This window comes from Semicossyphus pulcher, unplaced genomic scaffold (genome assembly GCF_022749685.1).
Source record: "Semicossyphus pulcher isolate SPU_LCO1_2020_fin unplaced genomic scaffold, fSemPul1.0.p SCAF_19, whole genome shotgun sequence".
In the NCBI taxonomy this organism is placed as follows: domain Eukaryota; kingdom Metazoa; phylum Chordata; class Actinopteri; order Labriformes; family Labridae; genus Semicossyphus; species Semicossyphus pulcher.
In genome coordinates, this window is record NW_027211692.1 from 7364464 (window position 1) to 7477146 (window position 112683).

Sequence of the window (112683 nt, forward strand, 5' to 3'; positions counted from 1 at the left end):
GGGCCGTGCTGTGCGGGGGCGAGATGAGCCGCAGCAGTGACCTATGGCTGGAAAACAGCGAGCTGAGGAATGCTTTCAAGTCAAAGGGGAGAGCTGTGGAGCTCCGTGGTGATTTACTGGAGCATGTTAGATTAAGATGATACCTTCATGAGGGGATTTGATGCTCAAATGAAAGCAAGAGCATGTTCCCTCAGGTTTTTATGTGACATTATCTACTGAAAAACTGCGAAATAAGAGTCTGTATCAGAGGAGAGCGAGGACTTTGAAGCGTAGGAGACACATTACAGTGTAAATCATGAACTCACAGGATGCTCAGTCACAGGCATCTAAAAGGAAAGTCCTCCTCAATCATAAATTCTGGATTCATTTTTTGAAATTCTCTTTTTTTATTCAAGTTTTTCTCCTTATAATTTTAAATATGTGGACCAGAAGCTAAAAGCGATTCAGCTTTAAGGCCAGGCATTTCTAGTCCTCTTATGATTCATTGTGAGTTAGAAATGCGTGTAGGAAGACCCGAGCGTAGGACGTATAGGAATTGTGGGTAAAAGTGAAGGATGAGCCTGCAGAGTAAACACGAGAGGGGCACGTCAGAGCGTCCGCTTGTTCATTGGATGAGGACTTGTTGTTTATACGGCTCCTATGAGACAGGACAGAGCTCACAGTCTGTAAGTCGTGTTTGACTTTATACCACAGGGGGGGTCTTTCTTTCATTCATTCATTCATGAGTTTATTCACTCATTCCTCTTTCAGTCTCCTCACCGGGAGCGAGCTGGGTGAAGCCACAAATCAACTCTTGGACTCAGTTTGACCTCTGGCCCGGGGGGAGAAAAGGAGCGCTGACTGACTCCTCTCATTCATAAAATACTTTGCAATCTGCCTGTGGCTGTCGTCCTCCCTCAGCAATGTTTCAAACCCTCTTCCTGTTTTTTATAAAAACAATTTATCCTTTAACACGGCCCTGCGCTGTGAAAAAATACAACGCCCATCAAGCTGTCTTGTGTCTCTTTGGACTGTTCTGACCTCTGCGCTGAGGGTTACAGTATGCAGTAAAAATAGATTGTTTTTCTGACTTAAATACAGATACATGTAATGAAAGACAAAGGTAGAAGTATTCCATTGTATATTTAGTTGCAGCAACAGGCCACAGTTTGACCTCTGTGATAAGGTATGTGAGCAAACTTTAAATGTTTCCTGATCCTTTGTTCCGAGTGAGCGACATTCCTGACGTCCTTGTTGGCTATATCAGTGTTTACATTTCGCCTATTGTCTGAATGGTTACATGGAAAGGTTACAGGAGGCACACAAAAGGTTCAGCTTCTGCAATAAAAGTTAAGAACAGCAACTCGATCTGAATCACCCCTGAAAACACAATTATCAAAACAAAGTAAAAGTGATCATCTCGAAGATCTCAGTTTCGTTCTCCTTGGCGGCACCTGTGGCGATAAACGGTAATTGCGGGAGGACACTTCCCAGATATCCAGACAGTGTCGCATGTGTGGCGTCCACGGTTGGCTCCGGTTGTAACTCTTGATTTTCCTCGCTGACGGTCGCTTTCCTTTTTAGACTGTTTGCCTTCATCTGAGCGTCGATTTTCAATTCTTTTTGAAGTTGAATCTGTAGTGTTTACTTTGTTTGTTCAGCCATAGTAGATTACTGTTTACTTGCAGTGAAAGAGAGGTAGAAAGAGTGAAAAGAAAACAGGATCAGAAAGAAAAATGTGTCTTCCCCGTGTCAGTTTTTACACGTTTATGTTCTTAAAACATTTGGGAAGCACGGATTTGAACGGTTGGCTGCACTTAATGAAAAGCAGCCTTTTCTCCGCCTCGTCTATCTGAGCTGCGGAGGTGAACAGTCCAAGGCCAGTGGGAGTTAGAACAGTTTGGCTCAAACGCAGCTGGATGTTCCCACAAGCTAACCTGGGAGGACCTGCCTGCCCAGGCCTCCAGTGGGAACAAAAAAAGAAGGGAAAAAGCCTTGTTTGTGTCACTGCACAAAAAACCTTGACTCTGCATCCGCTGCGGATAGAAAGAGATGCAGCACCTGGGGCAGGAGGGAGGAAATTAAAGAGAGCAAGGTCTTTGTGAATTTAAAGTAGGGGACAGGAAACAAGCTCGGTCTCTGTGTCAAGTTTGATCAAATGTCCCCAACATGATTATTTATACTCTGAAGTTAGCAGGTCATGGCACTTACTTGACCCTTGAAACTGGGTTAAAGTTCCAATCTCTAAGATCTCAGTTTCGTTCTATCTGGCGGCACCTATGGCGCTAAACGGTAATTGCAGGAGCACACTTCCCAGATATCCAGACAGTGTTGCATGTGTGACGTCCAAGGTTGGCTCCGGTTGTAACTCTTGATTTTCCTCGCTGACATTCGCTTTCCTTTTTAGACTGCTTGCCTTCATCTGAGCGTTGAAGCGTCAATTTTCACTTATTGTTGAAGTTGTATCTGTAGTCATCCATCTTTTGTTTGTTTCGTTTGTTCAGCCATAGTAGATTACTGTTTACTCACAACACTTGCAGAGACCGGAAAAGCAGCCGCTTAGCCCCGCCTACCCTCTCTGCAGTAATCTTCTTTTTGTATTAAAAATCATCTGCTGTGCTGTGATGCTTTGACGATAAAGGAATTGTTTTTGGCAGTTTAGCTCTTTACAAAACTTAGAGTCTAAGTCTAAGTTAGCTAGCTATGCTAACTTCGGTTCTCAGTTTTACGGTAGTGATTTGAGCCTTCCAATGGTTGTTGAGGTATTTGGGCTAAGTCTGGACTAAAGTGATGGACCAGCTTGACAAATTGACATTTCCTTCCCTGGACCCAGGCCGTTAGCTTGGCTCCAACAGTCTTTGTTTGGGGCACTATACAAGAGCCAAAACTGAGGTCAGTCTCAGGGCCCGATCGGACAGAGCAGATTTTGCAGGCTGTAAAACGTGAGGCGCACAGCACTGCCTTTTTGTTGAAGCCTATGGTTAAAAAAAGAGCAGCTCGCCAACTGTTGTTAGGCAACCACTGAATCATTAGCTGTCATTAACCTAACCGTTATATTGTAAACTGACAGAAGGCCCGCCTCTCCTCTCATCCGATTGGACAATGAGAAAAAACGGCAATGACGTCGGGCGCTTTTTACAAAGTCCTATACGTCCTGGGTCTGTGTACTCATTTGAGCGTCTTATCTCTTCATTCTAGAGGCTGAAATGAAACCTTCACAATATCAATGCCAAATGTAACTTTAATAACCACAGTCAGATGTCAGGCTGGGTTGTATTAAATGAAATGGAAACAAGGCTTCCTGCTGCAGATCACCGCTATGACAACTATGTCAAGACAAGACAGGGGGGACGTAGACGGGCTGCCAAAGCAAACTGCCAGAGATGGCACGCATACCAAGGCCCGGACACAAATCCTCAGCAGGCAGAGGAGCTCAGTGCCAACCCCTCCAGAAAGAAGCAAATGTTAAAGTAAGAGGATATTACTGTTTGTTTTTTGGCTGATTTACGGAGTGATAAGAATGATCATTTCCCTGTCTGTTCACCGTACACTTCACCTGGAAGAGCGCAGGAGATTGAAATTGACAGAGTTCATGAACCGTTCACTGAAGAATTACAGCACCTGAGGGTACAGATTACTGTTTCTATGAATTATCAAAGTCAAACCAGCTAGAATAAACTTTTTAATATGACATTATACTCTATTAAACATATTTCTTTCCCGCCCTTTGGTCTGTTTTCTTTTTAGACTTGGTAAAATATGACAGTTTGCTACATGTAACAATCTGACTCAAGCTTGTGAGAGATACTTCACCCCTTGAACGGCCTCTCAGCGCACACAGCTCTCTGACACACTGTAAAAACACCCGGCTAAACGTCTGTGCTGCAAATCAAACAGTAATTTGATAAAGTTACATTAACCAAATGTAACTTCTCCTAACTGTCTTTTTTAAGAATGAAGAGATGCAGATCTTTGTGTAAGACCTATTTTGCATCTAATAAAGACCATATCCTTCATTGATATTAGAAGGGTCTTACAAATAGTTGCTATCCCTGCGCATTATAGCAAATATAAGAATAAGGTTGACCCTTATAACGTAACCAAATATAGGATATATCTGATACCTCTTGAGCTACAATTTTAACCATTTTTGGCGATGCCTTCCATAAGGCCCAAAACATTGTTAATCTTTAGAGTACTCAGTTGACAACCAAAATAAAATATATCAAACAGTTGAGGAAATGTGCTACATCTCCTGCTAAAGTAGAGACCTACTATAAAAACTATCTATATACTTGTATACTAATGGAAGAACCAATGACTGTGTTGAGCATAAAGTCATCAACAAGGTGTTTTTAAGGCATTAATGCACAATACTATCAGAAATAAATCATAAATAAATACATAAAGTTTAGGGGTGGAACAAAACTATCAATACGGCAACATGGCGTCGTTCTGACTCATGCAATACGATTATCGATAGGCTGGCTCCAAATATCGATATTTTAATATACAAATATACGGCGCTCTCAACAGATTTCACTGCGATTTTGACTCACCATGTCACGACTTCATGACTCTTCCAAGTGGCGCTTTTGACATGAAGGAGGGTTACGTGAACGGATATTAATTGGCCGAAGAAGAAGTTGACAGCAGAATAAAAGAAGAAGAAGAAGACGGTGGGATAATGTCAGACAGCGGTGAAAAGACGTTAAGAGATGCGCTGGCTACTTTCAAATCCAAAGTCCTGATTTGTTTTTATAGTTATAGGACAGACTGAAAACACTTTCATTGTTTCATCTCGGTTTGTCTCAAATTCTGTGAAACTGACATCAAGCTGCAGTAAGTAAGTATTTTGTATTCTTCAGTTAATCAGATATCGTGATGTATCATTGTATGATTCTCTTTTCTATATCAATCATTTCCGAATCATTGTATTGTGATATTATCGTTATCGTAGGCCACGTATCGTATCATGAGTTACCCTGCGATTCCCACCCCTACTGAAGTTACATTGGGAGAAATTCAATGTCTCACTAATAAAAGTTTTAATCAGAGTAAGTTTAGTGGATATAGAGGTACAAACAACAATAGATTATTGTGCATTAAGTTACAGGACACTTTCTATTTGACTGAAAGCAGTTACTGTGTTTGCACCCTTGTGAGAATGTTTTACAGTGTATGAGGAGCAGAACACTCCTCGCTGTCATTTCCCTCGCTGTCTCCTCTCTCCCTCTTCCTCTTATCGGCGGTATCAACGCAGCTGTCAAGACGGGGCAGACGCTGTGAAGTGCCTGTGGTCTTCACATGGCACACTGAGATTAAAGTGAGGGGAGGAAAATGCAGCCAGCTGCGTTGCTGAAACATGTGAATGTATGGTTACAAGTTTGCCTGCCAGCGACGTGATGTTATTATTGCTGCGCAGAACAAGTGTGAGTCTGTTAAGACAGCGAGCACTGACAGGGTTAAATTACATCTGCTGTATGGAAAATTATTACACTAATCTGCTTCTAAGCATGTATGTAGAGTCTTTATGTGGCGCTCTGATGTAACATGAAGCATGCCCAGCTGTGGAAAACAGACGAGTACAATAGCGAACGTAAACATCATTAGAAAACATTCCAGCAATACCACAGTCTGACTCAATATCTCTGCAGCTTTTCGACTCCCCTCCAGATTCCCAGCATACCACAGACCATGCGGGCAGATGTTCTGCATTATCACTTCTCTCTGCAGGCTCACTTGGTCTCTGTCTGAAGAGCTGATCGAATCATCACAGAGCTGTTATGGGTGCAAAGATAAGAGTTTTTATCTATCCAATATTTAGACTGACTAAGAGGTTGACACATTTTTTCACTGACGACTAAACCATGGAGGTGATCTCACAATTTATTTGGACAGTAGTTACACATATTTCTTGCCAATCATTATAAATTAAAAAGAAATATGTAACAACATTGAAGAAAATTCCTCCATTTAATCCTGTCTTTCAGCCAACAGCTAACTAAATAAATCAGCCATAAAACAAACAACTTTTCAGGGCAAAAGTTGAATTTGGTTCACTGCTAAATACTAAAGAAATGTTACGTTGTGTTATTGTGTTTAATTTGACGTCAAATAAGAGGTATATTCCAGTAACCCATAAGACCATATATTCATCTCTTTCTGTAAGTGTTTTGTGAAAAATGGTTCACACATCCTGCAGAAACATCTGCGGTAGCATCATCTAAAGCAGTGGTTCTCAACTGGTCTCGCTTCAGGACCCACCATAACCGCCTTAATGACAAACTGCGATTTTTCAGATTTTTTTTAACCACTCAAATTTATTCAAAGAAAAATTGTGCTGTTTTGACCTGAGACGGAACAAAACATCACAGTATGTCAACATCACAAAAGACAACAGTATAATAGTGAAGCAAAATGTCAGCAGTGCATAAGGAAATATGCATGATACAGAAACATGCTAGAAACAGCAGCATAAATGCAACGACTGTAGGGCTCGGAAAGTTTCAAGAATGTAACTGCAGCTGGGATTACCAATGCACGCATGTCATAGGAAACTCATGTCCTTCTTGCCAACACTTTTTTTCATCTTGTTTTTAGTGGTTCGCACACATCCACGACCCACTGAAAACAGCTCTGCGACCCTCTTTTGGGTCCCGACCCACCAGTTGAGAACCACGGATCTAAACCGTGAGCACACATTTTGATGAATTAATTATAATCCCACTCACTCTTATGATAGCTTTAGGCAAACAACAGATGTGAAGGTAGGTAAGAAACGATTTCATTTTTTTTAAGCTGATAAAACAGGCCGAGATACCAACTCGGAAAAAAGTTATTACCTTTTTATTTGCATATAATTTAAGTTATTTGTGCAAATGCAGGAACTAAAAAGTTTGTGAGCCTGAATTCTTCCAATGTTAAATGATAAAGCTGATAAACGATCAAACCGCCTATCAAACACCACAAAGCTGGGAGGAATGTGATCTTAAAAACACTTTGGGGTTTGGCAAAATGTTTGCGTAAATGTATTTTTCTGCCCTTTTCCCTCTTCATGAATTTCGATTATTACTCTGGCTGGAATATTTCCGCTTTCTGACAACACATGAAGCACGCAGCTCAAGCTGTTTACAACACAGACACAAGAGAAGATGATAAGCAGCAGAAAGGGTATTCCCACGCAATGAGTGATGCTACAGAGACGAAAGACGATGTCATTTCCTGCGATAAACGTTGAGTATAACGATGGTGAATTACAGCACGGTGATTTCACAGCCTGTCTCCCCAGCTTGTTTGTGATTATAGGAGGACTATAGGATGCATGAGGGATGAATCAGCTCGGCCTTTCATGTGACCGGGGGGAGGGATGAGGCAGCAGGCTGTCACTATCACACACACACACACTCAGAGAGCAGCTACAAATTAATTCACTCCAACAACAACCCCTGTCCTCGCCTGCTGCAACACGCTCTGCCAGCACTCGCAATCAACCAGCGAATTCCTTCCGCTCGGTGCTGAGAGCTGGAGGTGGAGGACGGGGGGTTTGTGGGCTCCATGTTGTGATTGTGATGTTGTGTAATTGACAGGTAGGTTTGAATCCAGAGGCTGATGCAAACATCAACACCGCCCATTCCCCTCCTGGGGTTGGACAACAAACATGTTTGCTTCTAGGAACGTGAAAATACATGCCAAGATGACAGGGCCATTCAGAGATGATGGGGTTATTCTCTGAGTTAAATACACATTGCGTGCAGTAAATCATTGATACCATGAACGTGTGTACCAAAGACAATTTGTATGATAAGACAAGTTCTTTAAGCTAAGTCAACATGTGACTTCTTTGACTTAAGTGCTGCCTTCAAAACATGGAAACAACTTGGTGACTCCTGAGATAAGTGACTGTAATCTATCACAACAAACTACTGAGAGCAAGACAAACTATATTCATCAAGAATGCTACTATGTTGCTCGATATGAGAAGAGAAATCAGATGAAAGCGGAGCAGCTGTCAGCTTCTTCCTTGTCTTCGCAGGAATGAGGCGCAGACCTGCGAGGATTTGCAAACAGCTGCCCTGAAGCAGCCCGCTGCTCCCTCACAGCTGACTGTCAGCTGTGCAACACACTCAAAGAACTATGCCAGTGTGTCTGCAGGTTTTCACTCTTACTACAAATCATGCATACTTTCCATTTTGTGTCCATTTTCAAATGCACTCTTTTCTCTTTTGATTAGTGGTTGTTTTCTTCCTGCAGCTTCATGCAGCCACTGTTTTTCATCGATTTCTGAATGGAAGGAAAATCTATTTGTCTGTGTCATCTATCAATGTAAACATCAAGTCTGCATTACTTTCTGTCAATGTCACTCGTGTATTGATTGGTCTGCTTTTTCTAATCTATTAGTTAATTGACAAGTAAAAATTAGCAACCATTTTGAACATTGATTTATCATTTGGGATTTTATTTAGTCGAACCTTTTCCTGTATTTCTTAGTCCTGTTTGAAAGAGCAGCTCCAGTCATGTATTAAGACATATAAAATGCTCTGCTTGAAATAATAAATTATTCCTGATATGTTTTTTCAGCGAAATACATTTATCTTAAATCTTCCCAAGGCATCTCCTCCTTCTCCCTTCTCTCCTTAAAAATTCCTGTAGTCCCCACCCACTATGCACATTTCCAACCGCCTCCTCCATCGTGAAAACAAAACACGTCTCTGCCATCGTTCAGTGGCAACTAGTTGAAACTTAGCTAGCTTCAAATGTAGTAATTAGCAGTAGTAACGTTAACGTCAGTTTGCAAAAATGACGATGACGGTGGTTGCCATAGGTTACACATAATGATATGCATAGCATCACCCCGTCCATTAACAGGATTGGCTCCTTAGGTTTGTGACGTCTCAAACCTGCCAATCTGAAAACGTGTTGTTCAGCCTGTCCTTGGTACACTGCAGTTTAAAAGCAGACAGGCCCAGCCATGGAGATGACTGCTCATGTTGTCCCTGATATGCCTTGTAGCACATGAAGAACACCACATGGAGATGTTTACAAGGTTAAACCCTGGATTTTCACTGGAGGGGGTCTTTAACAACAGTAATAATGAATAAACTATTTTCCCTGTGAGGCAGCGTTCTATTTAATCATAATGAGCAATTTAGACGATACTTGGCAGATAAATCTATATTTATAAGATACAGTTAGTTGCTCCCTATTCTGCACATTACAGCAATGATGATAAGAAAGAGGTTCAATGTGATAGATTGTTAAACTCAAACATGCTTTCAGTGTGTCCTAATAGATTTTTACATTGAGCGGCAACAAGAGAAATCCACCGATGCCTCAAACAGTAAAAAATCAAGACATGGCTTACAAAGCCAAAGTAAATTGACTTTTAGGAAATGAGCTTTAACAAGACAAACCAGCAGTGTGCTCCATGAAAATCACCAGATTTGTATTTGGAGGAACAACAAAGCAGAACAGAAAATATATGCTGATATGGTGAGAGGAAATATTGAAGTCTTTCAATTCTAAAGCGACTCTCTTCCTTCCTTCCTCTCTCTATATGAAATGCTGGTTTGAAAGGCTGAAGTCAGTAATTGATTTTACCTCTCTAATCTCCTCTCTCTATTATGAGCAGACCTCTCCTCTGCACCTGGGGCCAGCGCTCTCTTCTTTTTTCTTATCTGCCCGCGAGTACACTTGCCCCTCACAGAGGGGGCTGAACTAATCCTCATCTAGCAGATGCACACACACAGAATCACACAGAAACACACACACTCTCATGGGAGAACCCCACAGCCGACAGTACGCCAGACAGCGCCTTGAGCTGCCTGCCAGCAATGTAAAACAGAGACAGATGGAGAGGCAGAAGCAGACAGAAGTAGCTAATGAAAGGCCGGTTTGGTACAGTAATAACAAAACTATGGTGTTTTCAAAACTACATCAAGAAATATGTGAAAATGCAAATACTGAAAGCTTTCTGGACAATGCAAAATAGAAGTGAATTATTTGCATGACATCACTCACCCATCCACAGAGTCCTCTGTCACTTTAAACTGTAACACGCGGGAGTGAAGACGGACTCTGACATGATTTCAGTCTGACACCATGAACGAGGCTCCATCACTGTGATTAAGCACCTTGGCCACAGCACGCTCTGGCCTGACAGGAGGGGAGGTGACTGTGAAGGCTGTGAAGAGGAGGACAGAGAGGAGTAGGATTGGATAAAGATGGTCAGAGTAAAGAGAGATATCAGGGAGGAAGGCTGGGGAGCGCAGATTAAAACAACTACTGTATGTGTAGTAAATAAACAAGAGAGGAAGAACAATTTGTCCTGGGCTGAGTTATAGATTCATCTCATTTGCACAAGGTCTCCGCCCATCCTGACTTTGCTCTCTGGAAGAAATCAATATGTAGAAAGAAATGCAGACAAATTGTCCTGGGATATGACAGGATATCAAATCGGATATGAAATATTGTAATAGGATGGAATATGATAGGATGGACTCCAACTCAGATTGGTCACTGTCACAAGAAATTTAAACCTCACTGCCCCATATGTTACAATGAAAAATATTTAGAATAAATACATATTTTGACTGAATACATTGTTCCCCCATAAAATTATGATTCAAAGGATTTTTGCTTTCAGTTTTTAAATCGAGTCTTTTTCCTAACCAGTTAAAGTCCTCACGTTATGTTCAAAGGTAGGCAATGTATTTTGGATGCCCTTTTCTTGTATTTTTTGAAATTCTCTTCACACACCGACAACGATCAATAAACGAAATGCTCAGGTGTCAGTAGCTGCCAAAGGCCTGTAATAGGTCTATCCAATATTTTCATTCAAGCCAAATGAAACGGTTAGAAGGCCTGCCTACCTGCATAGGCTACCTGTGCACACAGAAAATCTACCAGGCCATTGGGCCGAATTTTACGGTAAAACAACAAATTTAGTAACTCCTTAGCTACCTTTAGACGACAGCCACTGTCAGCAAAAAACTTATTCTCCGTTAACATTGCCGTTAAAGTGTTTAAGGACTAGGTGGTAAGGTACGGAAGCCCAGCTTGGAAATGCTTATGCTATCATTGGTTGTTATGACGACGCTGTTGGCAGCTAATCAGCCATATTATTTTACCGTTAATTATAGCCTGATTTTTTACCTACCAGTTTTAACTGTCATTAAATCAAGAATTCGTGAAATTACCTGTTTGTTCAGATTCCCTTTAAATTCAGTTTGCAAACGTGGAATAAAGACGTACAACATTGCTGAAAGTTGCTGTTTTTTTCCCCTCCAAACTCCCTACCTCAGCTTTAATCTTTTTGACCATCATGCACCTGTACATCTTCAGAAGGTGGTGCAAATGAACCATGTAACGTCACATTGTGTGTTATTCCCACTCCATGACAGTAGATGGCAGTGTTACAGAGGACAACCCCAGTCACACATCCGTCAACAAACAGGACATCTTCAGGACGCTCGTGCAGTTTCGTATCATGACACTTAACAGTTCCTCTCCTGTCTCGTGTAACTGAGTCTCGTCAGTCAGAGAAATGACCTGCATAAAACAAATATTTTCTAAAAGAGCTTGCATTAAAGTCGAACGGTTGCTCGGTTCAGCTTTCACCTCCTGCAGACGTTTCCACGCCGAAATAGTAAGATTACCATTGAGTGCACTTAAAAACAAAATGTATTGTATTAATTCTAACCTTACTTTGAACCTCTTCACCTTGCAGGTAAGACTTGAATCCAGCGGACTTCCCATTGTTCATCACAGGAAGTATGTGTGTGACCTCCCGCCTAACCACAGGTTCCCCATGGACAAGTTCCCCTCAGTTTTACAGTGTTTACTCAAAGATCAGGTCATTGCAGAGACACAGGTGAGTGGCTGTTTATAATGTTAAAAACAAACAATGCAATTATTATTAAGTGCTGAAAGATCACCAGTTTATTCATGATAATGGTGTTTCTCCTGGTTTTCTATCACTGTAAATTGAGCTTTTAAAAAAATATATATATTTTTAATGCAAGGACATTACAATACTCTGATTAATAGGAAAAGCTTTTAAAGTAGAGAAAAACTTTGCACATCTGAGAGAGGAAAAACTATTACAAAAGGCTACATTACAACCCTAAACAGAAGTCATGACAGTAAGTCATTAAACCAAAATATTTCATTTATAATCAAATGATAACAAAGTGTAGTTCTTTTTTATTTGATAAGTTAGCCAGCCCCTGTTCACCATCTGTTTGCCTGATGAAGGTTAAGTACTGCAAAGTTGCAAGCAAATAAATGTTTTTTTCCCTGCAAGTTGGAAAGTGTGAGGGAGTTTACTTTCAAGGAAAATCTTTTTGTAATTTGCAGGACTAATATTGGTAATGCACATACAAGTTATTACCAACAAACAAGGGCACCAATGGTTAAATAAGGTTAGACTGAAACCTTGTTTTGTACCAAATAGAGTCAATTCTAGTTAAATACGGGGCCTGATTCGAGATCATATGTGAATATTTTCTCATGGAATTGTAATGTCATATCAAATGTGTTTATCTTTGTTTCTTGTCTATAATTGTTTTTCTTTCTGTAATGTTGCAAATGCAGCTGCTGTGATGCACCTGACTAAAAGCCTCATTGTCGTTGTCATTACTTTCATTACAGTGGTATGAATGGAGGCACTTTTCCCAGATTTTTCCTGGTAATGCTAATTTCCTTCTTCACAGTAGGTGTGGGTCCCTGAAATAGCCTCTAAAGAATTACTCAGCGGTGTGCATACCGAGGAATACTTGAATAACTTCTTAAATGGGAAAATAAAAGAGCAGGAACAGAGGAGGACGGGTTTCCCCTGGAGTGAAGGCCTAGTGAGACGCTGTCGATATGAAACAGGTGAAAGGAACATCCGAAGTCTTGATGATTTCACAGCTGACAGGCCTGGAAAGATCATACAGACTACGCCTTCTCTGTTGTTGACAGGTGGGACTTTGCTTGCGGCTGAAGTGGCCCTGCAGAGGGGTTTGGCCTGCAGCACAGCTGGAGGGACTCATCATGCTTTTCCAAGCTTCGGCTCAGGGTTTTGTCTCCTAAATGATTTAGCAGTTGCAGCCAAACACCTGATGGGCACCTCCTCGCCCAAAAGGAAGGTTCTCGTTGTGGATCTAGACGTGCATCAGGTAGCGTTAGCTTGTCTCTCTGCTTCTTTTGATACTCCAGGGATGTACAAACATGTAATTATATGTCATTATTAAGACGTCTCTCTTTATCATTCCACAGGGTGATGGCACTGCTTTTATATTTAAAGAAGAGCCATGTGTGTTTACATTCTCGGTGCACTGTGGGAAAAACTTCCCCCTCCGTAAACAACAGAGTGATCTAGATGTCAGTTTGGAGGAAGGGTTTGAAGACAAGGAGTACCTCTCCACAGGCACGTCGTCACATCCCATAATAATATATGCAATATGTGTTTTAAAGTTTGGATACAAAATATGCTGCAGCTAAGTTTTAGCTGCTGAAGATTATAATTTTAGACAGCAATCTAAATGAAAATCCTCTTAGATAGATGGAAAGTGATACAAATTGGTACACCAGGGGTAATTTATATTTAAGAATGTTCTTCCGTGAACTAACCAACATGTCTGATTATGTCCCACAGTGGAAGCCCACCTCCCCTGGCTGTTAGAGACTTTCCGTCCAGATCTGGTCTTGTATGACGCAGGTGTGGACCCTCATCGTGAAGATGAACTCGGAAGGCTTTGTCTGACTGACCAAGGTGAGGGACACCCAAGTATCTCCTCCTTCAAAAGATATATGGACCTGTGTTATTGACTGTGGGTGTCTCTCAGGGCTGTATCGGAGAGATCTGTACGTGTTGAAGACTGTGGTGAGCCGAGGTGTTCCCGTCGCTGCTGTGATTGGAGGAGGTTACTCCAGAGACATCGAGAAACTGGCCGTCAGACACTCCATCGTCCACAGAGCAGCAACACAGGTACATGACATCAATTATCATTACCAATCAATTATCATTACCAATAAGATATCTGAACTTGATTGGATATTATTTTCATGTTCTTTATATTTCAGGTCTGGAGGGAGTGTGGGATGTAAAACCTTTTATGCGCTGAATTAAGAGGACTTTCAGAGCATAACTGATACTTGATCAAGAAGCCAAAACCAGTATTGATATGTTGGAATAAAAAGATCTGGTCAGGCTATATGAACCAGTACTTATTTTCAATACTGTACATTTACAGTATATGCTGCTCAATCAATAAGAACCAATAAGCTATTGTATGACAACGATTAAGCATCAGGAGGTAATGGCCAATATTCAGGGATTCCATTTTAGCCAGCTGGTGGTTATGGTTTACCGTCAAACTAGCAACTTAAACTGTAAGAATTGAGTAATAAATGAGGGAAATAAATCTACATTACACAATATTTGTCAATAGAAATCAATGAACGGCTAAATTGTTGTTTGACAATAGTCAACAGTTTCTGGATTCATTTCAAATTCCATTTTGACTGCTCTTTTTCCTCTGCACATGGACTATTTTTCTGAACGCATCCAAAGCTGGTTCAAACAGGATTAGTCAGTACTACTCGGACTACAGACTACTAACATAATCCAAAAATGTCAGATTTGCCCACAAATAGTTTTCATACGCAGGTATCCGTTTATAAGGACTGGACTTTTAGTTACAGCTTGACAAAGATATTTAAGACTACAGAGTCCAAGTAGAGTGTTTTTTTAGAATATTTTAATTTGCTGGACAAATCACTGCTCAGGATACTTAAATTTGGAGTAGTCATTTGAAAGACTGTTTACCTCATCAAAATACTCCTACAGTTCTTCTGTTGAAGTGACTGTTAAATATTGTCATTAAACTGTACAATTTCTGGTTTTCACTGAGTCTTTGTCTTATTAATAACAGTTTCAAACAGAAACAGAAATATGGTCCGAATTTTATTTTAATGGTTGTTAATAACAGTTCAAACAGAAACAGAAATATGGTCCGAATTTTATTTTAATGGATGTTAATAGTTTCAAAGTTTCATAGTTTTGACCTATAGAGACAGACAACTTTTTATGCTCACAAGTATACGGGCAATTTAGAGTAACCAATTAACTGAGCATGTCTTTGGACCGTGGGAGGAAGCCGGAGCACCCAGAGAGAACCCACACATGCACGGGGAGATCATGCAAACTCCACACAGAAAGGCCCACTTCGTCCGAACCGGGGTTTGAACTAGGAACCTTCTTGCTGTGAGGCACAAGTGCTAAGCACTGCACCACCGTGCAGCCTCTATGATTGTCTGATTAATTTGAGAAACTATTTGGGGAGGGGTAGAGGGGGGAAAGGGAAATCGAATTGACCACCAAGAGCGTTAGCAACATTAGCTAACAGCGGCGAGGAAAAACTTCCCTTTAACGGGCAGAAACCTCGGACAGAACCAGGCTCCTGGTGGATGGTCATCTGCCTTGACCCGTTTTTTGGCTGTTTGGTGGATATTTTTTTAATGTATGGGGGGGAAAGGGGGATTGAGAGAGGGTGGAAGAGGGAGGGGATGTAGGAGAGGAGGGAGGGTGGAGGGCAGAGGTGAGGGAGATGGAAAAGGGTGAAGAGAGGAGTTGAGGGAGATAGAAAAGGGTGAAGAGAGGAGGTGAGGGAGATGGAAAAGGGAGAGGAGATTAGGTGTGGGAGATGGAAAAGGGTGAAGAGAGGAGGTGAGGGAGATGGAGGATGCTGGTGTGGAAAGGGCAGAGGACGTGAATGGAAGGATGAGGAAGGGGGAGGAAGAAGGAGAAGGAGGATGGAAGGAAGGAGATGAGGGAGGAAGAGGGAGCTACTGTTGCTCAGCCTCAGCCGAACAACCAGCAGCTTCCTCCACCTTTGTTTCCTCATCGCCTTTCTTTCTAAACAGCCAGAAACATCCTTTTTTTGCTTTTGGTTTCTTCTCTTCCCTTTCTTTTTGTTTCTTCTCCGCCTTTTCTTTTTCTTTCCTCTTCTTGTCTACTTTTTCTTGTTGTTTCTTTTGCTCCATCTCTTCCCTTTCTTTGTGTTTCTTCTCCACCTTTTCTTTTTCTTGCCTCTTCTTGTCTTCTCTTTCTTGTTGCTTCTTTTGCTCCATATCTTCATTCACTTTCTGTACTTGTAGCTTCTTCTCTTCCTTCTCGATCCTTTGTTCCTTTCCAGTTGTTTTCTTGTCCTCCGTGTTTTCCTCTACGATGGAAAGATGAAGAAGAAGGTCTCTCACTTCCTCATCTTTATTCTTCATCTCTTTTTCACTTTCTTCTCTTTGTCTTTCTTCTGCTTTCACTAGTTCCAGTGCTCTTTTCTCTTCCTGCAGGTCTTGGATCCTGGTGGTCAGTGTCTTTTCTTTATCCACCAGTTCCTTGTTGTTGTTCTCCAGCTGTTGAACTCTGGTCATCCAGGTGTTTACCAGTTCTCGCAGAGCTTGGTATTTTTCCTCCCAAAGAGATCCAGCTTGGAGGACTTCTTTCTCCTTTCTCCTTAGCTGGGCTGAGGTCTCCACAAGCTTCTGGGAGACGGCTTCCTTGTCCTTCCTGAGGTCCAGGATCACAGTGTCCCTCTGCTGAAGCTGCTGCTTCAGGTGGTCCACCTTTACCTGGCTCTCCTTCTGCAGAGAAGCAGTCATCTGGCTCTCCAAAGATGCCTTAAACATCTGTTCTCTGAGCTCAGAGACTTTAATCTTCTCTGCTTCCAGACAGGCCGCCATCTTCTCCATCTGCTCCTGGCTGAAGCGCTGGGCGGCCTCCATCTGCTCCTCCTTAAACTCCAGGCTGGTCTTGAGGCGGGAGATCTCAGACTGTTGTTTGGAGACAGTCTCGATCGGAGGAATTTGACTCGGGGGATGAAAAAGACACAGCGTGATGATGAGTTCGGTACGCTGCGAAAAGTGGGGTTAGGGTTAGCCCGCATGAAATCCACCTCAGTACTGTATTCACCATTAGAAGAACAGAACTTTGATGTAGGTATTTCAACCTCCAAACAAAACAATAAGATGTAAAAATAAAAGTTATGACTTCAATTCAACTTTCAAAACGCATAAATAAGCATTTCTTGTTAGTTCACTATAAATAACAGAATAATTTTTGGTTCTGTTCTGTTTTTGCTGGGATCACCAGTTTGGTTTCTGTGCGAGGTTCTATTTTCCACATAGCAAATATTCCTGCTATTTGCATAAAATATATATATATATAAAAAGTAAATTGGTATTTTACCGGTTAAGCTAGCAGCTCAACAAATTACATGCAAACTTTGTATTTAGAATGGTTGGAAAGAAAATAGCACAACTGAGGATTTTTAATCGTTAACGATTTCAGATTATACTGGAGTAAAAAATTGCTGAAAAGCTTGCTAACATTACCTGAAAATGTCAAGATAAAATTGTTTGCATCGGGGCACTGGTTTAGCTCAGTTGGTAGAGCAGGCGGATGAGTAAAGGCAAAATGGCCAAAAAATCTTAAAAAAAATAAAATAAATGTTTGCAGGGACAGTGAAGTCAGTTTAACTATTAAGCCAGGAGATCACAAAATATTTAATTAAGAAATTAAGAAAAGACTGCAGACAGACGTGGTTTTCAGACAGCATATAAGTAAATGCTAACTAGCAGCTAGTAAAGCCGAGGTCACCACTTGGTGGATTGCGGTCCGGGTCCAGACCCAGATGCCGTCATATCAAGACCTGGACCTGTTATAAAATTTTGACAAGCGCCTTTATTTCTTTTTAAATCTTACTCTCAGATTCTCTCGTCTCTGTGTTCACTGGTTTCTCCTTTTTGCAATTAAGGCCCAGCCTTTGCAATTACCTGCTCAGTTTACAATAAGTCTCATTGCACTTTTTTTCTTTTGTTTCGTTCGAATTTTATTTTAATTGTTGTTAATAATAGTTTCATACACAAACAGAAATATGGTCCGAGTTTTACTTTAATGGTTGTTAATAACAGTTTCAAACAGAAACAGAAATATGGTCCGAATTTTATTTTAATGGTTATTAATGTTGGTGTGATTAATAATAACCTTTATTTATAGAGCACTTTTCAAAATCCAAGTTACAAAGTGCTTTACAAGGGCAGCAAAGCAAAACAGACAGGTCATAAAATCATAATCAAAGGCAGATATTAGAAATAACTAATTTTTTTTAAATTTATGAAATTCCTTTAAAATAACTCAAAAACAGGGGTTCTCAACCGGTGGGTTGGGACCCGTAGCTGGATCCTGTAGCTGTATTCAGTGGGTCGTGGACGTGTGCTTGAGAAAAAAAAAAGTTGTGGCAAAAAGTCTATGCTGTACTTTTATTTTGAAGGACATGGCTTTCCTATGATGTGTGAGCAGTAGTAATGTAGTTATTTCATACTCCATGTATCCACTGGTTGGGTAATTCCAGCTACGGTTACATTCTTGAAACTTCATGAGCCCGACAGTAGTTGCATTTATTATGCACCGAGAGTTAATTCTGTTGGAAAAAGGATGTTAATTGAATGATTTGTCGAGGGAATACATTCCTCTTATGCACTGCTGGTCATTTTGCTGGACTATTATACTGTTTATTTCTGAAATTTGGGTCGCGATTTGTCATTAAGGAGGTGGTGGTGGGTCCTGAGGCGAGACCAGTTGAGAACCACTAATCTGAAAGACATACAATTCTTTTAACAGAATTCTAAAAGAAGAATTCAAATTCCAGTAAAATCCGTAAAGGCTTGCCGTCGCCGATAAAAGTATGTTTTAAGAAGGCATTTAAAAGAGATCACTGAGTCAGCTGACCTGATCTCCTTGGGCAGATCGTTCCAGAGTTCCGGAGCCCTCACAGCAAACGCTCTGTGGCATTTGGAGCACACAGACGACCTCTGCCCGAGGATCTCTGCGTGCGTGTCGGCTTGTACAGCACTAACAGGTCTGAGATATAGCAGGGAGAAAGGCCGTGGAGAGACTTAAAAGTAATCAGTACAATCTTAAAATCAATTCTCAAACATACTGGGAGCCTGTGTAAAGATGCTAAAACAGGAGTGATGTGATCATATTCTTTGGTTCTGGTTAAAAGCCTGGCAGTAAATGCAACACAACACTTCTGAAAAAAATTTATTAAGGAAAACCAAATTTTAAAAAAAGTATTTACATCAGGTCACATAAGACATGAAGGTACCAGCGTTACCTCAGAACAAACACATAATGTACTGCTAAAGTTTTGCACCGTCCTTGGCACAGTGGGTACAGAATACCAGTAAAACATCACCTATTTTTATGTCATTTACCGACATCAAGCAGCGACACAGTCATAGTACAGTGCAACATTTATTCACAGTTTATGAGGCAGTTGCTTTGCTTAAACTTACCGTTGGCGAAGTTCAGCTTGTTGCTTGAACACAAGACAGTACACAGCTTCTACACACATCTAACACTTAAACATAAGCAAATGTTTTGGAAGATATTCTGCACAACTTTGAACACTTCTTGTGAGAGTGTCATGATGGATTATACACGAGAAGTTTACAGAAAGTCCCACCAAGAATCACTGACAGATATTTGCTGCAAGTCTTGCTCCTCATGGTCAGAGTTAAGGAGCATGCAAAGATGTGGACTGAAACCAATGCAATAAAAATAAAACAGCAGATGGAAGCGTGTACTGTAGTGTCGCATCCCTCTTTGGCTTTATTAAAAGTCCAAAGAGACAAACAGTGCATTTCTCAATGTTTCCCTTTCTCTTTAGAAGAGTTAAAATCAGTAGCAGCACTGGAGCCAGCAGTGGTTTGAAAATAAAAACAAGATACTGACTCTAAAAGAAAACACACTTTATCTTGATACTGATTGAAATAGAATAAATACTTTAAACGTGATGTTTTATATACAGTGATAGCCATTGTTGAACATCTACATCCTCTGTGCATCGTCCACTGCTGCTGCAAAAGCTTTGCAGCAATACAATCTAAAATTAATAAAGTTTCACCTGTCGCAGCACATAAAAAGTGAATAAAAATTCACTTCTAAGCGGTCGACAATTGCAGCAGTGGAGTCGTTTAGTGTACCTTCAACTATGACTACATCTGTATATTTATATACTTTTAGATGCTTTTATGTGTCATTCAGTGCTAAAACTTGAGGCAGAGTTGATGCAAATTAAAAATCAAGCAAGTTAAAATCATATTTTCCATAACTGAACTTTCTCTGCCACCACGCACCAGTTGGCGTGATCAAAGTAAGTGTGTTTGACATGAAGCTCCTCCACATGGTTCTCTATCAGCTCTGCCAGTTCTCCCTCCCTGAAGACGTGATAGTACCTCAGGCAGGAGCCCTGCACCTGTCCCACGCTCCCCTCGGGACTCCTTGTGCTTTCCGACTGCTCTTCTCCCTGCGGTCCTCCTGCACTTTCCGCTCCAGATGGTTTCAGGTGCTCCTTCTGGAAAGGGACCAGATCTGGCAGGGCCAGAGATCCACACTCCTGGGCTAAAGATACTGGGACGCTCTGGTGTCCTACGCCACCGTTGTTGTTGTTAGTGGTGTTGTTGTTGCTTTCACAACCGTTTTGTCCCTTGTGCAGGTCTGAGACCGAGTCAAAGACGTCCTCCTCCGATCCGATCACAGACGGTGGGGAAAAGAAGCTCGACATCTGCTTGATGATGCCTCTCCCTCGCTGGCGGGCCTTGTTCCCCTCGTTTTCACCCGTGGGTGAAGATAAAGTGCTCAAGTCTCTGGAGGTTGACCGAGAGATGGCTAAGCTTCCAAAGTCGAACACAGAGTCCAGAGACCTGGAGAAGAACCACAGTCTCTGGGTGCTTTGCTGTGGTGGGGTGCAGCTCAGGTCTTCTTCGTCTGCCACTGAGGATGTGCTTCTAACCTTCCTGTGCTTGTCGCTGTTGTCTATGGCTTCGCTCACACTCTGAGCCGTCGTCCTCTGTCTGGGTTTGGTCGAGGGCGAGTGAGGGTTGGGGTTCCAGGGCACAAAGATGTCCTGTTTCTCAAACTTGCGACGTTTCTGCTCCATGGCCCACACGTAGATCATGATGCATCCACCCACTCGCAGGGTGCGAGCCATCTCCTTTATTGCTCGAATACGTCGCTCTTTGGTGGACAAATGATGAATAACTGTGAGAAAAACATGAATTTGTCAGAATTAAGAAGGCGTTTATTTAATTATGATGTGTCACACTTAACACTTGCAGAACCAAAGCACATTATGTACACTGTGTTAGGCACACAACATAAATTAATAGGGTGGGCGTCTGCTGTTGTCTTTGTTCCTAATTACACTCTTTTGTCGAAGAACACACATGAATTATTTCTCGTTGTAAACTGATGTTTATCATTATTAGGAGTTCATTTAATTTGAGGCAAACCAGAACAGTTCAGCTTCATACACCTGGGAGGAATCAGGACTCTCCCTTTACGTGTGTGTGTGTGTGTGTGTGTGTGTGTGTGTGTGTGTGTCTTACCTGCGATAGAGAGTACAGCGTCAAAGCAGCCGTCTCTGTAAGGCAAATGCAGGCCGTCGCACATCTGGACCTCGTGTCCCTGGCTCCAGGCAAAGTCCACCAGGGGGCGACAAACATCGCACCCCAGCTTGAACACGTCCTGGTTGATGTGGAGATACTTGCCATTGCCACAACCTGCCAAGGTCAACACAGTCAGCCACAACACTGGTGAGTCATAAGAACTGATCCGTGTTTGATTAGCTTTTGATACTGCTTTCCTCTCCTTAAGGGAAGCCAATTTATCAATTACTTATGGAGGTTCCAAAAACAGAACAAGCACTAACAACAAAGTAATTAGTGCGATGGGATTGCACAGATTACATCACTGCTGGAGGCGACACCCACCGATGTCAGCGACGATGCTCCCCGGCTCCAGGTCCAGCAGGAACTGTCGCACCTTGGGCCAGGCTTTGTAGCGGCTGTCGTTGAAATACGGAGCTATCTTGTCATAGACGCTGTGTACATGGTCTCTCTCCAGCTGGCTGGCAGCCTCCTCCATCATGTCTGTCCAGCCTGCCGCATGCAGTGGCCTCACAGTATCATGTCTGCAAGGACAAACACAACTCACTGCTTAATACCAAATAATAAATCCATCAAGTAGTTACTCTGTTTCATTAGTAAAATAAAAATATCAATGCAGACCCCCTGAAGTGAACAGTGCAGTGGTGTTCCTCTCTACATGCTTGTTAAAGTCCAACAAGGTCAGCTGGAAGCCTTAATCAGCAGACGCACTCAAACATCTGTCAGGCAGCAGTGCTCATTTAACAGCAAACCCTTCGCTTTGTAAGTGAAGTACCTGCTGCGCTCACGATCACACAGCCTTTTTACATCCAGCCTGCAGGCCTCCAGAAGGACACACTGATGTGAGGCAACATGGATACAAGTAATCAGGTTTCATTTCATCAATCATCTGAGGCTGCGAGACAACCAGAGCGGGGATCATAGATTAACTAACAGGTTTAATTGCGGGGAAAGAGTCTCAGCAGGTTTATTTCCACAGCAGCCGTGTCAAATTGTTTTTTTCAGCAACGCAGAGTCAAAAGGTCAACACATACATCATGACTGCTGGCAACAAGATGCAAAACGGAGCGCATCAATCATGTTTGAGTGGAAGTCCCTTTTACAGAGATTTTCATTAGCCATGTAACACGCTCTGCGAGAGGACGCCAGGCTGCTGCATACAGCTGAATGTTTCGTTCAGTGTCACAGGCAAAGGATGATTTAAGCAGCTACTCACTTTACCTAAGATGACCCTCAGGTATTCGGAGAAGGTCTAATATGTGCACACGCAGTTAAAACTAATGTGATTACAGAATTTCCATCATCTGACAGCACGGCTTCACTGAATATAACTAGACCATGTTACAGCTTTAGTTGTGGTTGTGATTGTAATCGTTAAAGGACAAAGATGACATCACTGTGGCTTCTTTCACAGTCCTTGAAATTTCTTTTAATTGACAATTACAAGAAAATAACATTCTGATCATTTCTTATAAAGCATAATGAATCAATTCAACCAGAGCAACAAGATGTTGATTCTTTATGCTACAAGAGTTACTGAGTTTTAACCTCGTTTGCCCTTCTCCATGACAAGAGAAGGTCAGAAGAAGGTGACATTGTGCTCCATTTCCCTGCTCTGCTTAAAAACCTCTCATGCAGTCTGCACTAGCAATTTCTTCAACAGTAGATTATCACATGAATGAGGATGTTACTACTTTCATTATTCACGCATTTAACAATTTAAGACCTGTTTGCATATTTGGGGGATTATGTAATCGTGATGTCTGTGTTATGTCTGCTTTCACAGCTCCCACTGCAGTCGTCTCTGCTATTAGGATGCGGCCCACAGCTCCTGCAGTGCTGCTGCGGCTCCGTCCAGCACTGTGTGTACAAAGAGTATTCCCACGTTTAAAAATTATCTGTTTATGCAGAGTTCTTCTGCGGCGCGTGTGGTTATCTTTTATAGCGTATTATCATGTGGCTTAATTGTATTCATGCAAAGCAAAGCCACTGGATTCGCCTCACATGGCGGCAACCAGGAGACTTTAAGTTAAGTGTGCACAAACTGCACGATTACAATGCTTGTAGAAATCTGGACTTTCAGAACTGCCTTTTCCCCCAACTTATGGTGGCATGGCATCAGTAGGTTTAGATAGTAGTATTTCTTCCTCTGCATTCATCTTCTGATTATTACAAACACGCATATTAAGCAGGAAATCATCATTATCGGGCATCATTATAAATCACACATAGGGCAGGGCAAGATCATTTTCTTTATTTTTAATTTGTTTTATATTAATTTACAGTGATGTGGAGAGGAACGCAACATGCTTCACTTTTTTAACCCGTCTTAAGCAATGTAACAAGGATTTTCTGCACCTTGACACAGAGATCGTTTGCTCTTATGAGTCTCATGTGATGGATGAAAGTTGTCATGGCCGACTCCTACCAGCAGGCATCACATATTAGCGCCATCACACAGGTGTCATATGCTACTAAATCAATACACGCTGTAAATATGATACAACTTGTATGTGTACAAGCAGATACTTGAGAAAAGATAACCTTTTACTTGTCTCCAGTTGCATCAGATGAATGTAATCATCTTCATCCTCCATTCAGTGTGAAGATCTGCTTATAATGCTTTTAGATTTCCATTTGATAGCATCACATTTGGAAATTAGACTGTCCTACTTTCAACCCTGTTTTTATTGACAGTCGACGTCCATATCTACCTGTTTGAAGTATGTCTGCCTGACATGTGAAATTCACAGCATCAGATCTGAAACGGAGCGATGCAACCTAATGAACCATCTAATCTCTCAGTGCACTTTGCTGATGAGGTAAACCAGATGGAAAGCTGTCAGACGTTTCCCCTCCACCTCTCTGAGAGGACATTACACCCATATGTCCTTGAGTGTAAATAGTGTCTAGTGCTTATTGTGTGCCCGGCTGTACACGCTGAATATTCCAGGGAACACTTCCCTCCCTCACTGTGCATTACCAGGCTCACTGTGTACTCCTCCTCCGCTGGTACATATAATGTGTGCCGTGCAGCATCTCTTCCTCCTTCACTCAGACCTATTTCTGGACCACCATCATCTGCATCATCCCAGCCAAGTGGAAAGAAAACATCCCTTATGTAACGTGGTAATCTGGCCTCCTTCAGTATTGTCTGTGCTCAATTTGGCCTGAGTTTCCCCCTCTGCTCACTAAACTGTGGCAGTCCTGGGCTGACATTATATAACCGGCAGCTGGGGAGGCTCAGAGCTCTGCCTTCGACTGACAATGGGAACTGAAATTAAATCAGCGGGCAGAGGCGAGGTCTGGCACACAGATTTGTCAGAGGTATAGGACAGATAAAAGGAGCATCACTTGTAGCCTTAGGTTCTTGAATTAAGCTTCCCTGGTAAATCTCATTAGAACATCTACTACAAATAATGTTGTCCAGGCATATGTGAGCTCAGCTTGACCTTTAAAGTTGTACAAATCTGTAGATCTCTAACTTAAGACAATGTTCCTGGACTGAGCTCTGAGCTCAGACCTCAGCAGGGCTTTGATGAGATTAGTGGTGTTTTTATGAACAGACAGTCTTTCTGCCAGCTGCCTCTATAACCGCTGCATGACTCTTATGAACCACAGAGAACAGGTTAAACCCATCAAGAGTGCCAGCAGTTAATGAGTCAACATTAACATGTGGTGGAGGTCTGCTAAACTTAGACACCCACTAAGGCACATATTGTTCTCCCACTGCTAACTACAAGACCTTTATTTTGTCTTTTGTTTGCAGAGTTCATACATTCATTTGTGTTACTTGCCCTGCTTCCAATTGCTACTTTATGTCCATCAAAGTTTCTCAAATTAATGAATTCAAATCTATATATAAACACATCCAGGTAGGATTTTATACATTTAACCCACCAAAATAAAATGCACACTGCAATAACTTCTGTATGCATGTCATTATTCATCTCCTGCACCCTCAGTCCTGCACCGTAAATCCAAAGCCACTTACCGTACTACAACGTGTAATCCGCTGTGCAATTATCCGCCTCTCTCCTCACTCAGGTCGCTGGAGGTAAACTTCCCTCTCCGCACATGCGATTGATCTACATGATCGATCTGCCATAGGGATCACAGGCACGCGCTCGACATGGAAGCACCGAGCATACTATCAGCGACATCGTGAGGGCGGATACTGGGAACCGACGGAAACACCTGCCGTGTGTGACGGCCAGCAGCTTACTGGCCGCCGGGATGGTATCAAATCCATAGCATGTTGAGCTCCAAACCTGTCAAGGTGTAAAGGAGTTACAGCAAGACTTCCGGTGAGTTGTTTCAAAATTAAAGCCCCATTGGTGATGGAATAAACAAATTTCTACTTAGTAAACATACATTATCACATTAGCTTTAACCTTTACCTTAACATATCAGTTCAATTATATATACGTCATTAAGAAATATTTACATTGTACTATTTCAAATGTTTGTCTTTCACACAAATCATCTGTTCACTGCACTGTTTCCAACGCTTTTATTTTGAAGGATATGTGACTCAGTTTGCTGTGTTATTGTGGTGCGCTTGACTCTGCTGATTGGTCGATGGTGTGTAAAAAGATGACACGCTGTGCGGTGGCAGAACACGGCTGTCATTGGCTATTAGCCTCACGTGACCAACACAATAAACAATGTGAAGCCAAGAGGCAATACCGCCTTCTTACAAAAGGAGTTTGACAGGGAACATTTGGCACATTGTCAGTGTTTATCTCTGTAGTTGTGAAACCAAGAAACGTTATCAATTTTATTATGACAGCTTAATTTTATGCTTCAGCCTACTTCTACCTAAATCCTTTTTTTATTACATCTATTAAATCCTTGTTTGCAACTGATGCTTCACCAGAAAGAAAGTTTAATTTTGAGGCTATCAGTCTATAAAATGGAAATATAAAGTAAAGCATACATGGATGTAAGCAGACGTACTATATTAATGTGTAAAATAATGCACATTTTACACAATTTGAGGACATGTAGGGAACACTAATGAGTCCATGAATTATTTCTGTTCATCCTGATCTGCACTGTGCAAAAAAAAAAGAGGTTATACAAATGCAACAACAGCACAATTAAATACTAGGATAGATTAGAGTTCTGCACCATTAGGCATTGCTTGGCGGGGTGGTAATTAGCACACATTAGCGTGTCGTATCTGGTTGTTGTTGCCCTCTGCCTCATGTGGGTGTCAGCTCTGATTTCATCTGCCCTTTTTGTCTCTGAGACGGTTAATGGCAGTCACTTAATTGTGGCTCATCACTGCCATTCAGGGAGCACAAAGCGCTTGTCACATCTCCCTCACATCATCATCATTCAGAGCACACGTGCATGCTCTTTTAACACGGCAGTCGCTGTCCTCACATTACAAATACACACCTTCAAGCCTGGGAAGAACACGGCGCAGACACACACTCTGATGGCCAATAAACAGAGCGAGATCGTGGAGAACACACAGGTCCCCTCAGGGCGAGGTTCAGAGGATGATAAACAACAGATCTTTGCTAATCTCCACATCGCTGCCTTAGCTGTCAGTTTCTCTTCCATTAATCTGTTTAATTATTGAATCATTCAGAGAGACGCCAGGCTCATATATAAATATGTTCATAATGTTGATGTTTCAGGGACTCTTACAAGCCTCCGGCCTGAAGATGGTTTTCCTTAACAGCTGCAGACATTCTGCAGAGGCACAATAATTCTCACAGGCTGAGGATCATTTCTTAAGAGATGATGGATGTTTACAGTACATTTAGTCAATATCTAATCTTTATATGTTCCTGTCTCTTTGACTCCATGATATGTAGGTGCAAAACTTTTATCATATTTACCGCCCTTTAGCTACTTTGACTACAGTTTATTGTTGTCAGATTTCTGTTAAGTTTCAAGAGAACAGGGGCAGTGATTTATGCAGTGCTAATGCAGGAAGCACGTGCATGCTCCTCCTGAGGTTTAAACATATGACTTTTCCTGTTTCTGACTTCCTGTTGTTGGAAAACAGCAGGACATTGTGTCACTGCTGCACAGATTTCTGTACATGGTTGACACAGCCTTTCTAGTACTTTGATTTCTGTTTGTTTTCTGAGCCTGTGAAATGTGCTGATATATAAGAGTGTTTAGAAAAGTACAGTACAAGAGGAGGCACATTGTATCCTTTCTATATATAGGAGTATACATCCTAACAATGCTTGAAGAAGGTCACAGACTGAAAAGAAGCGAATACAGCACAGATCATAGAGTCCACAGGCTATTTATATCATTTTTATCGCTAACTGGAAAAAGGGTCTCTCTAAATGCCAAAATAAACTGCAAACAAAGCCCTCTGGTTCCCTGGAAGTCACACCTCAGATAAACGTGGTATTTGGTGCTGGCTCAGGCTTTTAAAAGAGAATAATCTTGTATTTTCTGTCTGTGTAAATGAAATGTTCCTTTCCGTTCCACTTCATATCACACCTGTCAGCACGCTCATTGCTCCTGCTCGTGTTCAGACCCCGGCTTTATCGAAGGTCTAGGATGTTGAACAGCTCCAGACTTTCAAAGGTCAAAGCTTTTACATTAAAGATAAAAGAGACAGCTAACCTCCTGCTCCTTGCTGAGAATCTGACGGGGCTCTCTGCAGAGAGATCATTTTATTCCACTTGAAATATTCTAACGAGAAGGATGAAACCAGCAAAGCCTCAGAAATATCTCTGAAGGGCACAGTTTGAAGCACAAACAAATATAAACATCATCATTTACAGAATATGAGGCTTACTTTAAGATATTGCCCCTATCTGTTTTATATTCCAGACGATTAACATTCACAATCCACATGATGGAAGTAAACCCATTTGAAAGCTGCTTAAAAACTGCCTCCATATTGATTCTCTTACACAAGGTCACTTTATCTCAGGGAGCCCAAAGAAAGAGCTGAGCCTTTATGTCCACTGCATGTCAGGGATTAAGTGCTTTCATTTATTAGATTAATATAATATAAGGTATATATAAGGCTATAAGAAAGAACTTAGAAATTTCCATGAAAAGGATTCCACACTTGTTTTAGTGTCTGTTTCCAGCTATATCGCTTTTAATCTCTCTCTTTTAATTTACTATGGGCATTTTTTTTGCAATTAGGTGCGTTATGTCGTTTGCACAAATAAGATATTAACATGAATTTCTCTTTTAACTGATTCTGATTCATAAAAATGCAGTTTATGTAAGACTATTTGTATACTTAAAGCTCCTGTGAGGAACTTTGTTCCCCTGTGGAGAAAGCCGTACCTCATCTCTTTGCTTACTTTGTCCTATTTGTGCGTAGATGCATAATAAGTAAGATTTTTCCTGACATTTTATCAACAACACATTCAAACTGGACCCCTCCTCCTGGGCTCTTCGTCACCAGAAGCTCACTCTGACTCGTGCAAGAACACGCCCACCCCGCCGACCTAACCCTGACAGCATCACGGTTACCTTTGCGCTAGCATGCTAACCGCCGGTTTGCTTGTCCTACCCGGTTTGGGGCACCTACCTGTCCAACAGAAAGAAGGCCGACTCTGCATCGCTCTTTCGCCATGTTCGCCGGTCTGAATGGGGCCCAGTTGCTAATTTGAACCACACTCACCTGTACGCTGTGATTGGCTCAGGGAAAGACAACAGCACCCCTCCTGAAAACGTCCTGTGCAGAGCAAAACAACAGAATAGATGCAGAGGGAAGGGCCTCACAAGGGTCTGCACACACTCACCAACACACAGAAGTAATTATTTATATTAAACGATATTTGCAAAGGTCTATGTTTTGTTTTTCTGGGAAAATCCTACTTATTACACCTCTAAGTTGTGGTTTTTAACAAAATCTCCTCCTGCTTTCTTTAACAGTCATATGTGTCACTCACTTTAGGTTTTTGCCCTAAATGTAAAGAAAGGCAGCGTGCAGTTAATCGCTTCCTCTCACCTTCCCCCCGCCAGCAGTTTCAGGCATTAAAAATAACTATATAGAAATAATCAATCTTGTCGCTGATGGTCTGAATACTATTAATTAGTTTTCATTACATTTACCATCAGCTTACTTTCTGGAAAATGCCAGATGGAAAGTCAGTTCTTCTCCTTTTCAGATGTCTTCCTGGGTAATATAGCTGTTTTGTATTTCCATCCCTGTACCTACTGAAGATTAGGTCACTATAAACCCAAATCATGCAGGTCTTTGTGCCTCTCTGTCATGCAACATTGTCCAGTCTGTAACACATCTTCATAAACCAACTCTTCTTGGCACATACATCTTAGGTTACTTCTTCTATATCCTGCAGAAAAGACTGTGATTCACATTTTGCCCTCAAGAGCTTAAAGTTGGCTCTGACATCAGCTCCGGCTTCTGCAGCTGAAGGTCAGCGCCGTGTTAATAAACCTCCAGAGAAAAGCCGAGAAGCTGTGGATAAAAGTATAATGTATACTGCAGTCTGAGTCATCAGTGTCAGTAAACCTTGAGACACCAAGAGGCAGCATATACTGTTCTGTTTTTAATCCATGTTAACCTTTACTGTAGAACATCAGAACATTTGTTGTCATGATGGAAACCCTCCTCTGGTGGACGGATCACAACGCTCCTCAGGAAATCACAGCAGCTGGGTTAGAGAAACTCTTTCATAACCAGCGCGACAAAGTCTGACAGTCTGGACAAAAACAAAATAATTATTTTGTCCACACCCCTCATGTATTCATCCATCAGACTTCCTGTTTAACCGATTACTTCCTTCTATAGTGCTATTTTTAAACTGTAAATCGATGAGTTTGCGTAATGTGAGGCAGCGAGCAGGAAAGGTAACCCAGATCTGTCACATGAAGCTCCGCAGAAAAATGTTGCCTTCCCCCTGGGAGCAATATAATACTGGTGTCAGGGATGGTGTAGCTTCTCTTTAAAATGACATAAAGATTAAAACTTACTTCAAATATTGTGTTGAATCCCAAACCAACAGGATCAAACGTTCATGCTGAAACGTTAAAAACACTCTGAGGTCCAGAGATAAATAACTCCCAGCTCTCCAAAGGACTAACTGATTGGAAAAGTCAACAGAAAGGCCCCTCTGTGTGCCGCTTTAATGAACACCACAGGGAATACAAAGGCAAAATGTAATTTCCTGAGAGACACAGTGACAGAGTAATAAATGCATTCAGTCCTCTCCACTGCCATTGTTGTTCAGCTGCTTCATTGTTTCACAGCAATTCAGTGCAGGTGGTGTTCTGCCCGAGCTTTTGTTTGGTATGCATTTTTAATTTCTCCTACCTTTTGGGGATTAATAGGACCTAATAAGTATAAAACCAAAGAATTGTGTTATATTGAAAAAGTCCCAATGTCCTCATGTGAGTACCTTGTCGTAACGGTGTTGTAGCTTGTTGCTATTGATAAAATGAGTCAAATGTGTCTGCCATATCAAGCTACAACTGTTAATACGCATTAAATAAACAAGTTTTAATCATAAAATCTGAAGAGGTTTTGTACCTGGTTGAGTTTTCTGTAGAGACCGACTGTAACACATTTTGGTCGGGATCACGGCCATCTTGAATGTACACTGATCAGTGTAATTTGCTTTTGTGACCACAGGGTGATGGACAAAGTGTCCATGAATGAGACTAACGGGTCTAAGTGTCACAGAATTAAATATTATGGTGCTGTGAAGCCCAAATATAATGCCCCCGTATGAGGACGCAGGGTCTCAGGAGAAGACTATTGTAAAGCAGATTAAACCTGCATTACAATAGTATTCTTCTACCCTGCCTCAGCAACACGTCGCTGCTTTTCTTGCCTGTTACAGACATCTGAATATTAGTGTAATACTGTAAGACCATTAGCAGAAACCAGTGCCACATCAAATACATGCATGTGTGTGTGTGTGTGTGGGCAAATAATAAACAAAAACATGTGGACGCAATGCTTGTAAAAAGGTGTTATGTTGCTATGGGAGGTCACATTTCTCCAAGTCGGTCAGGTGCAATCCTGAACATCGATACAGGTTTGATGCTGTTAAAAATGCTTCTTCTCAAAAAGGAACAGTATTTTTTTTAGGAATAAATCACAGTCCTTTTTGTCTTGACAAATTTGTGACGTTCTTAGTTTTATTGGTAGTTTCTTAATTTAAAAAGAGAAAAACTGTTAAGTAGAAACAACAGAGATTAAAAGCTGAACAAAACCAGTATCCGTGTTTGTCAAGGAAGTGATGGTAGCTGAGTGGTGAGACATTACATGACTGGAAACTAATAATACACATAACCAAAGAGGTTCTTGAGCTCCAAACGTGTGGTTTACCAGAGAGGATAATTGTGGGTTTTGCTCTGCTGGTTTCAGGGTATCAGAGGACGCTGAAAACAATTAAAACAACCAACTGGTACTCGATTATGACAGGAAACTAACACGAGGCAGACTAGGACACTCGTGGTTTTCCATGTTGTTGCATCTTGTAAAGAACACACAAAATGCATCATAACAAATCTGAAATATCAGTCGTTCAATACAAAATGCAAAAATAAAGCAGATTTTCTCCCTGTTAAACATCTGAATCATTTATGATTTAAACATGAAAACGTCTTTAGAAAAAATATATTTCTTTCCTCTTTACAAAAAATTACAGTATAAAATAATTGTTCAAAAATCACACTGAACCTTCAACTAACAAAACTTACACTGTTACAAACGTGTTGTTCTTCAAGGCAAATGATTCAGCTGGTTAAGTTCCTGTAAATACTAATGGAAATCTTGGGTCCTCCTCATCATCTGAGGCTGCTCTGGACGACGTCTCTGGTTCACGTGATGCGGCTCCTCTGACCTCATCACGACGTCCACTGATATGGGAAATGAATAACGATCCATCATCTGTGCGATCTTGTCCTGGGGAACATTGTGCTTGTTTCTCCTGGAGGGAAACAGTGAAGTTTGGTAAGTTTCTACACGATTAGTCTGCACTTGTATATAAATATAATATAATAATTAAGTAATCATACTTCTCCAGCTCAGAAGGATCAAACTTCCAGCCGGTGTTGGGTTCGCGAAAGTCCACTTTGTATCCTCTCTCCAAGGCCTGTTTAAAAAGTTGGTATTTTCAGTGAAGGTGGTTTTGAAGAGCATTACTTAACTTCTATTACTTAAAATAATTATATATAAAATCCTACACCTACCATTTTGACATATGGCTTCATTTCCCAGGCTTGGATGTTGGTATTATCAATAATAATGGGAGACCGGCCATCATGCATAGCATCTTTAGCTGAAAGGGAGTCACAAAGGAATGAAGAAGGATTCAAATAAGTGTAGGTAGGAAAATAAAATCCTATCAAACCACATGTTATTAAGATATCCACCTCAACAAACTCTCATTCACTCATAATGCCTCCAATTTACTAACTAAAAGAGCCTTTTGTTTGTGGTTGGGGATGACGTTAATTTTCCAGACAGGCAGAGACACTGAATAGTACATTTGCTGGCTTGAACCATGCTTAACCAATTATAAAAGAGTTAGTCACAGCCCTAATATGAAGGTGGTCTTTGGTAAACACAATAACAATCCATTTATAATAAATAGGAAATCCTTACATTTCTGAGACTGGAACCAGCAGATGTTACTTAAACAATACTGAAATGATTGACTGATTCACAGAATAGTTGGCAAGTAATTTTCTTTCAATCTACTGAGAGATAAATCAATGTATCGTTGCAGGCCTACTACATACATGCCTGATAAGGCCACATTGAAAGACAGATAGTGTACAAGTTTACAGTTTAAATGTAGAAAGGGCTTTGAGATGAAGCAACCATTTAAGCAGTGTGAGCATTGAAGAAGAAATTACCTCGTCTCTGGTTCCATTCATGAGCCGCTCCGAGAAGGCCTGGTTCATAACGGTAGCCGTCTCTGTGAGCAAAGTAGTCATCAGTGCTCAGTATAAGCCCACTGGGACCAGAGCAGAGCAGCTCCCTGTCAGAAGGATGGGACACAAGCATTTCATATAAATAATACAGCCAGCCTACAAACGTGAGTTTTGGACTCCGTGACAATGCATTAATTTACTCAAGATTACACACAAAGACCTACCTAGCCAGAGTGGATTTCCCAGATCCTGGTAATCCCCTCATCAGGATCAGCACCAAGGAGGAATGGTTTGCATTTGTGTTATCAGGAGGTTGGCAGTGATGTTCCCATTGATTATTTTCTGAATCATTTCTCTGGCGCCAGTCATAATCCTTATCAAACTGACACCAGTCTTCTTTTCTGTCTTCGGGCCATCTAACATTTACACTATCTGAGTGAGCATCATAGCTACAGAAGCGTTCATCCCTGTCAAAGTGGTTCGGAGAATCTCCATAAAAGCCCTGGGGGGGCTGACTGCTCACATTTGGAGGCGGGAAGTTAGAAAAAGTTGGAAAATGAGACTCCTCTTGATGCTGCTTTGTGAAGCCTGAGCCGTTCCAGTTTTGATTCCCGTGTGATGGCGGGTTTGGTGGATGTGGGAGTTGATGTGGGGGTTGATGTTGGAATGCAGGTGGGGGCGGTGGGCGCTGGAGTGGGGGTGGTGGGCGCTGGAATGGGGGTCTGTGAAACCTTGGGTTTGGCAGTTTGTTCAGTGTTGGAGGGTAATGCCATTGATTCTGAGGAGGAGCAGCTCTACTAAAGCTCAGGTTCACGTCTGGCCTCGGTCTTCTGGGGCAGTAAGGCTCATTTTGATGCCAGTGTGGCCAGGATGGCTGTTTCTGTCCACTGCTTCTCTGGTAGCCGCCTGTTTCTGCAAATTTCCCCGCATCAATAATTTTCTCTCCACTTACATTAGGAGTATGTTTCCTGTGAGATGTTTTGGGAGATTTGGCTGGTTGTACAAAACCTGCATCTTGTTTTGCTGGGTAATCATGAGCACCATCAGGAGTATCGATCTGCTCGAGCTCTTTGTAAAACGCGCTCAGTGTGTCTTCAATGTCAGACTTGACTGTCGTTTTTTCTGGAGGAAATGCTGGACCAATGAAGTTGGTGCTGGTGAGTCCGACCTCCTTTAACACTCGCTCCCTCACACTTCTGTCTGGATTGCTGGAGTCAGTGCTCACATATTTAGACTCAATGTCGATGTAGTCTTCTCTACCATCTTTAGTTCTTTCACGGTCACCAACGCAAGGCTTTTCTATGTTATTAGTGGTCGTACGGGAGGATTCAGTTTGAGACATCTGCATGAAAGTAGATTACAACACACATTAGAGCACTGGACAACCACAAAATACTATTAATGATCTGTTTAGTTATTCACATTACTCTAAGTAAGTACGTTAAATAGGTAAACATTGTAGTGATTATCCGCACTTACAAAACGGTACAAGATTAATATGTTATAATAAAAGTAATATATATGATGTGTAACAAAGCTCATTGAAGTAAAACCGCACATTAACTGAAGTTAAACCGAAACCAAGCCATAGGTTTGCTGTCAGACACGAGCTATACGTTACAGAAACTGGAGAAAAAAACTAAACAAGTTATGTTAAATAAATTTCTTCTTCAACATAATAAAATAGAGTAAAAATAGACATTTATTATAGCTTACCGTAACCATTCGCGATTCATTAATAAAGGAAACATTAACTTAAAAGCCCCGGCACACAATTCCCACATTGCAGGTGCCTTGTGTTTACGGAAGTGACGTCATCATACTTCTTCTTCGTCTCTTCATTTAGGACCGGGGATCCGCCAGCTCCACCAGCTGGCGAAGATAAAAACTAAATCACAAATGTAATACAATGTGCTGCTTTATCTCTTTCTACCTCTCATTTTCAAATCAAATAATAATAATACAGAAAGGAGGCTTGATTTGTCGTTAAAGTGAAATATTTTAATACTCTTTTTTATTTATATTTTTTAATATTGTATTGTCATAGAGTGTCTTATCCTATAAAAGCAAATATGTGACATTTATTTATGGTAGCATTAAAAATCAGTTGTTAACAATGATTTATTGCGAAATAAACATTTGTTTATATTTTCCTTTTGTCGTATTTGAAAAATAAAATATAATAAACCTTATATTTAAATGAGAATACTCCCCTCACATTTTTTCCAAGTAGCCCTTTTGTAATTTATAACAAGGACTGCAAATATGAATTATTTTGATTGATTGATCTGTTGATTAATCAATTAGTTGTTTAGTCTACAAAACCTCAGAAAATTTTCATCTCCAAAAAACTCATTTGTACAATTATTTATGTTGTAAAAAAAAGTCAAATTCCCATCCCCAAGCGATGACATGATTGTAAGTGTTTTCACATCTTTAATGAGTCCAATAAGACTACAAAAACAACAGAATATGTGCCATAGCAGTCTTTACATTCACTCATTTGTACAATTATTTACAATGTTTTTGTGCTCCTCATCATACAGACATGTATCTACAGCAAACCACCAACAAGCAAGTCCTGAGTATCAATCATAGCCAGCTCCTCGTCGTTCACCCATTCCTCCTCCACTGGTGGGTTGACAGGTTTGCGAGCTGGAGTCTGTTCAGTTTTTAAAGTGCTAGGGGTTCCAGACCTCCGAGGGGGATTGAATGTTTTATTTACACATGGAGAAGCGATTGAGCCCAGAGCGTTGAGAGGAGGAGGAGACGGGATACGAGACAGATAGTCCAAAGCTCTCCTCCTCTTCCGGCTGCTGGGGTCTTTCTCTGCTGAGCAGTTCGGGGCAGGAGGGTTCCTGCTGACAGGTGTGAAGGATCCTCTGACGAGATGCTGAGATGTTACCTGCGTGAGTTGACATATATTTAATTATTCATCTATATCAAGTTTTTATGAGAGAAATTGCATCAAAACAGCCCCTGATACAAGAAGAAAGAGAACTCACAGTTGTCTTTGTGCTTTGTCTTCTGTCTGGCAGAGCTGGAGAGGAGATGGAGCGTTTGCCATCAGAGCTGACTAAATGTGAAAGCCTCTCTTCAGCGGTTAGTAAGAAGTCCTGCTGGCCCTGCAAACATATGAATTAAGACATTTTAACATTTTAAGGTTCCAAAAAAAGGAGATTGAGAAAATACATTTCGACTGGATTATTGTCAGTGAACGGGCATCCGACAAGACAATATTTCCAGGATCTGACCTTTAGTCTTTAATCATTACAGACCTAAACATAGCTACTAAATAGTATGTAATATGTTCCTGTATGCATAGTGCTTTTAAGAATGCTGGATTGTTTACTTTCTAGTGTGAAATAAAGACAATCAAGGTATAAAACACCTCATAAGAGAGTATGCAATGACCATGCTATCTTATCAGACTGTTTTCTACAAATGCTCTTACAGCTTCATCAACATTCTGCACCTGTACCCTGTCATTAAAGCTAATGCATTTCTGATTTTGATTCCTTAGAACACACAGCACTTTGGCTGTGAGAGCATCCAGCCTTTGATAAACATGGTATCTTTTGAAGCATGTGAGCAGGTTAACAGGTTTGACATTTTGGCACTCTACCTGGACCAGGGTTCTGAGTTGACTGAGGGATTCCCGTAGATGAACCTCTTTGGGGTTCGTTGAGAAGACGGTCAGATCTCCAGCGTACACAACAGGAGTGGGATGTGTGGACTGACCTCTCAGCTGCAGGTTGCTCAGAGCCAATAAGACACGAGGTTTTACCACATCCTCTAACCCAGACTGAGCCAAGCTGCTGAAGCAGCGCACTTTAATGAAGTTCAGTTTCTTGTCGGCCAAATAAAACGCAGGAGAGGAACCTGTGTTTTAAAACACAGACAATCATTTAGTAAACAATAGAGGTATGGAACAAAGAGTTGATTAAAAAAGATCACCCACCCTGTCCATCTACGATACTGATGACATATCCAGTGAGGTCAACCTCTCCACACAGCGGCTGGAACTCTGGGTGTTGAAGATCCACAAAATGGGTGGAGACCCTCGGTTGAAAATGTGTTGATAGCCATTCCTGAGAAGCCTGAATTATGAAACAAATCATAAGTATCATACTTTATTGTATAAATATCATTAATCTACATTTATAAATACAGTATCTATGATTCCATATATGTGCTGAGATAGTCAGTGTCTGTACTTGTAGGTGCTCAAACTGTGTTTTCTTTGTCCCAGTCAGCTGAACGGTTGTGCTTCCACCAAGTTTCTTTCCCTCCGAGGTGGTGAGGTTATAGACTTTGTATCGACAGCCTTCCTTCAGGAGAGACTGAAGATCTGAGGAGGGTCGCCACAGATTCAACTGGGAAACTAAATAAAACAAAACAACACATTTAAATCAGTCTTTTATTGCACTACAGTTAATATAGCAGTTAAAGCAACCATAGCACATAGTTAAAAAAGAACTCACCACCGCCAGTTTGTACCATGCAGTCAGCAAAGCACAGTCTCCACACAGGTGTAACATCTCGCTTAGGACAGCTACCTTCGCTCTCCTCCGCCTTTTCTAAAGCTTGTCTGTAACGATCCTGCAGTTCAGCCTGCGTCTTCTCCATCAAAGAACGCCTGTAGCTACGTAGAGTCTCCAACTGCTGTTCACTCAAATGAGCCTTGGATGTACACGTAAAATAGGTCATTATGTTAAATTGTGTTAACAATCTGTACAATAAATGGAAACTTCTTATCACCTCGAGGTAAGCTGGGTCTTCGCCCACTGCCTCATACAGCTCCTCTCCATCCTGAAGACGTGCGACATCCTGATGACTGATTGTCCGTCTTCTACGTTGAGGTTTCTTAATACCTAAAGATGACTATTTGTTAAAACTTTCTCCATTTCAACCTCCTTTTAACATGCTGTAAACATGAATCCTACCTTTCTCCTCCTTTTCAAATTGAGCTTGAATTTTGGCAAAAAGAATCTCCATGGATTTCTGTTTTTGGCTGTTGTACCGTCTCGCCTCCTTCTCTTCTGCACGAACAGAACGGAACACGACCCCTCCATCTGGTTTCCTCTCCATCCACTGCAATATGTGATAAGCATGCAGGCAGAAGTGATTAGAATAAGAACTTCCAGGAGAATCAATAACAATATATCACTGAAAGATTTGATGCACCTGTATGGGGTAGCTTCTTAGTATGACAATGTCCACACATCCTACTGGTCCTCCATGGCTGTACAAAGAGGAAACAGGAAGCAGGAACGGCCGTGGATCCCTGTGAAATCCCAGCTTAACATCCCATCGTGTCGGCCTGCTGCTATTGGCGCAAATCTAAACACATAAATCCAACTTGTTATTCAGTTGCCTTATGGACTGATAGAAACACCTGTGGCCTCACTCTTACCTTTAACATGAGAGACTCAGGTGCCTCCAGAGGGGAACAGGCATCTTGTGATCCCACCAGCTGAGCCCCATGGATGATCAACTTCCCACCCACAGCCAGTCGACCTTTGTGAAGCATCGCAGTCAAAGGTTCATCCAGCTGGGCTTTAATGTGGTACCATCCATCTGTCAGCCAAACAACTGCAGATGGGTTTTCAACCTTGGCTTCAGCACCTTCTGGAGTCTTGGTGTCACTGAAACTCCGTCTTTTAGGGGAGCGACCCCTGGAGACGACCCCGCTCACACAGAGGACCAGGGTTTTGGCTGCTGTGTCGTCCTTTTCCATGATCTTTCTCAGAGCTGGCCTGCGGCTGTGGTCCACCTCTACATCATATCTAATACACATAAAATCAATTAATAAATGCTGTAAATAAGTAACACAAGGATAACAACATGATAATTACACATTTGATTATATGGTATGTATCAAATTTAATTAAAAAATGTGATTGTCATTAATTAAAATATGAATGTAATTCATTAAATGAAATGAAAACATACCAACATTTTTAATTAAAGCTAATAAAATGCTCATAAAGCTAATTAAAAGATGTGTATCCCATTTTTAGTTCAGGAATGTTTTTATAAAAGTTTTGCAATCTTATGTCTGAGTGTCTCTTATTAACTTATTGACCCAATATAGGTTATAATCCTGTGTACCTGTACTTCAGCTGTAGGAGAACCTGCTCCGGGGTGAGACAGAGGCTGCCCATTGTTTCTGGAAATGATCTTTCCATGGAGGCCTGCTTCCACACGATCCATCTGTAGTGATTGAACACCCACTCCTCACTGATCAGTTTAGGATCCACACCCGGGGTGTCACACAATGCTCTGTGGACAGTATAAGAACAAGATAATATTCAGTACAATATGCCTGCAGTATGTATTTTCATATACAAAGACATACAAGCTTTCTCAAACATTATAGTAAATTCAACATGTCATAGTAAGAACTCATACCTGTAAAACTCTTGCTTCCCTGCAGTCCCATCATTGCTGGGGATCAGCCACCCTCCATCAGCAAGCTGTACACCTCCTCCGTCTATAAACGCTTCCTGTCTGATGAACTGCTGTAACCTCAAGCGAAACGACTCTGCAGTCTCACTGGTGATCTCACACACGTGCTGATGAACTCCATGTCCATACAGCTGAAAAACAAGAACATGACATGTTTAAAACCTCTGAACATGACAGTGAGTTTAAACAAATGACAGTTCAAAAACAGTTCAGGCCTCGCCTGTTTTTGAGTGAACTTTGCAGGAGGCTTTCCGTTCACTGCAGCTTTTAACGGTATCCTCGACACTCCAGAGGTCTTGGTTAGAAACAAACTGCCCGGCAAAGGTCGGATGGTCTGGCGCTTCTTCTTCCTGATCCTCATGTCTTGCATGTCTCGTGCCAGCTCTACGTTATGAAGATTCTTCAACATGTCTGCAGAATATAAACACATGATTATTTATCTTTAGTTGTGCAAAGTACTGACAGTGTACAGTACTGACTCCATCCTTTACCTTGGCTTTCAGACATGTCCTCCACATGTGATGTCTTGGCAGCAGAGTCATCTGATCCAATATTTATCATACTATTATTGGTAGTTTCCTCCAAGGCCACCATCTGATTCTCTTCTTTGCTTGTATTTCCAGCAACATTTGCTGTGCTTCGTGTTTGTTTAATGGGCGGTACAAAAGCGTTGCTCTTAGAGGGCATTACAACGGAATTGTGGTGTTTATCCTCCTCCTCCTCCTGTGGTTTAGAGGAGCTCTCTTGGACAATAGTTCTTTGTTTTTTGAAAGGAGGAACAAATGCAGGTGTTCTTATGTTGTCCTTGTGCGTCGTATTCTTGCGGCTCTCTGTCTTTGCGTTCTTCAGGAATGGAGGTACAAACGCTGGCATCCTGGATTGTGCTGACCTGCTCTCTCCTGGAGCTGTGTGTTGTGTTGGTGTCGTCTTTTGCAACCTGGTTTCCAGATATTGGTTTCCACTCCTGTAAGATAAAAACATATCACAAAGAGCTGACAACCTGTGTCAGGCAGCCGCTTGAAAACATGGTCAACAATTCTCAGGTAACTTACTTGTGTGGCTTTGTGATATTTGGATGAAGAGAGACGCTGTACTTGAAAACTCTTCTGTCTTTCATTAAACCTTAATTTAAAAAACAGACTTAGAATCATTTAATTCATGAGACAAAATAGTTTTCTTTTGGCAGATTTGCTCCAAAGCAAGTGGTTTACCGTTTGGGCAGCTAATCTCCGGATGCAGTGCTGAACCTCTTGGACCATCAACAGTCCTGTCGAATTCTTCCAGTAATCGTCTCTTCAGGGGAGGCTGACCTAGTACATTTCAAGCAATCATGTATGGTTAATAGTCAAGCTTGTAACAGATATAGTCACAGCTCATGGATCATAACATTCATGAATTTATGTTATAGAAATTGAAGATTGGCAATCTCATACCTGTCACATCGGGCTCTTCTACCCGTCTTTTCCCTTTTCCTTTGTGTTCCTCTACAGAAATGTTGCTGGATTTCGGATTATCTTGCAGTGGGGCATTTTCTAATTGCATTTCACCTTCATCCTCTAACAAAGCTTTAGCGCAGTCCAGAGCTTCCTGTGCAAGAAACTTCTGCTGGGTCTCGGAGAAGCCACTTAGGTTGAGGGACTGAAAGTGTAGAACTGAAGACTCGTCTGTCCTCTTAACCGTAGCTCCCACACTGCTGGTTGTCTGATGTATTTCATGGTCCAACACACATGATATTTCCTCTGCGGGGCTGCCATGGAGATTGTCAGGCCCATTTTTTCCTGCATCTGTTGGTGTCTGGCATCCACGTAAACTCGAATTTTGTAGGGTTTCATTGTTATTGTCAAACTTTCGCGAAGAAGTTAAAGAATTTAATACCTGAGGCGCACTTTCCTCTGCAGGCATTTCCTTGTCACAGGCTTTGGCGGGATTAGAGTTTAAAGTTCTTTTCACATCTTTTACTTCTGATACATCTGACTTCGAGTCATGACACTCCCCATCGGCAAATTCTTTCAAAAGGGTCTTAGCTTTCATCAGATTTTCCTCTGACACATGGACTTTTGCGCCCCCTGCAGTTGTGAAACCAAACTGCATTTTCTCTAAACTTTCAACATTGTCTTGCTTCTTGTCACTGTTCCTTTTGTGTGAAACCGCTGGGACCTCTTCACTTAATTCAATGTCACTGAAAAGAGCTTTTGCTTTTCGTAGGGCCTCAGATGAAAGTGCCACTGCTTTACCACTGGCTGCAAGAAATCCACCACTCCTGGGTGGGGGCGCTGGACCTGGCATCTTGAAATGTGTTGGTTTCACGCTGTTTTTATCCTCAACTTCATCACATTCGCTTAACAGATTTTTTGCTTTCTTGAGAGCTGCCGATGAAATATTAACCCCTTTGCCACTGGCTGTCTGAAATCCACCACGCTGGGGTGGCAAGGTTTCTCCTTTTTGTTTCAGCTGTTTCTTTGTGTCCTCAAATGCATCACTCTCACTCAATAGAGACCTTGCTTTTGTTATCGCCTCATCCGAGACAGATACTTTCTTCCCACCGGCTGTACAGAATCCACCACCGGTGCTCAATTCACTGATGGCAGAGGAACCAATGTTGTTTGATGGTGTGGACGATGGGAAAGAGAGCGAGGTTGTCATCAAAGATGGGTTTCCATGTGCAGAAGCTGCACTGGTAGTATATGGTGTGTTCTTAAAAACCTCTGTGTGAATCTCCCCATCAAGACGCAGAATTTTCTCCTGGTTAACAGCTGTTCTCACATTTTCAAACTCAGTGCGTTCATGTCCAGGCTCTTCAGAAATGTTTGTCACCCTTTGATCTGGTTTAAATTTGTTAAGGTTTTTCCTCTCGCTGCCATTTCCACTCCCATTCACAGGTGCTGTAGTGTTATGTTTAACTGAAATGCCATTATTATCGTCCTTGAAAAAAGCATCAGTTTCTTGCATTTCTTTCGCTGATATAGAACCATCATCAAATTCTTTCAAAAGAGTCTTTGCTTTCAACAGATGTTCCTGTGACACATGGACTTTTGCTCCGCCTGCAGTTGAGAAACCAAGGTGTATTTTCTCGGTATTATCAGCAATGTGTTGTTTCTTGTCACTGTTCCTTGTGTCTGAGATCTCTTCACTGATACTAATGTCACTGAACAGAGCTTTTGCCTTTTGGAGGGCCTCAGCTGACAGTGCCACTGGCTTACCACTGGCTGCAAGAAATCCACCACTCCTGGGTGCTGGCCGAGGAACTTGCATCTTTGAAAGAGCTGGTTTCACGCTGATTTTATCCTCAACTGCATCGCATTCACTTAACAGAGTTTGTGCTTTCTTTAGGGCTGCTGATGAGATGGAAACTCCTTTGCCACTGGCTGTCTGAAATCCAACAGTTTTAGGTGGTTTCACCTGAATTTGCTCGGTGAGATGACCTGCTCTTAAAGGATCTCCTTTGTGTTCCAGTCGATTGCTGGTGTCCTCAAGTGTTTGATTTTCAGTCGAAAGACGCTCTGCTTTTTTCATTGCATCAGCAGACACAAATACTTTCTCCCCACTCGCTCTACAGAATCCATCACCACTGCTCGTTTTATTGATGTCAAAGGACTCAATATTCTTTGGTGTTGCACATGACAGAGATGAAAGAGTCTTTGCACACAAGGACAGGTTTCCATGGAGAACAGCTGCGTTTGTGAAAGCCGGCGTATCCTTTAAACCTAAATTGTGATTACTTACAGGCAACGGCTCTTTGCCCATTTTAGGTTTCTCTGACAGACACACATTACTGTCCATACTGTCACAGTCTTTGAAGAAAGAATCTGCTTCTTCCATAGCTTTTGCTGAAATGGAAATCCCTTTTCCGCTGGCCATCTGGAACCCACTTTGACATGTTTTTGTGTCTATTTTGCCCTTTTGAAAACTTGTAGCGTCCTTATCTCTGATGTCTGTGACCGGTCTGTCTGCACATACCGACTCCTTTATGTTGGATAAACAGCCCAGACTCCTCGTAGCAGCATCGTTACCATAACATTTTAAATCTGAATGATCCTCTTTGTGATCCAAAACGTTACCAGAGAGATTATCCACACTGTGCTTATGTTGGGTTTTAGCATCAGACTCCCTACCTCGCTTGTCAGGTGAATCTTGACTTGTCGTAAGATTCTCCTCTAAGTCTGCAAACAAAGCTCGAGCTTTGCTCAGACACTTTTTTGAAACTCTCAAAACATTTCCTCCTGCAGTCTTAAATCCCACACCAGGCATGAAAGGATTTTTGTTCTCTGGCTTGCTTGTTTCAGTGTGCCCAGCGCTGTCAAGACTTTTGAGTTCAGCTGACATAATGCTGCTACTGCCTGCAGACATATGCTTTGAAGAGGAAGGCACATCTTCAGCAGAGGACTCTTCTACTGCCAGTCCTCCCAGCAATGACAAACCTGTGGAGTCACTTGTGATGTTGGATGTTTCACGACATGTTTTATTGTCTGAAGCTAAGGTCTTGTTGTCACGCATCGCAGTAACTGCCTGGATCTTTTCAGCTTCTGAACTAAAACTGTCATCAAAGTCTATACCGGCAAGAAAATCAGGGTCAATTTCTCTGTCGACTTTTTGGGAAGAGGGGGCCACATTTAGCTTTTCTGTTTTGAACTGTGTAAAATCAAACTGGCTGCCTGCTTCTTCCAGGAGAGTGCACAGCTCAGTCACATCTGCTTTTTGTGAAGCTGTTAACTGGCAATTTATATTTGAAGAAGTTGGCTGGTTTGAGATAAAGGTGTTTTTCACAGATCCATGACTTGTGCAATTTCCCTCTTTAGTGTTGCTAGCAGAGTTTGACGGCTGATCACTTGAAGTCCTTTCCCCTTCAGTGTCTTCAAAGAGACGCTTGGCTCTCTGCAGGTTGGCTGAGGAAATGTGTATACCTTTATTTGAAGCGGTTTTGAATCCTGATCCATGAACTGACGGAAGAGAAACTGTTGTTTTCTCTGGCAACCTGACTCGAACTTGACCATTAAGTGGAATGCAATCAATATTATCGGCAGTTCCTTTTGCCCTGCTGGGTAGTAGTGTTGATGTTTTCTCCATGTGCAAATCACCCTCTCTGTCTGGGCCCAGTGTCTCACTTTTCTCTATCGCACTGGATAGCTTGGCAACAGTTTCAGTGTCTTGTAAAATATTATCCAAATGTGCTTTTCCATTTCCTTTGCTTGTAGATAGAAAAGGAGTAGTCCCGTGGATGTCAGTTCGAAAGCCAGACCACAGTTGACTTTGAACATTGTTCTCTGAGCTGGGAAGAACAAATGATGTTGCAGTCATGAGGGTCATATCTGTAACAGCAGACTGGAATCCACTGTCACTTATGGCGACCTCGCTTATGAGGTTACTCTGATTAGTAGCAGAAATATGTCTTCTGTAACTGACGCCATCACAGTCGTGGTGAAAGTTTGCTTGCTTTGCTTTGTGCTTAGCTTGTTTCATAGCTGACAGACAAGCTGATGGAGAGAAGCCATTCTGAGGAGTGTCCTCTGCTACTTTACTCAGTTGACCAGGGTCTGACATTTGACTGAAGTCTTGTGCAAAATCTCTGCAAAGCTGCGACATGTCAAGGTCCTGCACTTTAGCTCGTACAGGAGGCGGATTTTCCTGTTTTTGCATGTCGTCTTTCCTGACACTGAAACAGTCCGCTTCGTCTGAGGATTTCCCCAACTGCTTCACTTTCACGTCTTGTCCTGAAAAGATAGAAATGATGACACATTCACTCTTTAGCTAGATAGCCTTTTCTATGTTAATACAGAATGTATTATAGCATTTATACTCATTATATGCATGGGAAATATGTTACCAGAATCTGCGATCCTTGGTGATGAGTCCATCTTCTGAGGCTGTGTTTCTTTTTCTTGAACTTGTTTGGAAGCTTTCACCATGTAAACAAATTTCCTCTTTTTCTTAGTAAAGCTGGAGTCTGTGATTTTTAAAGGTGTCCCGACTTGTGGGCAAGAATCAGAGTCAATCCGTAGTTTTTCTGTTAAAATATTGTTTTTGAGTTGTGTAGCTGTACCATTATCATAGCAAGAACCAGTACAAGGGGGGATTTCAGACAAACTCAGTGGAGACCACTGGGTGGTTCCATTGCCTCCAGTATTCACTGGTGTGGACGAGGGAAGTCTTTGAGGTTCCTGATCAGCTGTTGGCTGTTCACTAAGCGCAGGATTGTTTGGTGTCGAGATGTCCGTAGAGCTGCAGCCAGGTTCTTCTGCTGGAATGATTTGCCTTCTTTTGATTCTTTCAGTTTTCACTTTTCTCAATGTCGAATTACTGTTGGTGAAAAATATAGAGAGAACATTTTCTGCTCCTTTCAGAACATTTGCTACAGTGCTGCGAATTTCTCTGTCCTCAATAGCATCTGGTAGCGTCTGTCTCCAACCACTGTTACTCTGATTCAGAGGACTCTTGGAGGAGTCGTGGGGCTCTAGATTATGATCAGCATCAGGGGAACAAACACCTGTTGAGTGAAGACAAGCTATCATTACAGCTTTGCAATATGCATCTAAAAGGATTTGCACACAAAATTAGCAAATCTGCAGGGTGCAAAGTTATTTTATTCCTCTTTAGAGTTATAATATTTAACGGTAAAGACAGTACCTTGGTGAACAGTTGGCATGTCACTGTTTTTGGGTGACACCACTCCAACTCTGGATGGATTTGAAAGAGAGGGGAAAAGCTCCCGGACAAACTGAAAAAGAGAAGAGAACATACAGTATAATACACCAAATTACACACCTTATATTTACTGTAATGGCATGTTTCCCTTGCCTTACAACCAAAAAAGGATCTGGACCCAGTTTTACATGCATACACGTGTGTATGTTGAGCTGTGTTTGAGCTAGAGTACTCACAACAACATTTTTGTCTGCAGGGACAGCCTCTAGGCAGACACTCTCATCTGTTTTAGCTACAACAGAGAAGACAGACTAATTATTTCACATATCACATATATAGATTTCTAACAACCAACTGTGTCATTTGCTTACTTAAAATCAGGGTGGACGGTGCTCCTGGTGGGGTATTCAGAGAACTGGTCCATGACATATCAGGATGAATTTGAACACCCAGACTCTCAGATATCTGCTTTGCGTAGCTGACCTGTGTCAATCAAAGAAACATTGTGAGGAGAGGAAACCATAACGTTATCCATTCCTCCATATTCAAGTACTGGTATTTTAGAATACAGTGTTGCATTTAATACACTTACAGGGGATTTTTGTGGGGTTTGAAGCAGATCTGTACAAATGACAAAAGCAAATTAAGTAAGTCATGATTAAATCTTCATCCAATCGGAATTCAATATGTGAAATAAAGATAATCTGCATTTTACCAAAACTCTGACTCAGACTCTGAGGCTGGATATCTCCATATTTTGCACCGGGGACCCTAACAGAACAAGAAAGACATCAAAAACAGCAGCGTTAACAATACATTGGAATAGACAGCACACATATTAAAAGAGTTGTTTTACTCACCCCTCTTTTGACATCTGAAACAAACACGGACTTTGCGTTTCTGTCCATGGTAACTTTTCTTTTTCTAAGATGCACCAAAGAGAAACATTATTTTTACATGCAATATCAAGAAACGTATCAATGCAAGTAGGTGACTGTGATTTACAACAATGTATTATTTTTATATAACTGAATAATCAACTATACAACATTACCTTGTTCAGCAGTGAACGACTGCTCATTCTCAGTGTCAGGTGACACCACAGATCTGTGTCTGAACACTTTGGGGGTTGAAAACAGCTGACTGTCCACTGCAGTTTTGTCAAATGGCGTTTTGAAATTTCCCTCTTGGTTAGCACACAGGTCTTCTTGATCAGAGACATTTCCCTCAGTAGTGAATGTCTGAGCTGTCAGTGCTTCAAACCAGTCAGGGTCCAGAGGTCCCAGCTCTAAATAGTGAAAATAAAAATGGTTTATAGATCAGTAATGTGTACACAATAGGGATGCACGATATTGGATTTTTTGCCGATATTTTCCAACCCTCTTTGCCGATTATGATACTGATATTAGGCACATGTTTTTTTCCACCTAATTGCAGAGAACATCAAGTCTCCCCTGTAGTGGAATTAATATAATTCCTACTCTTATTGTAGTGGTCCACTGGCAGATGCAGAAATAACATAATACAATGTACATATTCACTTGGCAATATAAGAAAACTACTTAAACTTAGGTAATGTAGAAAATGCCATATTAATTTGTATGTAACATCTTCTTTCAAATAAAACTGTAATACAACTTAGACTGGCTTGGATGATGATTTGGCCCCTTCTCGCATGACTGATGCTGAGCAACCTGTAAATAGCAAAGTGGTTGCACCCTTCTTCATGCTTGACAGGAGAGGCATGGTGCATGCAGTGCACGTGTACACTTGTGCTGAGTTAATGTCGTAGCATTATGTCAAGCTTTTTTAGGGAGCATTTGGGCAGAATTAAAGCATTGTTTTATCTGTGGAAAATATCAGCAGAAAAATGACATATCTGCCGATGCCGATATGTAATTTTCAACCCATAATCTGCAGATACCGATAACGTGCTGATAATATCGTGCATCCTTAGCTTTTTGTGAATGCAGAATAAGTTTTCCTTTATGTGCAGCTGGATATATAAGGTTGGACAAAATATCCTTGACACCTGTACAGTAATGCACTTTGTATGTTAAAATCAAGAACTAAATGATATCTTACCTTTCCAGATTTCATCTTTGAATGTGTCGTACATGTTTTTTGAGGGGAAATTCATTGAAGTTGACTTGTAGGATCCCTACAGTTTGTTATGTGGCACACCTATGAAGACACAGCTTTCATCACATGCTTTGATATTCAAATACAACCTTAAGGGATACAACAACTCATAGTTAAAAGCAGAGACATAACTAAGCCAGTTATTTTTAACCTGAAAGATGCGATATATTCCTCTGGTGGGCATGGTCAGCCTCGTCATGTAGCCAGCTGCTAAACGACTAGATAACCTTACGTTAACGTTAGATTACTTGACAACAAAACGGCTTAGGGCAAACTATCGAGAAGTTAACGTAAACTACGTTTGATTCACTTATGTGGTAAATGTAGTAGTTGTTTGCCAATGTTTGGAAAATACGTAAACTTAGATTGAGTGACATTGAATTACGTTGCTCTGATACACATTGCAAAAAGAAACCAGACTGCTAAAGTTTTAAAGTTACGCTAACTTACCATGACGGCGTACACGACTGTTGACTTTCATGTCGGGAATGAAAGTCTTCACAAAATGTTTGTGATAAACAACTAAACACCGAGAAAAAGTTAGAGAAGTGTTATTGCTAAGTAGCTAGTTTGCCCCTGCCATGAAAACAAACCTCGCGCGCCACACACCGGAAGTCAGACTTCAAAGTAAGAGTTGTGTTTCCGCTGTTTCACACCAGTTCATTTCGGCCTTATTAGGTTAATAATAGGATGTTTCTGTTCACTCGATAGTGCTCGAAGCAGTTTTTCTATTAAACAAAAAGGCAGGTATACTTAAAACCTAAAAATATATAGTTATTTATTAATTCTATTTCCGTTTATAAGATGGTTAAACCACTGTTTATTTAGTTTACACCTACTTATTGTTTACCACCAGTTTATTTTATGGTGCTACATATTTTGGAGTACTCTATCAGTTCTTATATTTTGAATTTTCTTACATTTTCTTAATTTCACCTTTAACTTTTTTAATTTTTTGAAATAAAATCTCTTTTTATTCATTGTTGGAGGAACTAGAGATTTCATAGTTTGAACACCAATGAGTGCTTCTATGTATTGTGTCCCTAACAACAAAAATCTTGAATATTTCTCTAAGTTTAGCTTTTGTGGAAGACCTTGTTGGCTGTATTTCCTTCTTCATGAGGATTAATAGAGCTGGAGCCAAATGCTTCTGTAGATCTGACAGGAAACGGTCGCAAAGCCTCGAGTGGTGCACAACTTTAAGTCATAAAAAAACGCCCCATACACTGCTTGTAAGTAATAAAAAATAAGTAATAAAGTAATAAAAAAAAACGGCTTATACACTGCCTGTTGGCACCTGTGTCCGATCGCACTTGAAGCTGTTTTTTGGCACTTACTGACTTCGTTCCCTGCTATCTTGATCGTTGCTTGTGTTGTATTAACTCTAAGATGTACGTGCTTTGGACAAAAGCGTCTGCTAAATGAAATTGTAACATTGTGACAGGTGTCACTCAAGGTACAATAAAACACATGAAGAAAAAAAAACATGTCAAAACCTGAAAATCGCATCAGCATAAAAAATTAGTATGGTATCACACAAATCATAAAATGAAACCACAGTTAACAAATGTAAGTTTTATTTTTCTTGTTACATGAGTGTACAGAACACCAAAGTACAGTAATTGCAAAGGCAGTAGTATTTACAAGGCGAGAGGCTACACAAACATTTCTCCTTTACTCTAAAAGCAACTCAAAATTGTAAGTTCATAAAAATACAATCTTATGACTTTGAGAAAAGCCCCCATTGTACTATGTACAATAATTCAGTTAAAATAGCTTCTGTATTTGTTCATAAACATTACTATTACATTTTATAGTACATAGAATTTGCAAGCTTGGCAGGTTTAACAGGTGAAACAAAACATTTGTTTCCTATAAATCTAGTCTGATAAAAGCACGTTTTCCTCTTGCAAATAATATAAATAATTTATCTAGTTTCTAAAAAGCTGCACAGTTAAAGGGACAGTAAGATGTTTTGAGTAACAGATAACTCACGCTGCAGCATGTAGTGTGGGTTTGGGAGACATTACAGTAGTCTTGCAGCATGTTGAAGTAGTTAAATGTGAACAACTTATATAACTCAGTATCTATAATTCCATCTGTGACGGTCGTCTGGTAAATATCACACACTCAAGCACACACACACACGCACAACACCCACACACAAACACTCAAACACACACAGACAACAAAGACCCACTACTATCACTAAGTAATGAAGCCTCCCTTTCTTGTACTGACAATGCTCTTGTTTTCCAATGATATGCAATTCAAATACATTCTTTCCGGATACAGTAAAGTCTTCCACTTCTGTGAAGGATTGCACATTTTCCCTTGACAATTAAAACAACAAAACTGAAGGAGAATCATTTAGCTTTGGTTTGTCATGTGTTAATGTGAAAGTTGTTGACCTCAGTAGCAAGTCTTTGCTTTGTGACATTTTCTATCATTAGTGCAATAAAAGCCTAGATTTCTTCGCAACAGCAAAGTCTCTCATCTTTCTAAAAGACATCAGTATTGCTGCAAATCTGAAGATGCGACTTCATGACATTCTGATGTGCTCTGAGCAAGACGAGTAGGAGGGGGTTTGGTTATTCCCAGGAGAGAGCAGAGCGCTTGTTAACCACTGAGATGAGAGCAGCAACCCCAGACTGGAACAGGGCGCTGTGCAGGAATGGGTGTCACACACTGCCAGTCAGACATCATAGAGTTGATCCTGAAACCCTGGAGTCTGGGAGGAAAGCTGTGATGGCTCGGTAGCCTTGGGCTCGACGGATCATGTCCCGTATCTCTCCGTTCAGTTCCGTCAGCTTGACCGAGATTTCTGTCAGGTCCTGTTTTGAGCCCACCAGAGCAAAAGTTCCTGTCTGACCCAAAGTTTGATGTCTGAAGAAGATGTTCAGCAAGGTCTGGACCTCGTCCTCAGAGGGGCTGCCGAAGATGTCGTTAGGCCACATCGTTCTGCAATGAAAAGATTATGTTTTTCGATAACATACACTCCTCACATACAGGAAAATCAGTAATTTTTATAGACATTTTTCTTCCCTCACCTGCACTCGCGAATGTGGCGGATAGCCGTCTGAAACTCGTTGTTCTTCAGACACTCCAGGATGGCTTGCACGGCGGCCTCAGAGGAGCTGAAGGTGGGCTCAGAGCAGGAGCTGTCACGGGCAGCAATCTCATCATTTGTCACTGAGGTTGCTGCTACCCTCAGGCTGCTCTTCAATGCATTGAGCTCTTTGGACATGTTTGTCAGCTGAAGGTTGAGAAGAATATTTTTTAAATAAGGACATAAATCAGATGGCAGGTGTCATGTTTTCAAAATAAGAAAACTAGTACATGATGTACCTACCTGTGGGATAGCGCTTATTGCATGGACCTGTTCAATCAGCTTACAGTAGGACTGAAAAAGCAGCAACAGCTGAAAGTGGAGTTTGTAGAGTCTCTGACAGAGCTCCAGTTGCTGAAAGGAAGAGGAATGTGGTTGTTAGCAATACTTATATACATATATACTTAGTGAGACATTTTTAGGGATATGCACTTAGTGGATAATAAACTCGTAAGTACAAGGGAACTACTTGTTAATTAATGTCAAAACTGCAGCAGTAATGCAGAGGTCTAACTAGTACTGAAAATGGGACAACAGTTAGCCTGAGTTTTGATTTAAAAACAGAAAAACAACAAATAAGAACAAGTCTTTCAAACTTACAGCCAGAGATTCCATTTGCTACAAAGCAAGCGTGTTACAGGACAGAAAAGAAGTAAGGAAAACAGAATCAAAGGAAGGGCATGCAATTCCTCATTATTTGTACTTAAAAGTGGGTGAAAAGTAAGAACAGCGCAGGTTATTGGCATGCAGAGAGGAAGAAAAGTGAAGGTCGATGTATAAAGTAGAATTGAAAGAGGGCTGGTAGTCGCCGTAAATTAAAGGTTCCCTGTGGAGTTTCTGGCCTCTAGTGTCACAGAGAAGACTGCGTATACACAGTGAGCAACTGTGTGCATACAGTGCGTGTTGATAAGATGCCAAGATATATTGCAATGCACCAACAAAATACTTATAGAAGTTAATTTAAAAATTAGCACATAAAGGGGGGAGTTCACTAAAGGAATGCACAGCTTTTGCATCCGCTAAACCTGTGCAAATGACACAAAAAGACTCCGCCTCATTCTCCCAGCACACGCAGAGGGTTGAATGCACCCCAAAGTGAGCAGAGCAAACAGCGTCTCTGTGCTCCGGTGTCATTTGCGCGAATGTAGCACCTAATTCACAAACACCAGCGCTAACAGCAGCGCGCAGTGAAAATCTACCGTCTGCAGAGAGCTGGTGGTAACTGTGGTGGCTCCACAATCAGACGCAAAACAAGAGCAAACTGCACGGATCTGTAAACCTTTATGGGCGTGTTTGCACTTCAATATCATCAGTGCAATTTGCTTTGTGAATCGGCCCTTGAGACGGAGCAGATCGCGGGTGCAAATGATGCGCAATTTATGGAGCTATCAGCGGCTACAATTCATTCTGAGTGAATTCCCCCCAAAGTGTTACACTGGAGGTGAACATAACTTTTGTGTGTTGACAAGAAAACTCCACAGGACCCATTTAATTAAAATGTTAAGTAAAGGAAGCAAATTAAATAATTCTGCCTGTTCATTAGCATAAAAGCTCTCACTTTAGTGGGAATCTCTATTAAGCTATTAAGAACCAAGTTTTAACAGCAAAACTGTCCATTTTGCTGTTTCCTTCCCTCGGGGATAAAGTGAACTGTTTAATACTAGATCAAATGCAACTTAAGACAGCTCCCATGCTCAGCAGAGTAGAAAATAATCATAGTGCACACTGAAAATGAGATAATTATAGTGACGTGCGCCAACTTCAAGTTGTCAGAAACTTGACATTTATATAGTGTGAGAAAATTAAAGCAACACTCACAGAGCTACAGTCTCACACAGTAACCGTGAGGCAGGAAATACAGTAGAAGAGGTCAGATGAAGTGGAATCTTGAGTCATTTTAAAACTTCCATTTTCACATAATCAACTCCTTTTTAATCTTAAATTAGACAGCCTTCTGTGTGTTTGATATCAATAGATATGGCAGCATGTCAGAGTTACGCCTCAAATGCCAAAAGAAATTAATCTTTTACCTTTTCCTCATGCTCTGCTGGTTGGCATGTTATTACGGTGCCTTCAGCACTCCTGGGGAAGGTTGCCTTACAGTTGCTCAACCACTATGAGAGACAGACATATTAATAACATAAATAACTCAACATAAAGACAATACTCTAAAAACACTATGTTTATTCTCCTCACAGTGAGCGCTGCCTCCTTTCTGTTGTTGTACGTATCCAGATACTCTTGAAGTTCCAACACGCTGAATTTCATTTTTTCCAGGAGCCCGTAAGACATAATCTATGAAAATAAAGGTCCGTGTGAATTTGTTCAATGTAACATTACACGTTAAAAAAGGACAGCAAGCTCATAAAAGTCTACTCACTGTGTCTGCATCAATGAAAAGCGTTGGACACTCTGAGCATGATGTAAGCATCTGAGAAGACCTCAGAAGCTTGGATCCTAATCCTCTCAGGCCGTCGCCGAGGTAACTCACAGCGTCACAGGTCAGGGAGCAAAATTTGGTCTGAATATTCTGCAAAGCAAAGACAGAAAAGTCCTGCTGTGATGCTGTCAAAGTCACTCATTTATCATGTATGGTATTTCCACTCTGTCATTAGCTCTGCTTTTTTCTGAAATGCTCCCCGGTCAGCTTTGGTCAGTGAAGTGAACAACATCTGTTTAATGAACGTCGGAGGATTTTCAACGTGAAAGCATCTACAGTGCCCTCTATTTGTAATTAACCAGACAACTTCTATAAGGAGCCTCTTTTCTTTAAAGGTTAATCAGCCGGATGACTAATCCTGTTACCCTTTAAGTAGAATTACCTAATTTGACCAGGCACACTGTTACATGAATTCAGGTGAACGCTCGTTACAAGGCCATGCTTTAAAGTGCTAATCTCCAAGATTTCAGTTTCTTTCTCTTTGGCGGCACCTATGGCAATAAGTGGTAACTGCGGGAGCACACCTCCCAGATATACAGACAGTGCTGCATGTGTGACGGTCGCTTTCCTTTTTAGACTGTTTGCCTTCATCTGAGCGTCCAATTTGTTTCTTTTTCTTTGGATTTTCACTTATTGTTGAAGTTGTATCTGTAGTCATCGATCTTTTCTTTGTTTGTTCAGCCATAGTAGATTACTGTTTACTCACAACACTTGCAGAGACCGGAAAAGCAGCCGCTTAGCTCCGCCTACCCTCTCTGGAAGACCAACCACTGCTGGGTGATGGAAAACGCGTCACTAACTGGGTACCAGTTGTGAATTTTTTTCCGCTAAAGTTGCACCAGACTGTAGTTCCTGTCTGTAATACTGCAAATGCGAAGGCTTTCATCAGTGGGCCATAGGCTCAATCATCATTGTGTTACCTCATTCGGTGATAGATAGAGACTTAACAGACATTTATTTAAATAAACATCTTTAAGATTATCACTTTAATACCTGAAATAGTGAGGAAAACACATGAAAAGTGTAGACAGCACAGGATCCATCTGAGTCAGACACCAGCTGGTTGATGTGAGTCCGCCAAGCCTCCTCTGCATCGTCGCACACGGCCGGTTGGAAAGCTGCGAGGATGGCCGAGAAGAAGGGTGACGGTGGCGGTGAAGACCGTGACTCGAGCGCGTCGTCTCTCTCCTCCTCTGCAAGGCTGAGCAAACATAAAACCCTGTTACCAACGAGGCCATTCTAAGTAACTTTAATTATTAATGAGAAGGGTAAGCGTACCTGGGTAAGCAGCTGTCAAGGTCCTGCTCTCCTTTGTAATCGATGTGAACCATGTCCATCGTCAGAGCGTCGACGCTGTTAAATTCAGGGGGGAGCTCAGTGATGCAGAGAGAGAGCTCTTCTTCATGGAAGTTTGTGTCTTCATCTTGGAACGAGTCGTGCTGAAAAAAGCAAAGCACACATGCAGTCTTAGCTGATGTCAAACTAAACGAGAGTCATGCCAAATACATGAGACAGCATGCAGTCAGGCTTAAACATACTAAAATGTGTTCCCTTTATAATCATAATACAGGTACATTTATGGGTAAATGGATACACTAACCTTGGCACTGGACCCTATGGACACTCCTTGTGATGTTGTCTTATATTTTGTAAATTTGGTGTGCATGATTTGCGCCAATTAAATAAGTTATTATATAATTGAATTGAGCCACCATCGTGGTTCTGTACGCTTTGGGACAGGCAATGTGTAAACCTTTCTTGACCCTCAAACATGCCAAGAGTTTTTAGTTGTTGCTTAGACCCACACAAGCTGAGGTATACACATTGCCTTAAACAGACAGACACAGAAAGAAAGATTGTTTGTCTCTATTGCTGCCTACAACCCTCTAACATCCCCTGATAACCACTGCCACAATTAAAGTAAGGCACAAGCTAGCCCATAGCCCGAAGCATCGAATTGCCTGGTTGCAGGTTTTTTAGTTCATTCTCCTTTAGCATGCAACTACTGAAATATCATGAATAAACTGGCTCATGCTCTATTCTGAGGAGAGGAGAAGAGTAGAAAAAAGAAAGCACCACAGAGTTATGCGCACCATAGACTGAACCCAAAGCACATAAAACATTCACACAACAACATTTTACAAAAAAAAGATGCGACAGAAAAGCTCCTATTTGGCAAAATTAGTAAAGAACTCAAGCACAGAATTGCGATAGGAATTAGTAGTTCCCAGAATCTCAGACACTCTGAAGCCCTTATTCACCCGCTGCTTCGAGTCCTCTGGCAGTTGGACCTCGAAACTGGGATTTTTGGTGTTCAGAGGAGTTGAAGGAGCTGAACTTGTATCGAAAAAGGCGGAGGGAGAGTCCATACTGGTCTCTGCCGTCGGGGAGAGGTTGACAATCTGCAAAGAGACAGATTAAAGGCTGTTGGATTTCTTTTCTAAATAGCACACGTGTCATTTTTCAATAAATATAATTCGATTAAAAACGGTAACAAAATCTGCAACATTTCTGAGTTTCCTGTTAGTAAGGACAGTGGTGAAGTGGCTGACAAAGCAAGAACAAGCGTCTCTTGTTCTGGGTGGGATGACAGCTGCAGGGACACATGGGCTTTCCATCTGCCACCACAAACTAATAGTAATGATGCATAATAATAAACTGCTAGCTAATAATGTATAAAGACAAGTGGAACAACAGAAACCTTTTAAGAGCTTTTAAAATGTGTGTTGACACAAGAGATTATCGACATTATCACTGAAATCAAAAGGGTGATTGAATGTCCATAAATGTTGTCTTGTTTGCAGAGTAACCAGAGGGTGGCACAAGAGGAAAGCTCAAGAAGGGGCCAAGATGGAAAGAATTTATCCCCTGAATTTCAGCTTTTGTTAGAAAACATTTAAATGCATATAATAATATACTGATAAAGGGTTGATAAAGTTAAGCTTTAGAGTCTTTTTAGTACTTCCCTGGAGTATTGAACTATAATTCCTATTTATATAACCACATTAACATGACCTGGGCCCCACTAGATAGCAGACAATGGATGGCGTAAACAATGAAAATGATTAAAGTTCATTTTAACAACTTGCTTAAATCAAACATTAGATGATCCTCCTAGCTACAGTGGCCATCAGTAGTAGTGAACTTGCTATTTGTCTCAAGATGCTGACTCAAACTAACATAAAAAAGGTTGAACAAAACATAATTTTCAGTAACTTCCAAACCTTTTTTGAGGAAACTAATGTCAGTGTTTTACAGACTTCTCCAGGCCTGCGGACACGCTGTGTATATCTATCATTTTCTGATGCTAGCATGCGTCCAAATCAACACCATCCTTCATTTAAACATTGATTTATTGGCATGTAGACTAAGGTGAACTTACAAGCTGTGAGTGGGAGAGGATCTGGCTGGCGGTGAGGGAATCTTCCTCAGACGACTCGTCTGAGTCTTCATGGGTGATCTTGCTGAGGCTGGGCATGCTGCTGGACAGCTGACTCTCCTCCAGGGGCTGCAGGTCACTGCGGTCCAGACTGTCCATGGAGCGTCTGCGCACTCCCCAGTTAAAGCTGTCCATAGTCTCTCCCTGCAACAGAGAACACCCTGAGTTTCCAAGTATGAACAAGTAAGGCATACTTCTTTTCTAACATAAACACATGCACACACACAGTCTGAATACACACAACCATGCTGTGCAGGTTAAGGTCTGTGAGAGACTTTGTCTCCTCATAGCTAAGAAAGGAAGGAATACAGGAGCCTGTGTTTGTGTTTGAGAACTCCCAGCTTTTATCCATCCCAGTCTGACTGCTGCTGGTTTAAAATGCAGAGTGACTTTTTAACTGGATGTGACTCCGGAGATGTCGGCCAACTTCCACATTCCCCCCAAATCTCCACATCAACAGGATAAACAAGTGACACTTCCTGTGGTGATTATCTTAATGCTGTAATTATCAATGATAGAGAACTAAGGCTTTCTTTTTAAGCAGACCATACTGCGTTTAAGATCAAAATTTCACCAGTTAATAAAGGCATCCCAGCTAAGCTGAACAAATGAAACAGACAACTTAAACCCACACATATTACAAAAACAAAAAACCCCAAAGTTTAATATTGGTCAAATTACAGTGGCTTGATTTGCTCTGGGGAAAACATCGACTTATATTATCATAATGTTCGTCTATGTTTGAAATTAACATCCATTAAATTCAAGGTAACCATGTACAAGGTTAAAAGCTGCACACGTGCATTGAGGCTACATGGTATACATCATGATATATCAGAGGTTTAAATATTGGAAATTATCTTTTAATAACCAGGCAAAGTGATAAAATAGGAAAGATACAATCAGCTAAAAAAATTTAGACTGTAAAAATGTATGCCTCATGTGATGATGAGAAATATGCCAAAAATATCGAGTTTTCAATACTTCAGAAGTGAGTGAATATGTGTCTTACACTACATGAAAACTGCAGACTCTGTTTTGTAAATTACACAACATGCACACACACTTGCTACCCTTGGCAGTTCACTAAATGATCACAAGCAAACACTCTTATAAACTCTTTCATATAAAAATGTAACATGACTAAACTTACCTGTAGCTCCTAGATAGCACAGACAGAAAGAAATAGAACAAAGGAAACCCCATTACACAGAGAAGGCACAACTGACCCAACACAGTACACGAGTGATCACAGTAGGAAAATACTCCAGAATCTTTGGGCTATTATCAGTTGTGTCATGGAGGTTTGACGATGTAAGTGTCCATTACATATGGAGGCAGGTGAAAACAGGATGGATGATTTGAAAACCAGGTCCTCAGACTCACCTCTCCGTCTTCAAGCTCCACATCCAGGAAGTCAAAGTCCTTGAAGACTCTGAACTGCTGCTCAGAAGTGTTGTCATCCATGTTGTCTGGCTCCCGGGTCCCATCGTCGGAGGACACCAGGCTGGGCTGGTGCTCCATGAGGTCCAGCTCCCCACAACTGGAGAAGATCACCTACACAGAGAAAAACAAATAGACGAAATGCCTTCAGGCTTTTTTGAATGTATGCTAATAAAAACGGTCCAGAGAGTGTTAAAATTCATGGAACTGCAAAAATAAATTGCATCTTACCGAAGGATTTTTTGTGAGCCCCACTTCTTGTCCACACAAAGACAGGACATGCACCAGCTTTTCCCTTGTTCTTTTCTGCAGAGGACAAGAGCAAATGATAAAATTACTACTTACTTACTGGACCCTGGTTTTACACCTGGTTTTAACATGCGATCTTCCTCAAGACACTTTATCTGAATAATCAAATCTCGTCCATGTGTCTTAGCATTTACACCTGGTATTAAAGAGGGGGTATTATACTGTTTCACATACATACATATATAATGTTACAATGTTGGATGTTCAGACTAAACGTGGGTGAAGTTTCAAATCTGTACGTAAAAGTATGTTGGACTAATCCCCAGGCTTCTCAGCTCAGTCTGCAGGCTGCTGTGAGCGCCAGGTTTCACACAGTTTTTCAGCACTTTGTGACATCACAAAGTGCAGGCTTCGGAGAGCTGGCCAATCAGAAGAAAGTGGGCTTGCAGGGGCGGGGTTTCTTAAAGGGACAGAGCTGACCGAGTCGTTTCAGGCAGAGTCTGTATGAGCACCAGTGTGAAAAAAATGAGGAGTTTTTTAAACTGTAAATTATGCTAAGCTACTCCACAGGTATCTTCAAATATGAAGCTTGAAATTAGCATAATACATCCGCCTTTAAAATGTGTCCTTGATGTCTAATTTGGGCCTGCATTGTTATAAGATCTCAATATGCACTTTAGTGAGGTGGGTCTTGTAAGTAGACACGGCACATCATTCACTTTTTACGACTAAAAAAGTCTAAGAAAGACTTGTTAGCAACTGCTGCTACTTGTAGCTTTTTGGGCTTTCTCAAACTAGCAAGAAAAGGTGGATAAAAAGGTGTAAATGAGATTAAACATAGGTTCCAGAGGCATCAGTTGCTGCCTTTGTCGTGTGTTTTAAATTATTATGACCATATTTCTAAGAAGATATTGATAGAAGTGCTCACCTGTGAAGACTGAGGCCTCTTCCAGCTGACTGGCACCAGCACGTTGTTGGTGGTGGATCCAGAGGAGGTGGAGGAGGTGCTGCGCGTCACTGCCGTGGTCCTGCTCTTCACATCTTGGCCCGGAGAGCGCTGCAGGTCATCAAAGCGGCGACCAATCACCGGCGTCTAACAGCACGGACACAAACAAACAGACGTGCAGAAACAGAAAGCTCGATGAGTCACGGAAGGTTTTGAAGATGAGAAAGTCCGTCTGTGCTTAGTCAATCCGTGACTCATGCTTCTTCAGGACTTTGACAGAGCATGACGTGATTAATGTTTTAATATAAGCTGTCTTTGATCTTTTATCAGTGTTTACAGCTTTTATTCCACTTGGCTTTCTGAATGTGTGACCGATCTGCAGAAAAATAAATCTTCTTGTTCTGTGCTGTATCTCTAAAAATATCTTCAGAAATGTCTGTGGTTTCGTCCAGTGTGTCTCAAGTTTAAATACACAAACTGCTCACTATCCACACACAAATTTCACACACACAAAGGGCGGCAGCAAAGTGCTGACATCATTTCCTGCCATTCATGAACTACACAAATAGCTCCCTGTTCAGTTCCCACTCCGTCAGTATCTTTGACATCACTTTCCAGCTCTGCACTGCATGGCTAATTGTGTTTACCTTTTTTAAGCTTTCAAGCTAATCTCAAGGGGTTTGGTCGAAAACAAATATCAGCATTGAGGAAGGGGAAGAAAAGTTTCCTTTCCAAAGAGCTTTACAAGATTCCACAGAACTTCAACAAGCACCACACCCTGGAAAATACAGGAAAAAGTACATACATGCATTACGCACGCGGTAAAAAGAAAGTCAGACAAAGAGTCTCTAACCTCGGATATATCAAAGTGGAAATCCAGCGTTTTCCCAGGCAGGGCCTTGGAGGAGCGGTCCCAGACTCGGCTGATGTCCTCGTAGGAGAGGTCACTCTGTGGGAACGAGGGCTGCACCAAACTGGCTGATCGAGAAACCACCAGCTTCAGGATATTCAGCGCTTCCCCCCAATGGACCGTCTAAAGGCATCGCAGACATACACACACCAATTCATCCATACGCACAGACACGTGTTTAGGAAGAAACACTTACAAATGTCTCTCAGTGTTTTATTGTCGTTCTATTTTTAGAGACAAGTGTTCTGGCAGTTGGCTCACAGTAGGAAGCCAAAGGAAAATGGATTCAGTATGAGGATAAGCAGAGCCCGAGCCTGTGGCAGACTGTTTATAGTTTGGGTGTGTCTACAAATTTACTGCGCTGACATAAGACTGCTTTTTTTTCTCCTCTTACAAAAAGGAACACAACACTCTCACTGAGAGCAAGATGCCTACAGATTTCCTGTGATCACATCTGCAGTAGGACACAGAATCAGGTGGTAATTTCTACTTAAACTCACCTGAACAAACTTCTCAATCGTCTTTAACACCTCCATGTTAAAGGGTTTTGCTTGAATTCCACTCAGGTCCATGTGACTCAGGAGGCTGTAGATGATTTGTAAAAGGGTCTGCTGCATGCTGGGGAGACCTTTCTCCAACAGCTGTTAAAAATTAAATGCCATTAATATATTTACAACCTTTGCAATCATGCATTAAGCCGATATGGCTGCACAAACCTCTGCCATGTATGTGACCAGGTTGAGCGTGATGTCGGAGAAAGCTTCGTGAAGGTATCGACACACCACATTGACCCAAGAGAAGCAGTCCCGCGTGTAGGAGTGCGTCTTGTACAGAGTCATGACGTGAGCGAGGTTGGAGAGCTTGGCGTTCTTCTCCTCAAGGCATACCTGCATACAAAATGTTCATTAGCTTTAAACATGTGATTGTATTTGAGGCAAAGTAAGGATACAGGAGAGAACAGATCCGAACCTGAGCTATCCTCTCTGCAACATCTTGACAAAACTGTGAAGGGCCATCGAAGTTCTGCACGAGATGTGGGAGCAGGCAGAGAACATTCAAGGGAAAACCTAACGGATGAAACACACTAATTAACATTCGATTTAACATAAAAATATCAGCCGTAAAAATAATTTCAAATGGCATCCAGGTGTCTTTAACTCTTTGCACTATACCTATGGCTTGTGACGTGTCCACAACAGGCACTCGGGATACAGGCGTGAGCTGGCAGAAGAGCTGCAGCGTGAGGTCAGTGGTGGACAGGGAGGTGAAGCCCTTCAGCAGCAGCTGCTGGAGCCCTGTGAAGCTGCTCCATTTCAGCTGGCTCTGCAGTTTCTCCAGCTTCTCCCGGTTCTCCTGTTTGTCCAGCGACATGTGGCCCAGCAGCTTATTCAACAGCCTCAAAGACATCTGATACTCAAACTCAAAGTCCGACTCCATCAGAGACACCGCCACCCAAAAGATGGTGGCCAGCAGGTTGCTGGGGTGGTTGATGTTGGTTGGGTCATTGATGTTGTCTTTAGATGAGGACGGGCTGCGGGTCTTTGATAGGAGAGCCTGCTGTTCACAGGCTTGGATGCGGTCCAGTGTAGCGCTGCGAGGCGGATCGGACCACCTGTCCGCCTCCCCGAACTTCTTGGGGACAGAAGAGCTCCTCTGATGTCGGCTCCTCTCTTCTCTTCTGAGGTTGAGCTGCCCGGTGCTCTTCCTGTTGGACAGCAGCTTGAAACTGGTGAGGAAATCTGGAGATGAGGCTCTGGAATTAAACAAGCAAATAAAATATTAGATATGTTTCAACAAAATAAAAGCCTTTTTAAAATATATATGCAGAGGAGACACAAACCTCATCAAGATGGCCATAAAATCATTGTTCTTCAGACATTCAGCCAAGTTATCCACCACAGACTCCAGCGTGAGTAACACCTCCATCACATAGCCCTGCAAAAGAGACACAAATAATATTGTGGGGATTTTTTTTTTTTTATGTTAAAGTTAGAAAGAAGTTAAGGGATATTTTATGCACTGACCTGCACTTCTTCTCCATGTTCACCGACGACTTCCACCAGCCTGGAGAGCAGGTCGGACACGGCGTGGGCAGAGATGGGCTGGCGGAGGGCTCGAAACACCTGGAAGGAGCGGCCAGCATAGTGACGGGATGAACTGCACAAGGCCGTCTGCAGAGCCACGTCGCTGAGCTGCTGCTCCAGGTGGAAATCTAACAAGACAGAAGAATGAAAATGAGAAGTATTGTTTGGCTGAGTGAAGGTTCTGTATTATAATATATTAATACTTTTAAGGATATATTCAAGGATTACCTGATTTGGACTCTCGGAACACAGACACGACATGTCGCAGGAAGTTGGTGAGCTGCCCCGTGCTTTTTGAAACTTGGTTCTTTGGTGAAATGTCTTCATGGCACCACAGTGGTCCATATGCTCTATGAAATGATTGTTTCCATAGTTACCAACAATAAAAAATAAAATAAAATAAAACCCTGAACATTTTAAGAGATTTCTCAAGATCACAGTTTTAACTGGAATTTTCAATGAATCCCATTAAATGCCAGCTCCAAGAGTTTTAATCAAATATCATGTATCAATCTATTTCTCTCGTGCACTATGCATACAGCACCACTAGGTGGTAATCTACCCCCAAAAATGTGAGTTTTCAACATATCAGTTGGATGTTTCTGCCGTATAAAAGGAATTTACTGGATAAGTTGAACTCCTGCACATGCAGAAATTACAGGGGAGCAACATGTAGGTATCAGTACCTTGTGGTTAGAAACTCAATGAGCTTGTTTGTCTTCTCATCCGTTTTACTGGAGGCCACCAGCTCCTCCACCTCGTGTGAGATTTCGGGCAGGTTGTTGCTGCTGCCCCCCAAACTCAAACTGGACGATGTGGAAGAAGAACTCAGACCGGAGTCTGGCACAGGAGACGCCTGACACTCCCGCAGGAAGTCGAAACCCCCTCCTGAACACAACAGAGGAGCAGGTGTGTGAGCGAGAAACAGGTTACGGTGGTTCATTTAGACACTTGATTCTGTGTCAATCGCTGGAGCCTGCAGCTGGAGCAGGCAGGAGTGAGTGTAAGAAGAGAACATGAGCTGTGTTTTAACATGTCTGGAATTTGAATCCAATTAGCCCTTTATACTGACAGTATTTATTTATTGTGCTAAGCCTGTCAAGCAAAACGACTTAATTGCTGGACAATCTTTCTCCATGATATTACATGTTTTTACAAATATGATTAACGAGGATTATTTTCTTTGGATCACATCATCGTGTGATATCACTATAAAACAAAAACATTTTTAGAGCATACACGCTGAATTTAAATAGTTAAAAGGACAAAAAATAATCTGGACATCTTTTAATGTCTAGACATTTTCAAAACAAATTATCAGCAGGGGGAGGAGAGGAGCCGAAGCAGCCTATCCGGGCTTTAGCAGATGGCCCCAATTTGGGCAAGAGGATAAAAATAGCTGAATGGAATGCTTTAATCAAGACCTTTGATGTCCTCTGTGCTCAATATTGCTTTTGGCACAGCGTCCAAATATTTCCCCCCCAGATAAGCAACCTATCTATCCTCTGAAAGGAATGTCAGTCATTCCCTCCTGATGTTCCAGTTTATATTAACCAGAGAGAAGAGCAATGTGTCAAATGCCAACTGGACCCTGGCCTTCTTCGACCTTGCAGTAAAGTGTAAATATATTTCTAGGTGAGTATTACAAAAGGCCTGTATGTTTACCTGAGGGTAAATACTCCGGCTGAAGGCTTGGCTTGCAGGTGAGGGTCTTGGTGCCGTTGATGTCGCGCGTCTGCAGCAGGACAGAGGCGATGGCCTGGAAGTTGTTGTTACAGGACAGAGTGATGAGCAGGTGAAGGAGGAGACGTTTGCTGTGCTCAAACACCTCTGGACGGTAGTGATCCATGCCTGAAGGAAGGAGCAGAGCGGTCAGTTCGTTTCAGCAAGCAGCAACTCTAAGACAAGATGCTGGTTGCAATAGCACCTCCTTTACCTAGTTTCATCTAGTTGATGTCAAAGTCTATCAAAGAAATTAATCGGTCTGATTTCAGCAACAATAATAATAACAATAATAACCTCTTAATGAAATATTTGTCCAGTTATTATCTACAAATCTGCATCTGTAAATACTCATATGATTATACTGTGAACTCACCCAAAAACAAGGCATGTAGCAGTAAAGGCAAGTGCATGGCCCAGTCCTCCCTCACGCTGTGGTCCACCACCATCTCTGTCATGAAGATGACGGCTATATTACACCTACAACACACAAAAACACATAATGTTAAGGCTCTCCATTAAATGAAACACACTAAGAAGCGTGTTTAAATCAAGTCTTATCTAAAATGACATGCCATTGAAGTACACTGCCACCAAATTGTGTCTCTATCTGCAGCAATAAGAGGTAAACTGTAGCAGCCTAACAAAGGTCAAAGATCAGTTTGTCAAAGTATATTCTTAAAGTACACTCCAACATACGCAAGGCAAGCTTTGTTATAATTTTAAACAAGAATTTACCCCTTTTAATTCATGTATACAGCAGTCTCACCTGTGCAGTGGTCCTCTGGGAGTGATGGTCTCAGGCAGGAAGTCCACCAGAGGAGCCCAACAGCCTCCATTAAGAGGCATGGGCAGAGGATGCGGCTGGTTGGTGTCAATGACAACCAACAGCCAATCAGCATAGGGGGGCAGAGGCTCACCTAAATGGTGACAGAAAATAGAATTGCTGACATTTTAGTCCACACATATAATGGCAAACCTCTATAAAAAGTTCACCAAAGCTGGACATGGGTGTTTTTTTATTATCAAAGGAGGCTCCTCACACTACTCTGTTAAACTAATTCAGACCAAGAGACTATAACAAAGCTGTTTCTGGGTCACTGGCAGTCATGTGGAGGCCCCTGGGTATGACTGCTTTTATTTCAGTGCCAGTTCTCACAGAAGCCTTTTAAGAACCCCAGGCCACTCTGCACCGCTCATGCATTATCGATGACACCTTGCCTTAGTCCCCATCTTACCCTCCATCCCAGCCTGTGTTATTCCACACTCACCAGACCATGAAAAGCACTTTTTTTTTGTCACAGGGTGTCTTGTACAGAAATACACTCACTCTTATCTTCATCGTAAGATCCTCCTGAGCTGTTGCTGTAGCGGGATTCCAGGCGGTTGTGGGCTCGTCTTATGTGGCTAAGCCTGAGGTCGGAAAAAAAAGACATCGTGATGGGTCTTTCTAGGGCTGTAATTAATCTCATGATGCGCTTTAAGATCATCTATCTACCTCTCCTCATTCTCCTTTACAGTCTTGGTATCATCTGTGTCAGGAAAGCTCTCCTGGCCTGCAACAACAGTGTTGCTGCTCGATGTGGTGCCTAAAAATGAACCAAAATAGAGCAAAACACTTAATATTTTAAGGTATATTGTATATTGAACACAACCTTAAAGACCCCCTCCAGTGAAAATCCAGGGTTTAACCTTGTAAACATCTCCATGTGGTGTTCTTCATGTGCTACAAGACATATCAGGGACAACATGAGCAGTCATCTCCATGGCTGGGCCTGTCTGCTTTTAAACTGCAGTGTAACAAGGACAGGCTGAACAACACGTTTTCAGATTGGCAGGTTTGAGAGGTCACAAACCTAAGGAGCCAATCCCGTTAATGGACAGGGTGATGCTATGCATATCATTATGTGTAACCTATGGCAACCACTTCGTCGATGCTCGAGCCAGCTGTAACCGACATCGTAACTTTTGCAAACTCACTACTGATGACTAACGTTAACGTTACTACTACTAATTACTACATTTCAAGCTAGTTAAGTTGAGACATGAGACGTGTTTTGTTTTCGCGAGTTGGAAATGTGCATAGTGGGCGGGGCCTATGCAGATTGGGAATTTTTTTAATGAGGGAGAAGGCGGAGATGCCTTGGGAGAATTTTTCAGTCACAATTTATTATTTCAAGCAGAGCATTTTATATGTCTTAAAACATGACTGGAGCCGCTCTTTAAACACCAACACAGCATTAAACACCACAGCCAAAACAGTTTCCCATGGTTGGTTGAAATTTACCACTTACTGTTTCAACTAGCATTTATTCTGATTGTGTTTTTCTTTTAAAATACATACCTGAAGCTGCTGTGGATACTTTGCTAGTGGCAGTGAAGCGATAGAAAGGAGGGCTATCGCAGTGCTGCACCACAGGGTTCACTGGATCTGTCTGTTGTAGCTCAAATATCAGCTCCTCCATCGTCTGCATGGTGTTGTTCCGGCACAGATAGATCACCACCTTCTTGATCTGCACACAACACAGAATATAAATGAGAAACTGGAAAAAAAAACAACATAACTACAACTCTAGTAAGCCTTAATGATATATCTTACATATGGCAGGAGGGTGGTGTCACTGCTGACGCCACATAGGCTGATGAGAAACTGCAGTGTGGTTCTCAGATTGTTGCTCCACTTGTCGTTGCAGACTAAAGCGTTCCAGGCGTTTTCCATCTCTGCTCCAGGTAGATCATCTCCATACTGACCAGAGGAGGGGTTAAAAAAACACATTATTACCTGCATTGATCTTATATCACACATGCTTTATTTCAGAACATTTCCCAGACATGACGTTACCTTGGCGGTCATGAACAAGAGGTTATTGAGCACCATAGATGTGGCCTGTAGGGAGCCCCAGCCGGTGCCCTTCAGCTGGTGGGATGAAGCTGTGTTAGTCGTCCGGCTAGAGGCGTCATAATCTGACGTGCAGGGTGTAAAGACCGGGAGCAGAAGGCCGCTATCCACCAGCTCGATGTTACCGAGCCAGGGCAGGAGGTAGGTTAGCATTATCTGCCTGCCGTTGGGGTGAGTGGTGGGAAACCTCTGGCTGACCTCTGCAGAGGAAACATCAGAATAACATCATTGAGGATTGCGGTGTTTATATTCAACACGGAAGTCAAGTTAATACTGTAATCCAGTTTCACCATAATTGCCAGTTTAATCCTGATCCGCACATGATCAGGGAGTTCCTTAATCGGGTTAAGCTCTCGGAGTTTCTGTGGTTAACCGGAGTATCTATAGATACAGTAAGATTCATGGTTGCGGAAGATGACTGAGCAGCGTTTAGTGGGAAACCATAGGAAGATGGAAAGCCTGTGAGAGTATTACAGCAGGCTAAATACCACACATGCACACATGACACAGGCAGCTACCTGAGAATAGAGGGAGTGTGAGCTCAGGGTACATCCTGGCCAGCTGGCTGGAGAGCTGAGGCAGTGAGACGCTGTAAAGAGGTGGCAGCGGACCATGGGTGCCGTACAGGATACTGTTTGGCTTCTGCTCTGCAATCCTCTTGGAGTACACAAACAACTTAGCCTCAAGAATCTGTTCAAAGAAAGAGGAGAAATGTGTCATTCATATCTGTAACCACATAAAACAAGAAGAGAAGGACGCTGTGTTTGTTTCTCTCACCTGCATCAGCTGCATTGAAATCTCATAGATTTCTCTGTTGGTGTCTGAGGCCTTGAAGAGGACCAGATTCAGCAGGGTTACGATGTCACTCGGATAGTTCCTGCTGGTTAGGAAAGAGAAAGAACAGAATGAAGTGATGCTGCAGTATTAAGAAATCAATGGATGGTGGTTAATATAATGTTTGGGGTCATGTTTTTACGATGAAGCAAGAGGGGAAGGCCGACTTCAGACAAAGAGTGAGCCATTTAAGAGGATTAGCTGAGGTAAGGCTTTGAATACTAAGCTAATATGCCATTTCTTCTTGGAGAAGAAAAATGATACAGAGACGATACTAACTAAACTCCACATAAAGAAATGAAGAAGATAAGTTAAGACTTTATCTTAACAGGTGACAGAGAGATATTGTGAGTCTTTGTACCTGCTGGCACAGACTGTAGCGATGGCTTTGAAGCATCCTGAGGCGAGCTGGTAGGAGCCCGTGTAGCAGCGATCCACGGCCCAGTTGAAAAGGTTGACCTGGTCGGCGTTGAGCTCCAGGAGCAGGATGACAACTTCACAGCCAAGCTGGTGGACCTGAGCCAGGGGAAGATAACAACACCAACACAACAACACATTTATTTTACGTTACATCTGAGGTTATGTGTATTTTTGAAAGGTTCAAGGATTCAGTGTATAATGATTCCAGTAGCTCTACTTCTGCTGCACACAAAATGATATATAACATCTTCTTGGCTAGCTGCCCAGCTAATGCTACACCTCAAGTCTTGTATTGAAAATATGAGGGTTCAAAGGGAGCGTTGCACAGGAAAAATAAACACGTATGAGCTTTATCTTGTATCACAGTAAACTGAAATAAAAGGCGAATATCAGACACATTTATTTTGAAACAAAACTCTCCTTCACTACTCGCCAGCACTCCTGTGAGATAATGTTGAGCACTTGGCAAGGTTTAGTGTTGGGCTTCTTACAAAGCAGGCTACAGCAAGCTATCAGGGAGGATTTCTGGGTCAGCTCTTTGTTTAAATGCACTGTGTTAGTAAAGTATTGGCCACTTACCCGCTGATCCTGGCAGGCTAGTATGTTATCCAGCCACTTATAAAGGTATCCGTCTGGAGAGAGGCCAACGTTATCAAACACGGGCCCGCAGCACAGCACAGCAGACATGGCCTGCAAAATCAAACAGTCAACAACATCACAGTTATATCTTTTATTTTACACTGCCAAAGAAGATGTTTAACACTGGTCATTGAACGCAACACCAGAAAAGAAAAGCGACTGTTTCTTTAAGTCTTTTTGATTGTGTAACCTCGCAGCTTGTTTACTGCTGCTCATACAGTAGCTCAGTTTGGTGGCAGGAAGTAAGTGTCACGTTCCCAGAAGTCATATTAGGTGACATCAAACTGCAGCGCTCACGCCTGCCAACATATAAAGTCTGTTCCTTCTTCTGTCCTAAAGATAGCAGTGGGAAGAGAGATGTAAAAATCTGGTTGCTGTTCTAGCTGAAGCACGTGTACATGTACTGCAGTCAGCTTGTGTTTGTTTTGAGGGTGGCTAGCAGAGATAGGATGTGAGGATTTTCCTTAATGCAGCACCAGTTCTTTTACTGAATCATTCCACTACAGCCAGAAGAAATATGTGGATTAATACTGCACATATCCTTCATTGTATACTGAGGTAATGGATAAGGTCGGAGCAAGATATATGTTTGATTTCCAACAGATTGAAGGAAGTGTGTTTACCTTCAGGGAACAATACTGGTATCTTGTGATCTGATGATTTCTGTCACTGTAGCGGTCCAGAGGTGTGAACATGATGCTGAAAGGCCCGGCCCACTGGCTGAAGAGGATGAAGAGGTGATGCCGCAGGCTCTGCTGTGGAAACAGGAAGCGCCTGTGGTGCACTGAGGAGGGAGAGGAGAAAACCTGTTATAGGTCTGCTCATTGAGGGAGTGAACAGTCAGCAAAAAAGAATAAGGTGTTTTTTCCCCTTGACAGATCATAAGCCATGAGTCATCACCTCTCCTAGCCTGCTTTGTCCTTCCCTTGGGACAAAGATCAATGTCAAGAGTCTTGTGCTCAAAGTGTTTGCTTACCCAAGCCAAATAGAAGTGTATAATATAATATGATTAACATCCCACAGTTTGATGACAAGGATGGATGGATTGTGCACAGCATCCATATAAAAAAGAAATGTATCCATGTTTTTATCAATCAGTCTTGCAGGGAGTCGTCAGGCCTCTCAAGCTGAATCTCTTTACCTGGGACACATTGGATGAGGTTGGCCACCATGGCGCTAAAGTGTGCTCGGATGTCCTTGAGGATCTCGGCATCTTTGTCATTCTCAGCTTCCAGCAGCATCCGGGTAAGATCCACATACTCCAGGAACAGGGCGCCAAGGGCGAGGGTGTCACGTTCCAGAGCTCCATTCGTACTGTTGGATGAGAAGGAAAACAGGGAGACGCCCGATGACAATCACAAACCAAACAATATGAGCCCAATCAAACATCCGTCAACAATCAAACAGAACAAGAAGCTGTGTCGACAAATAAAGGTTAAGTCTGGGTTATATCTTGTCCCGCGTCCAAACATACCTGTCACTAATGACACCTGCATCAGCCAGCAGCTCAAAGATCCGCAGCAGCTGCAGTCTCAGCAGGTCTCTCCTTTCACGACGCTTCTTGTTCTAAAAATAAGAAAATCCCTGATGACTTAAAGATTATATGATGTATCCCTAATTAGTGACTAATTAGACACAGCATACAGCTCATTATTTACAGTAGTTAATTCACAAGTTAAATCTAACAGTAAATATTTTGCTTATGTTGTGTGATATGCTGTATATATAATCAACCAACCTCTGGTCTTCTTTCTAAAGCTTCTTTCATAAGGGGATGCAGCTCTTCCACAAGTTCCCTGCGTGCAGACAGTGAAATATGAAAGAGGGATTTAGAGCTCAGAATGTAATATGCTTATCAAACATCCAGCATGCAAACACTCAAGTCTTTTTTTCAAGGAAAAGAGATTTATTGAGATAAACAATCAGATTTTTAGGGAACAGTTTAGATGCAGCTGTAAATGGCAACGAGGGACCACTCAACTATAATCCTGTTTATCTCTTCTTTAAAGCCAGAGAAGTACAGGTCAGCTTGTTCTCCAACTATCGGGAAAATAATGGATTGTGATCTAACTAGAATTTTAGTGTGTTTGTCCCATTTAAAGATGACTTTTTTTTAACTTTTGCCTTTATTGTATAGGATAGCGAGAGAGACAGGAAATGTGGGGAGTAGAGAGTAAGGGATGACATGCACCGAATGATCGGCAGACCGAGGTCGATCAGTGCGACGAGGACTGTAGCCACTAGGCCCTTAAACATGATTACGCCTCTGTTACAGTCTGTCTTCTATGTAAAACGCACGGAGGCGGAATGGTTTGGGCGAAGTCGTTCCGCCTCTGAGCCAGCATTGAAGGTAGTAATGTAGGCGAAACGACGTCTGTGTAAACAGCGGAGCCGGCAGAGCGGAGCAGGCAGGGCGGAGCCAGCAGGGCGGAGCGGCGCCGTGTGTGTGTATTTGAAGCACGAGCTGTTTTGTTTACACCTCGCACACGTTTTGCTTCCGCAATACTGGAACGCTATGTAAAAACACTCTGGGGCGACTTTACACCGACATTGCTTGGTTCAATGTAAAATGGCAAAGGCTGCATGATGGCGGAGCTTCGTTGCGGCGCTGAGGTGGAGCCACAGTGTAAAAAGGTCTTCTGTATATGGGGAGCCTGCTCTACCAACAGAGCTAAACCAGCACCCCTTTTTGTCCCATTTAAAGAGATACAAAACAGCTACAATAAGCAGCTAAAATGTTCCAACTTTGAAAACAAACCTTTATTTGAAAGAGGAGAGTTAAATACTGAAAAAAAAAAATGGTTTGGAAATGGAAGATTTTTATCTCGGATGTACCTGAAAACAAGGGAGTTGGTGCGACCAAAGCCCAGAACTAATGACTCTGTCAGCTCGATGCTCTCTGCCCTCATCAGTGGAACCAACTGCTTCAGAAGCCAGGCCACAGATGGGCTCCCGATAACCTGAAACATCAAACACCAACAGTTCAGTCAGATGATTAAACCTCTAAACAACTAATCACACAGGGCTGCATTAAGACACGTGTCTGTACAGAATACATCAGCTTCCTGTAAGGTAGCTGCTGTGTAATTTGATGCCTCCAGTTTGAATGTCAACAAGCTCTGTATGAACACCTGATCCTGGAGGGACAAAGCACCAGGGGAGTTAATGAGGCAGATACCTTGTTATCGAAGCTGACACCGCTGTCAGGCGTGGCGGCCGTGATCTCAGGTGTTGATGCTCTCAGATGGCCGGGGCTCATGATACTGGGCTTGGCCACCCCGAAGCAAAGGATCAGGTAGTTTCTCCACAGGGTGACGTAATTGTCACCACTGCCAGACGTGCTTGTCTTCTTCGCATACACTGGGTTACTGTTGAAGCATAGCAAAATTAAAAAAAGATTGGGGAGTCTTTTATTTGAAATGGGGAACTGGTATCATGTGGTTTTATATGAAACAGGAAGTAGGGACGAAAACCTCCTGAACCAACTGAACCCAGTGTAAGGACACTTACTTTGGGTCAACCAGGGGCATGAGCATCTGCATCCGGGTGAAGGCGTAGGGCCAGGCGTAGCTAAGAGCTGTTGGGCAGTGCTTGGGCAGGTTGTCCTGTCGGAGGAGGCTGTAGACACACAGCACCCAGGGGTCCTTCACAGACTGGGCAAAGATCCACACGTGCGATGGGCTCCTGATGTCATAGTGACTGTTGACCAGCAGTGCGTTCCACTCCACCAGCCACTGCAGGTCCACGTGGTGGCCTGCTGGCAGGGGGGCCTGCAAACAAGGAAGTGACAGTGCAGGGTCAGAGGTCAGGGGTCATGACTGTTTTAGATGTCCAATTAGCAACATGTCTCCCATCTCCTTTTTCTTTCTTATACTTAAAGGAGAGATTCTCCCCTGGAAAAAGCCGCTGTCAGTCATAGCTGGTGCTCTCTTTAATCGATAGAAGCAATAATGTTTGAAATTGGCGTCACAGCTGTGGAGAAAGTTGTAAAAACAGCTCGTGGTTTCGCCAATTCTACATTCCTACAACACCCAGCGTGCATTGCGCCCCTTCTGAGAGGAACAGCGCAGCGAGAGATGCTGGAGGGAAATACTGCCGTTTTCACTGCAGGCAACGGCTCAGAGCGGGACAGAATCTGGAATACGAACAGATATTACCGGTGGATCTTTGAAAAATCTTCAGGTCTGCAGTCTACATTTCAAACCTGACGATTTTTAAACGAGACATGACACCGGAGGCGGCCGTCCTAGATTTAGGAAGTGTAATTTAGCAAGCTCCCTGGCCTTTGCCAGATGGAGTGTTTTACATAGTCTGGCGGAGGTTTTCCGGGGCGCACTGGAGAAGCGCATAGTGTCCTCCAAAGGCATAGCGCGAAATTGCACTTTTTTTCTACCATAATGGCATTAGCTCCTCATGATGAGCATGACAGGACGTAGGTTGAAAATCTGCGTACTGGCCCTTTAACAATAATAATATAAATGTAAAAAGGGCTGTTTTTCAGTCATATCCAACATCAAAGAATCATGCAGTATATTAAGAAACAATTTGATAATGCATACAAGGACAATTATTTTTATATCCCATTCTCATAAATCTGCATCCTTAGCATCCTGATGACATCATCATGATTACATAAATGGGAGTCAAAAGGTCAACAGCTGCTCAATTCCAGCTGTTCATTCAGTTTTCACATGTCAGATTATTAAATCGTGCTGTCTTACAGTCAATGTAGCACTTATTGTATAATGATATTAAAATGCCACCGGATCTTTATATGAAAGTAGCTTGAATTTCTGACACAACCAAACAACTTACCGTGTCTGAGACTGCAACGTTGACGAAACTTTCCAGGATTACAGGGCTGAGCTGGTCCATGATCTCTATCATCGGTTTATCATCATCCTGTAGGAGACAAAGCATAAAATCAGAATCTGCAAACATTCCTGTATTCTGTCACATGAGATAAACCTCTCTGCAAACTACCTCAGTCTGTCCGATGGTCATAAAGAGACTTCGTATCTCTTTGAGGACGGCGATGGCGAGTCTGCGGGTGCTCAGCTGACAGGAGCAGAGCAGGACGAGAGCCAGACCCTCCACAGCGTGCAGCACGGTGGAGTGAGGACCTCGCTCTGCGGGGATCTTCAGGTTGGAGCTGGACTGCAGCAGCTGTCACGTAAACATCCAAATAAAACTGATTTTACGGTTGCATGTTTAAAATGACTCCTTAATAAATTATATTTCCACAACATGAAAAGCATTAGAGGATGTGTGAGGAGTAGGAATCAGAAGGGCGGATGGCAGGAACAACACTAATGAGTCAAACTGTAATTAGTCTTCCCTGCTTGTCAAGGACACAAATGAAGTCATGATTAACTCAAAGGTGTGTACCTCAGCAGTGTGTACTTTAGCCGTTTCATAGCTCTTCCCTGGGGCAGCCAGGGTTAGTTTCCACTGTGTGAGCAGTTGCAGCAGTAATTTGAGGGATGTGTCTAACAGTCCCTGATGAGTATCTTGGACCTCACGCAACAGGAAGTTAGTGAAACCAAACAGGACGTCGTCACGCCAGTCAGAGAAGTCAACAAGCAGACTTTGCAAGGAATTCTGGGCTATGAGTCGCAGCTCGTCATCCATGTGGATTGTTAGTCTGATAAACAAGACAAAAAGAAAACACAATGACTTTATAGGAATACAATTCAGCCGCTTATTCACCAGCAACGGATAGCTTTCATTTGGGATAAATTCAGCCCAAAGATTTTAACATAAATCTTATAAAGCACATCTGTTTAAAGTTCAGAAATGACAATGTTTTTAGCACATTGAAGTTAATAACTCTCTTTTGAGGATGAAGCAAAGTCTTGGGATGCTTTAGCTTAAGAAAATAATATTATAATGGCCTGAAAACAATAAAACCTAAGTTAAGAAACATGAAACGAGGATAGCAGAAAGATTCAGGTTCTTACCCTACCTGATACAGGTTTATTACTCCCCACAAACATTCATAACACTTGATTATATCTCCATTTAATTATCTTGGCGGTAAGTCAGAGAGTGTGAAGCAGAGGGAACTCACCTAGAGAGCAGGTCTATGAGCTCCGGCTTTGACATCCCGTCAGGCAGGATACGAGGAACAGCAGCGACACACGTCCTGAACAAGTCAATCTTGGGCTTCCTTTCACCCCTGAAAAGATCAGATTTTAAGATTAGCCGCCACAATATTTCCTCTAAATGTGTTCAACTGTCTTCAAAGAATTGTGATTAATGACCCAAGTTAATTAGGTGAGGGATGAATGAATGATGGGACCGTAAACACATTTATCGCTTCTCTCCTGAGTGACTCTGTTTTGGGAGTTAGGATGACAGAGCTGCGTGTGTGCTCTTACGTGATCATATCCTCCGGCTCCTTGTTCAACATCTGAGCGTTAGTCATCATCATGCAGCGTCCCACCTCCTTGTCCAGGTGTCTGAGGATGTTGTCAATAGCCTTCCGTACATGAAAGTAGTATTGTGCCATCCCTAAAGAAGAGGAAAGTGGATACCACCGGTGAGCATCTGCAAATATCCATCTGATACAGCTACAGCTATTTGACTCTGCAGAAGCACGACATTCCCAACATTCCTGAGCAGGGTCAGTCTCACTCACCGATGACTTTGGCCTCCTCGTCTGTCAGCGTTTTGCTCAGGTATGTCTTCTTCACTCGGAGTGTATGCCCAGAGGGTAAAGTGCAACCAGTGTTAGGCATGGGAGGCTCGCCGTCCTTCTGCTGCAGTTTATCGGCTATGACCAGGAATGCTCTCAGACCAATATTCATTCTCTGCACAGAAAAGAAACTTCGAGTTCAGCCAGTTTGTTATCAATTTCCGATCATTACTGTCAAGGAAATACAAGTTGATCCGGGGCTTATCATATTAGTGAATGTTGAATCTTACCTCTGGGTTAAGACTAAAGGCTTTTGCTGGTTTCCCAACACAAAGAAGGTCAAAGATAATCTCTCTCATGGCGAAGTCAAGTCTTTCCTGGTAAGTAAGTAAATAAGAAGAAAAAAACATGTCACATCAATGAGATACCTTATTTTGGTCTCTCTTATAGTGCAGTGTGGCCTATGACTGTTTTTACCTGTGCGATAAACTGAATGATTTTGACAAAGATGTTGAGAGGCATGTCTCTGGGTACCACACTGCGGGATCCTTTGGGGAAAAGTGTTGTGATGATGGTGTTGAGGCGGCTGTGGACAAAGAAAAGAGAAACCGTAAAGAGGACACCTTTAACAAACATTAAAACGTTTAACAGGGCTGTGTAAAATCACAATAGAAATGAAATTGTTCCAGTCCACTGCTTGAAAGAAGGCTGAATTAAACATGTTTATTTTGAGCCTAATTAAAATGTTTAAAGAGTCTGGCTCTGGATTTCTCAGGTGGGCTCAGGCTCATAAGAACATCTGCAAGCTGCTGATAAACCAGCGACACAGACAATCAGAAGCAGGCCTGACCCCGGGTCTGCACTCCTGTGCATACACATAAAACACACGGCTTTCCTCTGTATACAAACATCTATAAAATGAGTAACAAGGACGGAGGGATTGTGGTAAAACTTCTACTTTAACTAACCTCTGTGTTCTTGTTTTCACAAAGTTTTTAGGAGAAGCAAATGTTATTCAACCCATGTACTTTAAGCTTCTCTCAGGTATTTATTGACATATAAAAATACCATTAAAGACTGTCATTCATGTCTACTGGAAGTTAACAAATAAAATCCACACATCTACATCTCTGGATGGCTCATTAATTACAAGATACTAGCTGTGTCTCAGTTCGGGGGCTGCATCCTTCAAAGGTCTTTGGAGGATGAGTCAGCCTGTGCAGACCGCTAAGGCTGAACTGAAATGAGACGGTCTGGTCTACGGAGGATTTCTTTCGTCCGCCCTTAACCCTGCACCAAACGCAGCTCCTGTCACCTAGCATCAGGTAGCTAGCAGGCTAACTAGCCAACATAACTAACGTTGCGTAACTTAACCTATTATTTTAAAGATAATTTGTTTCAAGGCCCCTTTCGTTTTTTTGTAAATGTGTAACGCTGACTATTCGGTTGAGCTGAAACTGTTTACATTTAAACGGATGCACCCGATAGATCCATCGTGGCCCGGGAAAAGGAAGACGCATTTGTCGGCCTCGTCTGAAGGAGCCTTCGAAATGGCACAGCCTTCGATGCGCCGCTATGACACAGTGGGCCTTCAAATACGTCCTCCGAGGGATGCAGCCCCTGAACTGGGACATATCTACTTACCCCTGTGTTGCAGTGTTGCTCTCACACTTGATTCTGATCATGTAGACCCACAACAGTCGATAGAGGGACTCCAATGCAACACGAGCCATTTTAGGGTCTCTGCTCTGTAATTCAAATTACAATAGGAGAAAGTCAATGACAGGACAAAGTTGCAACACGTGTTTGCGTAAAAGTAATATACCAAATAGCAAAGTAGATTGACACACATCAGATTGACAACAGTGATGCACCGTCCACATATTTCTTTGTCCAAAACAAAGAGCATTATAATCTGAAATAAAAGTTACCTTCAGATTCGAGAGGCAGTTGTTGAGGAAGATATGCCATCTGTTGAGGAAGAACTGTTTCTGGCTGACACACAGCAGACACGTCACCAACGGGTAAAACGCCTGCGCAGAGAACAAGTAGTGTTAACATCTCTTTTTTTTATACACAGGCATTGATTGTCCTTTGATTGGATAATTGGGGGGTTACGTTATCTGTGAATCTGCTAACATGCAATTTAGATGTAAACCAGGTTTTATGAGATTATGTCCTTTTGTTTTGCTTTTTGCTGACAATGCATCGCTCATATAAGTGACTATCAGCTTTAATCGCTGCCTCAGGGGATTGTAGACCTTGTGTGAAAGAAAACAGTTGTTCCATAAGGGCTGTTATCTTTTGATTTCACTTTTAACTGCTGTGGTGAAAAGCTTTATAGAAAGGGGAGGTGACATAACGTACACATTTATTATAAGCTGTGCTGCTTTCATGGTTGTTTTGATGCTCTGAAAAGGCAGCCTGTCTTCCCTCATAAATTATTTCTAGTCTGGACAATGACGTTGCGGTAGAACATTACGCAAGAGTGACCTTGAAATGCCTGAGGATTCACAGAGACCACAGGCATTCAGGCGATCTGAGTATGCAGCAGAGGGTGTCAAGAGTGAAAACAGAGGTGGACAAAAACAAACAGGGCCACACAGGGACAAGAAGGCAACAATCACAGTCAGTTTGTTCCCTGCTGAGTAACGAACCAGAGAGTGCTTCTTCCTGGAGGACAAGTCCAGGGTTGTGTCGTACAAGCTGTCCACAAAGTTCCTCAGGCAGGGTACGTTCACTTCGTTCTTCACGGCCTGGAACAACATCAAACACGGTCACATAATGAGACGCAAAGTAGTTCCCTTCTTGTGTTTTATTGAATATTGTGTGATGGAACACATGCTGGAGGAAAAAACACTTACTGCTGCAACAGGAACCAAAATTTCAACAAAGAGACCTGCCAAGGCGTGCTTAATGTCCTTGTCCTTCACCTCCAGGAAATATTGAGCACATTCCTACAGAAAAGAGAGTAAATAGTTAATAAAAGTTTATGACATGAAATCTACGATACATGTAGAGAAAGTTTAGGGTTAGATTTACATCAGATACAGATACACAGGCTTGATACTGTTTAAAACTGAAAGTAATCCAGGAACTGCATGACAAAGCTAATAGGAAACAGTGAAGGTCACAGGGCAGAAATGCTTTCCTCTGAAGTTTTTGTTAAATGAGAGATGTTCTCCGAACATTTGTTCCTCCCCAATACCCATTAAGACACCTAAACTTGAGCATACGCCAAAAATGTGCGATAACATACATTACTGACTTGTTAATCTCTATTTACAGATTCTACATAGAAATGTAGAATCTGTAGGCAGGGACGCAGATTTTAGGGATGGCAAGAGTTTTGGTTTCTGTTTGTAGTACGCTTGTAGTCCGAGTAATATTGACCAATCACGTATCAGCAGGCTGCGGCGCATGAAGGAAAAACAATCCGTGTGGAGAGCAAAGTCAGGCAGAACGTAATCCACCGTAATGACATCCCAGCTCCCATCAGCATCATCTGATGATGATTTAGCTTCTTATTAATCTCTATAAACAGACATCTGCATGCTAACAGCTAACAACCTGTTCTAGATCTAAAATTCAACTTGAGATTAATTCACGCTGTGTCACGAAAGCCGCTTAGCGTTCAGATTTCCCGACTTCCTCGAATGCATCAGAAACAACAACAAACGAGCATTTTAAAAGTAGTTTTCTTCTCCTCTTGAGGACAGACCTGACAAAGCCTGATTTTTACTTTTTACTAATCTGCATCATGATGTTGAAATTTCGGCAAAGATAAGACCTGTTAATTAAAGTAAATCACAGGAAAAACGGGTTCTTTTCTGTAAACAATGCAGCACGCAGAAAAGGAAGTTGTTTATCGCTAACTGCTGGCTACACGCCGGGCATGTTCACCGTTGTGTCCAGAGGTTACATCGTCCTCAGACTATAGCTGATGGGATCCAAGACTGGCATTACCCAAGAGAACAGACTTGATACTATATGGTCGACACTGAAAGTAATCCAGGAACTGCATGCCAAAGCTAATAGGAAACAGTCAAGGTCATAGGGCAGGAAATGCTAACATTCCTTGGATTTTTTAATTTCTACAAGAGATGTTCTGATACCATTCCCCCCCCAAATATCCATGTAGACACCTAAACTTGAGTATACGCCAAAACTAACAGTAGATGCCAGTGGCAGCCATAATACGTTTATTGTATAAGTGACTTGTAGGCTACTGTACTTGTAGTAATTTCTGATACTGGTGTTGGTATCATTGATAAAAGCCTATATTTGGCCTATATTTGAGGGACTTTATATTGAATTATTAAAGTCTTTTGTACCTGCATGAACTGAAAAGAAGCTTCAAAATCCTCGACAGGGTACATCTTAATGCGGAAGAACTTGACCCCCATGATGAGGCTGATGGTGCTCTGGACTACATAAGGACTCTGCTCTTTCTGCCGCAGCTCTTTCAGCTCTGTCATAAACTTCTTTTTCACAGCAGGAAACCTGAGAGAGAGAGAGAGAGAGAGAAAAAAAGAAGAAGAAGAAACTAAATGAGATTCTATAAAAAGACACGCCTGCATAGCTCAGTCAGACAAATCCCAAATCAGCACTTCCTCAAAAAACTTCCTCTGCTGCGAGTCGTGACGCTGTGAGAATACAGTGACAAGACTGAGGGAGCACGCCTCCCAAAAATAATCCCCCCCCTCATCTTGGCCTCAAAATGCAGACTGCGAGTCTGTGCCCTGAGATGAACTCCTCATCGAGCACCTGATCCCCTGCCCAAATTGAACCAGAGCTGGGATTCTTCAGCTGGTCTAAATTTAGAAGATAATTCATCCTGGGAGCTCACATATCTTAACGTCCTCATTGGTGGCTGGTCGAGTACTCCAGCCACTGAATTCGGATGTTTAATTGAGACGACTGAATAGTTTGTTATTGCTACACATAGAAACAGTGCTTGAGAATATTTTTAAAGCAGCGGCAAGCTCCTGGAAGATATTATAAATATATATGAGTTATATCTGAATTATTCATGTTTGCATTCTTGACCTCTTTCTTTGCTTAAAGTAAAGACAGCCATAAAAGTGTCTCCTGTAGGAAAAGAGGTATGTCTCACCCTCACCCATCATGTCTCTATTTTAAGAGATCTTTCCTTGCTGCAGTGATCTGAAAACTTCAAATAGAAAGACATCAATTTCCAGTCCTATTTTGGTGTGAAGTGTTCAAAAGTGTGTCGTCCCTCCAGTACGTTCCAGTCTCTTGAAGCGGGGAGTGTTTCGCGCAAAGGCTGTTACACGCCATAATGATGTGGCACGACACCAAAGCCCAGCAGAGCAGAGAACCAAGATTTAACAGCCAATGAAGGAAGATGAGGAGAGAAAAACAACGATGTTTAATTATATAATCATAGTTCTTTCTTTGCTACTTACTTGGACTGGGCTAATACTCCAATGATTTCAGCATAGAGGTCTGCTACAGTGTGCATGTTGCCAGTGTTAGGACCATGATACCTGTTGGACACGGGACAAGGAAAAGCAAACCTCAGAGATGCTTCAAACTATAAAAGCAAGAAAGACAAGTGGTGGAAGAAGACGAGCTTACCCCTCTTTGTATCTAAAGTGCTTAAAGGCTAAATTAATGACTTCATTGACCAAACTGTCCAGGACCGGATGGAGAGGCATCTAGTTAAGAGACAGGAGACAAAACAGCATGAACGTCTGAAAACGACATATGCACATACCACCGGTTTGTTTTTCCAGCAGCAATAAATAATAAAAGCTGCATAAAAGAGAGGTATGTTTACAGGGCTCGTACAGCGTTTTAAGAGTAAGCACTTTCAAGGTTAATCTGGCTCCACACAGCTCGGGTATGCATGTGTGAAATGCCAGGAGATGAGGCAATAAATGGGATTGATACTGGGAATGTTTCAATTCTAAAATATTAAAAGATTTTTGTGTCACTGTGTTGGCATATTTAAGGAGCATATTTAAATCATATTCCCATTCTTGAAATGGATCAAGTTAAAGTGCTAATCTCGAAGATCTGTTTCGTTCTCTTTGGCGGCACCTGTGGTGATAAACGGTAATTGCGGGAGCACGCTTCCCAGATTTCCAGACAGTGTTTCATGTGTGACGTCCACGGTTGGCTCCGGTTGTAACTCTTGATTTTCCTGGCTGACGGTCGCTTTCCTTTTTAGACTGTTTGCCTTCATCTGAGCGTCCAATTTGTTTCTTTTTCTTTGGATTTTCACTTATTTTTGAAGTTATATCTGTAGTCATCGATCTTTTCTTTGTTTGTTCAGCCATAGTAGATTACTGTTTACTCGCAACACTTGCAGAGACCGGAAAACGGCCGCTTAGCTCCGCCTACCCTCTCTGGCAGACCAATCACTGCTGGGTGATGGAAAATGCGTCACTAACTGGGTGATTTTTTCCGCGAAAGTCGAAACAGACACCCAGTCTGTAATACTGCAAATGCAAAGGCTTTCATCAGAGGGCCATAGGCTCAATCACCATTGTGTTACCTCATTAGGCGATAGATAGTGACTGCACAGACATTTATTTGGATGAAAATCTTTGAGAATATTACTTCAACCATTTTCCAGTCTTTCGAGACATCCTTCAAACCCTGCATTTAATACAATAATAAGCTTACCACAGCAAACAACAGTTAAGTCAAGTCACCTGTTTCAAAACCTCTATAAGTACAAGAGAGAAGATGAAGTCGATGGCCAAATCCCTCCTTTCAAGTAGATAATCTCTCTGCTGCTCATCGCTGTAAGAGAGAGAAAGCAAGAGCAACAGGTTTGCTATAAATAAACATTTCATGTGACCTCTGTCGTTGTCTCTCTACAGGTGAGTCATTGTTTTTTTAATGAAATCAATTGAATGAGTCTCACTTTTTGGACTTGGTGTTGGCTCTCGGCCGGTACTCGTGCAGCTCCTCCTCGAGTCCATTTTGTCTTTTGTACCAGTCGAACAGAGTGCGCAGGATGGAGGGGAGGCAGTACTCAGCCAGCGAGCTCATGGTGCTTATCAGCTGAAAGAGCGAGAATACATAGTGCAAATGCATGTTTGTGTTCAGCACTTAACATACCAAAGTAAGAGATAGCAATCAGTGTTTCCTTTGTTTGTTTTTACAGCAATTTAAAGAAGTCAAGCCGCTCAGGAGAATTAATTTATATTTCATCGTATTCCCTACATTTAAACAATGAGCGGGGTAAGAAATGAAATGAGGAAGCTTTTAAGCAAAGTCTGAAGCTTCAGATTAAAGGGCGAGCCGGTCCTCATTAAGACTATGCAGGGAGACAAGGTGCAGCATGGGGTAACCTCCCTCAGTCCTGAGGGAGGGAGAGGGGAGAGGAAGGAACGGGTGGGATGGGCCGGGCACACAGGAAGGGAGGAGAGCCTGGTCGGGGCCGGGGGAACACAGCGAGCCCTTCATTCAGCGCGAGGCTGGAGAAGAATCCCGGCTCTGTGTGGCTGCTGAATGGCCTCACGCAGCAGCACAAACACACCCCTGTGGCTGTGAAAGGGCCTTCTCTGCTGAGCCGCAGACCTGCCGGACACACCTAGCAAGGAGCCGGTGCCAGCTCGCAAGGTAAACACGCCTGCCCCTGACTGGGTTTTAAAGAGCTTACAGGATGTGAGCAGAGCTTTCACTCATCAGCTCTTACACGTTACAGTGCATCGTAGTAGAGCACGATTTAAGACGAGAGCATAGAGACCTGACAGTCTTTTATTTAACCTCTTGTGGGTTATAATAGAAAACATCTTCTCTTTTATTTACTACTAAGATTAAAGCAGCACTTACTTGGTCAAACTGAGGATCTTCTCCCCTCTGCAGAGACTTTGTTAATGGCTTCTCCTGAAAACAGACAAAAGAGAATCATTTTACAACTTTTGCCGTCTTATTTGTACAATTTCAGATTTACAAAGTTCACTAAAGTTTGGTCTGAAGCTCATAACTCTACCCGCCCTGTTGAAAGAGAGAGAGTGTGCAGTACTTTAGAAACAGGGACTCATTACACCCCCAGCTAATGAGAGAGCCATCAATCAGTCTGACGCCCGGCATGAGCAGGCAGGGTCAGATATTAGAGATGGGACGTCCATGACAGCTCCCATTATTACAGTCTTCTATCATCTGACAGAAAGGCCTTCGTGGGGGATTTGGGGTGAACACAGTCTAGGACACTCCTCTAGATGGTTTCCTGATTCTCCAGAGTACTAGTAGCATATTGGATTTCTTAAAATTAGCGTGTTGACGCTGGTTTTTCAGACCTGCTAATAAATGCAGATTGTCTCTTTTCCTATTGCCAGTGAAGTATCCTCCTTTCGGTCTCTTTTCTGCTGACGTCACAAACGCGCTTGAAACAGGGTTAGTAAACAGTGAAGATGTTACGGTGGTTAGGTCTTTATGGTATCTATCACTCATTCAGTCTTTTTATCAAACTCGGCGGCAACAAATTTGGAACGATGTTCGAGCGCTGCTTGGGCGGAGACGGGTTGAATTTGTAGCTGAGAAAGGAAGCACGTCATAGCATTACACCGGAAAGGGGGCGGAGATTAACGTGTCGACACAGGTTTTGTGTTTCCATTAATGCCGGTCGGAGCCGAGGCGGTAATTACCCTGGTCTGAAAGCCGATTGTAGCCTTTCCCACTAAGCAAAAAAGCCGGGTGTTAGCGGATGTTAGCGGGTTTTTTGACCAGTGGGAAGGGGCTTTCGGAAATAACAGCTGGATTTATAAGAAATAGATCCCCAAAAACCTGGATGACAACACATTTGTAACACGACAATAAAACCTCCTGAAACATTAAAATACTTGAAGCAGTCCTTTGTTGAGTCTACATAAGAGCCTAACAGCGCTTGATGTATTGTGACACGGCTGTATCTTACAAACAGTAGTACAGTAGTAATGCAGGAGTGTTTACAGCCCACATAATCTAATATCGCACAAAACAAACCTGCTGTACTTCACCTACTTGCTCCTCCACTACACTGCCCGTCTCGTTATCCAGACAGAGACTCAGAGCACATCACTTACTTTGCAATTAATCCAAACTGTCTGATGTGTCTGACATTGAAGGTGCGTGGGCTAAATGGTAATGTCGCTCTCTTTCCTGCAGGACGCCAGCTAAGCCCTGCGCTCTGATGAACCTTTTAATTTTTGGGCAAACACTTGCACCTGAGGGGCCGCTCTGTGCTGGGATGACAAGGAAATCGATGCGTCTTGCAATGTTGGGCTTTAACGGATGTTACTGCCTCTGAGGCGGATACAGCAACAATGTAGGTATTCAATCATCCCACAGATTTACAGCATTTTCTTTTTCATTCTTTAGAACTTAGATATCATGTATCTCCTCTTACTTTCCCTTAACAGGAGTAGATTTTGATAAAAAAAATACTGACGACGGATAACTGAACATGGTGGACGAAGTTAAAAACAATTCAGGAGACAACTGCACACCAATAACCACGACGCAGAGCTAAAACAAATCACTCAGGAGGCTCTCCACTGAGAGGAAAAACAATGAGACACATCCTCACTGCAGTTCTCTGGAGGGAGTTACTCTGAAACGAGGGGTAGCACACTTTCCCTGTGGTAATTAACACTTCCCTGCAGACCGAGGCCCATGACTAACGGCTTCCAATAAATCACAGCCCCTAAAACTGGTGACAGCCCGTCCACAGCAGCCACAAGCACGCATCCAAACAAGCTCTGCAGTTTGTTTTCTCCTTTTATCTAAATATCAAGTTGTAGGTCAGGGATTCTCCGTTTGATATGTTGATTAATTTGGTTCCATTTTGTGTATTTTTGTTGTAGTTCGGCCTCCCTGAAACCACATAGTGCCTGTAATTACTTCTAAAAAAACCATGAGCAGGGAAAAACAATGCCAAAGGTGTCTAAGGACATAAAGATACAGGTATGGTGATTACAGCCTTTCTTAGTAATAGAGACCAGATGGTCATTTTTAGTTGACTTTGAGCACTTAGATACGAATGTGGTTCTAACAGCAGGTGGTGAGTGGCTCTTCTCTGTCCGTCTGCCTGCCTGTCTGTCTGCCTGTCTGTCAGCAGAATGATTTATGACAGCTGTTGTTGGGCTTCAGCCTCCATTGTACAAGGAGATTTATCCAGCAGCTCTTTTACCTTCATCTTATTTTCCAGAAGTGTTCAGTATGGAAACAATCCACATTTTATACCTTGGTTTCTGATGGGGATACTCCTTCATAGAAAACTAACAGGCCACAGAAATATACATCAGCATCTACGAACTAACTTCTGCTGATATATTATATATATAACCAGATTAAGTATTTTTACTTTCGATATTTTAAAGAGCAGCTCCAGTCAGATTTTAAGACACATAAAATGCTCTACTTGAAATAATAAGTTGTGTCTGATACGTTTTGTTCTGCAAAATACGTTTAATTACCTCCCAAGGCATCTCCTCCTTCTCCCTCATTAAAAATTCTGAATCTGCATAGGCCCCGCCCACTATGCACGTTTCCAACCGCCCCCTCCGTCACGAAAACAAAACACGTCTCTGCCATCGTTTAGTGGCAGCTTGTTGAAACTTAGCTAGCTTGAAATGTAGTAATTAGCAGTAGTAACGTTAACGTTGGTAGTCAGTATTGAATTTGCAAAAATGATGATAACGGTTATAGCTGGCTCGCGCAAGTGGTTGCCATAGGTTACACATAATGATATACATAGCGTCGTCCCGTCCATTAACGGGATTGGCTCCTTAGGTTTGTGATGTCTCAAACCTGCCAATCGGAAAACGTGTTGTTCAGCCTGTCCTTGGTACACTGCAGTTTAAAAGCAGACAGGCCCAGCCATGGAGATGACTGCTCATGTTGTCCCTGATATGTCTTGTAGCACATGAAGAACACCACATGGAGATGTTTACAAGGTTAAACACTTGATTTACACTGGAGGGGGTCTTCAAGTACATATTGCTTATTTTATTTTAAGGTATATTTAACATTAGTTGTATTGGTACTTTAACTTGAGAATCCAAATCTTCCTTCCACCACTCTCTGTAATCCATTCCTGTCAAACCACCTATTGTGGGCCTGTCTGTCAGACTTCCTGTCTGACCTTGTTATGGCGGTTCGCAACCCGTGGGTCGGGACACCCACAAGGGGTCATGAGATGATTAACGAGACAGCAAACAAGATGATAACTAGATTCTCCAAAGATAAGATGTGTATTTGGGGCCTTTTTTCTAACAGTTTTACCAGTGGACAAAATTATTCGAATGAAACAATCTGTAACAACTTCACTTTAGCTTTGATTAAAGTAATCTGATTACAGAGCAGCAATTGCATGACCTCACTTCCCCTGATAACATCAACAGCTGATCTTTGATCTGAACTTCTGGAGCGTAACAATCTCAATACATGTTTAAGAGGGACAGAGAAACAACGAGTAATCACCACCGGACACAAAGAGCTGCAGCTCTTCAGTGACTCCCGACTCACCAGCGGCTCGGCCATGATGATTCGGATCTTGCGCTCCGACACGGTGGTGAAGTTGGCGAACAGGCTCTTGAGGACGTACTCGCCCGGCTTGCTCTCCGGGTCGATGCTGATGGGCATCATGGCTGGGGGACCCTTCTCTCCCTGGGGACAGCAGACTGGAGGGAGGGGGGGTTTACTGTATCCGTTCCCCACGGGCGAGGCTGCGGAAACGACACAAAAAGCACAAGATGGGAAACAATTTAGTGAAGTGAAACACTGCTAATTCAAGCACAAATGAGTGGGACAGGATCAGCAGACAGTCAGAGTATTACTGAGAAGTTTCCAAACATGGACATAAAGTCGCCGACATGTTGAACATTCCTGAGGGAGACTGTCCAGAGGGCACCGGCCTGCCCCGACTCTGCTCCTTCTTCCCTCCTGCTACGGTGAACACAGCGTGTATGGAAATTAAAGCACCATGGCCAGCAGCTGGTGTTTTCATTTCGTACCAAAGATGTCATTGCCCTTTGAGGGAAGCAAAAATCTTGTGCATGGGACCATCCTGCAGCCAGTGTTATGATGTGGCCTGCGTTTAATTACGGATGGCTTGACTCAGGCCATAAACCCTGCAAACTAACACACAAGTTAAAATGTACCTCAGTGTCACACTCTGCTGGGTCCAGACACAAAAAGAGCTAAATATAGTAAAGAACTGCTTAGAAACACCTCATTACAAGCGTGAGATTTTTATTTAGCCTGAAACTTCTCATCGCCCGCCTCGCAGACTGCCATAAATCTGACGTTTAAAATATTCAGCGAGGTTTTCAGCCGGACAGAGAAGACTTATCGCCTCACAACGAGAACCACATTTTCTTCAGCTACTGCATTCTGTGTGTGTGGGAGAGTGTGAATTTGTGTGTAATAAATAAATGTGACTGGACAGAAAAGCACCTCAGCAGCGGTAAAGAACAGCCTGCACTGTGTCAGGAACACATTACATCTGTCGACATCGCATATCAAACACGGAGCGTTCGCCTTTGTTGTAGGCTTAATCCAAAAGGCAACTGGTTCTTGAAGTTCTTGAAGACGTTTCTCCCGCCTTTGTCGTGAGCGGGAGTTTGGTTTTCTTAGGTCAAAATGGGTAAATGTGAAAGAACTGGTTTGGTAAGACCTTAAACATGCTGCATATTTGTAGCGTAAGTGAGATAAAAACAGAAGAAACTATTACATAACTGGGTTGTTTATGGAGGGAGTAACACTTCATCACAAATGTTCCAAAGGAGGGTGTAATTTAGTTTACTCTGCGCCTGTATTTCATGTTTAAGCACAAGACCCATTGAACCTTCAAATGTAACTCATTAATCTTCATGTAGTCAAGTTGTGACAAGAAAAAATACTCACAGCACGTATTAAACAGCAGAATCAGATAACTGGTAATTTAATTTAATGGCTTGTGCAGTTGCCAGAGGACGAATCAGCAGCAGAAACATCAATTTTCTTGCAGATCAAAGGTTGACAGGATAAAAGTAGCTCTAATGAATCGCCTAAACTGCTTTACTGAGAAGGATTACGTCTTTGCAGGTGGTTGGAGGAGACTGCAAACAACTGCAAGTGCATGGTGAATTGAGATTTTACACAACAAAAGATGTCATGCAGAGCAAAGGAAGAAAAACAGCAATTTCTAATCAGTGTTTTTAAGAGGCTGCATAAGAGACAGTGGATAAAGGCTGTGGTAGCAGTAAACATGTCTTCTTTGCCAGATCTTTTCAGGACATGCAGTGTTTGGATATCCATCAAGGCATGTTCAGCACGTGCGGCTCTCAGAACATGCTCCCCTCACTCGCTCGCGGCCACTCTGCACCTACCCAGGCCCTTGATGAAGCTGATGACGCTGGCCTTACTCCAGCACACGGCCGTCCCGTCCATAGTGGGGAAGGAGGGTATGGTGTCCAGGGTTGTCCTGAATCAAAAACTAATCCTTACTAGTAAAATCCACCAACGTCCATGTCTTGTGTATCAGCTGGCTCTGTCCTGCTGGGCATAGTTTCCATGGCGCACGGAGCCAACGGCGGGTGTGTTTTAAAAAGTGGGAGTAGTGTTTGGTACGGGAGACCACGCAATCTCTCTCTCTCTCTCTCTTTCTTTCTCTGAGCTGCCTTCTGCTATGGCTTCCTCTCGCCTTGTGACCAAGCGGTGCCGTCCAAGAGTGAAGGTCAGGCAGGAATTTTTAGCTGAGGCACAGCACAGTGACGAGGTCCAACATGCTATGGTGGCATAGTTATGTGTCTATATTTAACCCGGGGTACACACTTTACTGACGGAGCAGCCCTCCCCTTTCCTCCACCTCTGTGATCCTGAAGCACGAGGCAACCACCACCAGAGTGTAAACACCATTCCTGATCAGGCAATACTTCACTTTAGGCAACTTTTTAAAGAATTTAAGACTTTTTTGGACATTTTTATTGGTAATTTCCCAGGAAAAGAGACTCTGGACGCAAAAAAATCTATTAAACCAGCATTCAGAGGGAAAAATACATTTAAATAAATCAAATCAAGATAAGATTTATATAATTGTTCCCATATTAAATACTTAAACTTGAGATTTGAGGTGAAGAAAGCAGCCAGTGTCCAGTCAAACCCTTTCTGTTGCTCTCTGGGCATGTGACATGTGACTCTGCAAACAAGGAGCTCGGACACAGTGTGCATGACATCATCGCCATGCTGGAAACACCCTGAGCATGGTGGTGCACCCAAGAGGACAATGCAAACAGGCTAACAAGTGTCTTTATGGGACACACACACACACACACACCAACATAACACACACGCGTGTAGAGAGAATGCAGCTCCCTATATGCATCCACAGAGACTGTCCCGCTGAGTAAACAACCACTTTAGCAGCCGTTTGTGAACAGAGTGGGAGGATATTTAGACACCACTGACCTCCTTCACTGGACCAGAAATTCCTGTGTCAACATGGACCTTTGGGAGCACTTCATGCAGCTGCTGTGAGAAACATTGACTCTGCATTTCTGTGAGAGGCACTGAAACTGTAAATCATTACCTATATAATCTGCTCCTCCAGCCCTGTACAGTATTTATGTTTTAGACTTCCTGGACTGGAATAAAAGGGACTCTGTTCTGTGTTGCTAAACTAAAGGTGGGTGCTTGCGTCATGTGACGTAATAAGCGAGAACATTTTGCTGCCAGGTTTAGATCATAAAGTTTAAGGTCAAAGGAATAAAACAGGGCCCTTTTAACAACCAGAACCTGACTTCATTTTTATATTAATGAAAAGCAGTAAAATGAGCACAATAATTGTTGCAAATCTGGAAGCCTGACAAGCTGAGCTATTTTGGAAAGATTTGTCCAAAGAGGAAGCGACAGCTGGAGTTAAGGGAGCAACAACATCCGACTACTGTCATCATATCTGAAGTTCACAGTTTGGGTGTCCCAAAAACTGGGAGAGAGTGAGAGAGTGATTACAGACCTCTGAGAAAAGCAGATTAAAACTTGGTTCTCAAACTATTTACCACCAGCAACTTAAAGGAGCAATTCTGCCCTGGAAAAAGCCACTGTCAGTCAAAGCTGGTGCTCTCTGTAATCGATAGAAGCAATAATATTTGAAACTGGCACCATAGCTGTGGAGAAAGTTGTACAAACAGCTCGTGGTTTTGCCCATTCTGCATTCCTACAACACCCAGCATGCATTGCTCCCTCTGAAAGGAACGGCCCAGCGAGAGAAGCTGGAGTGAAATACTACAGGCAACGGCTCAGAGCGGAACAGAATCCGAAATACGACGAGAATATAGCGGTGGATCGTCGAAAAATCTTCAGGTCTGCAGTCTACATTTCAAACCTGACGATTTTGAACGAGACATGACATCAGAGGTGGGCGTCATAGATTGAGGAAGTGTAGTTTAGCGAGCTCCCTGGCCTCCGCCAGATGACGCGTTTTACGTAGTCTGGCGGAGGTTTTCCAGGGCCCATTGAGACGGATAATGTCCTCCAAAGGCACAGAGTGAAATTGCCTTTTTCTACCATAATAACATTAGCTCCCCATAATAGCATGATAGGACTGAGTTTGAAAATCGTCGAACTGGCCCTTTAATTCACTCTTGAATCATCATTCTCAAAACAGAGCATAAATATTGCACTGCACACTCAGTTGCACATGAAAGAGGGATGATTTAAACTGTAAATATGCATAATTGCATGTCATAACAGAACATAAATGGCATCTGAGCTTAACAACAACATGTTTGACTTCTGATCAGAAGAGCACCATGGCTGTGCTCAGCTCAATGCAGCTCATCCCCTGCTCTGATTGGCTGATGGAGGACCGGCCTTCAGGCTGTTTGAACACCAGACCTGACGCCGCGGCTGCACAATGCCAGTCCTGTGCTGCTGGCTGTCACTGTTTTATTAGCGCTGGACACACTGACTTATGAGGCACAGAGGCTAAAAGGGCCTTGACTTTGTTTACATTACGAGTGAGCAGCTATGCAGCAAGGAATTACATACTGTTGGCTCCAGGCACTTATTAATACCTTATCAGTTCTTATGGATTCAAATATTTAAAGTGAAATCTGTTGAAATGTCCTCATCAGCAGCCAACACGCCTGGAGTCCTCGCGCTTTTAGTGTTATTAACTACACTGTCTCTGTTGCCGTCTTATGATTTATTACATAACGGCTGGTATAAATGGAAGCAGCAGAGAGATGAGATTAGAAGATCACATATTTAATGAAAATGTTAAATGCATATCTGAGGGTCGCTGCTGCTGATACAGCACAAAGAATGCCTGTGATTTATCAGCAAAGTGACCCACTGTGCGGATTATGCAACATGATCAGGAGATGGCTCAATGTTGAGTGTGTATACAGGGACAGCATGTCCTACAGTATCTCTTTACATTCAGATTCAGTAGATACACACAGGCTAGCTCATTGTCGGAGAGGTGCAGCTGACTTGCTAGTGTTTCTTATTTTAGATTTTGTACGTTTAGAGATTTAGTTACTGAATGTGTTTCATTGGATAAGGTGCAATTTCCTGGTTTGGCTGCAGCCTTATTTTCCTCCTTTCTGTTTGTTCTTCTTCCAAAAGATGCATTATTTACAGTCAACCTCTCGCATCTTACATAAAACAGAATTATTCCGCTATAAGACACCGAGAGGCCTCCTCTTCCATCCTCACGGGCCGGATGGATGGCAGAGAAGCTGTGAGCGCTGGTCGGAATATGCAACCGAGCTGAACCTCCACTAATCCTATTACTGTGTCCTCCTTGCACTTAATAAGAGCTGTTTAGCGTCTGTCAGGGCCTCTGAAGTAAAATCAGGATGGACTTTAAAGTGAAGCAGCAGAAATAAGATGCTGAATCACCATCAGCAGAACTTAATGTACACAGAAGTGATAGCAACTGTAGCACAGTGTTAAGTGCCTGTGCGTGATGATCAACTTCTTCTGAGCTGATAACTCTTGCTAGATAAATCAGAGTTTTGTCCCTTGTTGCTAAGAGACAACTGAAAACCTTGTGAAGTGTGGTGCTAAAAGTATGACGCTTCCAAGTTTGCAGCATCTGTCACGCTGAGCGATAATATCATCTCATTTTGCAACAAGGAATAACAGGACAGAGAGGCTATAAAGTCAGGCTCCCAAAGGATTCGCAGCAGTCAGTCAGCTGAGCGCAAACACAACAACAACAATAGACAAGCTGCTACTCACTGCCGCTCCACGACTTCAGCAGAGATTTGATGCTGATCTCAAAGAAGCCAGAGTCCTGCTGGCTGGCCATGGCTGCAGCTTCCTGTTGAGTGTCCCCCCTTTAGTTATGGTTTCCCTCCAGAAGCAGCGGCAACAGCAGCAGCTGAGCTGGGACCAGCAGGTAGCGCCTGCTGTCACCTCGCTGTGACGCACACACAATGCTGCGCTGACGAGACCCTGAGAAAACACCAGCACCGCTTTACCCCTCCTCTTGTGTCCCGTCCTTGGCTATCAGCCCTCTCTCCCTCACACACACTCTGCTTACATCTCTCTCTATTTCTCTCTCACTCTCTTAACATCTCTCTCTCTCTCTCTCTAAAGCTGTGGCAGGCAGTGGGCGGCAATGCAAGCTCCCTTTAAATAACTGCGCGGAGGCTGAGAGTGCAGGAAGCAATCCTCTTAGCGGAGCACAGTTAATAATAACTACTGTTTGTCTGCGTGCGGGCAGGGCCTGATAATGATGACACCGCTCGGGCTTCTGCGTCTTTCAGCGTGACTGGGAACATCTGACCGGCCACCCTCAGCGAGGGAGGAGATGGAGAACCCGGGAAATATGACACATTACAGAGAACATCTGGGAGAGCGGCGGAGAGGAGAAGACACTAAAGTGATCAGCAGGCGGACGGGATTAACTGCACACAGGGGATCTGACTGTTGGCTTTTAACCCTTTTACTTCTTGGCTGCGCCATCTTTAATCAGTTACATCATATATCCATTACACGATGAGTCAGTTTAGCTAAAAAGGATCAAATAATAAAGGAAAGGGTCAGTAATAAATTGGAATAAAGTCCCAGGTGTTATATTTAACTTGCTTATTTTGGCTGAAAACAGTCAAAAGTCATTTTAAAATTAAAAATAATACGTTCACAAAATTACAGCTTCATTCTGTCAATCGGTTATAAATTACTTTCAATAGTTTCAGCAGTATTAGTTGCGTTAATCATCTTTTAAAACATCCAATCTTGCAGCAGCTTCAGACGTGCCGAAAATATCCGGCTACATTTGTATTTTCAGAATAAAGGCCTTAAATAATTGAACTTTGGGGGATGATCCATGTGTAGACAAGCCAGTAGAATTCCCTCTTTTTATGGAGGCCTTTAAATTAATCTTACTCGTCTCCAACTAAATCTAAATGGAAATAAACCTCCCTGCTGCTCTCCCTGGATACGCAACAACTGATCCAATATTCACATCATTTTCAGCGTAAAAAGCAGATGCATGTCATCAACCATATGGCCCATAAAACACACCCTCCAATCCCTCTTCCTCTGCTGCCTCTCAGCGCTCTTAGTATAATCCTATCACAACTCTGTCTGTCCATCAAGCGACAGCCACTTGACCTTCATTATGTAACACACTGTGATGGGGCAGCCATCGCTGGCTGCAGTGTGTGCTGTGTAAACACACATTCAGGGGCTCAGGTGTCCTGACTGCACCCAGACTGTGTCTGTATAGTGTTTCGCTCTGTTGCATAGTATACTGTATATTTGTGTGTAATCCCACAGCTGGGACTTTGTTATTATTCTGGCTACTCTAAATAAACCTCCTACAAAAGTGCTCCCGTGACTTGTGCCACCACTTACAAGGATTGTGTTACGCTTTGTGACACCCTGTCTTCATGCCGTAACAACCCCGCACCCCAGGGGACGGAGTCAGAGAGCTGCTTTCTTTGTTAAATATGTGAAGAACATGACAGGAAGTAATGTGTACACTGTGCAGAGCAGCCCGGCTGGTTATGCTAATAAAGACGTTAAAAGATCTGCATCAAAGGAGAGAGGCTGCAGGTGAAGACTTGATTACATAACTTGTTTTGAAACATTTTTCCATTAATTTTATCCTTATTTGGCCTTTTTTTGCCAGACTGATGTCATCAGGGCCGGTGACTTGTTTGGAATAGTTTTATAGTTTGATAAACAGTGTAGGCGGGACAGTACGTGGGAACCTTTGAGGTTACTTCTGAAGACTTTTAGAGCTTCTTTCTAAATTTTAGTGCTGCTGTCACTTGGTGAAAACAATTATAATCCCTTTCATATTTCAACTAATGATTGCTGACATATTTATTAACAAGTACATTTTATTCCACTGTATCATTCAATTCAATTCAAATAACTTTATCTATCCGTTAGGAACTTCATTTGTGTAAAAGCGTCAACATACCACACACACACACGGTCACATACAACACTCACAGAGCATTCAACAGTGGTAAATTAAGCTTAAAACATAAAAAATAAAACATAATGAATATGCAATAAATAATGATGTTAAAAATAGAACATTCAACTGTTGATGAGTCTGATGGATGTGGGCACAAAGCTCGACATGGCTCTCTCAGTCCTGAAGGTGAGTGATCTGTATCTCCGGCCTGAGGGGAGGTGACTTGCTCTATCAGCAAACAGCTCCTAAACCTCATGAAACCACCAAGTAGTCAGGCTAAGAAAAATACAAACAGTTGATAAAATAGTCCCTCTGTGCTCTACAAAAATAATGTTCTTATTAATTCTAATGATGTAAAGTTGAGGGTTCTGCAAAGACTTCTTGCACATGATGTGTTTACATAGATCTCTTTCTGCGATTACATGTTCCTAGAAATATGGGCTTTTAGTTCTCTGCAAAAATCAACAAACAGAAGAGATAAGGAATTTCTCCTGGGACGAAAAAGCAATTGTGACTAATGACCTACTACGGCCAAAGCAAATCACTTGATCACATTAACCCAACACAGATTCTTCACACACTGAATGAACACAGTTCACTTCCATGACTTCTGCATCAGTTATAATCTGGTCAGCCTGACATGTCCAGTAAGAGGCCCTCTGAAGGGCAGACCGTTATGTAACACACTCGCTGAATAAATGTAGCTCCCCCCCCCCCCCCCCCCCAACATGGCTGCTAAACAGGAAACGCAGAGGCACCAATCACACTGATGGTTACTAAGAGATACTGAAATATGAAGATGAACACAGGGCACAGAGGGACACAGCAGTAATCACTTTATGTCCACTTAGTATCAAATACAACACTAGTCTAAAGCAGTGGCAGTAGGAGGTTAACAGGTCTCTCCTTTCCTGACAGACTAAGAAGCAGTATTATCTTGTGTAATAGAGCTGTCCCTCTGAGAGATTTGAGGTGAGTGTGCTAGAAAGCTGACAGTACACTTTCACAGATATCTAAACTGTCAAACAGATCAGAAGAAAATGCAGTAATGCCACAAACACCTCAGTGTTTGTATCCCACAACATCAAAACAGCCAGGAGCAGATATCGTGAAAATATCAAGACGTTAAGCCACCTTACAGGAACTTTAATATGTGTTTATATTGCTGCATAACATCTGCTCTGGATGTCTCCGAACGTGTCGGCTGCCAAATGTTTAGACGCGATGCAGAGACAGTTTCTTGGCATGCAGGAAAGATCAGTGTCGCTCCTTCAGAAGGAAACTGCTTCAGTACTACGCTCGCAATTAGCAGGTCTGTTTATTGCAGCGTCGAGTTCACTCTCAAAGCAACGTGTGTAAAAGACGACTAGATCAGAAAAGCATTGCTGATTAAACAAAAACCTTTCCCCTTAATTGGGCTTTAGGTGGGCGAGGGCCCGGACGCATTGAGCACTTATTAAAAGCATTATCAGGCTCTGATGAAGGTCAGGAATGTGAGGTATGTCTGTCCAGTTCAGCCATCTTTGTGGTTATCAGGCTCAAACACTTGACTCCCTCTCACTCTTACTCTCTGCCCCTGATGCCCCGACTTTCTTCATCTTCTACTCTTCTCTGCTCACATATTCTGGTCTTTAACGTCCCTATTTATTTCACGGCATTGCTGTTGGTCTAAATAAGGAGTACAGAAACTTTATAAAGTGGGGTGAGACAGAAAAAGAGATAAAGAAAGTGTGATGTACTTTCTGCTACTGTCTAACTCCATTATTAACAAGCCAGCGGATTCCTGGGTAACTACGACAAATGCAATGAGGAGCTGAGGCATTTCACAAAGTCATGGTAGTAGTAACCAGTATTTCCTCTGCAAAACAATTCCAAGAAAATTCCCATTTCATCCAGATTAAAAACAGCTCAGTTGATGAGATCACCACGGCAGTACCTACTTTCGAGTATGGTGGGCCTCTTCTTGTGGCGCATCTTTTTAAACTTCCCTCTGAAGTCCCGGGGTGGGAATGGATCCAGAGGTAAGCTGGCAATGCGCCCCAGAACAACCTCATCCAGTCCCTCAGAGTGATCCGTCTCACTCTGAGCCCTCTCTCTCACAGCGCTCTCCTCTGCAGACATGTTGGATGGCAGGGAGCCCACAGCTACTTCTATCATTCTTCCAAAGGAGGCATCTGAAGCTGTGCCAGGTCTCCCCCTCTCTCTTGTTTTAATGTAGTGTTTCTCTTCCTTTTCCTCCTCTGTGTCGGGCAGCCGTGCAGAGATGCAGCCTGAGCTGTCAGCCTCTGATGTGTTTTAACCTCTGCACTTGTCAGGGCAGTTCAGCAAGTTACAGTAACATTCATGAATTGAGCAGGTATTGGATTACTTGGACAGTCCCTCCTCTTTTCTGCAAAAAGGCAAGAGGCAGAGGAGAGAGGGGCAAAGTCATAACTGAAGAGGGAGGGAGAGGGGAAGAGGGGCCGCTCTGACAGCTACAACATCCCCGCCTCCTGTATGCCCACGAGGCATTCCTGAATAAATATCCTGTATTAGTCTTAGAGTGTGCTCATCAAAGTTTAAACAGACAGCTTGTGTCTGGAAGCTTTTGTGAGACGCACAGTCATTTCTTAAATAACCATGTACTCATTACCAGCATGAATGAGAAGATTTAAATGACTCCTCTTCACTTCTTTGACAGGGAAACTTATCCTCCACACGTCCTGCTGGAAGTCTTCTGGTTCCATCACTTCCTGCACATTTCCAGAACTTTCCTCTGCTGTTTGCACTCCTCTGTGTTGTCTTCCCACAGCATTATGTCCTGGTGTTTGTGGATGGCGTCTTTCAGAAAAGGTGTGAAACCAATAAGTAAAGTAAATCCAGGGTAACATTCACACAGTGCGCAGCTTTAAGTCTCTTCTAACCACTCAAGTGAACACGAAGTGGACACACCTACCACATGAACCAGTTTTTCCTACTCTGACCTACATCAGCAATACAAACAGCCTGTGTATGTACGTGAAGTGAAGGCGTTTTCTGTTTTAGGAAGAAACCACAGTCAGAGCATGGAACAAGCGGCCCATACACTCTTCTTTTTTTACCTCATTAATGTGTTTTCTTCAAGGATTTGTGTCGCAGAGCAGAGCAATGTGACAAACACATCACACCTAAACGTGACAAGCGTCATGGATGCCTCAACATACAGATGTAAAGAGAAAAGCCGCACAACAGAAGCCCCTGGCAACACGTTTTTCTTCAATCTAACACGGCCAACAGTAATTTCCCCTTTCATCCACCTGTCAGAGAAAAAGGTAGCCTAAAGAAAACAGTTTCAGAGGAATGCTGCTGCAAAAACAACAGAGTGCATTCATCATGCTTCTACTACTGCTGCAGAGTCATACAGTCTGAATTACAATTAGCAGTAAAGCTGGTCCTGACCTACTTTAAACCATCCTTCAGGACAAGAGGCATCGTGTTGTCATAATAAATAACAAGCGCAGCAAGGGCATGTCTGCGCAACATCTAAAGACGTGATCTGTCTCGGTTTGAAGGACATCACAAGTCAGTGGACCACAACTGGAAAACATGTCAAATCAATTAATAACACACACATAATATGTGTGTAACCATTAAAGCACAGACAAATCAGACTGATATTCAGCTTTTCATGCAGTCACACCTGCCTACCTTCACTGTAGCTCAGTTACAAATGAGTGTCTAAATATGTGCAGTTAAAGTTTTCACTTTGTTTTTATTTAGATAGTTAAGATTTTATATTTAATTAATCATATTTCAACTTTTTCTTTCATTAAAAATGCTCGTCCTCACTCTCAGGGTTCCAGCAGACACTGCATCCTGTGTCATTACTGTTTCTGCCTCTTCAGTTTCATGTTTACTTTGCAGAACAATACAAATTACACACAATAAGGAACCTGAAGATGAAAAGATCTTAAATACCTACAGAGGATAATGTAGTGTACTGTAAGGTATAACTGTGAATGACGTGAAGGATGTTGTAGTAACAGTGCACCCTCTAGTGTTGAAAGAAAATATAGGTTATGCCCTAACTTCAGTGAAGTGTATCTGAGGACAAGCCTGTGATAAGACTCAAAGCCCCTGCAGATTTACACATGCACACACGAATCAAATATGTTTGTTTCAGGCTAAAAGACTGTTGGAATGGGTCGCAGTGAAGCCAGGGGTCCTGCTGATTATTCAGTAGATAATAGGTGCAAGTGTAGCTGTGTTTTTAGTCACTGCATAGGTTCTTAACAAACCGTAAGTCCCTCACTCATCATTGCTTTCTGTATGCTTGAGTTGGCTGGCCTGCAGTGACCGACTGTAGACTTAATCACTGACATGTCCTTATTTATAAGGCAGTTCTTGCTTCCCCCTTACTTATGTAATTTCATTAATCTGAAAAATGCTGGAAGCTTCACTCGGTGACCCGTTCGCAAGGCTTAATACGCTATCTGTCCCCGGGGAAAAAGGGTTTTAGGTGCGCTGCTCCTGCGGCTTGGAATCTGCTGCAGGAGGATTTGGGTCTGGGGGAGCTGATCTCTTTCAATGTTTTTAAAAGTAGATTGAAGGTGTTGGAGGAAGATGCATCAGGTTGTTGATGCTTTGACTAATGACTTTCTGCTACGTGACCAGAATGTGCGGACTTGTTTTTGTAATGTGTTGTATGTCTGAAACTTTGCTAAAATGTGCTGCTGCTGTCTTGGCCAGGACATTCTTGTAAAAGAGATGTTTAATCTCAGTGAGGCTTTTCCTGGATAAATCAATTCAAATAAATAATTAGGGGTGCACGATATTGGATTTTTTGCTGATATCCGATATGCCGATATTTCCAAACCTTTTTGCCGATTACTGATTTCTATACCGATATATTGGGCATGTGTTTTTTTCTACCTAATTGCAGGGAACATCAAGTCTCCCCTGTAGTGGAACTGATATCATGCCTACTCTTATTGTAGTGGCCCACTGGCAGATCCAGAACAACATAATACAGTGTTACTTACACTTAGGTTATGCACAAAATGCCATATTGATTTATATGTAACATTTTCTTTCAAATAAAACTGTAATATTAGTCGAGCTTTTTTTAGTGAATCACTGAGCATTTTGGCAGAATTAAAGCGTTATTTTATTGGCGGAAAATATCGGCAGAAAAAAGACATATCTGCTGATGCCATTATGTCATTTTCAAGCCATTATCTGCAGATACCGATAACGTGCTGATAACATCGCGCATCCCTATAAATAATAAATATATTAATTTCTCTAGTAATAGTGCCAGTCTACTGACTAAAGCTACTGGGTCTGATACAGCAGTCTCTTTCTAATATACTTAATTGCAAGTTACGATACTTCGATACGTCTAACAATGACAAAACACAAATCACAAAACCACAACTTTCTCAACATTGAGAAACTTTCCTTGTAATTGTTGAGCTATATTAACAGGATGTAGTGGGTTATAATGACATGAAGGTTATGATATCATAGCAATTTAAAAAGTTGACTGAATCCAAACAAAATACATTAAGAAAAGAGTCGATAGAAACCAAATAACCTCTAGACCTGAAGCACTTGTCATGAAACTGAATGAAAAGCTAGAGCTTAGACAGTAGCTAAGGTTAAGCAAAACTACTTAACAATTAAAAAACAGTGTAGACAAATAAATCTACTGATAAATAAGTCTTTAACAGCTTGTATCACTTCCAAATAAACTTTTGTCCGGTCTAAAACAAACTGAACCAAAGACAAGTTAACTTGTTGGGTGAGTTTCATGGCCTGTGAAAGAACGGGAGCAGATCAGGACAGCCAGGACTGAGAAAGGGGGAGTCGGCCCGGTCGCCCGCTGAAACCAACACCCTCCAGCGGAGACAGAAGGCTGTTTCCATGGTGAGACACATTTAGATTCACAGAGAGAGAGCAGAACATGATGAATAATAGATAGATATCAGGCCCTAATGTTAGCACAAACCAGCTGAAGGTTAATTCCAGCCATGCTCGAGGACTCTCGAATAGAACAAGTCTGACAACAAGTAGACAAACGGAGTGCACTGTGGGAACTGATGCTGGATGCAGACGAGTGTTACATAACACACTTTAAGTGATAATATATGTGTGTGTGTGTGTGTGAATGTGAAACTAAAGTGCATTTCACTTTACTGTTTTCTCTAGATGCACAAGGAACAAGCAACTCAGTCTGAGTGCTGTTTAAACATTTACAAACCTATTGAATGCTAAGAGGAGGACTTTTTATGACAACTTACTGCTAGCTGCAAACCTTCCACAACTGTTACAACAACTTTTACATGTGGGGCATGTCACAGCCCATATTTAGGTCACCTATACTATCATTTTATAAGTTAACAAAACAGGTAAAAAAGACAGCACCATAGGGACTCATTAATCAAAGGGTCACCTGTTCTCTATACTGCTCTGGGTTTGGGTTAACACACATAAAGGGCTTCAAACAGGTGAGCACCTGCACCTGTTCCCTGCTCTGCCGGACTATTATTAACCTGTGGAGGGAGGGGCTTCTTACTGAACACATGCAGCCTCTGTGGTGTCCGAAAAAAGAGACCAGGTGAGGTGAACAGCGTGCATATCAAGTTACACTGAGGTGGTTCTGTTCTTTTCATCTGGCATCAATAGGTCTGCCTGAGTTTTGTTTATTTCTCCTCATGCAGCATTTGCCCAAAGCCAGCATAGTATGCACACTAACTTTAACATGTTCATGATTGATTCGGGGTTTCTGCCAGGTGGAGGCCCCAGGGTTTGTCTGAGTAACTCAGAGGGGATCATACATATCAAAAAGCAAAGACACGTCACAGCCTTCATTTCATCAACAGCCTACAGGCATGCACAGACTCTCTTGTGAGGAGGGTTGAAAATCGTTAAAACTGCTCTTCCTCCATCCTCGTCTCGATGATCCAGCATCTCTTGGAGGAGGTTCAATTCGAAACTGTCTTTATGGCAAGTAGGCCTGTGTTTTCATTGATTTCCCTTCTCGCCAGCTTAAAGAAAATAAATCTTTGATCATGTACACTGAATAGGAAGTGCTGCCACTGCTTTCTGACTCATTCTACAGTATTATAGATATCAGTATTGACAATAGTGATAGTGATATTTTTGTAGAGAGTTTATTTGTAAGAGACTTTTTGGTTCGAAATGTAGAGTATTAGTTTTATTGGAGTGATGTCAAGTCAGTACAAGTCAGTGTTATTTATGGAGCTCTCGCTTCTGCACAAACAAGCCTGTGTGTTTGTTCTGCAGAAAAACTACAGAACAAAATAACAGTGTCAACTAAATCTGTGTGCAGACTGAAGTAGGAAAATCCTCATTTACACATCTGCAAGTCGAAATCCCTCCATGCAAATAAACTGGCACTGAGGCATCCTTCTGATGATGGATCAGGAGACACAAATAGACACAGCTCTTCAAACCGCCAACTGTCTGATGTAACACATGCAGGGTAGAGCGATGCCCGACTTCTCTCTGTCTGCTCCTCTAAAAAGCAGAGGAGTCTAAATAAAGTTTGTCTAATGTAAAAGAAGACAATGGCAGAATTGTTTTGGATAATGCCACTTATATAAGGAGCTGAAATACTGTCAAAACTGTAACCACGGTGATATATTGAACACCTGATTCGTAAAACAAACACAGAAGGTCACCACTGACTTCCACTGAGAAGAGGACTTCAAAATGTTGCTCCAACAACAATAATTACACAATGAAGGAGCACCATTGAAAGATTCATAAAGGGTCACCTGTCAGGGGGCTGCATCAGGCTCAAGAAAACCACATCACCTGGAGAAAACAATGTTACCTGGGCAACAAGTGTGTTTAGAATAAACACGGTATGTGAGTAAGCTGTACTTTTTTAAAGATGTGAAAGTACACTGTAAAACCTGACAAGAAGATGCAGTGTAAAGTGTAAAGACGCCACAACAAAATATTCTAAACAACACAACAATAGTGCAATATTGTTCATGTTAATAATAGTCTCATACACAAACAGAAATATGGTCCGAATTTTATTTTAATAGTTGTTAATAACAATTTCAAACAGAAACAGAAATATGGTCCGAATTTTATTTTAATTGATGTTAATAGTTTCAAAGTTTCATAGTTTTGACCTATAGAAAACTTTTTATGCTCACAACTATATGAGCAATTTCGTCTTTGGACTGTGGGAGGAAGCCGGAGCACCCGGAGAGAACCCACACACGCACGGGGAGATCAAACTCCACACAGAAAGGCCCACTTCGTCCGAACCGGGGTTTGAACTAGGAACCTTGTTGCTGTGAGGCGCAAGTACTAGGCACTGCACCACCGTGCAGCCTCTATGATTGTCTGATTAATTTGAGAAACTATTTGGGGAGGGGTAGAGGGGGGAAAGGGAAATCAAATTGACCACCAAGAGCGTTAGCAACATTAGCTAACAGCGGCGAGGAAAAACTTCCCTTTAACAGGCAGAAACCTCGGACAGAACCAGGCTCCTGGTGGATGGTCATCTGCCTTGACCCGTTTTTTGGGTGTTTGGGGGATATTTTTACAATGTATGGGGGGAAAAGGGGGGTTCAGAGAGGGTGGAAGAGGGAGGGGATGTAGGAGAGGAGGGAGGGTGGAGGGCAGAGGTGAGGGAGATGGAAAAGGGTGAAGTGAGGAGGTGAGGGAGATGGAAAAGGGTGAAGCGAGGAGGTGAGGGAGATGGAAAAGGGTGAAGAGAGGAGGTGGAGGAGGAAATGGCGGCGTACGTGACTGGAGGGAGGGAGAAGGGGGAGGAAGAGGGAGAAGGAGGATGGAAGGAAGGAGATGAGGGAGGAAGAGGGAGCTACTGTTGCTCAGCCTCGGCCGAACAACCAGCAGCTTCCTCCACCTTTGTTTCCTCATCGCCTTTCTTTCTAAACAGCCAGAAACATCCTTTTTTTGCTTTTGGTTTCTTCTCTTCCCTTTCTTTTTGTTTCTTCTCCGCCTTTTCTTTTTCTTTCCTCTCCTTGTCATCTTTTTCTTGTTGTTTCTTTTGCTCCATCTCTTCCCTTTCTTTTTGTTTCTTCTCCGCCTTTTCTTTTTCTTTCCTCTCCTTGTCATCTTTTTCTTGTTGTTTCTTTTGCTCCATCTCTTCCCTTTCTTTTTGTTTCTTCTCCACCTTTTCTTTTTCTTTCCTCTCCTTGTCATCTTTTTCTTGTTGTTTCTTTTGCTCCATCTCTTCCCTTTCTTTTTGTTTCTTCTCCGCCTTTTCTTTTTCTTTCCTCTCCTTGTCATCTTTTTCTTGTTGTTTCTTTTGCTCCATCTCTTCCCTTTCTTTTTGTTTCTTCTCCGCCTTTTCTTTTTCTTTCCTCTCCTTGTCATCTTTTTCTTGTTGTTTCTTTTGCTCCATCTCTTCCCTTTCTTTTTGTTTCTTCTCCACCTTTTCTTTTTCTTTCCTCTCCTTGTCTTCTCTTTCTCGTTGTTTCTTTTGCTCCATATCTTCATTTTCTTTCTGTACTTGTAGCTTCTTCTCTTCCTTCTCAATCCTTTGTTCCTTTCCAGTTGTTTTCTTGTCCTCCATGTTTTCCTCTTGGATCCTGGTGGTCAGTGTCTTTTCTCTATCCACCAGTTCCTTGTTGTTGTTCTCCAGCTGTTGAACTCTGGTCATCCAGGTGTTTACCAGTTCTATGTTCTTGTTCTCCAGCTGTTGAACTCTGGTCATCCAGATGCTTTCTTTCTCGACCAGACTTTTGTTTTTGCTTTCGACCTCTTCAATTCTGCTCTGTTTTTCCTCAACAAGTTCTCGCAGAGCTTGGTATTTTTGCTCCCAAAGAGATCCAGCTTGGAGGACTTCTTTCTCCTTTCTCCCTAGCTGGGCTGAGGTCTCCACAAGCTTCTGGGAGACGGCTTCCTTGTCCTTCCTGAGGTCCAGGATCACAGTGTCCCTCTGCTGAAGCTGCTGCTTCAGGTGGTCCACCTTTACCTGGCTCTCCTTCTGCAGAGAAGCAGTCATCTGGCTCTCCAAAGATGCCTTAAACATCTGATCTCTGAGCTCAGAGACTTTAAGCTTCTCTGCTTCAAGACGGGCCGCCATCTTCTCCATCTGCTCCTGGCTGAAGCGCTGGGCGGCCTCCATCTGCTCCTCCTTGGACTCCAGGCTGGTCTTGAGGCGGGAGATCTCAGACTGTTGTTTGGAGACAGTCTCGATGCTCCTCTTAAGTTCATCTTTGAACTTACTTTCCCGGAGGTCGATGAGTCCCTCCAGCCTGTTCACCCGGTACCGTCCGTTGTGAACCTTGTGGCATAGCTTCAGCCTTTCATCTGCCCAGGCCGCGGCATCCATGTCCATGTGCTCATGTTGGCTAGCAATCACATGGTTAGCACCTTGAAGGGATTCCTGAAGGTGGCGGACCTCAGCAGGAGGATTTGGGGAGGAGCCTTGAGGAGCAGCACGTCCAGCCTGCATTCTTGGATTTTGTCTTGCTTCCATTTAAGTAGTAGACTGCGTTGTTTTTTGCAGTAGAATTTAATTGTGTTGACTGACTGTAGTCTGTGTGTAGAGTGGTATCTCTATGTGTAGAGTGGTATCTCTTTTATAGATCTGACTTGACTCTGGAACTCACGTGTGGTTGATCGTAGTAAGGGTGTATTTATAAACTAGGGTCGTGATGTCATAGAACATCAAAGTTAAAAAGATCAAAGCATGCATTCCATCAGTTGGTTACATTGCATTGGCTTTCATCTAGAAACATTCTAAAAGCTTTGTTCTTTAATTTCCTGTAGAATTGAAAAGGGGCGGAGCTTCCACAGCCACCATTTTTCCTTTCATGGAAGATGAAAGGCAGTTTTATTGCTGCAGGTTTACCAGGTTTCCAAACTGCAAAAACGTTGGGATTTTGATCAAATCAAGTCATCATTTCACAGCTTCCTGACTGATCAGCAACTATTGTCTAATGTATAGAGGTTATGTAAAGAGAACATGTGGCATAACACTGGGTAATATTTTTAACTAAAACAACATGTTTGGCATCTCATTGAAAGCCAACATTAACATTCAACTACTTCCTAGTTAACATGAATGTTTTATGATGTTACTCGGTACAGGAGGAGGGGCATACATTCTTAGCTAATGGTAATGTTAGGTAGCTAAGGGTAGTGTTAGTTAGGACATGGTTTAATGCAAACGTTAGCTGTTGTAACGCAGCTGTATCTAATTGGTTATGAAATGTGTTGTTTCACCTTGAAAAATGTCCTGATGTCCTTACTTTTACTATCCATTATCTTTTATGTTGCCGACTAATCCAGAAGCAGTAAAATGAAAATTATTTGCAGATTCCCAAGGTTTATGTTCTGAAAAACTTAAATATGATGGAGGTATTTCAACCTCCAAACAAAACCATAAGATGTAAAAATAAAAGTTATAACTTCAATGCAATTCTCAAAACATGTAAACATTTACTGTTAGCTCACTATAAATAACAAAAAAAACTTTTGGTTCTGTTCTGTTTTTGCTGGGATCACCAGTTTGATTGTTTAAAAAGCACATATTCCTGCTATGAGCATAAAAAATATATGAAAGAATAAGTGAATTGGTATTTTACCAGTTAAACTAGCAGCTCCACATATTACACGCAAACTTTGTATTTAGAATGGTTGAAAAGAAAATTGCACAACTGAGGATTTTTAATTGTTAACAATTTTGGATTATACTGGAGTTTAAAAAATAACTGAAAAGCTTGCTAACATTACCTGAAAATGTCAAGATAAAATGTTTGCATGGACAGTGAAGTCAGTTGAACTATTAAGCCAGGAGACCACAAAATATTTAATTAAGAAATTAAGAAAAGACTGCAACAGAGTGGTTTTCAGATAGCGTATAAGCAAATGCTAACGAGCAGCTAGTAAAGCCGAGGTCACCAGTTGGTGGATTGCGGTACGGGTCCAGACCCAGATACCGTCATATCCAGACCTGGACCTCTTAGATTAGATTTTGACAAGCGCATCTACTGTAACAGGTGCAGCGGTCCAGCAAACTCACAAGTGGCGCTACTCAGCCAACCAAATCTCTTACCCAGACAGACATCACGACTGGACCTCAGTGGGTGTGTAAGATTAGACATGTTCCATGATCGTGGGAAAAATTCAACATAATACTAGATCTATGAATGCACGTTCAACCTGCGGAGCACTCGTTTATGACAGAGGTGTCAGTCTGTCTGTCACTGTTAACACAGACTCCAGGCTGCAGTTTAGTTCAAACACTTCATTGATAATCCCGAGAGTTATACAGAGCTACATCAGCTTCCTTATAAAATGACCAGTTCCCCTCATAGATTCACACTTCTGTTCTTATTAGTTACACTCTCTCTCTATCTTATCACTTTCTCTCCCAGGGCCGTCCGTGTACAGTTTTTATAATATGTATGTAATATGTTATATGTAGGGCCATGTGTAAATATGCAAATTAGGTCAATAATATGACTGCTCCATCATTAGAGCACGATATATTGACTATAATGACACACGTAGTGGAACTGATATGATGCCTACTCTTATTGTAGTGGACAAAATTCAATAGGCCTACTGCAGACATCTTGCACCCTTCTTCTTGCTTGACGGAAGAGGCGTGGTGCAGGCATTGCGTGTGCACACTCGCGCCGAGTTAATTTTGAAGTATTACATCAACTTTTTAAGGGAATCACCGAGCATCTAGGCTAAATGAAAGCATTGTTTTATCGGCGGAAAAAAAACTGCAGACATATCTGTCTGAGTAACTCAGAGGGGATCATACATATCCAAAAGCAAAGACACGTCACAGCCTTCATTTCATCAACAGCCTACAGGCATGCACAGACTCTCTTGTGAGGAGGGTTGAAAATCGTTAAAACTGCTCTTCCTCCATCCTCGTCTCGATGATCCAGCATCTCTTGGAGGAGGTTCAATTCGAAACTGTCTTTATGGCAAGTAGGCCTGTGTTTTCATTGATTTCCCTTCTCGCCAGCTTAAAGAAAATAAATCTTTGATCATGTACACTGAATAGGAAGTGCTGCCACTGCTTTCTGACTCATTCTACAGTATTATAGATATCAGTATTGACAATAGTGATAGTGATATTTTTGTAGAGAGTTTATTTGTAAGAGACTTTTTGGTTCGAAATGTAGAGTATTAGTTTTATTGGAGTGATGTCAAGTCAGTACAAGTCAGTGTTATTTATGGAGCTCTCGCTTCTGCACAAACAAGCCTGTGTGTTTGTTCTGCAGAAAAACTACAGAACAAAATAACAGTGTCAACTAAATCTGTGTGCAGACTGAAGTAGGAAAATCCTCATTTACACATCTGCAAGTCGAAATCCCTCCATGCAAATAAACTGGCACTGAGGCATCCTTCTGATGATGGATCAGGAGACACAAATAGACACAGCTCTTCAAACCGCCAACTGTCTGATGTAACACATGCAGGGTAGAGCGATGCCCGACTTCTCTCTGTCTGCTCCTCTAAAAAGCAGAGGAGTCTAAATAAAGTTTGTCTAATGTAAAAGAAGACAATGGCAGAATTGTTTTGGATAATGCCACTTATATAAGGAGCTGAAATACTGTCAAAACTGTAACCACGGTGATATATTGAACACCTGATTCGTAAAACAAACACAGAAGGTCACCACTGACTTCCACTGAGAAGAGGACTTCAAAATGTTGCTCCAACAACAATAATTACACAATGAAGGAGCACCATTGAAAGATTCATAAAGGGTCACCTGTCAGGGGGCTGCATCAGGCTCAAGAAAACCACATCACCTGGAGAAAACAATGTTACCTGGGCAACAAGTGTGTTTAGAATAAACACGGTATGTGAGTTAGCTGTACTTTTTTAAAGATGTGAAAGTACACTGTAAAACCTGACAAGAAGATGCAGTGTAAAGTGTAAAGACGCCACAACAAAATATTCTAAACAACACAACAATAGTGCAATATTGTTCATGTTAATAATAGTCTCATACACAAACAGAAATATGGTCCGAATTTTATTTTAATAGTTGTTAATAACAATTTCAAACAGAAACAGAAATATGGTCCGAATTTTATTTTAATTGATGTTAATAGTTTCAAAGTTTCATAGTTTTGACCTATAGAAAACTTTTTATGCTCACAACTATATGAGCAATTTCGTCTTTGGACTGTGGGAGGAAGCCGGAGCACCCGGAGAGAACCCACACACGCACGGGGAGATCAAACTCCACACAGAAAGGCCCACTTCGTCCGAACCGGGGTTTGAACTAGGAACCTTGTTGCTGTGAGGCGCAAGTACTAGGCACTGCACCACCGTGCAGCCTCTATGATTGTCTGATTAATTTGAGAAACTATTTGGGGAGGGGTAGAGGGGGGAAAGGGAAATCAAATTGACCACCAAGAGCGTTAGCAACATTAGCTAACAGCGGCGAGGAAAAACTTCCCTTTAACAGGCAGAAACCTCGGACAGAACCAGGCTCCTGGTGGATGGTCATCTGCCTTGACCCGTTTTTTGGGTGTTTGGGGGATATTTTTACAATGTATGGGGGGAAAAGGGGGGTTCAGAGAGGGTGGAAGAGGGAGGGGATGTAGGAGAGGAGGGAGGGTGGAGGGCAGAGGTGAGGGAGATGGAAAAGGGTGAAGTGAGGAGGTGAGGGAGATGGAAAAGGGTGAAGCGAGGAGGTGAGGGAGATGGAAAAGGGTGAAGAGAGGAGGTGGAGGAGGAAATGGCGGCGTACGTGACTGGAGGGAGGGAGAAGGGGGAGGAAGAGGGAGAAGGAGGATGGAAGGAAGGAGATGAGGGAGGAAGAGGGAGCTACTGTTGCTCAGCCTCGGCCGAACAACCAGCAGCTTCCTCCACCTTTGTTTCCTCATCGCCTTTCTTTCTAAACAGCCAGAAACATCCTTTTTTTGCTTTTGGTTTCTTCTCTTCCCTTTCTTTTTGTTTCTTCTCCGCCTTTTCTTTTTCTTTCCTCTCCTTGTCATCTTTTTCTTGTTGTTTCTTTTGCTCCATCTCTTCCCTTTCTTTTTGTTTCTTCTCCGCCTTTTCTTTTTCTTTCCTCTCCTTGTCATCTTTTTCTTGTTGTTTCTTTTGCTCCATCTCTTCCCTTTCTTTTTGTTTCTTCTCCACCTTTTCTTTTTCTTTCCTCTCCTTGTCATCTTTTTCTTGTTGTTTCTTTTGCTCCATCTCTTCCCTTTCTTTTTGTTTCTTCTCCGCCTTTTCTTTTTCTTTCCTCTCCTTGTCATCTTTTTCTTGTTGTTTCTTTTGCTCCATCTCTTCCCTTTCTTTTTGTTTCTTCTCCGCCTTTTCTTTTTCTTTCCTCTCCTTGTCATCTTTTTCTTGTTGTTTCTTTTGCTCCATCTCTTCCCTTTCTTTTTGTTTCTTCTCCACCTTTTCTTTTTCTTTCCTCTCCTTGTCTTCTCTTTCTCGTTGTTTCTTTTGCTCCATATCTTCATTTTCTTTCTGTACTTGTAGCTTCTTCTCTTCCTTCTCAATCCTTTGTTCCTTTCCAGTTGTTTTCTTGTCCTCCATGTTTTCCTCTTGGATCCTGGTGGTCAGTGTCTTTTCTCTATCCACCAGTTCCTTGTTGTTGTTCTCCAGCTGTTGAACTCTGGTCATCCAGGTGTTTACCAGTTCTATGTTCTTGTTCTCCAGCTGTTGAACTCTGGTCATCCAGATGTTTTCTTTCTCGACCAGACTTTTGTTTTTGCTTTCGACCTCTTCAATTCTGCTCTGTTTTTCCTCAACAAGTTCTCGCAGAGCTTGGTATTTTTGCTCCCAAAGAGATCCAGCTTGGAGGACTTCTTTCTCCTTTCTCCTTAGCTGGGCTGAGGTCTCCACAAGCTTCTGGGAGACGGCTTCCTTGTCCTTCCTGAGGTCCAGGATCACAGTGTCCCTCTGCTGAAGCTGCTGCTTCAGGTGGTCCACCTTTACCTGGCTCTCCTTCTGCAGAGAAGCAGTCATCTGGCTCTCCAAAGATGCCTTAAACATCTGATCTCTGAGCTCAGAGACTTTAAGCTTCTCTGCTTCAAGACGGGCCGCCATCTTCTCCATCTGCTCCTGGCTGAAGCGCTGGGCGGCCTCCATCTGCTCCTCCTTGGACTCCAGGCTGGTCTTGAGGCGGGAGATCTCAGACTGTTGTTTGGAGACAGTCTCGATGCTCCTCTTAAGTTCATCTTTGAACTTACTTTCCCGGAGGTCGATGAGTCCCTCCAGCCTGTTCACCCGGTACCGTCCGTTGTGAACCTTGTGGCATAGCTTCAGCCTTTCATCTGCCCAGGCCGCGGCATCCATGTCCATGTGCTCATGTTGGCTAGCAATCACATGGTTAGCACCTTGAAGGGATTCCTGAAGGTGGCGGACCTCAGCAGGAGGATTTGGGGAGGAGCCTTGAGGAGCAGCACGTCCAGCCTGCATTCTTGGATTTTGTCTTGCTTCCATTTAAGTAGTAGACTGCGTTGTTTTTTGCAGTAGAATTTAATTGTGTTGACTGACTGTAGTCTGTGTGTAGAGTGGTATCTCTATGTGTAGAGTGGTATCTCTTTTATAGATCTGACTTGACTCTGGAACTCACGTGTGGTTGATCGTAGTAAGGGTGTATTTATAAACTAGGGTCGTGATGTCATAGAACATCAAAGTTAAAAAGATCAAAGCATGCATTCCATCAGTTGGTTACATTGCATTGGCTTTCATCTAGAAACATTCTAAAAGCTTTGTTCTTTAATTTCCTGTAGAATTGAAAAGGGGCGGAGCTTCCACAGCCACCATTTTTCCTTTCATGGAAGATGAAAGGCAGTTTTATTGCTGCAGGTTTACCAGGTTTCCAAACTGCAAAAACGTTGGGATTTTGATCAAATCAAGTCATCATTTCACAGCTTCCTGACTGATCAGCAACTATTGTCTAATGTATAGAGGTTATGTAAAGAGAACATGTGGCATAACACTGGGTAGTATTTTTAACTAAAACAACATGTTTG

The 112683-nt window shown here is 42.3% G+C and overlaps 6 protein-coding genes across 7 annotated transcripts; 1 reads left to right on the forward strand and 5 right to left on the reverse strand.

Moving 5' to 3' along the window:
• Positions 1-11502: 11502 nt before the first annotated feature.
• hdac12 (histone deacetylase 12) lies at positions 11503-14747 on the forward strand. The gene is made up of 8 exons (XM_069669036.1): positions 11503-11626; positions 11708-11851; positions 12696-12855; positions 12943-13139; positions 13240-13390; positions 13619-13735; positions 13809-13951; positions 14047-14747. The coding sequence occupies exons 1-8, from the start codon at positions 11525-11527 to the stop codon at positions 14068-14070; spliced, it is 1038 nt and encodes a 345-aa protein (XP_069525137.1). The 5' UTR covers positions 11503-11524; the 3' UTR covers positions 14071-14747.
• Positions 14748-19053: 4306 nt separating this feature from the next.
• trmt9b (tRNA methyltransferase 9B) lies at positions 19054-25675 on the reverse strand. The gene is made up of 4 exons (XM_069668748.1): positions 25469-25675; positions 21799-21998; positions 21415-21588; positions 19054-21067 (listed from the first exon to the last, which is right to left on the reverse strand). Exons 2-4 carry the CDS (start codon positions 21953-21955, stop codon positions 20124-20126), a joined length of 1275 nt encoding a protein of 424 aa, XP_069524849.1. The 5' UTR covers positions 21956-21998; positions 25469-25675; the 3' UTR covers positions 19054-20123.
• Positions 25676-32209: 6534 nt separating this feature from the next.
• LOC138597389 (breast cancer type 2 susceptibility protein-like) lies at positions 32210-43311 on the reverse strand. The gene is made up of 23 exons (XM_069668986.1): positions 42902-43311; positions 41232-42394; positions 41010-41108; positions 40851-40920; positions 40290-40762; positions 40019-40209; positions 39742-39929; positions 39442-39612; positions 38744-39116; positions 38515-38670; positions 38263-38421; positions 38089-38193; positions 37812-38010; positions 37545-37711; positions 37289-37427; positions 36953-37209; positions 36333-36452; positions 35885-36232; positions 33552-34669; positions 33310-33434; positions 32641-32729; positions 32467-32543; positions 32210-32378 (listed from the first exon to the last, which is right to left on the reverse strand). The coding sequence occupies exons 1-23, from the start codon at positions 43309-43311 to the stop codon at positions 32210-32212; spliced, it is 6366 nt and encodes a 2121-aa protein (XP_069525087.1).
• A 2183-nt stretch (positions 43312-45494) lies between these two features.
• LOC138597390 (breast cancer type 2 susceptibility protein homolog) lies at positions 45495-48577 on the reverse strand. The gene is made up of 10 exons (XM_069668987.1): positions 48523-48577; positions 47492-47725; positions 47298-47361; positions 47153-47208; positions 47030-47058; positions 46809-46920; positions 46674-46729; positions 46420-46510; positions 46149-46279; positions 45495-45506 (listed from the first exon to the last, which is right to left on the reverse strand). The coding sequence occupies exons 1-10, from the start codon at positions 48575-48577 to the stop codon at positions 45495-45497; spliced, it is 840 nt and encodes a 279-aa protein (XP_069525088.1).
• A 1564-nt stretch (positions 48578-50141) lies between these two features.
• Positions 50142-98066, reverse strand: frya (furry homolog a (Drosophila)). Of its 2 annotated transcripts, none has more exons than XM_069668612.1 (62): positions 97678-98066; positions 87838-88037; positions 84163-84216; positions 83249-83388; positions 83034-83124; positions 81952-82031; positions 81780-81860; positions 80685-80853; positions 79215-79307; positions 79008-79106; positions 78282-78383; positions 77995-78098; positions 76828-76936; positions 76641-76727; positions 76354-76525; positions 76094-76226; positions 75784-75891; positions 75102-75357; positions 74697-74879; positions 74529-74615; positions 73224-73483; positions 72892-73081; positions 72549-72673; positions 71452-71509; positions 71188-71279; positions 70855-71027; positions 70337-70497; positions 69654-69764; positions 69016-69170; positions 68598-68697; positions 68339-68510; positions 67764-68020; positions 67521-67667; positions 67266-67434; positions 66420-66510; positions 66252-66334; positions 65691-65841; positions 65298-65401; positions 64865-65050; positions 63886-64087; positions 63428-63549; positions 63140-63327; positions 62956-63050; positions 62288-62868; positions 62085-62182; positions 61832-62002; positions 61616-61756; positions 61059-61238; positions 60188-60352; positions 59242-59316; positions 58954-59124; positions 57511-57711; positions 56390-56530; positions 55407-55567; positions 55122-55329; positions 54069-54218; positions 53885-53983; positions 53719-53802; positions 52289-52306; positions 51932-52042; positions 51630-51835; positions 50142-51540 (listed from the first exon to the last, which is right to left on the reverse strand). In XM_069668612.1, exons 1-62 carry the CDS (start codon positions 97892-97894, stop codon positions 51282-51284), a joined length of 9177 nt encoding a protein of 3058 aa, XP_069524713.1. In that variant the 5' UTR covers positions 97895-98066; the 3' UTR covers positions 50142-51281. The 2 variants fall into 2 exon arrangements, with proteins under 2 accessions (XP_069524713.1, XP_069524712.1); XM_069668611.1 differs by having other exon boundaries at positions 68598-68700.
• A 3823-nt stretch (positions 98067-101889) lies between these two features.
• LOC138597391 (golgin subfamily A member 6-like protein 26) lies at positions 101890-112123 on the reverse strand. Its single transcript, XM_069668988.1, has 3 exons — positions 111176-112123; positions 105219-106097; positions 101890-101901 (listed from the first exon to the last, which is right to left on the reverse strand). Exons 1-3 carry the CDS (start codon positions 112121-112123, stop codon positions 101890-101892), a joined length of 1839 nt encoding a protein of 612 aa, XP_069525089.1.
• Positions 112124-112683: the final 560 nt, after the last annotated feature.

Bases quoted from the DNA above. Each gene is read 5' to 3' on its own strand.
- trmt9b (XM_069668748.1), bottom strand. From the start codon at position 21,955: ATGATGGAGGAGGCTGCCAGCCAGCTGGAGAGAGACCATGTACACAGC. The intron at 21,589-21,798 runs GTGGGTGTCGCC...TGACCTTGGCAG, and splicing joins GAGCATCGTCGCTGACATCG to GTTGTGGCAATGGCAAGTAT. The intron at 21,068-21,414 runs GTAAGACACACA...TTTTTCTCACAG, and splicing joins CGCTGTACTCTCTATCGCAG to TTATTCATCATTTGTCCACC.
- LOC138597391 (XM_069668988.1), bottom strand. From the start codon at position 112,123: ATGCAGGCTGGACGTGCTGCTCCTCAAGGCTCCTCCCCAAATCCTCCT. The intron at 106,098-111,175 runs GTACAGAAAGAA...CGCCACCTTCAG, and splicing joins AGGAAGAGAAGAAGCTACAA to GAATCCCTTCAAGGTGCTAA.
- frya (XM_069668611.1), bottom strand. From the start codon at position 97,894: ATGATAGAAGTAGCTGTGGGCTCCCTGCCATCCAACATGTCTGCAGAG. The intron at 84,217-87,837 runs GTGAGTCGGGAG...GTCTGTTTTCAG, and splicing joins TCATCATGGCCGAGCCGCTG to GAGAAGCCATTAACAAAGTC. The intron at 75,358-75,783 runs GTGAGTTCCCTC...CTTGTTTATCAG, and splicing joins CTCATAGACCTGCTCTCTAG to ACTAACAATCCACATGGATG.
- LOC138597389 (XM_069668986.1), bottom strand. From the start codon at position 43,311: ATGAAAAAAGCAGAGCGTCTTTCGACTGAAAATCAAACACTTGAGGAC. The intron at 38,422-38,514 runs GTGCATCAAATC...CACATATTGCAG, and splicing joins TAAGAAGCTACCCCATACAG to TGGATGGAGAGGAAACCAGA. The intron at 36,233-36,332 runs GTGAGTTCTCTT...CAACTCACGCAG, and splicing joins GACAAAGCACAAAGACAACT to GTAACATCTCAGCATCTCGT.
- hdac12 (XM_069669036.1), top strand. From the start codon at position 11,525: ATGACCTGCATAAAACAAATATTTTCTAAAAGAGCTTGCATTAAAGTC. The intron at 11,627-11,707 runs GTAAGATTACCA...TTCACCTTGCAG, and splicing joins GACGTTTCCACGCCGAAATA to GTAAGACTTGAATCCAGCGG. The intron at 13,140-13,239 runs GTAGCGTTAGCT...ATCATTCCACAG, and splicing joins TGGATCTAGACGTGCATCAG to GGTGATGGCACTGCTTTTAT.
- LOC138597390 (XM_069668987.1), bottom strand. From the start codon at position 48,577: ATGAATTTCCCCTCAAAAAACATGTACGACACATTCAAAGATGAAATC. The intron at 46,730-46,808 runs GTAAGCAAATGA...TCTCTGTTGTAG, and splicing joins ACCGTCCACCCTGATTTTAA to CTAAAACAGATGAGAGTGTC. The intron at 46,280-46,419 runs GTACTGTCTTTA...TTCACTCAACAG, and splicing joins CATGCCAACTGTTCACCAAG to GTGTTTGTTCCCCTGATGCT.